Genomic DNA, 139,234 nt, shown 5'->3' on the forward strand with positions numbered 1-139,234 from the left:
GCTGTGGATGAGAAAGGAGGCCCCTCTGGAATGAAGGAAGCTTGTGTGGTCCCAGCTACCACAGAAGCAATTCAGCTTGTCAGGCATGGCCACAACCCACAGGAAGTTGTGAGCTAGATAAAAAGTCATGTCTACACCCTACCTACCCTGAATATATATGCCCGATCTCCTCACGTAAAAAGCATTTAGCTCAATTCTCTACCTCATTCAAGACAGAGAGACTCCAGGGAGACTCATGAATAGTAGATCACACCAAAACAGTAAGTTAAATCCCGTATGGTGGCTCACACCTAGGATCCCAATATTTGAGAAGCTGAGGCAGGAGAATTGTGACTTCAAGGCCAGCAGGGCTACATTAGTGAAACTCTGATGATGATGATGATTTGTTAAACTGGGCATGATGTTGCATTCCTCTAATCCTAGTACTCAAGAAGCTAAGGCTAGAGGATTATGAGTTCAAGACAGCCTGCACTACATAGGAAAACAGATAGTAAAGCAAAATAAACAAATAATTGTTCTTAAGTGAAGGAGCTAAGCACGAATTTGCCTGTGGTTCAGAAACTGGTAAGTGGCCATGCATGTGTACATACCTCTATCTATATGTTCATCTCCTGGTCCATCTGCACACTCGTTCACTCACATATCCACCCATCCAGTCATTGACCCACCTTCCAGTCAACCACATACCTCCTCCATTCATTAGCAGATGCATTTTGCTGAGCACCTACTAGGTCCTCTAGGTGCCAAGGGGTCCTTGTTTCTTGTGGATTCCAGTCTTTTGAGTGTAAGGCAGCAAACTATGCAGTGTGAAGACAGGCATAATAGAGAATTAATGACACAGTAAATTGAGGGGGGCGTTCAAAGGCATGAGAAGGAGTCCCAGTTCTGAAGAAGACTAGAGTAAAAGGAAGGTGGGGTGGGTGTGGGTGGTGGTGGTGATGGTAGGGGGTGGTGATGGTGATATGGGGGTTTGGTGGTGATGGTGGTGGGGGATGGTGGTGATGGGGATGGTGGTGATGGTGATGGTGGTGGTGGTGGGGTGGGGGGATGGGAGTTAGGGGCGTGGGAGTGGTGATAAAGGTGGTGGTGGTGCGGGGTGGTGGTGTCTGAAAGCTCCTTTTGACCTCAGGAGGAGCAGCCCTGGGTGTCAGCTAACTGGAAGCTGAGCAACAGGAGGTGGTAGGCTGTAGGAAGGGCTGAGGCCAGGGAAGTAGAGAGGGAGGTGACTGCATGAGGGTCGGAGAGATGTGGGGAGTAGCCTTCCTTAGATGATGTTGGGGAAAGAGTGCTGGATGTTAGAATTAAGGACTTCCTGGACAAGGCCCTGGGATAACACTTCTGCCCCAAACCATTGAAAGCGCCAAAGAGCTTCCAGCCCAGCTACCTGCTCTGTGACGTAGGGCATCCAAATTTTGACTCAAACCTTAGGAACAGGCTTTCTCCAATCCTAGGAAGAGTCTACAGAGACACTTCCTACCTTTCAGGGTAAAAGACCCAGAATTCCACTGGTCCAGCTCCTTCTGGCCCAAATAGGGAGCATTCCTAATACCTCTAGCAGCTAGAGTCTAGCTTGGGTTTCGCCCCAAGGACTCCCTTGAGGCAGGAGCTCAGAGGTGGAGGCAGGAGAGGGAGCCAGAGCACGCACAGGTCATGAGTCTGGCTGCCTTTAGGTGGACGGGTCTGAATATGGCATGCCCAAAGATGCTTGGACATCCCATTTGGAAGGTCCCCAGGGAATCCACTTCATTGCTGGAATAATAGGGCAGGTCCCATGTGGCTAATCCCTGGTGAGGAGAGTCCCTCACAAATGTCCCCAGCGGCAGCGTTGAACTGGCCTGGCCCCTGCATTCACCTCTTCTTCCTTGTCTGCATTCACCAGTGAAGGAGTGTCACACTGTGCAGCTCTGGTCTAGTGGCTGGGCTGCCTCCCCAGGGCTCCACACTAGTCTCCCAGCTTGTCTCTGCATGTGCTCCCCTCTGTGCCCTGGGTATAAATGTCCCTTCCCACCCCTAGGAATTCTACCTGCAAGGACCTGTGAATTGCCACTCCTCCAAAGTGCCTGTATCACCTGCAGCCCCTTCCCGTTTCCCGGGGAACCTCCCCAAGAGCAGGGGATGAGCTGCACGGGCACACCCAGGCGACCAGCTCTGCTGCTCTGTCCCCTTCTTGCCTGGAGGTGACAGTTCAGAGCCTTCTGTTCCTGCTGCTGTGGCTGCTTCCTTAGAAGGAATTTGGGTCTTTCTGGAGAAAAGATCTGAGTGTACAGTAGAACAGAGGCCTTGAAACCCACACGGGGAGTTTCCAAAACGCTGCTCAGTCTGCGTCCCCGGCAACAGAATTGTTGACTGCAGCATAATCATACCTTCCTGTGCTCTTGCACAGAGCATCATGTGCTGGCCTCTGCCGAAAGATGCTGGGCAGGAGCCCCTGGGAAGAGGGTGCAGGGGGCCTGGAAGGGGTGTGCAGTGGGGCTTGGAGAAACCCAAGGGGGCAGATCAGGAGTCAGCTCCCTCCCACTGCCTTCTCAAGCAGGACTCCTGTCCTCCAGGTTACAGCCTTCTGCCCCCAGTTCTCAGACTAGCCCAGCCTTAGCTGAGACACCACTAGGCATAGGCAGCCTTCTCTGTGGCCAGAAGGGTGTGCATCCTCCCCTGCCAGTTTCTCTGAAGCACAGGAAGCCTGGCCTGAGGAGCAAGGGCCCAGCCAGACAAGCTAAAGGCGAAGCCCCTGCTCAGCTGTGGCAGCAGCTGCGGGACTCCCAGGGAAGCAGACAGCTGCTCGGATGAGGCCTACCAAAGGAAGACCCATCTGTGCCAGCTCTACCATCTCTAGTAGGCTCCTGGAAACAGTCTAGACTTCCCTCCACGGAGGACAAAGTTGAGGCCCCGAGAGCATTTATGAGAGGCCCCTGGGTCACACAATGAGCAGCGGTGAGGATCCTGCCCACAAGGAAGTTCAGCCGAAGTAGGGGAAAGCCCAGGCTGCAGACCCGTAGCAGCACAGCCTCCTGCAGTGGGGAGTGGGGAGGAGAACGCCTGGACTTCTTCCTTTTGACCTCAGGTGTGTCTCTGCACACTGCTCCCGGGAGTCTGGTCTCAACAGACAACGGCTGCTGTTTCTACCGTCACTTGAATGAAAATGTAACTGCAGTTCCGTGATCAATATGAGGCCAGACTTGACAGCACCAGAGGGGGAGAGGCGGCCTGGGGTGTTACTGCAAACGGCCTCTGGTCACTTGTGGGCCCAAATCTCATGTCAGAATCAAAGCCGAGGCACCTGCAGGCCTCCACCGCCCTGCCCCGCCAGAATGCTGCACAGCGGGAGGCTTCGGCCTGGGAAGGCCTCAGTCTGGAAGACTGACCAAATTCAGTGATGCCGTGGCCTTGGGGCAGGATAGGAAGAAAACGAACCAGACATGGGAAGGGGAAGGGGCCCCTCACCCTGGGTTTGTTCCCCAATGGCTGAGAGCCAAGAGTTCTAACACAAATTGCTGGTGGAGCTGGGATGTGGCTCAGTAGAGTGCCCGCTAGAGTGCCATGCGTTCAAAACACCCGTACACATAAAAGTAAGTAAAAAATAGAGACTAAAAACAAACACCCAAACCAGCCATGGTGGCTTACACATCTGTGGGATTGTGGGATACCCTAGGTTACACAGCATTGTGGGATACTCTAAGTTGCACAGCAAAGCAGTGGTATTCCCTTTTATTTTGTAATAGGTTCTCACTAACACCCATGAACTCTAGTAGCCCAGGCTAGCCTCAAAATTGAAACTTCCTTGTCTCAAACTCCCAAGTAGCTGGGATGCCAGGCCTGAGCCACTAGACCTGATGATTTTTCTCAATAAACTGCTTCATAGTGACCTGTCCTGAAGTTCTTTCCTGGGCACTGAGGTGACAGCCTCAGGGCTGTGCTGGAAGTTCCATTTAAGTTTCTACAAACTGTGTCCGGGGCCTGGGAATACTGATCAGGGTCCAGGGCAGCCTATAGCGCAAGGCTCCAATACAGGTGGGCATCGCCATCTCTCAGTCTCTTTATTCCACCATAGCAGAGGCAAGGTGGCCCATTCAGGGAACTGGGTTTTCCAGTCCACTGAAGCACACATATGGCTCCACAGTGACTAAAGCCCCACTCGGCCTCGCCTCCTGGGGTCAGGGCCAGCCTGGGAAAGACGTGAGGACACAGTCTCTCAGCCTCACCTAAGCCTCTGGCTTCCTCAGAATAGGATGGAGTTAGGCCTTTTCTACAGCACAGCACTGTAACTGCGCACCCTCATGTGGACCTTCTGGAGCCCACAGTCCCGCTGGCATGGTCCCTGAGAGCTGTATGACCCTCCACCCTGCCTCCAGGACACCCATGAAGGAAGTTCACCAGTGCTAGGACAAGGGATGAAGGGAGTTGAGGCTGAGGCCCTGGGTTCTGCTAATAGAGGAACCGAGAGACGTTCCTTTTGAAAAGAGAAGTATGTCATTGCCGTGGCCCCAGACACACAGACTCCCACCTCTGTCCTGAGTGGAGTGCCCATTCTCTGGAAAGCCGCAAACATTCCCAAGCTGGACTTCTACTGAATTATCTCAAATTTCTTTGAATTTTTCTAGTCTGGAAGGATTGAAGGAGGGGACAGGAGGCGGGGAATGACCTCCAGGGAGGTTAAATAGGTCAGTCACCTCAACGTTGGGCACCAAGACAAGCAGAGGGACCCATGAAGATCTTCACTTCTGGCACCATGATGTCACTTCGGATACTGCTCCTGGCTGCCCTGTTTCTGGGGACTTCTCTGCAGCATGCCAGCGCTGGTGAGAGCTGAGCACAGATAGGAAAGGGCAGGGAAGGAGCCCCTCCACCACACACACCTGCAGCAGAAGCACAAGCTGTGCGGTTTATACCCTGTCTGTTCTTACAGAGGTCACAAGGGCTGGCATGAGCACAGGGTTGGGGGGGGGATGGCGCTGGGGATGGTGGGGATGGTGTTGACAATGTCAGGCACCTGACCTGGACACCTGCCTGGTGAAGAGCCACAGGCAGGCAGCACATCTTATCCTGAGATATGAGGACATAGTGGCCTTGATTGTGGGCGTATGATGCAGAATGAGCGACTCTCAGATTTGCTCTCATTTGCTTCATTAATGGGCTTCATGCATCATCAGGAAACAACATGAAGACGGAGAATTGGTTCCGAGAATGTATGAAAAGAGACTTTTATATTTAGTTTAGGAAGGGAAGTTGAAATAAGGTTCCTGGATACAGACAGCTGTGCATGCAATCACACACAGATAAATATATAAACACACAAGCACAAAGAGCCTACACATGCACAGACACACACACACACACACACACCCCATGGTAACACACACACACACAAACACACCAGGAAAAACCAGCATACAGACAAAGAAAAGCACATGCAGTTATCGTCCATAGGTTCACACAGCCACACGTGGGGACGCTCCATGGGTCCTCAGGCACATGCGCAGACCCTTCGGACACCTGTTTCCCATTGCTCTTCTAGCTCGAGCCACCAACGTAGGCCGAGAGTGCTGCCTGGAGTACTTCAAGGGGGCCATTCCCATCAGGAAGCTGGTGACATGGTACAGGACCTCAGCCGAGTGTCCCAGGGACGCTATTGTGTGAGTCTCCCTCTGCCCCACTCTTATACCTCAGACCTAGATAGTGGGTGGGCCTTGGAGTGTCCAGGCAGGCCACTGGGAAAGAGGGAAGGAGAATACAGCCTTCTTCCCCTGAGCCAGCAGCTCTGGGCACTCAGGGCAGCTCTTATACCCCACACAGTTGAGAGGGCTTCAATCTCTTCATTTATTTATGGTGAAATTGAGGCCCCAAGATGGATAGACATTCCAGGTGACAGAGCCAGTAGGCAGCGGTACAGTCACCTCTACTTGTTGGGCTTAGGTGCTCTGAGGGGCCAGGCATGAAGCCCTGCAGCCCTGGCCCTCAGGAGGCTGGAATGGAGTCAGGACCCCAGTAGTAAAGAGTTGCTAATGGCATATGTGACTTCAGTTCTGGCCCAGGGACCTCTGAGTTCAGGTCAACGCAAGTGTGGCTGGTTGCAGAGCTCCGGAAGGCCTTGCTGTCTTCACACTCACTGGCTTCTCCTGTGTAGGTTTGTGACTGTCCAGGGCAGGTTCATCTGTTCAGACCCCAAAGACAAGCACGTGAAGAAGGCCATCAGACACCTCCAAAGCCTAAGGCCGTAGCCGGTGACCTTCCCCCAGGAGCATTTGGGGACTCCAGCACCGGTGTCCATGACCTCAGCCCAAAGCTGCCTGCATCCAGTGGAGGCCTTAAGAGCCCAAGAAGAGCCACAGAGTGGGAGTCACTGTCCCTTTTTATGGACTCAAGCTACAGGCACAAAAAACCTCTGATTAAAGTCCTCTTCCTTAGTCTGGGTCAGTGTGTTCTGTCCTCACGGTGCAGAACCCCTTCCACTGCGGCTGGTCCCACTGGAAGGGTCCTCATAGGACAACTGGTCCCACTCTGCCCAAGTCAGAAAGGTTAACTGAGGCTGAGGGAGAGACGCGATCCCGTTCCAGTAAGAGATGGAACTGTGGAGACATGGGGCAGGGACCGGGCAAACCAGAGGTAGACACAGCAGGACCCTCACAAGTGCCCCCTCCTCCCTCTGTACTCCATGGAAAGTATCCGAAAGAGTCCCAAGGAGGGCCTGTCTTCTCTGCACCCCAGGTCTCCCAGTCACCCCAAGACTACCCCCTATAATTGGCCCACAAGAACCTGAAGTTATTTATCCTTCCTGTCCTGGACTCTGTTGCAAACATATCCGGACCTTCTGCGTGTGTTTGTCTTCCTGAAGGCCCTGTCCCTTCTCCTTCACTTCTGAGTCCCCTCCCTGCAGCCTGTCTGCCTCTGGAAAATTGTCAACCATCCCTTCCCCCCCTCGGCTGCCTCTCTACCGGAAACTTAGTTCTACAGCTAAGCTGCTTCATGGGGCCTTGGGTCCTCTGGGCTTCCAGCATCCCGATCACCTAAGCCTCCCCCACCTGCTTCCTCTCCTTTGCCCCCAGCTCCAGCTGGCCCCTGGCCCCTGGCCCCTGGTCTCTCCCGAGTCCCCTCTGTACACGGGGAGCATTGCTGACCTCACAGTCCGTGGAATTTCCTCCCAAGCTCTTAGGGACTGTCTCCCCACCGGCCCCTGCTGCTGCTGATTCTCCAAACTAGGCCGGTGTGTGCTTGTAGATTGGGCTCTGCCGTCCCACTGGGGGCCTCTACGGGCTCTCTTAGACCACCCTGAGCCACTGAAGGATTGGCACAGGAGTCTGTCCAGTTCTAGCTCAGAGCTGGAGGGTTAGACTCTGGTATTCCAGGTCAACTTTGCCTACCCAGCATTCCTTTCTTTCAGGGTCAGGTTATAGCACAGGCAAGGGTCTTTTCTTCCCCCGACTCTGTCAGGTTGTAGGTAGTCTGTCCTGTCCTGAGTTGCAATAGTGAGTTACCTCGGGGAAGATTTTTAACCTGTCGCTGCCACCTTGTGGCCAGTTTTGGCCTTGCAGAACAAACGCCAACTGTCCTGGATGGGGTGGGAATGAGACCAACACATACACAATCAGGAGGCTAGTGGACATGACATGGCTTCTCTGTGAACCCAGGGTTCCCTCTACCACAGTGGGCTTCTCTCCCTTGAGGACCAGGAGTGTCCCTCCAACATCTGCTTAAGATTCTGAGTCCCGAGGCAATCTCAGCTTAGTCTTTGTGAAAAAAATGGCCTCTGGATCCAGGGGCTAGAGAAAGGATGACCAGTGGGTGGGAGAAGGCAAAGAGGAGCCCCTATTGAAAAAGAAAGAGCAAAGGCTGGGGCCTGAAGGCCTGAATCCTGTGTTCCAGAACCAGGGTGCCCTCAGAATATGCTGGCTCCTGCTTGCTCAGTCTTTCTTTGCTGTTGGAGTCTTCTAGAGACAACCCTTAGGTAAACTCAGATGGGCAGAACAGACCGCAGAGGCCTGTGAGAGGAGGCAGGTTTCCTCTGGGCCCTGGGAGAGTAAAGGGCTGTCTCAAGGCCACTGGGCAGGGAATGTGTGGGGCCACAAAAGACAACAAAATGCAGGGTTCTGAACCCTGTGATCAGTGATCAGAAGTGATCAGAAGCAGGAGGTGTGTGGGAATGTCCACCACATTCCTGGGGCATTTTGAGGAACTGTGGCTTGGAGACTCTTGTAACTAACAAGAGAGGAACGGGATGGGAAGGGTGGGTAGACAGTGAGGAGGAATACAAGGCGGACTTTGCTCCTTTTGTCTTGAAAGTGCCTCCCCTGTCCATTTCTGAAATACTTTCCGTGACCAGTGCCAATACCACCACCTCCATGGGACCTTCCAAAGTCTCCTTGGTTTTGTAGGACACCCCCATACCAACAAAAACATGCCTAATCTTGGTCTCTGATAGCTTGGGTCAGCTAACCCAGTAAATGAATTGTTTACGTACTGGGCATTCGGTAATATATTTTGTCAACCGTGGCTGGTTGGATTCCTAAAGGAACACTTATGGGGAAAGAAATTTCCAGAGACTGGCTTACACCGGGACTCGAAGCCCCACTGAAGATGTGGAAATTGAAATTGTGCAGTTCTCCGATTTCCCAGTAGGGGGCGCACCGGCACAGTACTAGAGGACCAAGATTGACAAGGGAAACATCCTGACCTCAGAATGAAGCTACAGCCTTAGGCAGGGGTGTCTGTAGCTGGTTGAATGGTCCCCTGGGGGAGCAGAGGCCAGGAAACTGCCAAATACACAACCACAGTGAGCAGGAATTGGGGGGGGGGGGGAGTTTTACAGGGACTTGGAGGGCCACCGAGAACACTGGACAATTCTTCTATTTCCTTCATCTGTAACTGTCATCCATTTATCACAAGGCCACAAACACCAGGCCGTGTTTGAGTATCTGTGATCCAACTTTTACGAGTTTTTAAAAATCATTATAAGCTAAGCCTGATGGTTTAGCTTGTAATCCCAGCACCTGGGAGGTGAAGGCAAGAGGATCAGGAGTTCAAGACCAGCTTCCGTAATATAGTAAGTTTGAGGATAGCCTTGGCGTGTATGAGACCCTATCTCCAAAAACAAAACAAAACAAAAAAAAGGCATTATAAAGCCAGGGGTGTTGCAGGCCACAGAAATATGGAGCAGGAATTCGGCTGACTATAGCAAAGGCTAATGCTTGGAAAAAGCAGAGCTCTTCCAGAGAAAAAAAGCCAAGCCTCAAGGAGTCTTGGTGATATTAGCTTTTAGATATATATTAGCCAGTTCCTGCAATGATTTTCTGTGTGCTATGGTAGCTTTCCCAACTGGTTCTTCTTCTAAGAACTTCTAACAGTGTGTTTTATCTGAGTTACCTCTCAAACATCCAAAGACAAATGGCAGACAGAAATAACATTCCAGACCACTTGCCAGTCTCCTGAATTAAGGTAAATATCCATACGGAGATACTACCTAGGCCGGTAGGACAAGGTGGATGTTAGGTACAAATCTTTGCTTCTTGTGCAAATTAAGCTTAGCCCTTTCTTCCATAGCCTAATGGTATCTCTAGACCTCTCCTTTTAACATCTTAACTAAGAACAAAAGAGCTTTCAGATATCATGTGCATCAAGCTATGACACAGGCTTCCTAGCTACCGAGCAGACTCACCCTGTCCAAGCAGAAAGCGGCAGGGCAGAGTATGGCTGATGGTAGGTGTGGGGACACGGATCACATGAAGAGAAGAAGAAGGAACGAAGATGGAGATATGAACGAAGATGAAGATGAGAACGAGATGGAAAGAACTTAGAACTAGGAGAGGACAGGAGGAGAAGGGACGGAGAGGAGCTAAGTATGAGAACAGAATTGAAGCTGTGTAGATAGAATTTTGTATCAGAAGAGTAAAGTGAGTGGACTAAAGAGTTTCATGTAAGTAGATTCATTTGATATACCTCAGATATCCCGCCGCTCAGAGCATCTTCCCTGGGACTCTGGGAGAAATCTACTCAGGGCAGGCATCTGAGGGGCTTTTGATACAGGGGCAGCAGAGCCTAGCTGTAGTTGCAGCTACTTGGCAGACTGAGGCAGGAGGATTGCTTGCACCCAAGAGCAGCCTAGGAAACACATTGAGAACCCTTTGTCTTAGTTTTCCCTAATGATGTGATAAAAGACACTGCGACTAATGCAACTTAGAAGAACTCACATCTTTTTGTTTGGTTTTTCAAGACAGGGTTTCTCTGTGTAGCCCCTGGCTGTTCTGGAAGTCACTGCAGACCAGGCTGGCTTGGAACTCAGAGATCCACCTGCCTCTGCCTCCCGATTGTTGGGATTAAAGGCGTGTGCCACAACCACCAGGCTCTGAGATCTTTCCAAAGACCTCCATTAACTTTTCCACCAAAAAAGCCTTTCAAAACAAGTCAGTATGAAGCAGATTTGGTATTTATTAAGAAGTGGTTTGGTGATTAAGAGCACTGGCTGCTCTTCCAAAGGACCCCAGGTTGGTTCCCAGCACCTACACAGCAGCTCACAGCTGTCTGTAACTCCTGTTAGAATTCCTAGCCACTCCCCCAGCTACATGACCACACATGCGCTGTCCAGTAGCCAAGCAAGAGGCTTAGTCATCCCAGGGCCTTTTGTCCTACGTAATCCGTGCACTTCGTGATCACGTAATTTGCTCTCAGTGTGATCACACAATCTATGCACATGCATGGCATAACTATGTAAGCCCATATGCACCTGTGCGGGGGGGACTCTATAAAAAAGTGGGTCCCACATACCCCTCCTCCCTCTTCCTCCACGATCATTCCCATAGGCCTAAGCACCCCCTTCTGTTCCTTTCCCTTAATAAACTCTTATAGTGGGTTTTGTTGTACTTTGTGGCTTTTCTGGAATGGCAAACAGCACCACTTAATGAATAACAACTGCAGTACCAGGGGATCAGATGACTTCTTCTGGCCTCCAAAGGTACCAGGCATGCATATGGTACACAGGCATACACGCAGATAAAACACCCATACAGATAAAAACACATTTTCCGAAGGTATTTTAACATAGATTTAAGCATGGGAATTTAGGGGGAAAGAAAGGCTCTTGGGGAATGGGCAGGACACACTGGAAACGTGGTGTGAATGTGTCCAGAGTTAGCAAGAGCCCTGCGGGTACAGCTTTAGGGACTTCTGAAGTCCAACTCTCAAGGGGTTCCCAGGGTTCTCTCTCCTCCTTCTCCCTCCCTCCTCTCCTCCCTCCCTCCTTTAGACTGGGTGTTACTATGTAGCCCTCACTGTCCTAGAACTCAAGATCTACTTGCCTATGCCTTTGGAGTACTGGGATTAAAGGCATGCACCACCATGTTCAGCTAGGAAAATTTCAAAATGAGATCATAGGGTGGTTTGTAGGGCGCACAGGAGAATCGTCTAGGCTCAGGAGATAAAGCCAGAGATCCCAAGGATTAAAGAGATCCTTACTATCCTAGGTCACAAGGGAGTTAAGACATGTTTTGACTACAAAAAAAAAATTCGCAATCATGTTTGTGAGATTCTCAAAGAAGCTATTCCTTTCCTAGTTATAAACCTGTAAGGACCTTTGAGTTTAAAGGTCACAGACACTCAGGCCTTCAGCATGACTCACTGCTGTTTTAACATCCTTATTTGAATTATCTCTATTAAAAGGAAGAATGTCTCTATGCAGGCAATTTTTGTGGCAAGTTTTGTGAGCCCTGCTGAAATCCTGGACTCTCAGTTGGGCAGTCTTCAACCCGACTCCGGTGAGGGGCTCCTTTTCCTAGCCACATCCCCTCACCATGCCCCACCTCTCTCTCCTGCCTCCAGTCTGTGCCACGACCTAGCTGTGGGCTCTCACACTGCCCCATCAACAATAAACTTGGACGTCCACGGACTGTTGAGGGGACACCTAGTTAAGTCCCAGCCTTTCTGCCTCTCACGCTGCCCTCATAGAAGCCCCGATGTTGCCGTGTGGTCCTGTTCCATGATGTGGGCATTCCCTATCCGGGTTGCCTGGCTCCTGTGTCAACTTGATACAAGCTAGATTTATCCGAGAAGAGGAAGCTCAATGAAGAAAACGCCTCCATCCGATTAGCCTACAGGCAGGTCTACAGGGCTGCTGATCAGTGATTGATGTGAGAGGTCCCAGCCCACTGTGGGCAGGTGGTCCTAGGCTGTATAGGCTGAGCAAGCCGTCAGCTGCGACCCAGTAAGCAGTGTTTTTCTAAGGCCTCTGTTTCATTTTCTGCCTCCAGGTTCCTACCTTGGTTTCTCTCCATGGTGGACTATGGCTTGAGATACGTAAGCCAATAAACCCTTTCCTCTCCAAGTTGACAGCCATAGGAACTAGGACTCCAGCAATGCCTTTCTTCAAAGCCCACAGAGCGACTGCAGGGATGAACTACTCAGGCAAGCGAAGGAATCCGGATTAGGTCTATAAGTGAGACCTGCTGGCAGGCTGACGTTAGGGAGGTCGCAAATTTGAGGGCAGCCCAGACTGCACACAAAGACCTCAGTGGGCTCGGTCGGCATGTATGTGCACACCTGTTCGTTCATCCACAGATGAATGGGAGGGAGGGACTTCCGAGCACTTGGAGCCTGGCTGAACCTCAGTGTGGTTTCTGAATGTCACAGGGTGTGCAGAAGTGAAGGACTCCTGCTGGATGGGGGGCTGCCGGCCACCAGCTGTCAGGCCACCAGAAAGGAGCCCATGAGCGATGCCTGAAGTCACGGAGGGCCAAGGGGGCAGCTTCCCTCCCTGGAGTGAAGTAATCCCTGCCGAGAGAGCGGCACTGTCCCCTCCCTACATACGTCGCTACGGCAAGACAGCAAAGGAGGCAGAGAGGGTCAGCCTGTGAGCACAATCCAGACTTCTCCAGATTCAGCTTCATTTCATCACTCATGGTGTCCCATTGTGGGTTTGGTGGTGGCGGGTTTTGAGGTAGTAGGGGTCTCCCGTGCAGTCCAGGCTCGCTTTGAACTGAGTTCTGTGTCATCCTCCTGATTGCCAGGGTTACATACGTGAGTGAACACCTGGCCACACCACTCCTTTAGGGGTAAAGGTTGAGTGCCCGAGCCCAGCTCCAGCAGGCGCTCCAAAGAGGAGGTGTAAAGTCAGGGAGGGCAGGAGGATGCCATGATCTGAGGGTGAACAGGATGGCTGCTCGTTTACTGAAAACAGGCTACGCCTTACCTACTCTGTAATTGCATTATAGTTTGACCACGAACAATATTGAAAGCAGACTTAATGATTCTGAGGTGAAAGTGGTCACCAACGTCGTTACGGCATTTTTCTTGAGGCAGAAAGCAGTACGTTTAGCAAGAATCTAAACGCCTCTTGTCCTCAGAGTTTCGGTAAGCCCGCCGGCCACCCTCTTACACTTCCTCCTGCATGGTCTCGGCTCAGCCCTTGTGGTCAGGAGGTGCCAGACATTGAGTCCTGAGAAACAAACCCATAAGAGCGATTTTCATTCTTCAAGAGCATGACGTAGTGTTTGGACCCTGTAGCACAGCAAGCGTTGAGCTGTTTCCTGATTGCATTCCTTTGTTTCATAGTCTTATAATACGGGCCTGTTCCCCTCATAAGCTCCCAAAAGGGGAGGTCCTGACATCTTACTCTTTTCCCATTATACCATACCTAGTTCTGATTCCTTCAATGTGTGCTCCTGTGAATAGCAGAGGGGGATTGAGCCAGTCTGACTTCTTAACAGAATCTGCTCCCCGTGGGGCAGACCAAGTCTTGTCATTCATCCAGTAAGGCACTAATTGTGAGCACTACTCTATACTTGTTAGCTGGATTCTCCCCATTAACGGCCTCGGGCTCTCTGAATGTGGGCCCTTTGTTTCTCTTGATTGTGTGTTTTTCAGCCCTGGGACCAGGGATGCCCAGTTAGTAAATCTTAAACTTTTCTCTCTATTATTGGTGTAATCAGGGGGCACAATGGAGATTCTTGTGTGGGAGTAGGCAGAGTTATCATGCTATATGGTTCCAGGTTGGCAGGGATTTTTTTTCTAAAGAATTATTTTGTTTAAAGAGACAGATATTGTTTATGTTCTCATTCTTCACCAAAGCCACACAAATTTCCCAAAGGAAGAGGTGTAAGGAACTCCCATAACACACAGAGTGAGAATCATGAAAATGAAAGTAAAATGATAGTGGAGAGCTGTGACAGCAATGTCGAAATGCTGGAACTTTGTCAAGCAACATTGGTCGCCATGCAGGCCACACAGGTTGAGAATTAACAGGGCCTCCTAGACAACGCACAGCACACTGTGCGTGCGGGGTTCCAGGAACTCTAGATGGTTTAAATAAAAATCTATAGATTGATCTTCTCTCTCCTCCCCTCCCCTCCCCTCCCCTCCCCTCCCCTCCCCTCCCCTCCCCTCCCCTCCCCCCTCCCTCCTCTCCTCTCTCTCTCTCTCTCTCTCTCTCTCTCTCTCTCTCTCTCTCTCTCTCTCTCTCTCGTTTCTCTATGTATTCCTGGCTGTCCCGGAACTCACTGTAGACCACACTTGCCTAGAGCTCAGAGATCCCCCTGCCTCTCTGCCTCCTGAGTCCTGGATTAAAGCCATACACCACCATGACCCAGCTTCTCTCTACCTCTCTCTGTCATGGGTGATTTTTTAAAGATTGTTGTGTATGTATGTGCCCGTTTGTGTGGGTGCCAAGAGGCCAGGAAAGTGTCAGATCCCCATGGAGCTGGATTTACAGCAGTTGTGAGCCACCTGAGTGGGTGCTGGGAACTGAACTCAGTCCTCTGGAAAAGCAGTAGGTTCTTAGCTTCTCTCCAGGACCTACAGATCAACTCCTAATTTCTGGATTGTTCTTGAGATGCATCTCTAAGGAATTATTTTGATATTTTGTGGGTTTTTTTTTCTTTCCATCTCATTTTGGGCTTTTATTGCCTACTTCTGCACAGCTCTTATTGATTTCCCAAGGCTTTTTAGTTTTAAAATTTTAGGCTGGAGAGATGGCTCAGCAGTTAAGAGCACTAGCTGCTCTTCCAGAGGCCTGGTTCGATTCTCAGCAACCACATGGCCACTAATGATCATCTATAACTCCAGTTCCAGGGAATCCGACGCCCTCTTCTGCCATCTGGGGGTACTGCATACACATGGTACACATTTATAGATGCTGACAAAACACTCAAACACATACATCTCAAAAATTTTTTTAAATTATAAGTGACTCATAAAATGGTGTATACATGTATGTATGCATGTGTAGCAAGAGTCCTCCAATATGATGTTCCCATACAAGTAATTGGGTTGATTCTGTTCTATCCCATGTCCATTTCATGTTCTTCCTTGTTACATTCCTGACACCCAGAATTGTTTGTCCTTGGGTGAGCTTTGCCGGGGAGCATTTCATCATGTCTCCCTGAAGTCCTCTCATGCCATCATATTTTATATTCTTGTAATTATTTTCAAAAGTTTTGCCCAGGGCCAGTGAGATGGAACAGTGGGTAATGGTGCTTGCCACCAAGCCTAACTACCTAGGTTTGACCTTGGAACCACCTGTTAAAGGAGAGAGTCAACTCCACGTTCTCCTCTGACCCTCACACACAAATTACGACAACACATGTGCTCACACACAAATAAGTGAAAAAATTTCAGGTTTTTGTCAGTACTCATCTGCTCTGGTGACAGTCTCCATATTATTGCTATTCGTGCTACCTTTTGCCATGGACTGGCCCATGGGGGGGGCGTACCACGACTGTAGGGGGACCAGGGCTTGGGTAGTGAGGAAGGCAAGGATTCGGCGACTGACAGACAGACAACACACTCAGAAGTGGTTTGAATCTGCTGCAATTTTACTTCTGCAAATCAGTAGTTTATATACAGAAAAGAAAACTATCAAGTCATACAAGGAACAACAAGAGCTTGGCAATAATTCAATTACACCATCTTTAAAAAACAGCAAGCACACAATTATTAATCGGCGCTAGACATATCCCTTCACCCACAAGGACTTTATGACCCAAAGAGCAGTCTGTGTTTTTTAAACTAGTACAGTCCCTGGACTTGTGAAGGCTTCTTTGCGGTGGTGGCTGTGTCCTTCATCTTTATCTCAGCCGCTGGCTAGTTTATTATTCATTTTTACTTTTCTGGTTCTCATGACCCACTTAGCCAATTTGGATGCTGCAGACCCTCTATGTCTTTCTTCAGTTCTTTTATCACATATCTGTTTTAATATAAAACCTTTTTACCTGCTGGAAATGGACTCTTGTACTTTTACGCTGTAAGGGAAGGGGTTCTGCTGTGTCCCTTAAGTTTCCCATGTTGAACTTCCTCAACAGAGGGGCCCACCATCTGCCTTCTATGAGATAACGTTTTTCTACCATAAATCACTTTAGTTGGGATTCCTAAAGGATTCCTAGTGGGTGAGTGGTTCATTCCCTAGAAGTGCCTGAACCTCTATACTTTCTTTAGTCTAGCTGCTTGGGGTCTTTAAGGAATAGCTCATTCTGCTATATCTAAATAAGTCCATGTCCAGCTTCCCCTCTCCTCCATAGTTCACAACCCAAGCATTCATTAATTTTGGCTGTGCTTCATAGATTAATTAGAACATTATCAGAAAAGCAGTTATACAGAACCCATAGCCCAGGGAGCTCATGATCCGTGAAGCACGTCTCCTCGACAAGGAGGCATAACACGGGCACTCTGCCAGGGACCTCCAGGGAGCATAGTCCCGTGAAACACGTATCTCCCGTCGGCTATTATTGACATAATTGTTCATGTCACACGGACGACACTGGAGTTGTTGTGGCAACCTTTATTTCTTAACTTTCATTTTTCAGATAGAATCTTGCTATGTAGCCCAGACTGGCCTTGAACCCTCTGCCTCCTGCCTTTTCTTTCTGCCTGCTAGGGTTTACAGGCTATGTGGACTCTATGTATCTGCTATGTTGTTCTGGAACAGTCTCTGAAGGTCTGTGACAGGAGGTTCAGGACTTTGTTCAGGCCCAGTGGAACTTTTCTTAAGGCCCAGCATTTACGTTTCCTTAGTTTTATAAGTGAAGTATCCCCAAATACAAAACACATGCATGTTTAAGGCACATAAATCAATAATAAAATTCCAATACCTCCCACCCAGCACAAGATGGAGAATCATCTGTGGCTGGAGCTGGAGCTCAGTGGTTTAAGCGTGCTGAGCATGTGAGAGGCCTTAGGTTGAATCCCCACTGTGAAAATAAACAACTTTGGTGGTGGATGTGGTGGCTCATGCCTATCTAATACTCAGGAGGCCGAGGCAGGAGGACTACCTTTTGAGGTTAGCCTGGGCTACATGTGAGTTCTAGGCCAGCCTAGACTACTGTATAAGAGCCAGTCTCCAACCAACCAACCCACTTTCCTGCTACCCTGGAGCCTGCTTCCCACCTCATCTCCACTCCAGAACATGCCCCGGTCCTGGGTGTGCTCACCAGTTTTCTGGAACTTCTTTGTCACATGTACTCAAGCAGATGTATCCTTCAGATTTTTTAATTTTCCTTTCACCCCCATTTCTCTCTCCTGTACACACACACACACACACACACACACACACACACACACACACACACACAGATATAGCTCACCCTTACTGCTGTAAGTCCCATGATGTGGACCCATAACTAGCTCCTCCATTCTCTTTACAGCTACCTGAATCCACTCTAAGTTCCTTCTCTTCAAATATAGCTGCTTGAGATTTGGGGGTTGTTTGTTTGTTTTGAGACAGGGTTTCTCTGTGTAACAGCTCTGGCTATGTTAGAACTCACTTTGCAGACCAGACTGGCCTCAAATTCAGAGATCCACCTGTCTCTGCCTCCCGAGTGCCAGGATTACAGGTGTGCACTGCCATGCCTGGCTGGGGTATTTTGTTTTTTGTTTTTTTTTTTTAGCTTGTTTTCTGCTGTGTGAAAATTTTTCTCTAGCACAGAATGCACTTTAGAATCATCCAGGAAAACCTGGCAAAGCACCAGGTCCACTCCAGAAGATTCTGATTTAACTGGTCTTCGTAATAAAACTCAGACATAGGCTGTTTTTTATTTTGGGGAGCTGCCCAGTGATTCTAATGGACAGCTGATGTTGAACTATTCAAACTAATTCTGCTGCGTGCCAACCTGGCCACACCTCCACCCTTAGCAGGCAGGGTTTCTACTTAGCCTTCCCCATCTCCATCCCCACGTACTGAGTGAAGCAACATTGCTGTCTTCATCAGAGAACTATCAGGCAGGTGCTTCAGGCAATGGCAGGCTTCCCTGCAGACTCCTCAACCAGGAGTATCTGCAGCGCAGCCCGGCTCACTCATTTCCCTTCACACTTTAGCTCCAAGCCCCTTTTAGCGCCTTAAGTCCCAGCTGCCACCAAAGCCCCGGGAGGATGTGGCTTGTCTCTGTACCCAGACCAAGTGAATGACTTCAGAACGAGGGGAGACTTGATGCCACACTACCAGATTCTAAGCCAGGGAGCTGGAGGAAACCTCAGCAGTTAAGAACTCAGCTGCTTTTGCAGAGGACCTGGGTTTGATTCCCAGCACCCACATAGTGGTTCACAGCTCTAACTCCAGTCCCAGGGGATCTGCTCTCCATGGGCACTGCACAAACCTGGTGCGCAGACATACACATAAAAGGAAAAAGAAAAAACAATTTTTAACCAAGTTTGGCATGATGGCACATTCTTGCAATGCCAGTATTAGGGGAGGCTGAAGATCACTGAGTTCCAGACTAGTTTGGGCTACACAGTGAGATTCAGGCTAGGGTAACCAGACCTTGTTTCAGACAGGGGGAAGAGAAGAGGAGGGGAGGGAGATGGAGGATAGCCTGGTCTACATGCAACCCAGTCTCAAAAAAACACCAAGGGCTACCAAGCCTGATGACCTGAGTTTGACCCCTGGACCCACATGATGGAAGGAGAACCAGCACCTCTGACCCCCACATGTGCGCCATGGCATGCATGCCCTCACACACATAAACACAAATCATTACAAAGGCTCCTAGGCCCACACCTGCACTCATGTAAACTTAGGCTGAATTCAGTGAAAGCTGACACTGTTTGTGGATTCTGTACTATAAGTTTGTGTAATTCTGTACTACAAATGGCTAAAACTTCTCCTTAGGCAGGCAAGACTCTGCTGTGCCCCAGCACCCCTCCTCAATGTCCAGCTGTAGCTAGGCTGGGGCCTTACATATGCTCTGGGCAAGGGCTTTCTCCACCATCTTAGGACCCTGAGTCAATTGCCATCCTTCTGGAAGGCAAGAGTGACTGCCACCAGGGCCCCAATAATCATGTCAAGCATGCCATTGTCCTTTGTACCAGCCATAGCCGGAAACCAACAAGCAGGTCTGGGGGGGGGGGGGCTTGTGGCATTTACTAAACCCACAAGGAAGCTCTGGTCCTCAACCCAGAGTCCAAAATGTTTGTCCCTCACCTTGGCAACTGCAGAAGCAATCAACAGGCCTGTGGCTGAGCTAGCTGGTCAGAGATAAGCCTAAACCCATCTCCGAGCTGTTAGTTTTTGTTGCTATGTGACAAATCAGTCAGCCACATACCCATTCATTATCTCCGTCAATTGCTCTGGCCTGAGAAAACTTCTTGGTTTGGGGACTGGGAATCAAAAACAAGGCCTTGTGCATAGGCAAGTGCTCTATCCACTGATCCAGCCGGTACCTCAGGCACAGGCTGTGTTCTCATTGGAAACTCTTAAGTCCTCTTCGAGGAGGACAGTGCTGGCAGAAGCCAGCTCCTTAGAGCTGTGGGGCTCTGGTCCCCACTTTCTTAGTGGCTGTGCACTGGGGCATGCGTATACCTCTAAGACTTTCCAACTAGGGGCTGGAGAGATGGCTCAGGAGTTCAATTCCCAGCACCCACATGGCAGCTCATAACTGCCTGTGACTCCAGTTCCAGGGGATCTGAAGCTGTCATGCCAATGTACATAAAAAATCAGAAACAAAAAACCACACTTCACAGCTAACTTCTGCATGGGCAGCAAGACAAATGCTTTTCTTCTCTAGTTCTTTTAAAGGATCAACAGGGTGGGCCAGACTCACTCAGGATAATCTCCCTTGTAATTAACTGTAAGTCTAGAAGGGACTGTGAGTCCATTTACAAATCCTTTCACTTTATCGGAACTTCTCCATTCAGGCCCAGAAGAGAAACTCCAGTGTCATTCAGGTCTTGTTGTAATTGGAGGGAGCTAACACAAGGCAAGGGTCACTGAGGTCAATGGGAATTCTGCTTCTCACAGGGGCTTTCCCTACATCCACAGGTAAACTTCAGCAGCAGGGACCAGCAGAAGCAAGCTGGGAGAATCAAGTTTCAAGGACAGGTAACAGTGGACACTTTTATTTAAAACAGAAAAGATCAGGCACGATGGGTTACAGGCGTGTGGGCAGGCAGCAAGGAGAATGAAGGGGTCCCCTGTTCTGACACTTCCTGCTGCTGGCCCAGCTTGCCCTGACCTGCTTCTCCCCCACCTTCTCAACCTGGACTCTCCTACAGGAGATGGAGACAGGTCCTAATCTATAAGAGCAGCTCTGGCCCACTCCCGTGTGACATCGGCTTCTTCCAAAATGAGTTTCATCGTTCAAGTTGAACGTGGATGACTGGAACACACACGCGCACACACACACATACATACTTACATACATACATACATACAAGGGACACATAGAAACATGGAAGTTTAATACCTATTGTTTAACAGAGATGACAACAGGACACAGATACAACACTACAGCAAATGGGGTGAGGTGGAAGGGCAGAGGGACAAGATGGATCACAGCAACTGGAGGAGCGACTTCTTTGGTGCCCTGCGGCCCTTTGACAGCTGACCCATGGCTCCAAGAATTACACACTGAGGAAGTCAGTACGGCAGCATCACTGAGTGGAGCCTGGAGCTTATACAGCATAAATAGTCAAGAGTCTAGACTCAAGGGTGGGGAGGGTCAACACTGTCACATCAGGAGTGGAGCCCCTTAGGGTACACCCTTCTCCTAACCCTGTAAGAGGCAGGTCCCTCACACCTTGGTCTGTCAACACACAGCAGCACCACACACCACTGCACCTCAGCAGCTTCACTCTGCTACGAGCCTCTCCCTGCAAATGTTGTCAGAGTGATTGAATCCAGAGGTGGGAGGAGGCAGTGGCGGGGGCTGAGGGGCAGGAGGCGGCTGGAGGAGGAGGTGTGTGTGCCTGAGGTTCCTCCTAGGCGTCCTGGAGATTGCTGTTGCTCAGGAGCACCTGTTCTCCAGGCTTGAAGGCTGGCATCCCAAGGTAGGGGCAGTTGGCGCAGCGGAAAGCATCCCCCAGGTAGCACTGTGGAGAGAACAGGAGTCAACAGAGGCTAAGGGGCAAAGGAAGGACATCTTAGTATGCCCACAGGTCTCTCAGTAAGGGTGCCAGCCAGGTGAGGTGACACACACCAGTAATCGCTGTGCTTGGGAGGCTGAGGCAAGTTTATGGCCTGCCCGAGTTTAAGCCCTGTCTGAAGGAGGCCAGAGGGCTGGTATCTCAGGCAGCCTCTACTACAGGTCACATCAAGGTCAGCCAAAGCGCTGAGTAAACCACATCCCACACCAAGGAAGAGACAAAAGGGCTAACAAAAAAAAAAAAACAAAAAACAAAAAACATAGCCACCTCTCAGCATGGGCATGCTCAGGACAACCTCTTCTCATCATAGCTATATACATGGCCTCTCACACCAGCCGTCTATGAAAAAACTTGACAACAGACAAATCCCTTAAGTTCGGCTAGTCTATGTCCCCATGTACTGGGTGCAGGTACGTACATTTCCACAGGCTGACTTGGGCTGAGCACCCCGCTCCTTTGACTTCTCTCTTTCCAGTTCTTCTGCAAGGCCACAGGTGCTAGGGGGAAACCAATGGCTGATGAGTGAGACTTGCCACTACCCAGAAACTTCCAATCGCTAACGGTGCTAGTATACATTTGAAGATTTTTTTCTCTTTACCAAGAGTCAAGTTAATGCTACAGACCAGCAGGCTGGGGTAGACTGCTGGGGAAGAAGCAGAGTCGCCACAATTTCCAAATCCAAGAACAGAAGGTGTTGAGATGCAGCTCAGTGGCAGAGCACTTGTCTAGCATGTGCAGGAAGCTGAGCTTAATCCCCAACACCACAAACACACAAATAAAAATAATCAACAGAAAAATCTGGGTTTTTACTTGAAACCCTCTCATTTGTAAATGCTGGGAAACTGGAATACCTAGAGACTGATGAGGGCTGTGCAGGGCAGTCAGGACTGAAACCCAGCACCAGGGAGGTAGACAGAGAACAGCTCCAAGTTCAAGGTCAGCCTCAACTATATTGTGAGACTCCCAAAATACAGACAAAAATAAATATAAAAACAACCAGTGGATTAATAAACAAGTCAAGCCTGCACGACATTCACACAAACAACGCCAGGCTTCCCTGTTAGGACAGAATGACACAGGTAACCTAAAATTTCACCTCTCTCAAACCCCCACCAGAACTACAGAAACAACAATACATTGTTGGAAACTGTAGGCAAACAGAAGATTCAACTTAACAGATCAACTATCATTCCTGCCAGACCCTGAAACCTTACGGTGCCAAAGGGCTGGTAGCATACATGGAAAGACTTCCCTTAAGCAATCCAGCCAATCTGAGTGTAAGACACAGGGCTCTGGGATTTAGAGCCTCCCCATCCCCATATCTACCTTGTAGCTTAAGTTTTCCTGCCTGGCCCACCTCAGGACAAATCTCTCTCACCTGCTAGTCCCATAGCTGCTCAGACCCGACCAAGTAAACACAGAGACTTATATTGGTTACAAACTGTATGGCCATGGCAGGCTTCTTGCTAACTGTTTTTACAGCTTAAATTAATCCATTTCTATAAATCTATACCTTGCCACATGGCTCGTGGCTTACCGGCATCTTCACATGCTGTTTCTCATCATGGCGGCTGGCAGTGTCTCTCTGACTCAGCCTTCCACTTCCCAGCTTTATTCTCCTCCTTGTCCCGCCTACACTTCCTGCCTAGCCAATGGCCAATCAGTGTTTTATTTATTGACTAATCAGCAACACATTTGCCATACAGAACATCCCACAGCATTACCTAGATTCTCTTCAATAAAAGTGACCAAATCAATCCACCTAGATGCTCAGTTAACATGATCAGCTTGTTTTCGTTTATTTTAAGAAGTTTTTTGACACAGTCTTACTATATAGTCCAAGCTACCTTTGAACTTACAACCCTGCCTCAGTCTCCTGCATGCTTGGATTGTAAGTATGCACCACCACACCTGACTCTGTCCTCCACTTTTAAATTATGAAGACTATGACCACCAAGTATCCTAAGAATCCTCTAACCAGGGAGTCAGAGGCCAACTAAAAGAAAAAGGCAGCTTGGAAGAGCTGAAGAGATGGATTAGCAGGTAACAGTGCATACTGCTCTTGCAGAGGACTCAAGTTTGGTTACCTTCATGGGTACCAGTGTACACACAAAATTAAATAAACAAACAAACAAACAGCCTAGTGGTGGTGGTACATGGCTTTAATCCCAGCACTCAGGAGGCAGAGACAAGTACATCTCTGAGTTCAAGGCCAGTCTGGTCTATACAGTGAGTTCCAGGCCAGTCAGGGATATAGAGTAACCCTGTCTCCAAAAGCCAGGAAAGGGTATTGGTTTCTTTATATCTAAATGAAAAAGGATGCTCAACATATTGGTGGGGGCGTAATAGCAAAGAGAAAACTATAAACTAAAATCATGATAGGAGTAATAAAATAATAACAAAGGTTTTAAAAGATTGATAATCTTGGGGCTGGAGAGATGCCTCAGAGGTTAAGAGCACTGGCTGCTCTTCCAGAGGTCCTGAGTTCAATTCCCAGCAACCACGTGGTGGCTCACAACCATCTGTAATGAGATCTAGTGCCCTCTCTGGCCTTCAGGTGTATGTGCAGGCAGAACAGTTTTAAAAAAAAAAAAAAAGAAAGAAAAATTAATAATCTCCTAGAAAGGGACAAAAGAAAAATACTGGAAAATGTAAAAGAGGGAAAAAATTATAGGACCAGCCAGATTCAGTTGAGCACATCTTTAAAGTCAACACTCAGGAGGCAGAGATAGGTGCATCTTTGTGAATTTAAGGCCACCTGCTCTACAAAGCAAGTTCCAGGCCAGCCAAGGCTTCACAGTGAGACCCTGTCTCAAAAACAAACAAACAAACAAACAAACAAACAAACAAACAAAAAGAACTAAAGAGGACAACATCTAAGTCACATGTTACCTAGACAAAAACTCCTAAACAAAATAAACACTACTCCCAGACCACAGACTTGGCTTTTAAGACTGCGGAGACGCACAGAAGAACAGACCCTACTCAAGGCAAACTATCACAAAATGATACCAACAAACCAGGGCCCCAAGGACTTCTTTCCAAAATGGAGAAAGTGGTCTTCCGGATCAAGGATTCATGGAAGGGGTAAAGACAGCTGGCTTCGGCCTTATTATCAGGGTCATCAGAAGACAGAAAACAGCACAACTGTCTCTGAGCGCTTAAACCATACGGAAAAATGACTTCTGACTCAGAAATATGAATGCTATGATACTTTCTGTTCTTTTTTCTTCCGTTGTTTTGAGGCAGGGTCTCACGTGGAGCCCTTGCTAGCCTGGAACTCTCTATGTAGACCAGGCTAGCCTCAAAGTCAGAGAGATCTGCCTGCTTCTGCCTCCTGAGTGCTGGATGCCCAGCCAGGATGCTTCTGTTTCTTACTCCAGATGGTGGTGTGTGGGTCTTTGCTATTCTTTAAGGGTTACCTGTTTGGTTTACTCCTCTATACACCTCACACCTCACAGGAAAACCCATTCAAGAGAACGAGGAACAGAGATGACCACGAGGAACAGAGATGACCACGGGAGAAGAACCTGCAGCCCAGACCCGCTCCCCAGCACTCACCAGTTCTTACAGGCCTTCCTCTTTTTCCCTTCCCCACATGACGGAGCCTTCAGGGAGGCTGGATCGGGCTTCTTCAAATCTTCTGGATCTAGCAGTTCATCTGAGTCGATGAGATCCTAGAGAGTGATCAAAGCAATCAGAACACAGCCACCGTCTCTCTGACGAACAGCTGAGGTAGTTGCAGGCTATGGGGGAGGGGGGGGCACGGCAAAGTTGGCCAGTACTATATAGAGAATGTGTGTGTGTGTGTGTGTGTGTGTGTGTTGTGTTCATGGTGAGAGTGGGAACAGGTGAAATGCAGAGAAGTGCTGTATTTATTTCAATATATGAATAATCATGGGAATAAAGTCAACGTAAAACATTTCCCACAAAATTCCAGAGGAATAAAAGCAAATAATTATACATATATTTGTGTAACTTTTTTGTAAATATGAAGACAGTTATATTTATAAATTCTGAGCGTGAACCACGGCATATTTTGCTCATCACTCTTATCTTAACAGTAAAGGTGTTGAAACAACTTTCCATTTTTATTTTTATTTTTCTTCAAGACAAGGTTTTTCTGTGTAGCCCTGGCTGTCCTGGAACTTACTCTAAAGACCAGGCTAGCCTTGAACTCAAGAGATTCACTTGCCACTGCCTCCCGCGTGCTGGGACTAAAGGTGCTCGACACCATGGCCCAGCTTAATTTTCTTATAGATGGGCAGATCAGAGGTGCAAACACTAAGTTTAAGACAGTGAGCATTCAGTGAATTTCATTAAATTTCATTCAGTGAGCATTCAATTGCCTAGACAGAGGCCAAGAAAGTATCTTAGCTGCCAAATTCTTTCCTGGTTTATGTCTACAAGAATCTTTACTATTTCATGTAAAGAGAAGACAAAAAAATCTGTAGGGAAAAGACATTAAAAGATAAGTTTAAAATGCTACTATATGGAACGTCCTAATAAAGACATGAAAGTCAGACCCGGCTACATGCTGGACCTTAAACACATTCACACCTACAGATCTAAAAGGCCACTCTCGGGGCTGGAGACATGGCTCAGTGATCAAAAGTACTTGCTGCTTTTGCAGAGGATGTGGATTTGGTTTCTAGTACCTAATCAGCAGCGAATAACTACCTGTAACTCGACTCCAGTTACAGGGAACCCAACACCCTCTTCTGGGCTCCGAGGGCACCAGGCATGCATATAGTGCACAAAGAGACAGACAGACAGACACATACAGACTCATACACATGAAATCAAAACAAAACAAAAACTGAAGGCCACTTTTCACTACAGCCGTTCACAATGATGCAAGGCCTGAAAGGGAGCAGTCAGGTGACCGCAGGGCCAACTCACCACGCTGTCATCTTCCATGTCATTGGCTGAGAGGGTCCAGAGTTTGGCAGCAGCAGGATCCACAACAGGCTTCACTGCATCCAACAATAAAGAGAGAACTCTTTAACCAGTCGGAAGCAAACTACAAGCAAGCCCACGCAGCTCCACTAGGAACCAAAGGCACAGCTTCACACAGGAAAGGCAGCCTGCATTCCTTACACGTTTGCCTTGTGCTAGGCACTCCTCCAGCGCACCCATCATCCCACCTAACCCTAAGTACCTTATGGGGTGCCTGCCACCCTAGTTTTACAGCTGTAGGTATACGAGGTTACAACCTCCACTCTATGCTGCCTTTTTCGTGCTACCTGAGTTTACACACTCCCTCTGCCTACTGGAGCTATTCTGAGAATTAAATGAGAGAAGTGTCAACAACTCCAAAACCAGCAAAGATTTAGCCTCACTTAAGCCTGTTATACAAAAAACAGACTCTAGTGCTGCTGGTGGCCAGGTCACAGTCAATGACGGAACATTTTCCATCTAGGTCAGGATACCAGAAAGAATCTATGAGCCTTAGGGCTGGGGATTTAGAGGGGCAAATCCTCAGTAAGGCCTTTTGGGTAAACACACCACCAGGGATCATCATTGCCATAGCTGGATACTCAGAACAACCACATGGTCAACTGCTGACCTAAGCTGTCCCAAGCCTCCAGGAAGCATGAAATCAAAGGTCCAAACACTTCCTGAGGCCATGTTTGAGAACATGGGCCTCTAATTCCTGCCACTCAAGGAGCCAGAGAAGTGAGGACCAGAAATTGGGGTGGAAGTACTTCATAAAGATCAAGGCTAGCTGGGTGGCAGTGGCACACACCTTTAATCCCGGTTCTCAGGCGGCAGAGGTAGGTGGATCTCTGAGTTTAAGGCCACCTGGTCTACAGAGTTAGTTCCAGGACAGCCAGGACTACACAGAGAAACCCTGTCTCAAAAAACCAGAAAGAAAGAAAAAAGATTGAGGCTAGACAGCAAAAGAATGCCGTATGGATATGCCAACAAACGCCTGTTAAATCTATGCCTTCTTCAGAGCCAAGAAACAACTGAGACAAGAGAAAAGAGCAATAGGAAGGATGAGGATGAGTGAGCAATGTGTGCATGCACACAAACATGCACACAATTGTTTGAGCAGAAGAAACACGGGTTTTGGGGCGGTGGTGGCACATGCCTTTAATCCCAGTACTTGGGAGGCAGAGGCAGGTGGATCTCTGTTAGTTCAAGGCCACCTGGTCTACAGAGTGAGTTCCAGGACAGCCAGGACTGTTTCACAGAGAAACCCTGTCTCAAAAAATAAAAAAAAAAAAGAAACACGAGTTTTATTTTTAAGCATTTCAACAGGACACATCCTGGAGGATGTTCCATCAAACCAACAAAGCTGTGATTACAGCTTTGACAGAAACATTAAAATATTATCTACAGGGGATGGTAGGAGCAAGGTACAATGATGTATATGAAAATGTCATGACAAAAACCATTTTTTCTGTATGAATATGTTGAGTATGAAAATGTTAACTTAAAAAGGTATGTTAAAAATGGCTGTTGCACATCTAAAGAAAATTAAACAATAATTACATTTTTAAAATTCTGAAATATATAAAACATTCACAAATCAAACTAGCAAGCAATCTTTAGAAATAAGTTTGTGACTTTATAAGCATAGAAAAAAGCCCTACAGCCTGGCAGTGGTGACGCACGCCTTTAATCCCAGCACTTGGGAGGCAGAGGCAGGCAGATCTCTGTGAGTTCGAGGGCAGCCTGTTCTACAAAGTGAGTTCCAAGACAGCCAAGGCTACGGAGAGAAACCCTATCTCAAAAAGAAAGAAAGAAAGAAAGAAAGAAAGAAAGAAAGAAAGAAAGAAAGAAAGAAAGAAAGAAAGAAAGAAAGAAAGAGAAAAAGAAAAAAGCCCTGGAAACTGAACAAGAGACCCTGTGCACCATTATCACCATTGTGACATCTCCTAAAGATAAACCCATCCTTTTAGGGCCTGAAGAGACTTCATCAACTGAACAAGTGACTCAGGCCTCCAATATGAGGTGGCCTCAGTGCACTAGGAAATATCTACATATTATGTCAGGTTTGGATACTAATATGTCTAAGATAAAAGCACGGTAAGCATTCTGCAATTTGCAAATGACAGATTAAAGGATAATCTAAGACTATTTAGATCATGGTTCAGTTGCTAACATGTTCCTCAGGTCCACTCACATAGAATGTCCCCAGGCTAGTCTTACCTGAAGACTTCTTGGAAATGAAAAGCTTAAGCTGGCTGGAAGAGCCCACTTCAAAGTTTGGCTTCTTGCCAGTGATATGAACTGAGAGCAGGTTGTCGCTGTGGTAGCCCAGGTGTTCCTGGACAGACTGCACCTCCTCCGAGCTTAAGGATTCCCGCTGCAACTGCAAATGAAGATATCCAACGTATCAGTCCACCCTTCACCATTCACTGTTTCACCAAGCCAGCCTTGTGGCCAGCCTGGACAACATCCAACAGTAAGTCTGTCTCAAAAAAGAATTTAAGGCCCTGAATCACATTTTAAAAAAATTCAGAAATACAACACTAACAGTTATTATGGAATAACACCTCTCCAAAACCAAGGAAATGCTAATATTTTTACATTTAGTTTCTAGAGAAGACTATGGAACTATAAAATGCCTCTGCTTAACTTGAACATCTCTACTCAACTGTCATAAATGCTCAGCCCCCATCTAGACTCCCACCAAAAGGTCTAAAGGGACAGTATTCCATCTAGGCCTAGACTTGTATACAGAGATGGGCAGAAGCAGCAAACCACCTGTTCCCTGCAGCACAGCCATCACATTAAAGAGTTCCAGGAAGACCAGTACCAGCCACGAGTCTTCAGAAGGGATCTGCTCCCAAGGGTTTCTTTTCAAGGCATCTTGTGTTTAACTCTCAGGCGGTACGTTTCGAATGACCGCCTAATTCTGTAGAGCACCTCTAACCTCACTTGCCCCCAGCTATACTAGGGACAAACTCTCTGGGTCTGAGTCACCCAAGGTTTACAGACCTAACAGGAAGGCTATCTCTCCACACCTACCTCTTTTACTTCCACCAGGCCAGAAAGAGTCAGGGCCGAGCACAGTTTAGAGGCCGTCTTCATTTTGTCATTGTTAGCTGTCAAGGAAAACCTCCATTAGTGGCTTCGTCCGTCAAAGCTGGGGAGAACTCTAAAGCTCAATCCTCTGTGAGCCAGCAGGCTCTCAAACAGCAAAAACCTACTTTGTGTAGTGTGCATAGAGTTCAGTGACAGCAGTTTAACTTGAAAAATCTTTTTTGGTTGTTCTAAGTGTTCTCTCTTAGGCTAGGACAGGTCATAATTCCACTATTACCATTCTGCTTCTCAGAAATCCAGATAATTCATAAAGTTATAAACTGTGAAGTACACAGAAACCCAAGTCTGTCTCTGTAAAGCTCTATCAGACACCATTTAGTGACTCAAGGTTTCAATTTCCAGCAAGAAGGGGCTGGAGAGATGCTCAGTGGTTCCAAGCATGGACCACTCTTGCAAAGAGTGGGAATGTAGTTTCCAGCACCCACACTGGGAGGCTCACAAGCACCTTAACTCTAGCTCCAGAGGTGTAACACCTCTGGCCTCCTGCACTCATGTTCATATGCAGACAGACAGAAGGACTGACAAGAGTGCAAGGCTAACCTGGACTACATAGTGAATTCCAGGCCAGTTTAGCTACAGAGTAACATCTTAGGGTAGGGGTTGGGGGAAGCCAGTCAGCAATGTAAAATATAATAAACTCTGATTTAGGTTTAAATGAACTATATAAAATAATGTGGTGGGTTGAGTGTATGTGTACATGTGGAGGTCAGAGGTCAATCTTAGATGTTTTTTCAGGAGCCAGCCACCCTTTTTGTGAGACAGGGTCTCTGAGGGGCTAGAACCCCCCAAGGAGGCTAGACTGGCTGAGCAGGGAGCCTCAGGGATCCAGCTGTTTCCACCTCTGCAGAGCTTTTAATATGGGTTCTAGAGGTTGAATTTAGGTCCTCATGCTTGCACCTCAAGCACATCACCAACTGAGCCGTCTTCTTGGCCTGAATAATGTGAATTTCAATGCACTTACTTCTGGTTTTTGTACTATGTATTCAACAACTGAATTTTCTGAAAATTTAAATTGCAATTTAAAAAACAGATTAGAGGGGCTGGTCAAGATGTCTCAGTGGGTAAAAGTGACTGCTGCTGCGTCATCTTGAGGACTTGCGTTCCATCTCAGAACTCATTTGGTTTCCAGCACCCACAATGGGAGGCTCACAACCACCTTAACTCTAGCTTCAGACACCATCCAACACCTCTGGCCTCCTGCATTCATGTTTATATACCCATGTGCAGGCAGGCAGAGAAACAGTCAGACAGACAGACAGACATGTGTGCATGCACACAAACTCATTCTCTCTTAAAAATAATAAAAAAAGTTTCCCGGCAAGAAAGCTGGTGTCTGCGATAGACATCACAAGGTCACAGCTCTAGATACACAATTCCTGTTTTATTCATTCCAAAATATTTTCATTTCCATTGCTCACATATTTCTCTCTCTCTCTCTCTCTCTCTCTCTCTCTCTCTCTCTCTCTCTCTCTCTGTTTTTCGAGACAGAGTTTCTCTGTGTAACCCTGGCTGTCCTGGAACTTACTCTATAACCCAGGCTACCCTTGAACTCACAGTCCATCTACCTCTGCCTCTCAAGTGCTGGGATTAAAGGCCTGCACCACCACCACCACGCTTCACATATTATTCTTTAGCCCCATAATTCCAGCCATTTCTTTTCAACTCTATTCTGGAATAAGCACAGATTCACAGGAAGTTGCTAAGTGCTCCTCCCCTGCTACAATGTTCTCTGTGTTAAAGACATGACAAAGATGAACCTTTCATCTGGTGACAGAATTCAGCTATTCACCATTAGGGACAATTTTCTTCTATTAATGACCTGACAGGTCACCAAAGATCACACTTTTTTAATATCTGTTGCTCAGATTCTGACATCTATCCCTGAAACGGAACCACTACAGGAACGCGTGATCGCCAAGTGGTACCTCAGGCTCAGGGAGACAACATGCACATGCAAAAGACTTAGTTGTGTTAACCGTTCATCTGAATACAGATGTCCTTACCTACAGATGTCTCCACTGGTTCTTTCAGAAACAGACATCCCCCTGGCCGAAGGATTCGGGCCATCTCAGCCAGAACCTCAGCGCTGTGCAGAGAGACGCTTCCTGGGACGATACCGGACAGAATAACGTCGAAGCTGGATTCTTTATGGGCAGCTGAAAAGAACAATCAACAGTTGCCTACCTGAGGAGCGATCTCTCAACCCTCCCACAGACCTCCCAGAAGTTACAGCTATCATCCCAGGAGAAAGAACTACATAGCAAATATGAAGCCCCCGATATTAGCAAAAGGGTGTTAAGACTCTGTTCTGCTCCGTATTTTACTAAACCCTAGTAAGATCAGGGAAAGAAGAAAAAAAGGAGTTTCTTAGAACAAGAAACAGCCACCAAAGAAAAGAACATGCAGAAATTACCAACATGCCCAAGTGTGTAGAAAAAAATAGGGTGACCCCAAACAAAATTCAAGTATCAGGAACTACAAACAGCACCCCACCCGTGAAAACTCCTCTTCCCCTGAGAAGAAAAGAGTAGGTAGGCACTTACACTGCAACAGCTGGCTGATGTTTTCTGTGAATACTTGGCCTTCGCTGCCAGTTAACCCTTGAAGACGATCTACCAGTTTTTTCAGAGCCTCCTCAGGAGATGACTTGTCCCAGAACACTGCCACAAGGTGGCCAGGGGAGATCCCAAACTCGGCCATTCCTGCAGTGCTGCCGTACCTAAAAGCCACTGGCAAAAGAAATCAAGACAACAGTGGAGTTTAATCCGTGGGTTATCATCAAGTATGAGTCCAACTACTCCCCCTAAGGATGCATTACGGCTTGGTGTAAGCCCTAAGAGTCTGACTAAGGAACCTACAGCCCCAAGGCTTCATAATCCCAACATTCCCTGACATGACAGGTAGACAAGACGGAGATGGCAAAGTTAAGGGGATGAGAATCAAGTAAAGAGGCTGGAGTTAGAGCTGACTACAAATCAATCAGGGCATTCATCAGGCTGAAGGGACTCACAGAGGAAGGCAAGAAATTGGCAGCTTTCCTAACCATAGTTATAGCTTTAAAAAAAAGAATTAAAATTTGCAAATCAAACACTTCCTTTCCATTCCGTATAAAAATTCAGTTGCACTGAATCTGCAGTGACCAGCACTGTTTTCAGCATTTAACATTAGCCCGCCTCTGTGAAGCACCTTATACATACATTATCTCAACTGACCCTCAGACTAGCCTGATATTAGGGAATTCCCAACGTACAGCAAAGATCTAGGTCAGCCAACACTGTACACAACCAATATTACATGAGTAAGACAAATGCTGAAACTAGAATCCAAACCTGTGTAACCATGAAAACTTCCCACCCCGGGTTAGTTTTCTCTTCCACTTGATATGCAGGTCTGTATACTGTGAAGGAGGCCAAGGGATACCTCTGTTTGGCTGCTCCTTCCTTAAACATTAATGCTACCAAGCTTCTAGCTTCAAGTAAGTGAAACAAAGAAGCAGTGGTAGGAGGCTCATGCTGAACTCTGACTTCTGCAGAGAGGGCCAACTCTTCGAGACACCACCACACTTCCAGGCTGAATTTAAGTCACATGCATTACACTTTCCTTCTATAAAAACATTCACTTCAGGGGCCAGCAGATGGATCAGCCGGTAAGGACACTTATTGCCAAGCTTGATGAACTGAGTCTCGATGTACCCCCAAGGAGAGAGAAGTGACTTCTACAGGTTGTCCTGTGACCTCCACATGTGCAGGTGTGGCACAGATGCGCGCGTGCGCGCGCGCGCGCGCGCGCGCACACACACACACACACACACATATACACAAATAAAATGTAACTTATTTCGTTTTTCTGTTACTTTTTTGGGGGAGGGGTCAAGGTCTCATACAGCCCAGGCTGGACTTGAACTTCTGATCCTGCCTCCTCTTTTCCAAGTACTAGGATTACAAGTATGCAACCTCATGCTTGGCTTGAAAAATGTTCACCTCACATAACTGTTTCCTTTGTGTCTGAAAACTATGACCTTTAACCAGAGTCACCCTTGATTACACAGTGTTGTCCCTTTAGAGGTAAGTCACTAATGGTTTTCATTGCTACAGCAAAAGTGAAGTTCTTAGCTAGCTAGATTCAAAGTCTAACTTCCGTTCCAAAGTGACTCTCTTTACTGCATTTTCCTCAACCACACCTTCTTGTCTAGTTTCTTCATGTGAACGCCAGCTCTGTGCTATCCTGACTCAACAAAACGCCTAAGAGGATGCCGCATGGTTACCAGACAGGCAGGAGTCTTTGGTTGTTTAGTTTGGGATTTTAAATCCCTAAAAAATACATCATCAAGAATGAACACTTTAAAGCTTTTAATTGTCACATGATTTTGAGAAAGAAGACTTGTAAATCTTTAAGTTGGGTAACTTGGGATCAATCTCACATTTAAGAGCCTGCCAGGGGATGGGCAGTGGTGGCCCACACCTTTAATCCCAGCACTCGGGAGGTAAAGCCAGGTGATCTCTGTGAGTTCAAGGCCAGCTTGGTCTACAGAGCAAGATCCAGGACAGGCACCAAAGCTACACAGAGAAACCCTGTCTCAAAAAAAAAAAAAAGAGCCTGCCAGGGAAGACAAGAGTACTTACTGCTGGGTAGTAAATTATTAAAAAAAAAAAATGAATAACCTGTAAACCTATCACTGCTTTGTTTCATTAGGTACAGGCCTACAGCAAGCCTTTCTGAGTCTCCTTGTCAATAAACAGTAACAGTAAATACTTCATATTTTTAAGACTGATAAGAAATCCTGGAACAGTAAGTTGCGTAAAGCACTCAGGAGATGCTGGTACATAGGACTCAACAAAATACTGTTCAGTCTGTCTTTGTTTCCAACAGTCTTGGTAAAAGCTCTCTCCTCCTTACAGATGCTTGTACGGGAGGAATGCGAAGCTTCCTTCTCAAGACAGCCTCACCTTTGACATCCAGTTCCAGCAGGATTGTCAGTAAATTATTAGAGTGTTAAGTAAAACATTCTTCTTCCATAACAAGAGGGACCTCACAAGCAGATTCAACCTTAACCCTCCCCCTCCAACTACACACACACTTATAGCTCTCAGTCAGCATTTCCTGAATAGACAATGTTCTTTTCAGCTCTAAGAGCCAAAATGTGACAATTTTCATCACATTTTTTGTTACTGTGGCAAATGTTTCAAAACAACAGAACCAAATACACACACATACACACACACACACACACACACACACACCCAGCACTAAGCCAGCATACTCAGGAGCTGTGACTCAGGGTGGTTTCACAACTTCAAAGAGGTGAAGTGGAAGTCAATGTCACATAATTGACCTTGTTTGTAGGATGCTTCTCCAACTGACAGCATCCACCCAAGGCTTTTCAAAAATGCAGCCATGTATGGTGATATGTGCCTTTCATACCAGCACCTCCAAGACAAAGGCAGGCAGATCTCTGGGAGTTCGAGACCAGTCTGGTCTACATATCAAGTTCCAAGGCTACATAGTGAGACCGCATTTCAAAAGAAAAAAAAAAGTTATTTGCAGGCAGTAAGAGCAAACATCTGAGAACTCCTGGGGATGGACGTATTTATCTTTAAGGCACCTAACAGATTCTTAGGCTTGTGGTCCCATTTAAGGTTAATGGGGGGGAGGGGGTTGGAGCTGACAATGGTTACAGGTGTCACTGATGAGGGGCAGAGGTACAGTTCAGTGGTTTGTGCTTAGCTAGCACATGTAAGGTCCTGGGTTCAGACGTCAATACCACAAGATCAAACAAACTTAGTAGTTAAGAATGGTGGAGCTTGCCTGTAATCCTAGCTCTCTTAGGATACTGAAAAAGGATCATGAGTTCTGAGGTCAGCTTGGGCCTCTCAGTGAAACTCTTGTCTCAAAAAGCACTATCGGGGCTCTGGGGACGGCTCAGTGGATAAAGCCCATGCTTTCCAAGCACAAGGTCTTGAGTTTGAGCCCCAGACCCCACACAGAAAAGTTGGATGTGTGGGCCATCGACATGATTCAATGGGTAAGGTGCTTGCTTGCTACATAAGCCGGACAACCTGAGTTCAATCCTTAGAACCCAAAGTGGAAGTAGAAAATCAACTCCTGAAAGTTGTCCTCTGACTTCCACAGTGCACATCCCTCCCCCCTCCCCAGAATAATACAAAATAGAATATATGTAATTTTTAAAAGTTTATGTGGCTGAGTATGTAATCCAGCACTGGGGAGCTGGAGTCGGGCAGACTGTCCACCCAGTCCAGCCTTAACCAGTGAGCTTCAGGCCACCAGGGACTCTGTCGCAAGGGAAGTGGACTCCTTTTGATGAAAAACAAAGCTGTCCTCTGGCCTCCACATACATGCTCGATCGTGACAACAAACACACAGTTTACTTCTTTCCTAGTGGAGCAGCGAGGCGCTCCGCTCCCCTCTGAAGACCGCCCTTGGACTCAGGCACGTCCGTCAGACGCTAAGAAGCCAGCCTCTCCCAAACCTCCAAACGGTGTGTTAATGCTAGATCCCTGGACCACACCCAGGCAGGGGGTCACCTCTCCGGACAAAAGCCTGGGTTCGTTTTCTAAGTAAGCATCCTAGGTAAGTCGGGAAGAAGTGCCGGGCTCAAAGGGACAACCTGTGACTCCAGGTTCTCCCAGATTTCGCGCTTTCCGCCAGGTGCCCTGAAGGAGACCCAAGGTCAGATAGACGGCTAGGAGTAAACTGGCGGTCCCGATGCCAGCTCCGGGTTTCACGCGGAAAGAGGGAGGCACCAGCCGAGCCCCAGCGTCAGGAATGCCGCCGCATGCGGGGCCCTGGCCACCGTGGTCCCTCACCCTGGCGTCCCCGGGCAAGCCAGGGACGCCGCCGGGAGCCGAAACCAGAGGCTGGAGGATGAGAGTGGGCCCGAGGAGGCCCGTTAGGCCGGGGCGGGCGCTCGAGCCGCCCCGAACGAACTCACCTTCCTCCGAGCCTGAATACCGGCTCCACCGACGCCGGCTTCTCGTCTCCCGTCTCTCGCGAGAAGAAGCCGCGCAGCCCCTAGACCTATGAAGTAGACGCGGCCCGACTGACGGCGTGACGCTGCCCGGCGCGTCGCCGCCGTCAGCGTGCGTGCCCACTTCCAAGATGGCGGCGGCGGTAGCGCTGTCTGGCGTCCTCGGCCGGGTGGGCTGGAGGCTCCTGCAGCTGCGGTGCCTGCCCGGTGAGGTGACGGCCGAGGCCGGGCGTCGGGGAGAGCGGGGGAAGGAGGAGCGGTGCGGGCCTGGGCTCTTGGCGTAGGGCGATCGAGGCCGTGGTGGGGGATAGCAAGGTACAGGTGAAGGGCATCGGCGTGGAGCCGCTGGACTCGCGAGCTGGAAAAATATCGCCGAGTGGGTTTAGTTCTCCAGACTGGAGCTGTGAGGGGCAAAAGCAGCGGGGCGGGCCTGTCACCCCGGTTCCCCAGAGGCCATGGAGCTTCAGAGAGGGCTCGGTGTGCCCAAGGTCACAGCTCGTCCGTTGCAGCGGCGTTCTCGGCTCCGTTGCTATGGGCGCTGGGCCAGCCTCGCTGGAGGGACAGAGGGAACCGCTAGAGAGCGTCCAGTCCGGTTTTCCCCAGAGTCAGTCATCTGCACACCACGAGTGGGTGACATTCTCTTACCGTCGTTACTGCCATATGCTCGGTATTTTTATTTCCACATTAATACAGACATTTACTTTAAAAAAAAAACTTTGTACACTGTTATTTAAGTGGAAGAGCAAAAACACTGTCCATAAATAGAATATTTCTACAATGACACATGAACGTAAATATGCAACTAAAATTTCTGAGCTGCAGAGACTTTACAGCCATACTTTGGGGACTCCTCACTTCAGATTTTTGTGGGTATTTGCTCCATGTTCTGTGCATATAACAAAATGCTGATGTTTTTATGCATGGTATTCTGTGTTTCTTTCCACATTATTGTTTTCAATGACTTCCTTTTTGCCAATTTTATCTAAAGTTTCGGACAAGATATGTTTAGTAAAAATAATACCTGGGTCCAATACATCCAATCTTAAGTATTTAATCAAGAAATTGTGTCCACAAAAAGTTGAAGTGTATTCACAGCAGCTTTATAATGGCTGGACCCTGAAAATCCAAACATCTGTCTCTTGTAGTACTATGCAAGCACTCTGCCACAGGTACCTGCAAAGCACCCCTCCCCTTTCTAAAACTTTTGAGACAGGGTCTCACTCTATGTCCCTGGCTGACAGGGAACTTGCTGTGACTGACCTTGAACTCAGAAAGACTGGCCTGCCCCTGCGTCCAGAGTGCTTAAAAGAGTGTGCCATCATCATCCTTAAAAAAAAAAAAAAAGGGAGGGGGGAACCTTTTTTTTTTTTTTTATGAGTGTTTTTTTTGGGTTTTTTTTTTGGTTTTTTTTTTTTTTTTTTTTTTGGTTTTTCGAGACAGGGTTTCTCTGTGTAGCTTTGCGCCTTTCCTGGATCTCGCTCTGGAGACCAGGCTGGCCTCGAACTCACAAAGATCCGCCTGCCTCTGCCTCCCGAGTGCTGGGATTAAAGGCATGCGCCACCACCGCCTGTTTGCATATATGCCAGAAGAGGGCATCAGATCCTTTTATAGATAGTTATGAATCACCATATGGTTGCTGGGAATTGAACTCAGGACCTCTAGGAAGAACAGCCAGTGCTCTTAACCACTGAGCCATCTCTCCAGCTCCATGCTGTAATCTTATTAAAAAAACAAACAAAACAAACAAACAAACAAAACAAAGCCATTATTGGGGTGAAAGCTGAAAGATCAGAGAAAGAACAAGCCAGCCATGTTCTTACCTCTGCAAAATCCTCAGCCTCAAGAGCGAGACTTCTTATTTACTCACGCCTTATATACTTTTCTGTGTCCTGCCATCTTACTTCCTGGAATTAAAAGTGTGTGTGCTTCCCAGTACTGGGATTGAAGGTGTGTGCCACCACTGCCTGGCTCTGTTTCCAGTGTGGCCTTGAACTCACAGAGATCCAGATGAATCTCTGCCTCCCAAGTGATAGGATTAAGGGTATGTGCCACCACTGTCTGGCCTCTATGTGTAATCTAGTGGCTGGCTCTGTTTTCTGATCCCCAGATAAGCTTTATTAGGGTGCACAATCTATCACCACACAATGCTTTTCTTTTTTTATTCCTTTTTTCTTTTTCGAACTTGTGTAGTCCTGTCTCAACCTGAGTTATATAGGAAGACTCTGTCTCAAAATAATATAAACTGACCTTTTGATTTTGTGTGTGTGTGTGTATGTGTGTGTGTGTGTTTAAAATAGGATTTAACAGAGATTTTAATGTAGGCTTAAGCACAAGGGTTAAGAAAAAAAGAGGCACTTGAAAGTAAGACAGATCCAGGAGAATGGCTTTTCAGAGTCACAGAAAGTAAAACATTCCCAGGTGGTTTTGTAGACTCCTCAAAGCGTTACCTAGGACGATCTTTTAAAAACATACTGATCTGGGAAGCTAGAGAGGTGGGTGGCTTAGCAGTTAAGAGGTCATGCTGCTCTTGAGAGGACCCTAGTTGAATTCCCAGCACACATTTTGGGCTGCTCACAACCACCTGTAACTCCAGCTCCAGGGCATCGCATGCCTTCTTCATACCCACACACAGACTGACACCAGTATACATAATTTAAAACTAAGTAATGGACTGGAGAGAGGCAGCGCTAGCTGTTCTTCCAGAGGACCCAGGTTCAGTTCCTACCCGTTCCATGGATCCAGTAGTCTCTTCTGGCCTCCATGGACACAAGGCATTCACATGGTGCACATACATACATGCAGGCGAAAGACTCATACACGTAAAAATAGATAAATAATAAATCTAAGCAGGGCTTGAGAAATGGCTCATCAGTGAAGAGTACTCGCTGTTTGCAGATGCCCAGGGTTCAGTTCCCAAACCCCTCTTCTCTCCTTTGTGGTCATCAGGCAGACATGTGGTACATATACATACATGCAGGCAAGACATTCATACACTTAAATAAATCTTTAAAAGTTAGCCAAACAGTGGTGGTGCACACCTTTAATCCCAGCGAATCTCTGAGTTCCAGGCCAGCCTAGTCTACAAAGTGAGTTCCAGGACATCCAGGGCTACACAGAGAAACCCTGTCTTAAAAAACGAACATAATTTTAAAATACATATGAAGCAAAAGAAACTAGAGAAAAATTTAAAACATGTAGATAAAATTCTAGGACAAGCAAAAAGTAACCTAGGATGTAAATTTCAGAACAGAAGTATGGGGACTGAAAGGGTGGGAGGGAGTTTTCTGGGGTGATAGTAATGTCTGGCTACATAGGATTCCTGTTATATAAGTGTATATGTTTACATTGCTCACAGGATGATATATTTAAGATTTTTATATTTCGCCAGGCAGTGGTGGCACACGTCTTTAATCTCAGCACTCGGGAGGCAGAGCCAGGCAGATCTCTGTGAGTTCAAGGCCAGCCTGGTCTACAGAGCGAGATCCAGAACATGCACCAAAACTACACAGAGAAACCCTGTCTCGAAAACAACAACAACAACAACAAAAGATTTGTATATTTCATTGTATATAAACAATTCATAAAGGAACAGTAATCAGTGAACTCTAGTGATACATAGGCTGAAATGTTGGAAATGCAGAACACTGAGATCTGCAATAAATAATCAGAAATTAAAGTGGACTAATGAAGAGCATGATAAATCTGTAGAAGCTGGAGTGGATATACAGGTGTTCACAATTCCTTCAGCTTATCTACAGGTTTACAAATCTTGATGATAAAATGTTGGGAAAGGAAAAAGTAGTATGCGTATTTAGACAGGAGACCCTACCAATATTTCCTACAGTAGTGGGGTTGCAAAGGTTGGGGGGGTGGCTCGGAGGTTAAAGTGTTTGAGTGTGAGGCCCAGAGTCCTAGTCTTCAGAACCCATATAAAATGCTGGGTGTGGTGGTACATGCCTTTAATCCAGCGCTCAGGAGGCAGGGAGGCGGATTCTGGGAGTTTGAGGACAGCCTGGTCAACATAGTGAGTTCCAGGCCGGCCAGGACTGTACAGTGAGACCTTGTCTCAGAAACAAACAAAAAAAGAAAGAAAGAAAAGAAGCCCAAAAGTGGAGACTGGGGATCTCTAGTTCAAGACTAGCCATATCAGTAAGCTCTGGGTCAGACTGAGAGACCTTACCTACCTCAAGGAATAAAGAGGAAGAACAGATTGAGGGTGATTCCCAAAGTTGACCTCAAGCCTACACATATTTGTGCATGCTCAACTACCCACATACATACAGGCATGCACACAATACACACAAACACAAAAAAGAAGGAAAAGAAATGCCATGTAAACACTTGAAGATAGGCACTGTTGTAATACGTACATAGGTATTTCATTTTACTTTTGGAGGGTACCTTAACATTGTTATTGAACAAGTAGAGACTAACACTCTTAATCTGTGGGTTTTTAAAAGCTGCATATTATGGGGCCAGCAAGATGGTTCATTGGATAAAGGTGCTTGACACATAAACCTGGCAACCTGAGTTCCATTTCCAGAATAGATGTAAGGGTAAAAAGAGAGAACCAACTCCACAAAGATGTCCTCTGAGCTCCAAACGTGCCGTTGAATGAATACATGTACATTATGCACACACAGTAATAATTAAAACAATTACTTTAATCTGTATATTGAGGGAAATGTTTTATACAGAGCTGTACAGCTGACCAATGGTAGAAACAGGCCAAGAAGACAGCCAGGTCTTCTGTTAATTGGTTTACATGTCTCAAGGTTTCTGTTTCACAGGAGTCTGTGGGGGACTCAACACTGGAATGAGTGGCTGCAGAGGCACCCCTACTGTGGATTTCCTCCTCATTCTTATCGACACTCTGGGTCTCAGGGGTTCCATGGTGAATGTCCCTGACCAACAGTCTTGTTTCTGTTTCAGTGGCCCGCTGCAGATCGCCTCTGATGCCACGTGCCTTCCATACTTCTGTGGGGTTCAGGTCTTCAGAAGGGCAGAAGCAGCAGCCTCCCCAATCTTTTTCTCAGCAGCATTCTGAGACACAGGGGCCAGAAACACCCAACTCAGAGCTTCCTCGTCAGCCCCCCAGGTAAGCATTAGTGTCCAGTCTACCCATTGCTGGCCACTTTGCATGCTTCAGAATGTACCTTTCTCCTCACCAGCCCCTCTTTGTGTGTGTGTGTGTGTGTGTGTGTGTGTGTGTGTGTGTGTGTGTGTGTGTGGTTTTTTTTATTTTGTTTTGTTTTTGGGAGACAGGGTTTCTCTGTGTAGCTTTGGAGCCTTTCCTGGAACTCACTCTGTAGACCAGGCTGACCTTGAACTCACAGAGATCCTCCTGCCTCTGCTTCCTGAGTGCTGGGATTAAAGGCATGCGCCACCACTGCCCAGCCTCACTAGCCCCTCTTGCCTTCAGACATTTTTTTTCTTTTCCTCCTTTCTATTCCCTTCCCTCCTCTCCATCTCCTCCCCTTCCCTCTTTTCTTTCTGATAGGGTCTTGTTGTTTAGCTCTTGTTGAGCTGGTGGTACTTTGCACCCCCAGGCTGATAGCCCAGACTTGGCCTTGAACTCTGGGAACCTTCTAGCCTCAGTCTCCAAAGCACTGGTATTACAGGAGTCAGCTACTGTGCCTGGCTGCTTTCAGTTATTTTTAAGGATAACAGCAGTGCCTTTGCATTTTAGAAAATCTAAGCGTTGTGGATAATACTTGAAATCATACACAGAGATAACTCGTCTGACATAAAAATGCCTTTTAGATATTTCTATAAGCATTTTTTTTTTAAAGCTGAGATCTCACTCTGTAGCCTAGGCAGACTTTGAACTCAGCAATCTTCCTGACTCAGTCTCCCAAGTGCTAGGATTATAGATGTATACCATAGCCTGTTCAACAGTAGATTCTTAATGTATACCATAGCCTGTTCAACAGTAGATTCTTAATGTCTTTTCACAGTTGGTGTCATTTTAGTAGTGGTATAATATTCTGGTAGTGAATGAACCAAAATGTATTTAACCTGTCTTAGATGACTATTTAGATTCCATTGTTTGGTAGGAGACATAATATGATAAAGCACTTGTGTCTATCTCCATAGAAGTGGGAACTTTGAAGTGAAGAACTCTGAAGAAGTAATTCCAACTACTAAAGTGTCTTAGTTAAGATTTCTGTTGTGGTGATGAAGCACCATGACCAAAGCAAGTTGGGGAGGACAGGGTTTACTTGGCTTACACTTCCACATCACTGTTCATCGTAGAAGGAAGTCAGGACAGGAACTCAAACAGCTCCTCCTGGAGGGAGGAGCTGATGCAGAGGTCTTGGAGGAGTGCTGCTTACTGGTTTGCTCCTCATGGCTTGCTTTAGCCTTCTTTCTTATGGAACCCAGGACCACCAGTCCAGGGATGGCACCACCCACACAGGCTGGGCCCTCCCCCATCAATCACTAGTTAAGAAAATGCCCTACAGGGGCTGGAGAGATGGCTCAGAGGTTAAGAGCACTGCTTGTTCTTCCAAAGGTCCTGAGTTCAATTCCCAGCAACCACATGGTGGCTCACAACCATCTGTAATGAGATCTGGTGCCCTCTTCTGGCCTGCAGGGATATGTGCAGACAGAACACTGTATACATAATAAATAAATAAATTAAAAAAAAAAAAGAAAAAAGAAAGAAAATGCCCTACAGCTGGAACTTACGGAGGTGTTTTTTTAGTTGAGGTTCCCTTCTCTCAGATAACTCTTGCTTGTATCAAGGTGACATAAATCTAGCCAGCACTAGAAGGATCACAGGTTCAAGGCTTGCCTGGGCTACATAGAGCATAGAGGCAAAAGATAAACACATTTAAAGTTTCATTGCCTGTATAGGGCAAACTTGGCTTCCACATGGTAATAATAATTTACATTTCTATTAGATCTGGGTTTTTTGTTTGTTTGTTTGGTTGGTTGGTTGGTTGGCTTTGGTGTTTTGAGACAGGATCTCTCTGTGTAGCTCTGACTGTCCTGGAACTAGCTATGTAGAGGCTAGCCTCTAACTCACAGAGATCCTCCTGCCTTTGCCTTCCAGTGGTGGGATTAAAGGCGTGCACTATCACCCCTAGCAGATCATTTTCTTGTTAATCCCTCCACTGAAAATTGAACTTTCCTCAATGGAAAATTGGAGGTTTTTTTTTTTGTTTTTTTGGGTTTTTTTACAAAGTTTTGTTTGCTTGTTTTGAGACAAGGTCTCACTATGTAACCCTAACTGGGCTGGAACTCTCCATGTAGACCATGCTGGCCTACAACTCACAGAGATCTGCCTACCTCTGCCTCCCGAGTGCTGGATTAAAGGTATATATGTCCATGCCTAGCCTATTTTTTTTTTTTAATAAATTTTTTTTTTTTTTTTTTTTTTCGAGACAGGGTTTCTCTGTGTAGCTTTGCGCCTTTCCTGGAACTCGCTTTGTAGACCAGGCTGGCCTCAAACTCACAAAGATCCGCCTGCCTCTGCCTCCCGAGTGCTGGGGTTAAAGGTGTGCGCCACCACCTCCCGGCCAGTTTTTTTAAAGTACTTAAAAAAATTGTGTATGTGTGTGTGTCTGTTTTGAAAGGCCAGAGCAAGGCATTAGACTCCCTAGAACAGTGGTTCTCAGTTCTCCTAGTGCTGCGACCCTTTAGTACAGTTCCTTATGTTGTGGTGACCTCCAACCATACAGTTATTTTTATTGCTACTTCATAACTGTAATTTTGCTGCTGTTATGAACTGTAATGTTAATATCTGTGTTTCCCAGTGGTCTTAGGCAACCTCTGTGAAAGGGTTGTTAGACCCCCAAGGATTGAGGCCCACAGGTTGAGACCTGCTGCCCTAGAGTTTAAGTTACAGTTGTGAGCTGCCCAGTGTGGGTTCTGGGAACTGAGCTCAGATCCTCTGCAAGAGTAGTAATTGCTCTTAACTGCTGAGATGTTCTCCAGCCCCTGTTGTTAATTTTATGATTGGTTGATTGATGATAAATTTGAGGCATGTTCTTCTTGTGTAGCTGAGACTGGCCTTAAACTCCTGAACTTCCTCCTGTCTCAACCTCCCGTGTGCTAGGATTGCTGGCAGACACCCAGCTAAATACTTTGCAACTCAACAAATATTTTTTGAGGATCTATACCTATGAATAAACTAACCATTTTTCTTGCTCTCCTGGAGTTATAGCCTGGTGCAGACATAAGAGAAGCCTTTAAACACCATAGAGTATCCAACCTATGACTCTGCGACATGACTTTGTCATCTATAAATATGTTGAGCCATATCCATAGTTCTCATGGGACACATATAGCCTGTGGGCCCCAGCTTGGACACACTTGTCTAAGGATGATAAGCAGAAACCCAGGCTGGTACAGGGCCATTGTCTTCATATCATAAGAACTCAAGTCCCGAGAGGGAGGGGGGAGGGGGGGAAGAAAAAAACAAAAAACAAAAAACAAAAAAAACAAAAAAAAAAACTCAAGTCCCTGGACATTTTTTTACTGTGGAGAGAAGGAAAGGATGATAGGATTTGAACCTTGTTGGTATTAAAACATCCATACTAATGCAGAAGTAAAGCCCCTCTTAACATGCTTAGAGGAGACCCAGGACCCCTGTTTCTGGCTGGGCTCATTCTGCATGCCAGGCTGTGAAGGTTGAGGTGATGTGTGCTGGGCCCTGTATCTCAGGTACACAGACCAGAGTGGAGAGGAGGAAGAGGACTATGAGAGTGAGGAGCAGCTGCAGCATCGCATCTTGACAGCAGCCCTAGAGTTTGTGCCTGCCCATGGCTGGACTGCAGAGGCCATTGCTGAAGGAGCCCAGGTAAGTAGAGGTGAGGGTGGGCAGCGGCCCAAATGAACCACAAAGGGCCTCATGCTTTCTTCCAGTCTAGCTCAGAGCTTCACAACTACAGGGTTGTCTGGGTTGTCTTCTTCTTTATTTATTTGTTTGTTTATTTATTTAATCTGTCTATTTGTTTATTTAGAGACAGAGTCTCTCTACATAGCCCTGGCTGTCCTGGAACTTGCTCTGTAGTCCAGGCTAGCCTTGAACTAAGAGATCTGCCTGTCTATGCCTCCCCAGTATTGAAGGCGTGACTTACCACCGCCCAGCACCTATTCTTTTAACATGAAAAATAATTTAAGAACTCTTAGTCATTCTTTAAATATTTATTGAGCAATGTTATGTGCCAGACACTCTGTAGGGGCAGTGACAGTGTTCACATGACACAATTCCTTTCCTTGTTGAGCTATGTCTAGCAATATTTTTCTTTAAATTTAAGGGTTTATTTTTGTTTTGTGTGTGTGTGTTGCCTGCATGTGTGTGTGTGTGTGTGTGTGTGTGTGTGTGTGTGTGTGTGTGTGTGTATGCATCACATGTACCTGTGCCAGAGGAGTCCAGAAGTGGGTGTTGAATCTCTTGGAACAAATGGTTACAGATGGCTGTGAGCTGCTTGTAGGTGCTAGGAACTGAACCAGGTTCTCTGTAAGGGCAGCAAGTGTTCAAGTGATAGCTTGGGGAACCTAAGTAAGGAGTAGGAGGAAGCAGAAATTTGTGGGGGGAGGAAGAAATTGATGGAGATTTCACAAATGTGAGAGAAATTAATGGGATTATTTGGAAAAGTTGGATGAAATGGAATACTCTGTTAACTGGCTTTCCTCTTATCTTCTTTCGTACTGGGTGCTTACTACCTGTAGACCGCCGACCCAGTTTGTGGGTGAGAGCTGTAAGCCTCCGTCCGTCTCCTGATTTGTAAGGAATGCCCCTGAACAGAGCTAGTGTGCGGGGCAGTGAGACGGAGTGTGTAAAGTGCACAGTGGCCTGCAGCCATCCTGCAGCCATCCTGCAGCCATCCTGCAGCCATCCTGCAGCGATGATCCTGCAGCCATCCTGCAGCGGTGATCCTGCAGCGGTGATCCTGCAGCCATCCTGCAGCGGTGATCCTGCAGCCATCCTGCAGCCATCCTGCAGCCATCCTGCAGCGGTGATCCTGCAGCCATCCTGCAGCGGTGATCCTGCAGCCACCATTCATGTCAGTGCCGCTGCACCCTTGCTCTCCTGCGGAAGAGAGGCAGCTCCCCTGCCCTGCAGCAGGAAGTCAGATTAATGTGTTTTTCCTCCTTTCCTGCTGCCTGTTCCTGTTACATCGAGGTTCTGCCTCCGTAGATGCTCAACAATCAATATGGATCAGGAAAGCAAAGGCCGTCTCTGCTTGTGGCTCCTCAGTGGCTCGACTGAAGAAAATGTGTTTAAACAGCTGACAGAGTGTGGGCTGTAGCTCAGTGGTAGAATGCTTGCTTGGCATGCCCAGACCCTAGGTTTCATCCCCATACTGCAAAAATAACTGAATGATTAAAGACAGACACCTGGCAGACCCACTTTGCTGGAGCTCTGGGTGAAGGCAGCATGACAGGAAGGGCGCGTTCTCTCCAGGCCCCTGCAGTGTTGGTGGAGCCCCAGGTTCCAGAGCTACAGCTCAGCTCTAACTGGGCTGTAGTAGGAAGGGGTATTTTGACCCATTTAATGAAGGGAAGTGAAGGAGCCTGGTCCAGTGTCACAGTCAGTGTTGCTAGAACGTGCTCACAGGAGGATCATAGCATGGTCCTCTTTGAGCTCCTTTGCAGCAAGCTCCCATGCTGTGCTGAAATAGGGCAGCAGTCCAGCAGGAAGAGAACTATCCCTTCCCATGATGCTTAGTTTTTAGTTACCAACTTGCCACAACCTAGAGTCACCTGAGAGTCCTTGATTGAGAAATTGATCCAGATCAGGTTGGCCTGTGGGCATGCCTCTGGGGGATTGTCTGGGTTGTTAATGGAGGAGAAAGTGGGTGGCACTGTTTCATGAGCTGAGCTCTTGCCTGTGAGAACAGAGAAAGCTGTCTGAGCACTAAGCGGCACCAAACACACAATAAGGTGGCTGGCGTACCTGTTCTCTCTGCTCTTGACTGTGGATGTGAAACGACTCTGCTTGAGTGCTTGCTTTGACTTTCCTGAGGTGATAGCATCTGAAACCTGGAATTGGAAGCCAAATAAACTCCTCTTTCTTCCCCATGTTGCTTTGGGTTTTGTTTTGTTTACAGACAAGGTTTCTCTGTATAGCCCTGGCTGTCCTGGAACTTGACCTGTAGACCAGGCTGGGCTCGAACTCAGAGACCCGCCTGCCTCTGCCTCCTGAGTGCTGGGGTATTGTCACAGCAACAACAATGAAACAAGAGCCTTCCTGTACTAAGCAGGGTTCCTAAGGTAGACTCCTGAGTTGTGTATTTGGTCATGCACCAGCCCCGAGCCAGTCATTGAACTCCAGCATGCATACCTGGAGTCATGCTTTGCATAAACTGAGGGGTTCGGTGGACTAGTGGTGGTCCCTGAAATCACACGAGCTCAGAGTGAAGGGTCGGGGTCTCCATGAAAGTCCAGCCCGTTAAGGAAAGAGGTATTTGTGATAATCAGGCTTTTCGCCTCAATGTGCTTACTCCCTTTTCTGCCGTCCCTCCTGTAGTCCTTGGGTCTTTCCAGCGCAGCAGCCAGCATGTTTGGGAGTGACGGCAGTGAGCTGATCCTTCACTTTGTTACCCAGTGCAATGCTCGCCTCACCCAGCTACTGGAAGAGGAGCAGAAGCTGGTACAGCTGGGCCAGGCAGAGTAAGTTGCACGGCCTTATAGCTCAGGGTGGCAGCAAGGGATGGGCCACGTGCCCTCCCCGGGAAGCTGATACAAGAGGTGCCCAGAGAGTAGTGCTAACAGCCTGCAGCTTAGATGGGTCTGAAATGCAGCAGCCTGTGCTGACAGTTTTCCTCAGGAGCTGGCAGCACATTCCTCCTGGGGCTGCGTAGGCAGTGTGGTTCCTGCTTTTGAACTAGAGACACACTGTTTTCTTTCCCTCTTCCAGGAAGAGGAAGACAGACCAGTTCCTGAGGGATGCCGTGGAGACCAGACTGAGGATGCTGATCCCCTACATCGAGCACTGGCCCCGGGTACAGAGTCCATCTTACAGAGCAGCAGTAACAATATTCCATCCCCGCACTGTGCCTTGGAGGACTTAGCACACTGTTGAGAAGTTAGTTCATGGGTCTGTACCACAGGGCCAGGAAAGCCTAGTGCACTTGGCAGAGCTAGGTTCTTGCTAGGGAGTGCCATGGGGAACAGTTCCAAGCCATCTGAGTCAAGTTCATGGACCTGTGAGTGGCCCTGCGTACCAGTTCATATCACGGGTGGACCCGGCAGCCTGAGTGTACCACTAGGCCTTCAAGGAGGAGCAGTCTTCCTTGAGAAAGGTCAGGACAGTCAGAAGTTTGTATCAGCATCTTTACACAGTGAATGATGCCCTGTTGTGCTTCAGATCTTGAGGACTGGACTTCTTGTTGTATTGCTAGGGTAATGCTTGCCAAAGGAGTATCCATTGCAAGGACTGCCTCCATTTTCTAAAGCTTCTTTTTCTCCTTTCTGAAGCCTGTCACGGTGTGGCCCTTTTCTGAGTTAAAAAGCACATTAGCAATGAGGGTGATTAGGCACCCAGTGTCCTCTGCGCAGCTGGAATTCTTGAGTGTGTGACCTTGGTGGGCCAGCTGATGGACTTTGATTACCTGTAGCTCCTAAAGCCCGGGCAGTGCAGTGCTGGGTTTCAGCCACCTGCCTGGTCAGCACAGTGCTGCCTTCTGGGCCACTTTGCAAGGGAACGCTTTCCAGCTAGAGAAGGACCTCTCTGCCAGCCCTGTGGCCAAGAGCATTATAGACTTGTAAAGTGTTAAGAGCTTGTTCAGTCAGGCCTGGAGACGCTGGTATTTGCTAAAGGAGGCTCTCAGATTGGTTCTGACATAGTGTCAACTGGGAGAAATTTGTTTTGGGGAACAGGAATCAACTTGAGTCAAACAAGGCAACAGAAATTTATTGTGACAGTGGAGTGCCCTTCCCATCCTTGTTTCCAGGACTTTTAGACAGGAGTGACCCCTTCAGCTGTCAGTATTCCCAATTTGAAATGTTGGCCTGGAGACTGATTAGGTCATCTTAGGACAAAACCATGTCCCCAGCCCCATTACCTTCAGTCAAGGTTTCTTGCTGCTACCTCCACCCATGATGGGTTTCAAAGAGCAAGAACTAGGCTGTCCCTGTGACAACCCCTTACCTCCCATGTGAGCCCTGTTTGTGCTGCTGTTACCTGCACACGGTACCTCCTCTGTCATTTGTTCTTCAGGCCCTCAGCATCCTCCTGCTTCCTCACAACATCCCACCCAGCCTGAGCTTGCTCACCAGCATGGTGGATGACATGTGGCATTATGCTGGGGACCAGTCCACTGATGTGAGTATTTTCTGTAGGCCTGTAGCTTGCTAGCGAAGGCTTGGGTCAGGCATTTCTTGAAGTTTGTGAAGTTTCTTTGATCAAAAGTCTGGAAGGCCAGCAGTGTCATTCCCATCTCAGGAGGAAAGGTCTTGATGAGTCAGAGTGGCATGTGGGTCATTGTCATCCAAGGACCAGCATTTGAGCATGAACCAGTGACTATCCCTCCCACTTGTAGAGATGGCACAGACCTTGGGGCCTTATGACAGGACTGCTCTATCATAACCATTTCCCCTCCGTCTCCTAAGACAGATTCTGCAACAGATTCCTCCATGTCTGCCTTTGCTCAGACTAACTTTGAGACATTGCTTTAAAAAGAAATTCCTCCCCCATCTTGACCCATTTTGCTGGGAGATCAATAAGCCCCTTTAAGGAGGCACCAGGAAGAATATGACTTGTTAAGTGCTGCCATATTTCTGGTAGGATATTAATATATACACCTTGGTAAAGGAAATTAAAATGTGATAGTCTTGTGTGGTCTCCAGGATGGGAAGGTATGTAGACACATACATGCACCATATTTGTAACAAAGTGCTTTAATAAACTTTATCTGTGTGGGAATATACCACCAACAGAGATGGGAGGAAAACAAATTAGAGAGCAAAGAAATTAAAGGAATAAAACACTAAGTAGCTGAGCTAGTCCTCCGAAGAGCAATTACCGTGCTGGCAGAAGTCACCGGGGACTCAAAATCTCAGCTTCACCCAGATGTTATAACCTCTCTCTGATCCTGCGTCAGCTCTCCCCATGTGGTTTAGTCATGACTGTTGGATTGTAGAACCTCCCCAGGACTCAGAGGGTTGGGCATTTCACCAGTCAAATCACCTCGGCTGCTGTTTAAACCTCCTGGTTCCTAGTATTTAATTTAGACCTCTGACTCAACTTAAGAGGTTGGGACCAGGAGCTTACAGTTTTAATCTCACAGGCGGCTTGGATGCCCAGCCAAGTGCAGGGCAGTAGTGGTGTCCAGAGGGCCATATGTGTCAGTGAGAGAGAAGAGAAATGAGGAGGGAGCCTGGGAGTCCCTGAGGTCTTGAGTGGGAAAACCCAAGGCTCCTTTAACACACAGTGCAGTGATTCTGCAGCTGCTGGGTGGGTCTCTCTGCAGTTTAACTGGTACACCCGCCGTGCGGTGCTGGCTGGCATCTACAACACCACAGAGCTGGTCATGATGCAGGACTCCTCCCCGGACTTTAAAGATACTTGGCGTTTCCTGGAAAACCGGATTAATGATGCAATGAACATGGGCCACACAGCTAAGCAGGTAGTTGGGGACTGGCCACTTGGAAACCCTTCCCAGTGGGCACACTTGCCTGCCTCAAGCTGCACGTGATCACCCAGCTGTTCTCTTGCCTCCTGTTGACCTTAACTGACAGTTCCAAAGGCTTTCCCAAGGAGGCTGGCTGTTTCTTCCTCATGCCAGCCCTTCCTTAAAGTCTGCTCTGTCTGTCTGTGACTGTTGTCCGTAGGCTCTTTTCCGCTACATTAAACCATCTTGACTCCACTGTGGGGTTCATAGGCTTCCTGAACTGTCTTACCCGTTTCACCTTTGAGCTCACTCTGGGGGCTTAACAGAATCTGACCCAGACTCCTCTTAGGTGAAGTCCACTGGAGAAGCCCTGGTGCAAGGACTGATGGGTGCAGCAGTCACGGTAAGTCCTGCCCAGTTTACCACTGTCTGCCTCCCATTCCACTCGGTTTGTAACATGTCATCAACCCGAGTAGCTTTGGACTGCAAGCTGAATAAAGCTGATCTTGGTTTAGCCTCAGTATCTTATTCCCACCTCTTCTTCGCTGGCCTCAAGAAACAGCTGCTGGAGCTGGGGAGGAGGAGGGCAGTACATCCCTGTGCTCCATCACTCATCACGTCTGCCCTGGGCCCTAGTGTGCTTGACTGTGTCATAGCTGCCTCTGCCTTGACTAACCCAGGGTTTCCCGTTGTGGTCTTGGAGGTTAGGCCAGCCTCACCTCTCTCTCTGCTTCTATCCCTGTGTTAGCTCAAGAACCTGACAGGTCTAAACCAGCGCCGGTGAGAGAAAGGGGACCCCACGTACCTGGAAGGAGCAGCAGTAAATATGAAGGGCTTGACAAGATGCACCACCCAGCAAACAGGATGTTAATGAGAACACATGAAGAACTTGGAGTCACTATGACAGCCGCGAGACTGAATCGCAGTGCACTTGCTGCTGTTCTGATCTGGAGTCGGGCCACTGCTGCCGTTCCTAAGACCAGGCCTGGCCTCCTGATGCCTTCTGCATTGCAGCTGTGTGATTGGAAAAGGAGACTGACGTCCAAGCTCAGGCACCTTGATCACGTCTTGACCTTAGAACTGCTCTCTGGGAGCTGGGCATGGTAACCTATATTCTCAGCACTCAGGAGTCTGCCACAGCAGGATTGAGAGTTCAAAGCCAGGCTTGTCTATGTAGAGAATTACAAGCCTCTTGAGCTCCATAGTGTGACCCTGTCTCAAACAAAATCTCCTGAGAAATATACTCAGGAGATCACAAGCAAGTGATCCCACAGTGACAGCTCCTCCCCAGCACAGGACAGTCCTCTGGGTCCTCAGAAAGCTGCCTCCCCTGAGACAGGTGCCTTCTGGACAGTTGTGCTGAGCCTGGCCACAAATGTGATCCCAGGCCTGGCCTCACAGACACCAGCATGCATTGCAGGGTCACTAGTGAGAGAATCTGTAAAAATAATAAATGTGTTTGAAACAATTTCCTGTTGTACAGTTTCCATCTAGACAATGTTGAGATCCTAGACCCCAGCAGTGGACAGTGTATGGAAGAGGCCTGGGTTCTGGGCGTGGCACTGCCTCATACCTCCAGGTCACAGTGACAGCTCTGCATTCTGGGCCCAGGTATCTTTCAGTCAGATGAGGGTAGGAACTCTTTCCCAGGCCATTAGCTCCCTTGTCTGCTCTTAGTCTCTTCCTGCCTGAGGGCAGTCCTCAGCTTCCATGTCCCCCAGCCTCTGCACTGGCTGGGCTTCCTGTGTACCATGGTTAGCCTGAGGGCAGTCCTCAGCTTCCATGTCCTCCAGCCTCTGCACTGGCAGGCTTCCTGTGCACCATGGTTAGCCTGAGGGCAGTCCTCAGCTTCCATGTCCCCCAGCCTCTGCACTGGCTGGGCTTCCTGTGTACCATGGTTAGCCTGAGGGCAGTCCTCAGCTTCCATGTCCTCCAGCCTCTGCACTGGCTGGGCTTCCTGTGTACCATGGTTAGCCTGAGGGCAGTCCTCAGCTTCTATGTCCTCCAGCCTCTGCACTGGCGGGCTTCCTGTGCACCATGGTTGGCACTGTCTTCTGCAGTACTCTCCTGTTAAATCAGCTGATGGGGAAAGTTGAGTTTCAGATCTTGTCGTGTGGGCTTTCTGTCAGGCTCTTTCTGTTCCTCCCTGATTCTTTTATGCCTCTTGACATCCCATAAAGTTACTGCTGCAGCTATTACACTTCATCCTTTGTAGAATCCCTCTCTCTCTCTCAGCAGACGAGCATGACTCCTAATTCACTGGGATGGTGTGTGCTATGGAGCAGGCCCGCCTCTGTCGATGCCTTCGTCTATCTCAGGAAGAAATGTCGCTCCTCGTTACAGCAAACTCTTTATTCTCTGGTAACTTCTGCCCTCTGAGTGTAGTGCCTCCAGGGTTCTGTTTAAGGGCCTCTTTTCTCTGTGTGAGCAGCTGCCACTTTTTTGAGGCCTGTTTAAACTCTTCAGGTGCAACTACACAGATCTGTAGACGGGGAGAGCATTGTATCTACTTCAGAAGTACATCAGGCGATCAAGAGTAGAAGAGGAGTGTGTGTGTCACTTCACACATAAGGGCATTGTGGAAGAACACTTTGGGGACCTTTGAGTTGGCTCAGTGGGGAAGAGCACTTGCAATCAGGCCTGCCATCCTAAGTTCAGTCCCAGGGACCTACATGGTGGAAGGAGAGAATTGAGTCCCATGTTGTCCTTTGACTTCCACACATAGGATGTGTTGGCACCATTATGTACAAGCACACACATGATAAAATACATGTGGTTTGTTTTGTGTGTATGTGTGTGTGTGTGTGTGTATGTTTGTGTGTGTGTGGTTATCGCACTCCTGCTGAAGTTAGCTCAGGTGTGGGTCTTTCATTGCTTCTTTGTATATCATCTAACTGGCTGAGAACTTCCAGGGGATTCTTCTGTCTCCACCTTCCAAAGGAAAGGAACACTAAGATTACAGAGCTGCGTTGCCATGCCCTGCTTGACCTGAGTTCTGAGGATTTGAACTTGGTCCTTGGTCTCACACATAAATTGTCTTACACACTTGGGCTACTTTCCCCAGCCCTCTTGTTTATCTATAGATGTACAACCTCGTTCTTTTAGAAAGTTTCATTGTATTCCTATGTATTTTTAATCATTGTTACAATTTTTAAATGGCAATATAGCCACATCATTTCCCCATTCTGTTGTTCAAATTTCTAATAGTCTTATAATAAAAAACCTAGAGGCAGCTATCAGGGTGAAAGCTGAAAGATCAGAGAAACAGAGCAAGCCACAGCCACCACTTATTACCTCACCAACTCCACAAATCCTCAGAAATCCTCTGAGTCTCCACCTGAAAGGGTCTCAGTTGAGCTGCTTTAGTTCCTGTTTCCTCACGCCTTACATACTTTTCTCCACCCTGCCATCTTACTTCCTGGGATTACAGGCGTGTGTGTGCTTCCCAGTACTGGGATTAAAGATGTGTGCAACCGCCGGGCGGTGGTGGCGCACGCCTTTAATCCCAGCACTCGGGAGGCAGAGCCAGGTGGATCTCTGTTAGTTCGAGGCCAGCCTGGTCTCCAAAGCGAGTTCCAGGAAAGGCGCAAAGCTACACAGAGAAACCCTGTCTCAAAGATGTGTGCAACCACTGCCTGGCTCCGTTTCCAGTGTGGCCTTGAACTCACAGAGATCCAGACAGATCTCTGCCTCCGAGTGATAGCATTAAGGGTGTGTGCCACCACTGTCTGGCCTCTATGTCTAATCTAGTGGCTGGCGCTGTCCTCTGATCCCCATCAAGTTTATTAGGGTTCACACTATATCACCACACCTTTCCCTTTCTTCCCTCTCGCCCCTTCCATACACCTCTCATATCCATGTCCTGTTTTTTGTTAATTATTGTTATGCACATACACATTCCTAATACATGAACACAACCTGCTCAGTCCTTGTAACATTACCTGTATTAATATGATCTCGGGGCTTTTAATACTGTATTGGACAACCCATTGCAGGGCATTATTTCTCCCACTTTCAGCATCCCTGATTCTTTCTTAGAGTTGAGACCCCTCCCCCTTCCATGCTAACACGTCATTGGTGTCATTGTCCCTTTTGTTTAGGCAGTTGTGTTGGTGAGACTTCATGTGTGTGGCCTTTGTAACATTTCTAGGAGACACAATCTCACAGCAAATTTAACGATCCCCTGGATTACAAGCTCTCCACTCCCTCTCCCACAATGACCTTAGGTGTTGAATTTGTTGTAGATGTATCAGTTGAGACTGGACACCCAACAATCTCTTGTTCTTTGCATTTTAATTGGTTGTGGGTTTTTTGTTGTTGTTTTGTTTTGTTTTTGTAATGGCCTCCATCTTTTGCAAAGAGAAGTTTCTTTGATGAGAAGTGAGAACTACAGTATCTTCACATGGTTCCTGTGAGAATCTTCAAAGCTTTGATCCTTCTTTCAGAAACCAGCAGATGTCCCCTCAAATGAATGTGTCAAATTTCCATCTCTCATGTTAGTAAGTGAAAGCCTTACACACTGTCAAATGTTCCCTTGCTTCATATAGTTTCAGAGGCTTAGTTCATTATCATCACGGTGGGGAGATGGCGGCATGCATGGTGCTGTAGAAGTAGCTGAGAGCTTTACCTCCCGATCCAAGGACAGCAGGCAGAGAGTATTTTTAAATTATGTATATGGGTCTTTTGCTTGCATGTATGTCTGTGCGCCATGTGCATACCTGGTGCCCTCAGATGCCAGGAGAGGGCATGGGATCCCCAGAAATTGAAGTGAAAGATACTAGCCGCCATTCGGATGCTGGGAATCCAATCCAAGTCTTATTATGGAAAAGCAGCTGGTGCTCTTTAAGCATTGAGCCATATCTCCCGTCCCAAATGTATGTATGTTTAACCAAGTCTCCATCGGTCATTAACTAATGAGTTATTTTTAGCAATTACAAATAACACTGTCATGAATAACATGACACTGTACCTGTACCTGTACTTTTGTGCTATATATCTTGGGGATTTCAAGAGCGTTAAGGCCCGGTGCATTTTGGAGAATGCGATTAGAAAACGTAGGCCCGGAAAGTTCTGGCCTCCGGTCAGCAGGTGGCGCTGCGCGCACGTCTAGCCGGAAGCGCCGGGGACCCAGCCGACAAATTGCTGGTGGCGGCGCAGGCGCGCTGCGGGCCTGGCGCGGGAGACTGGCTGCGGGTCGCGATGCCGTACGCCAACCAGCCAACGGTTCGGATCACGGAACTCACCGAAGAGAACGTCAAGTTCATTATCGAGAACACGGACCTGGCGTAAGGCGGCGAGGGGAGAGGCGGGCGGCCGGGTCCTCGGGTCCCCCTGCGGGGCTGTGGCTTCGGGGACGCTCACACGGCCTGGCTTTCCTCCTGTAGGGTGGCCAATTCCATCCGGAGGGTCTTCATCGCCGAGGTGCCCATAATAGGTATGCGACCCTCCCTCGGGCCCCTGCCGCCGGCCCTCCGCTCCGGGTGGGGGCCTGGCTGAGAGCACCGCGGTGCTGCACGCTGGGCTGGGCCCGCCTAGGCCCGCCTTGGTGCGTGCCTTCCTCGGCGGCGTGGCTTCCAGCTCTGTTCCGTCTACCCCAAAACAACAGAAACTAAGACTAAACACTATTAAGCAGCTGAGAGGTGCGGCCTCCTCATCCGTAGGATGTGGACGGTAGGAGTCGTTAGCGGTGTTACCCGGGGTTACCGAAGTCGTGTAGATAATGTGCCTTTGCTTTTAAGCCAGTGTTGGATACTAGTAGGTGTCTTTTGAAAATGTATCTGAATTGTACAAAATAATGGGCTTCGTTGTGATATTTTCATGCACACACGCACACAGAGTACTTGGATTGTATTCATTACCCCTTCACTTCTTTTTGTTCCCCTCCCACTGGCCTCTCCCGTCCTTCCTGATAGTACCCTGCTATAGTTTCTTGTCTCTTCTCCTTTAAAACATATTTATTTACGTATATATGTATGTCCCTGGGCGTGAGGGTGCTACAGTGCATGTGTGGAGGAGGTCAGAGACAGTTTATGGGAGGGATTATCGTCTACCATATGGGCCTCAGGGATTGAACTCGAGTCTTGACAAGTGCCTTTACTCTGCTGATCCATGCCCCGAACTCTTTTTTTTTTTTTTTTTTTTAAAGTACTTACTTGTTTATTATGTATTCAGTATTCTGTCTGCATGTATACCTGCGTGCCATAAGAGGGCACCAGATCTCATGTGAGCTGGGAATTGGGTTGCTGGGAATTGAACTCAGGACCTCTGGAAGAACAGCCAATGTTCTTAACCTCTGAGGCATCTCTCCAACCCCGAACTCTCCCTTCTTAAACGTTGAAATTCCACATGAGAGAAAGCATGCTTGCTCTGTGGCTTCCTCCTGCAAATTACATACTTTTGTTCTTTATCGTTGTGTGTGTAATATCACTTTTCGTTGTTGTTGTTGTTTTGTTTTTTCGAGAGGGTTTTTCTGTGTAGCCTTGACTGTCCTGGAACTCACTCTGTAGCCCAGGCTGGCCTCGAACTCACAGAGATCCGCCTGCCTCTGCCTCCCAAGTACTGGGATTTAAAGGTGTGCACCACCACTCTTTATCCATTCTGGTAGGTGTCTTTTTTTTTTTTTTAAAGATTTATTTATTTATTTATTATGTACACAGAAGAGGTTGCCAGATCTTATTACAGATGGTTGTAAGCCACCAAGTGGGTGCTGGGAATTGAACTCAGGACCTCTTGAAGAGCAATCGGTGCTCTTAACCTCTGAGCCATCTCTCCAGCCCAGGTGTCTTTTTTTAATGGATCTCGTACTTTACTGCATGTGTAGATCATGTAAGTTCCAAGCTAGATGTAAAGACAAGACATGGACATACACAAGGCAAAATATGACAGGTGTCTTCAGGGGGATCTGAGTGGGTTTGGGGTTTGTTTGTTTGTTTGTTTTTGAGATAGGGAGGAGCTCAAAAGGAGGGAGTGGCAGCATCTGTACACACACAAGGTTTTTAGAGGCTGGGAGTTTTCACCTGCCAGGGTGTGGGAGGATGGGGATGATGGGAGATAGGGCATGGGAAAGCTTGGTGTGGCCCTTGCTTGGGTTGAGGAAGTACTGCAGGGCAGGGCAGGTTAGGCCTATCATTGTCTGGTCCTCTGACCTCTTTTCCTTTGTCCATACCGGTTACTTGAGAATTGGGATCCAACACCGTTTGATTTCTGAATTTCATTGTTTACATGCAGATGTTTGCTTCTGAATGACTAGGTACATGTGTAAGTGAAGCCTCAATAAGCACACAGTTCTATACTCCCAGCAGTGAATGGGAGGGATTGGGTTTTATTGTTCGTGTACTTTCTCTGTGGAAGACATTCAGTGTCTATCCACTGGTGGGAGTAAACTGGAATTCTAAAGGGGTGATCTGGTTTTATCCTACAATGAGGTGTGGACCATGAGCCACATTAGTTCTATGATCTTTTCCCTAAAAATTTTTAATTATTTTTAATTATGTCTTTGTATGTGGGTATTTGCATAGGGGGCCAGGGGTCTCAGATCCCCCTGGAGCTGGAGTTAGAAGCAGTTGTGAACCACCTGACATGGGTGCTGGGAACCTCTTAACCACTGAGCCATCCCTCCAACCCATGTTTCCCCAAACTTTTAAGTCCCCAAAATAGCTTTTGTTCTTGGATTTGATAATAACACGGATAGCAGATTTAAAGTGCTCTTTAGGAAATATTCGATTCCTTAAATATTCCACTCCCACAATATTCTCTAAGTGAGTGTTTCTTTGTGTTTTCCCAGCAAGCCCTATACCCAATTCACTGGAGGCAGGAAGGTGTTAGGTATGGTGTGTGTGTGGTTTAAATTAGATGCCTGAACCTCCAGCTATCACTTTAGAGTCAGAGTCTCTAGCAACCTGGCCTGGGCACCTTCAACTTTGTAAACACTGAGTGATTATTTTCTTTCCTTTTATTTTGGTGTTTTTGAGACAAGGTTTCTCTGTGTAGCCCTGGCTGTCCTGGAACTCCCTCTGTAGACCAGGCTGGCCTCAAACTCACAGAGAACCACCTGCCTCTGCCTTCTGAGTGCTGAGCACTGAGTAATACTTAAGTCTTGAAAACAGCGCTGTATGTAGGTCTGGAGATGTCTGAGGTCTCAGATGGTGGTTAGTGTCACCCGAGCTGTTCTCTTGCCTTTTTCAGCCATCGACTGGGTTCAGATTGATGCCAATTCCTCAGTCCTTCATGATGAATTCATTGCTCACAGGCTTGGTGAGTTTGGGCATTGAGAAGTGGAAGGGATTAAAGTGGGGTGCTTCTTGTCCCCAGCCCGAGGGACTTACTCGTAGGATCTTGTGATGGCTTGGCTGCTCTGCAAAGCACTTTTCTGTGTCTTGCAGGATTGATCCCCCTCACTAGTGATGACATTGTGGACAAGCTGCAGTACTCCCGGGTATGTGTGTTGCTGGGTAGACTGGAGGCACAGGAGGTGGGGGTGGGGTGGGGGTGGCGCCTAGTTGTCCCAGGAATCTTCTGGATGCCTTCCTCTGGCTGACCGTAGCATAGTTTAGAAACCATTGTGGAAATGATGTTTTAATACTGTGGTCCTTGGTTCTGATGGGGCTTCAGAATGATTGTGCTCTCGGCACATCCAGGCACCTCAGTGAGCCTTACAAAAGGGGACACACACACCCCCAATGCCCATAATTCTTTTTTTAAAGATAGTTTTTTACTTTTGTGTGTGTATATTTCTGCTTCTATGTATGTATGTGCAGGTGGGTTAGGGTGCTGGAAAAGGTCAGAAGAGGCCATCAGAGTCCCTGGAACTAGAGTTACAGGCAGTTGTGAGCTGCTGGGTATGGATCCTGGGAACTGAACTCGGGTCCTCTGCAAGAACAGCAAGTGCTCATAACAGCCAGGCCATCTCTCCAGCCCCACCATGCTGCTGCCGCCCCCCACTCCCCAATTTATTATTTTTTATGACAGGGTCTCACTATGTTGTCCTGGCTGGCCTTGAACTCCCAGAGATCTGCCTGCTTTGCCTCCTGAGTGCTGGGATAAAAGGCATGTGCTACCATGCCTGGCTGAAAAACATTAATGAACACTCATTTGTTTTTTGTTTTTTTTCTCTACAGTTACCAAATGCTAATGTTTTACTACATTTGCCTTATTTTTTTTATATAGTGTTGTTTCCCCTAACTTGAAAAGATGTTTTTCCGTTCTTCCCTTGCTTGTTGTATTTTCAGTAATTCCTAAACTGGTCCGCATAGTGCAGGGCAGGTAGAACTATGGTCCCATGACAGCCTTGGTCCTCTGAGGCAGTCAGTCCTGTTTGGGCACTGCTGTATTAGCAGTGTGCCCCCTAGTGGTAGCCTGCAGCAGTGACCGTGGAAAGGAAGTGTAGTTGCCAGCGGGTAGACAAGTTGTCTATAAGCTTGAGCAACCATGAGGATGGTGTACCAGATGCCACAGCCCAGAAGAGGCCTGGGGCTGTGGTCAGCCCCTCTTCACCAGGAAGAAACTGAAGGAGCTGGTTAGTAGAAGCAGGGAGTCCAGTCTACTCTTTCCTACTGCCCTTCCTGCCTCAGGACTGCACATGTGAGGAGTTCTGCCCCGAGTGTTCTGTGGAGTTCACTCTTGACGTGAGGTGCAATGAAGACCAGACTCGCCATGTTACCTCTCGGGATCTCATCTCCAACAGCCCTCGCGTTATTCCGGTCAGTGCCTTTGCTCTTCTCTGTCTGGCTCCAAGTGGGACGGGTTGGGGTGATCCTTATGAGATGTGGTCCTAAAGTCACCCGCCCTATGTCCATCTACTTTAAACTGCCACCTAGAAGTGCTGGTCCTGAGTTCTTGAACAGAGCAGGATTGGTGCTGTGTGCCCTGTGTTGTCCAAAGACCCTCTTAAAAGCCATTGGACTGTTTGGACAACTCTGCCGCCTCCTTCTCAGGCCTCCTTTCCCTGGCTTGACAGATTACAGACTGGATTTACTGGGAGACAGTTGCCAGAGGGGACTGAGGTGAGAGGCTAACGCACACTTGTTTGGGCTTCCCACAGGTGACATCCCGGAACCGGGATAACGACCCCAATGACTATGTGGAGCAGGATGGTAAGGGGGTGGGGTGGGACGGTAAGGGGATGGGGCACACATGCTGGTGGCCAGAGGATGCAGAGACCAGATGTACCATCTTGAGCTCCCTGGTCTCTGTCGCTGATCTTTAGACCCTTTTGTGGGTTGTCTTCATGCAGTACCGGGGTCAGAAGTTGGACAACTGGCCTCTCTTGGTTCCTGGCTCACTCTCACCTCTCCCTGCAGACATCCTTATTGTCAAGCTGAGAAAGGGCCAAGAGCTGAGACTACGAGCCTATGCCAAGAAGGGCTTTGGCAAGGAACATGCCAAGTGGAACCCCACTGCAGGGGTGGCTTTTGAATATGATCCAGACAACGCGCTTAGGCACACGGTGTATCCCAAGCCTGAGGAATGGTATGTGCTGGCAGGGAGCGGGGACTAGCAATGGCCGTAGTGAGAGATGGGGTGGTAGGTGCCCTGAGAGCCTTGCTAAAGGCAGAAGTAGCCAATTGTGCTTCCCCCCGTGCTTGCCCTCAGGCCAAAGAGTGAGTACTCCGAGCTGGACGAAGATGAGTCACAGGCTCCCTATGACCCCAATGGCAAGCCAGAGAGGTAAGACCCCGGTCCTGCTGGGGACTGTAATTGTAAGAATATAGGTGGGGAGGCTGTTAGGGCAGTCACCTAGCCAAGCCCCCTCCGCCCCCATGTGACAGGAGAGCCAACTGTCTAACTTACGTACACATTCTGGGTTGGTCTTCATCCCCCTCTGGTCACCATGAAGAGAGGCCCTATTGTTATCCTGTGTTGTTACTGGCCTGCCTGTTTAGGCTCAGGCCGGAACAGAACTGACCGGAGCCCTCCCCTGAAGAACTAGCCTGTGTTGTGTATGATTTTTGTTCTTCCCGGCTGTCTCCAATGTAGAAATGCACATATACAGTCATTGTAGAGTTCTCAAGGCCGCCGCCCGCCTTTTTTGTTTTTGTTTTTCAAGACAGGGTTTCTCTGTAGACCAGGCTCACCTCGAACTCACAGAGATATGCCTGCCTCTGCCTCCCAGGTGCTAGGATTAAAGGCTTGTACCACCACCACCCAGCTCAACAGTGCCCTTTTGAAGTAGCTGTAGCTTCCTTGAGGAGCTGCAAAGTGGATCTGGACCACTCTGCATAAGAGGTTTTAGGTAAAAGGAAGTCAGCCCTGTCACGAGATCAAGTGCCTTGTAGGAATGAAGGAAGTCTCACAGGATAGAAGCCTGCCTTATGAGGCTCTCACCCTACTCTCGTCTCCCAGGTTTTACTACAATGTGGAGTCCTGTGGTTCACTGCGCCCTGAAACCATCGTCCTCTCAGCCCTCTCCGGGTTAAAGAAGAAGCTGAGTGACTTACAGACTCAGTTAAGCCATGAGATCCAGAGTGACGTGCTCACCATAAACTAGCCGCAGCTTGTCTGCTGAAGACGACTAGGTTCAAGGTGACCACTGGACTTCAGGTCTTGGGAGACCTTCTGGTTTCAGGGCTGGACTGCAGTTTGCTCAAGCTGCCTGGGAAGTCATCAGAGTCAGGGCTTCCACTGGTATTAGGCAGGGCAGTTTCTTAGGAGGCATTTAGCATCCTGGCCCTGCCTTCCTGATCACTGGCAGTCCTCAGAACCCTAGGCATCCCTTCCATCCTGTTTCTTAGCTCACTGTAGGGGGCGCTATTGCTTCCTAGTTGAAAGCCACTGGCCTAGACATCTGGTCGCTCCAGCTTTTAAATCTTTACCCAAGGAAAGAAGTTTTCCAGCCCTACCTTAGGCGTCTGGTGTTGGGACTGAGTATTAGGACCTTCATTGAAGCAGCCTGTGACCTTTCAGGTCCTCTTCCCAGGGTCAGGACCCACTTACTGGCACTTGAAGTTTCAGGTGTCCCTAAGCTGAGAAGTCACCCTTTGGGACTGCTATTAGACCCTGGCTATCCTCTCTGTCCACAGGTGAACTTGGTGTTTCATACTCTGGCCTGACATTTGGGGGTTGGGTACCACAGACCCCTCCCACATTTCCTTTCTCTTTAGTGAAGTTCAAGCCCTGCCTTAGCATGTCTCCAGGTAGGAACACACCCCCCCCATAGTGGTTTTCAGGCAGCCTGGGGAAAAGCACGCACCAGCGCAGAAAGGAAGGGATATTTATTGATCAACAGTAGATGTCTTTTTACAAGTTTTTATTTTTGGCAATAAAGAGCACAACATAATCTCCTTCATGCGTCATCGTGCTGCTAGCTGAGCCAGCTCTTTCCCTCCTGAGGAGCTGGGCCCATTTCTTCTACAGACTAGCTGACCTCTGGGTGGTCATGGCCTGGGTCAGTCGGAGCTGGACTGGCCATACCATCTCCCTGGCTCTAGGGCACCTCTGGGAGGGGGCCTCCTTATCATCCTGCCACAAATGTGAACAGTGGTTATTTACAAGGTCTGTTCCCACAAATCAGAACCCTAAAGTATTAAAAAACAGAAACACGCAACCAAAGGTTTGATGTGAATAGAAAGATAGCCCTTCTGCACGGTAGTCAATAAATACCAGCACTAGAAAATCAATTGCTTTAATTGCATTTCAGCAGGGAGCTCAGCACCTTGTGGGGAGATGGGAAGGTCTTGGTTTTGGAATCTGGCCTGGGGTGGCTGGCCCAGGGCAAGGGACTCCCCTTGCTGGAGCACTATACCCTCGCTCAGTAAAAGGGGGCAGCAAGGTGCTCCCCACAGTAGTCCTGCTGCAGCCTTCTGGGCTGACCCTAGCCATCCTCTACTGCTGAGGTGCTGGGCGCCCCGCCTGAAGACATCTTCAGCCTACTGAGCAGGAAGGAGCCAGTGCAGAAAGTGCATTTTAAAACCAGATGCCACCTCTGCTTAAAACTCCTAAGTGCAAGGCTACCACATGGTACAGCAAAGTTTGGGTCCTTCCTGTGTCACTCACTGTTGGCCCAGAGGACAGAAGCTACCTGCTATCTTGGCCCTTAGGCTTCTGAGGAAGAGCCCACAGACAGCACCGGTCTGATTGTCCCCTACTCGGACCCTGGCAGCTCAAACAGTCTTGGCAGCAGGAGAGCTGTATCACTGAGGACAGGAATGGCTGCCCTCATACTCAGACAGCCTTGACCATGCCTGGTCATGGAATTAGAAATGGGTATGTGTTGGGGAGGGATAAAGGGAAGCCTCATTAATACAGAATATGTCATAAGCCATATATATTAAAACCATTAACAGTATATAGTCCCACGGTGGCTCCAGCCCCTCATGCTCAGGTGGTGTGGCCAGCCATGTGTTGAGGTCCAGCCTCACCCTTGAGGGCAAGGAGGGCAGCTTGCTCTCTTCAGGCTCTTGGCCAACAGCTCCTTAAGGCTGTCCATGGGCTGCTGCAGTTAGCCTTCCCACAGGTGGCCCAGCAGTCATCAGCACCCACCAGTCCAGCTGTCACTGGGAAGGGCTCTTGGTCTCACTGCTGTCCTCTTGGCTGGGCTGTGGCTTAAGCAGGATGAATCTGTTCAGGAGGTCTGTTTCTGAGCTGGCCTGGGCTGCCCCATACCCTTCACCTGTGGTCAGAGATGCAGGCTCAGAATTTGAATCCAGGACCAAAGACCCGTGCCCAGGAGGCCTCCACAGGGACAGGACACAATGACTCACCGTAGCTGGAGGCTTCAGCAATGTTCTGAGAACCTGTGATATGGTGCCAGTACGCGCTGCGGGGCAGCATGGTGGTGGGTGTGCAGGGATATGAGTAGTGTTCAGTGCCCTTGTTCAGCAGCTGTGGCACAGAGATGGGTCCCTTGTGTTAGTTCTGGGGACACCGCTGCCAGCCCAAGGCCCTGCCTGACTCACCTGTGAACACGCTGGTGGAAACTTAGCTGGCATGTGCCCCACCTCCCATGCCCTGGAGCAACAGCCACTGCCTCACCCTCACGTTCTTCTCCATTTCCAGCAGGACCCGCTTGTGCTGCTCTGCGATTGCCAGGGTGGCACTGTGAACCCGCTGATAAATCTGCTCCCCCTCCTGTGTCTGGAAGGTGTAGAGTCCTTCCCCAGCGTCACACATTCTAAGGGCAGGTAGCAAGAGGGCAAGGTGTCAGGAATTCCACTGCATGGGTGTGCGAGTTCTGTGTGCCTGCTGTGGCTGTACCGAGGCCTCCAGGGACAGGGTAGCCGCCACATACCTACTCAGCTGTTCTGCCGCCCTCTGGTCTGCACACTGAACAGTCTCTGCACACATTTTACAGAAGAGGAAACAAGCATCCAGTGTGAGAGTAGCCACGCCAAGGTTAAGCAGGGTGGTTAAACAGAGCTGACGTCTAAGGCTGGCTGAGTCCCGGCAAGGGCCTTCCCTATCAGGCTCAGTGCTTTTTTAATCCTCTATAGGAAACTGGTAAAGCCAGAATCTCAAAGCTAGAAAGTGCTGCTGATGGCAGTGGCCGAGCCAGGGAGCTGTGCTTTTGGTATACGGCTTCACTGGACCTGCAAGCTAATTACTTCAGGCCTTGAGTTCCTCGTCTGTAAAACTGCAGCATTATATCCCCTCTGGGTAGTATGCCTGATGCCGTGCAGAGAGCAGTCTCCATGGTGGCCACGTGGGATAGGGTGGGAAGAAAGGGTATTACCTGCCCGCCTCAAAGGTAAACCGTGTGGCATCTCGGCCGTAACGGCGCAAGGAGCAGAGGGGCCACGAGACGAGCTTCACGCGGGGGTTGTGTATGTCCCAGAGGTAGATGTTCTCGTGGGTGATCTGCAGCTTGCACTCGCCATATACGTCCAGGTTGGGGCAGGGCAACAGGAAGACATTGAAGCGATCTGCAGAGCGGAGGATAATGACAGCAGAGCTGACTGAGGGCCTCACCTTCCCCTCCCCACCTTGAGACCCTGCACCAGCCTTACCTGTCTGCTCGCACTGTACTCCTGGGGCCAGGAGGTCGGGCTCTCCCAGACTGATGTCGTTGAGCCGTGACCCCAGACATTCCACTGACAGTGTCTTGTACCACTCTTCTGCCTCCAGCTCTAGAGAGAGATCACACTTCGTAGTTCTACCAGCTCAGAGTCCCCAGCAGCCCACCTAGACTCCTTGGCTTGAGTCATTGCACTCTGCAGGGAGGGCAAGGCCTGCTGGCCCACCTCAGTCTGGGGACCTAATCCACCGGGGCACACCTCCCACCCTTCCTGCCAGGGTTGGCCCTGCTCTCCTACCCCGCTGCCTGGACCACTGACTGTTACCAACCCATGAAGACCAGCTGGAGCCTGCAGCCCCGAGGCCTCACCTGAGTCACAGGTGAAGGTGCGAGCCGAGTCGTCCGTGAATATGATAGCCACCGCCTGCCTCTTGGTTTCCTTGGGGAGCCGTGTGACACACTTGACGTTGCTGATCTCAGTCACCTGGGAGGACACCCCAAGAGGCTTAGCCCGGCTGGGGCACTTTACCCCACCTCCCGTAGTTACGCCCCCCAGGAAGGTACTCTCAGACCTCAGGACTCAGCAAGTCATCTTTGCTCACAGGTGGGGGGAGCTAGGGCCCAGGCCCCTAACCTTGGGGCAGCCTCGGAGACACACTGACTTCTCATCAGGATACTTCTCCAGCCGCTGGGGCCCCTTGCTGGACGATTTCCGGAACACTAGCCAGCACCTCCGGTAGATCTGTGGGTCAAGAACAGAGGTCAGGTTGCTGCTGGACCATGATCCCCAACAATGCTGCCCTGAAGCTACCCCAGCCTCCTGAGGGAGCAGTGCCACACCCTTCCCTGGATCCTAGCCTAGAGAAAACCTGGGGATGGTAACTGCCCAACAGCAGACACCACCCCAAATGGCCGAGGTGGTGTTCATGATCAGCTCTGTTGAGTTGTTCTATGATCCTCCATGTGCTGAACGTGACTAGTGTAATGGAAGGAGCATTTGTGGAATACTTCCTAGCCAGTCAGTGTCGGGGTCACTCCTGAGGCCTGTTCTATTGTCTCCATTTCAGAGACAAATGGGCCATGAAGAAGGCAAGAAGGAAGGACCTAACACAAGTGGTGGAGTTCCTTTCAAGATGGAATTGCCAGGGACACACCCATTACCACAGGACAGACCTCTCTGGCCGCCAACGCCACGGTCTCCCAGGGACAGGAAGCGGCCCCCTGCACTCAGCCAGCTTTGCATCACCATGGCCCTGGGCTGGGGCCCAGGCAAGGCTCTGGTGTGAGGGGCATTCCTCTTGCTCCCAGGGCTTTCCCTCACCACTTACCAACAGTGTACCACAGGGGGTTCCCATGGGGACCAGAGGCCTACAGAGGGTAAGGGGACAGAGCTTAGAACTAGCTGTGCCCACACAGCGCAGTACCTTCCCTGGGCAGTCTCTTGCCTGTCCTAACCAGTAATGCCCTGTGCGCTAGCTAGGCCGCTGAGAGTCTCCAGAGCTTCATAAACTCCTAAGGAGGGAACTTCTCCAGAGACAAGCTGGCCTAGAGACACCATGAAAGGTTGTCCCAGCACCCCCATAAATTGCCCATCTGAACTCTTCTTGTTGGGCCCCTCCCTCCTACCGCAGGCTCTCTTTAGCCAGTGGGTGATGGATTTATACCAGCTCCTGCCAGCAGGCGTCAAGCCTGGCAGGCCTGTTCCCCAGACATCCCTGTGCCACTGTCATTGCAAATAAGAGGCTCCTGAAGGGGCCTGGGCTGAGTAGAGGGGGGGAGGGCCACTGGGCACAGTCCCAAGGGCTGGCCGCCAGCACAGCTACCTCCTCTGCCATAGGTACACCAGGCCTTTGGCAGGCAGGTCACAGAGCAAGAGGGACCTAGACAGCCCCCTCCCTGGAACGGCCTAAAGCTGGGCCACTTCAGGCTCCTGTCTGGACCCCTGGGAAGTGTGTCTGCCTCTGCACCCGTCCCTAGCTCAGCCCTGGTCTGTTCACGTGAGCCTTTCCAAAGCAGAGACCACGTATGCCATATTCTCACACTCCTCGCTTATACCTGCGTGCAATTATTGACAGATCTGCCGAGCAGGTGAGTGGCCATGTGAAGGACGGGGTGGACAGGAAGACGGACAGACGGGTGAATGGGTAGATAAATGAATGGGTGGGAGCTGCCCAAGCACCCCCACCCCCAGCAGGCATCAACCTGGGAGTAGAGGCCTGCCCCCTCCCCCAGCACCCTGGTTGCCTGGTTACAGGATACACACTCACACAACCCCAGGGAGCCATGCACTCAAGAGCTCTCCTCACTTCGCACAGGTCTTTGATCAGCTCTTCGGAAGCACTTTGCCAGGCTCTACTCTGCTGGGGGAGGGAGGGAGGGAGGGAGGGAGGGAGGCCTGGCAGGTAGGAGGGGAGGGCGGGCTCTACCCCCTTTCCATTGCCTTCAGCACCCCCACCCCAACCCTGGTCTCTGGAGACTGAGACAAGAACAATGCCTGGAGCAACTGTAAACTGCAGGCCCTTCACAGGATAGCAGGGTAAGCTCAGGTCTGTGGAGAGTAGAGTCTCTGGATAGAGTAGACGCCAGTCTGGGCCAGGCCACACCCCACCTGCCAGCTCTTTCCCAGGGTCTATCCACTCTGCACTTGGGGTCTGGGAATCCCCCAGGAACAGAGCTGACACTGACCCCACCTGACTGCCCTGTAGTCAGTGCTCCCCTGGCAAGCCCTGCCCTGGACAGAGAGAGCCTCAGCTCTGCTGGCCCCTAGGGACTTGGCTGGATCTAAGCATGGGGATAAGGCATGGTGACAGGAGCAAGGTCCTCATTCTCTGGGCCTCTGGGCCTGGCCTCAGCCTTGCTCTTTGTTCTGTCTCGGAAAGAGCAGGGTCTCTACCAGGTTTAAGCCAGTGAGACTCCAAATAGGCCCAGCAGCCCTGTCTCAATCCACTGATGGTCCAGCTGATGGCAGTGGGTTACTGGTCCTTTTCTGGACACAGGACACCTCCAGAAGGGCAGGAGGAATGGAAATCACACACACACACACACACACACACACACACACACACACACACACACACACACGGTGGCCCTGAGGAAGCCAGGTGATCCCTGGGCATCTCCTCACCCTCAAGGCTAGCTCAGGAAGCCTTGAGCCTAACCCATCAAGGTAGCAGGGAAGGACAGGAGTCCTGGATAAAACAGGCTTGAGTCACCTGTCACCGGGGCTTGCTTTCCTGCTGGGAAGAGCCTCCCATTGGATGAGAGGGGGTGGGCAGGGGAACAGAGGCTTCAAAGGGACCCTGGGGCCCTACTCATGCTCCTGGGGGATTTTCCTCAGCTGGAAACCTGTATGGGCTGAGTAGGGGTATGTGGCCCTCCAAGCCCGAGCTCAGGGCTACCTCCAACAATGCCAACAACTCCAAAGAAAGCAGCCTATCCCAGAGCAAGGGCCATTTCACCCACACATCAGGGAAGTGTCAGCCTCTGGCCCGCCCCCACGCCCGGACCCCTACCTCCCAACAAGCCACTCTCCTTCCTTAACACTTCTTTAGCACCCAAAACAACCACCTAAAATATGAGTCCAGCTCAGAGCAAGTTGAGAAGCTGGTGCACGGTGGCAGCGGGAGTGGGAGGGGTCACTTTAAAGAGGACAGAAGAGGTGGGGAGCAAGGCGAGGAAGGGAGGGAAAAGGGGGTGGGGAGCAAGGGGAGGAGGCCCCGGAGCCAAAGCTGCTCTTTGCTCTCACAGTCTTGCTCGCCAGTCACTCCTGCTACCCGGTGGTGGCCGCTGCCGCCACTGCTGTGGCCACAACTTCAACAATAGCAGGGATGCCTCTGCCAGACTGTCAGCTACCACTACTGCTCCAGTGGCTGGGATGCCAGCCAGCCAGCCCAGCTGGGGCAAGAGATGCAGTAGGCAGAGGCTGGCCAGGCACATGCCAGCCAGCCAGTGTTGAGAAACCTCGAACCACAATCACACAGTACCCGGTGCTGGCGGGCCCCCACACACCATGCCTCCAGACCCGTCCTCAGTTCTGTTTATTGACAAGGGCCCCCGCCAGGGTGGCTCACCCCGAGCTTCCTGCTCTTCATCTTCACATAGCCTTGCTTGACGATGTCGTTGAAATTGGTCGCCATGGTTGCCCCTCTGTCTTTGGGGTGCCGGCTGGGCTGAGGCCGGGAGGGGTGCCCAGGTGATAAGCCCAGGTGTCTTGGTCTCCCCTGATCACCTGTTCAAGACACTCCTCACCTCCCCCGCCTCAGCATTGTTCTAGCAGCTCCTTCGCCCAGCTCCTGCTGGAAACCCAAATGACAGGGAGATTAGAGCCAGTGACATCTTTCTCTCCCCCTGGCTGTCTCGTTCTTTTTTCCTTCCTCTTCCCACACTCCTCCCTCCCTCTGCCTGCCCGCCCTTCCTCCTTCCCTTCCTCCCCACCCCAGGACGGCAGAACCATTCAGGAAAAGCGAGGTGGAGGCAGAGCAGGAAAATGGTCCAGCCCAGTCCCCTCCCTCAAGGCTGGGGCTGGCAGTTAACCCCTTCCTGGGCTGGCTGGCTCCCATTCTGCTTGCTGTGGAGGTGATAGCAAAAAAAAAAAAAAAAAAAAAAGAGGGGAATGGACCAGAGGCAGCTGGCTCTGGGGGAGCCTGGCCCCTCGGCTTGGCAGCACCTGGCCATCCTGCTACAACTTTGGGGCAGACTTAAGGCAACTTGCCAGAGCACCCCCTCCTGGGTACTGGAATCCAGGCGGTGGAGAACTTCCAGGAAATGGTCCAGGTCCTGTATCTACAGAAGCACTTCCAGCTTAAAGACAATGCACTCTTGGTTTCACAGACCCCAAGCCCTCTCTCTGCCCACCACACTATACCTGGTTCTCTCCAGCCCTGAAGAGAGGCTGGGAGTCACCAGCTCAAGCCATTCAGACCCTGCTCCTGGCCCCTGGACTCTTGGGCAGCTCTTCTGGGTGCTGGTGTTTCCCGAGTAAGAGGGCAGAGTCCAGGGGGTGGGGCCGATAAGTCTGAGGAATGTGTGGGACTGTAGGCTGTGGCCTCTGAGGAAGTAGACACTTACTCTGGTCCTGAGCTAGGAGCAGACCAGCCTGGGGGTGGGGACATGGCCCCAGCAGGCCATTCGGTCTAGCCAAGCCAAGCAGTGTTATGTCCTGAGCATGGTCAGGCATTAATTATAGGAATGATGACCCAGGGTACGGGATATATATAGCCTAGGCAATATAGGAAAAAACGGGAGTAGCAGGGGGAGATTTGGGGTCAGTTAACACAGACCAGGCAATCTCAGCCGTGACCCAATCTAACACCTTCATACTATACAGTAGAAAAGAAGGTTGCCCAGAGAGAGTAAGCCACCAGCCTAAGGTCACACAGCAAGCCCAGGATACAGCCAAAAAGGGATGAGAAGCTCCCGAGTGGAACGTTGTCCTGTAGCCCACTTTGGCTGCTGCCACCACCTAAGCTTTCTCTGCCATGAAGCCTCAGGAGTCAGAGCTCTGCTAGCAACATGGCTCCCCACATCTCCAGGAACACTGGGTGGCAATGCACTAGCATTTCTGGAGTCAGCTGGACATCTGTGTTTCCAGGATGGGGCCCTGGGGCAAGCAGGATTCTCAATCCGCCAGCATCTTGACATTAATTAATCTCTTGGACGCCTGTCTATTGAGTCCCTAACAAGGAACAGATGGGACACCCCAGTGGGCACATGCAAACGAGGTGTGGCAGAGCAGTTACCTCTCTCCTGGGTACAGTGACAGTCCCCTAGGCCCACTGCATCCTCTCTTGCAGATCCCATGTCCAGAATGTTCCCACAGCAAATGCTCTGCCTCTCCTGCGGCTAGTCCCCACCAGTCCTGTCACCCCGGGCTCTGGCAGAGGGGTCATTTCCCAGCTCTGTCTCCACCACTTACCTCTGGGGTTGTCTTGTCCCAAGAACAAGTACTGACTCCATGGAGTCCCCTCCTAAGGTGTCTAGCAAGCTGGCCCCCGGCAGTCAGTCCACAGCACTGAAGGCCAGTTTCCCAACCTGCCTACAAGAAGCCACCAGGCTCAGGGTCACCTAAGGTGGCCCAGACAACCAGGAGCAGGACTCTAGTAGGCTCTGTAATCCCTCAGCTTTCACATTTTTTTCCCTAAAGGATCTGGGTGGGATGTGGTGATATATGCCTGAAATCCCAACACTAGGAGGCAGAAGCAGGAGGGATGCCACAAGTTCAAGGCCCATCTTTCTACTTTAACTGAGGAAGTGAAGCCAGAAGTACCTGCATGCTCCAGACCCTCCTGCCTAGTCCTGGCCATAAACCCACTACACACCAGCCTCCATATGCCCAGTGCAGGGCACTCCTTGTTGGCTCCATCAGCCATCTCCCCTGCAACCCATGGGCCAATGGGCCACCAAGGCCTCAGAGCTTCCTGCTGTGTCTGCCCACAGAACATCCAGCCCTAGAACCGCTGAAAAGCAACATTTATGGAGGAGCCCAAGACCTGGCAGCCGGCTCTGGCCTCTGGTCTCTTCAGTCCCCAGTTAGGTTGAAGGAACAAATACTAACCCAGGACCCAAAATGGAGTGCAAAGAGGGTTGGGAAGGTGAGGATGGAAAAGGGAGCATCAGGAGGGGGATCCATGCCCACCCTTCCCCCTGCCAAGAGGGAGTACATGGTCTTAAACAGAAAGGATCCATGCCCACCTCTCCCCCCTGCCAAGAGGGAGTACACGGTCTTAAACAGAAATTCATCTCCAATCTGTCCCAAGAAGGTCCCTCAAAGGCTCAATAGACAAGAACTAGGGGCGGTGAGAAAGCCCCTGCCCATCCATGGCCACCGCCAGCCTCTCACAGGCCTGCAGAGGGACAGATGCCTCCAAATGTGAAAGGACCTGAGGTATGGCACCCTCAGCTTTGGGCATGAAGCCCTTGAGTATTGTACACCTGCCTAGCTGGCTTCGCTGGACTTCCAGTAGCCATCCTCATGTTCTAGGAGGTAAGGCCCCCCACCCCACCCACACACCCCATCTCTCCTCTATCCTGGTATCAATGTAGCTGGCGATTCTTGGAGGGATAGTAGCTGCCTTGGGCCAGGCTACCACAAAAAGTCAGGCTGGACAACACACTGCTGCTCTCCCCAGGAAGGGCAGCATCCTGTAAGGAGGGTGCAGGAGGCCTCCTGGGGCCCTTCCTACCCACCTGCCCCATGGGCAGCACTGAATGCTCCCTCCCAGAATCCCGCCTGGAGGCTTTGGCTCTAGAACAAACACGGGAGAGCCTGAGTCCTGCCTGGCCATGCTGCCCCACCCCTGACAGATCGGATCTTATCAGGGCTGCAAGTCAGCCCTACCTGGACACCATCACACTGTCATCTGTCTGTGTCCACCTCACCGCAGAGATCTGATTGCAGGTGGGTTGTCGGGTTGTCTCTGGCATGGAGAACTCCCCCTATTACTTACCCAGCTGCCCCATCCTTCTGTGGTTACTACCTGGGGCCAGCAGGGTGCGCTCCCACAGATTCCCATGCCCTGTCCAAGGAGAGCCACAAAGACAGACCAAATACTGAACTGGGCAGAGGAACATCACAGAGACAGGACATCGGAACACTCGTGGTCCCCTGGAATGAGGCCCAATGCCCCACATCACTGCTGTCTGATCTCCGCTGGGACCCTGCCACTTCTCAGTATGTAAATACCTTCTCAGGGAAGCTCACTGCACTTACTTTTCCCTGCCTCTAACATAATTTCCTCCCATGGTCTCAAGGATATTCCACTGCCTCAGTCAGATCTCAGCTGAAAGTCCACCTCCTCCTAAAGGCCCTCCTGACACCCTGGCCTTGCTAATTAGCTGTCTCACAGCATCCAGGGTTATGGTCTATCGCACATCACTATGAGATTTTCCTGTTCCTTCACCTGTCACTTGGTCATGTAGAGACACCAACAATGACAGCTCCCTGATGTTCAAGCCTCTTCTATCTAGTTACAGCTCCATCCCAGTGACCAGGACACCCACAGAGGACAGAGAAGGTGCCCAACCTAGGGAGGGACACTAATTTTATCTAGGATTGTCCCCATCCTTTTCCCCCTCACCACCACTATCTAGCTCTGCTCCCAGAGTGTGTGAGCGGCAGCAGGCTCTCACTTCTCTGCATCTTAGTGCCAACTGGCAGGACCAGCCAAGTCCAAGAGACCAGGAGAACCAGTGGGGTCCATGATCCACAGTTTGGTTCAAAGCTGCCTCAGGGGACTTGTGCTGCTGCTGACACTGTCTCTGAGCTTGGCTAGGGGCCCCACCTTAGCTGGTGCTGTTGGATGAGGTCACATCCAGCCTGTTGCCTTGCCCAGGACTACCCAGCACCCAGGCACAGAAAAAAGCAACATAGTGAGAGGTTCCCAGCTTCCGGGACCCACCTGGGATGCCTACACAGCAGCCACATTTCTCTGAAAAGGGCCGGCAAAGAACGTACAGGAAGCACAGCCCCCAGCGGCTGTTGGAATGTGCTGGGGCTGACACCCGGCCCCTAGCTGCCCTGGCTTATCAAAGTCCTCCACCCCAGCCCTCCATCCAAGTGTTTGGTAACTGTTCTGCTCCCACAGCTTCAGGCAGGCAGGCTGCACAGAGCCCTCGTCTGCCCAAGGCTCTGCTCTGGTCCTTTTGCAGTGACAGTAACCAGTTAGCTGGCTCCAAGGGAAGAAGGTGGACAGAATCCCAGAGCCCGAGGAGAAAGATTTTAGGGCAGGAGACTGCTGGCCCGGAGGACTGCGATGAATAGGAAAGGCACTTGCAGGTCCGGGTAGACAGTAGGGGGAAGCCTTGGAATTTGGGGAGCAGGAAGGCAAAGAAAGCTGCTTCCGGAAAGAGGCTCAGGGAGCCGGGGATCTGGGTTCCTCTGATGGGATACGTGGGGGGTGCAGGTGAGGTAAGGTCTAGACCTGGGCTTCCCAGAGATGGGAGCTGGGTGGGGACGGCTCAGGGAGTTTCAGGGTCCCGCTGGCTTCGAGGGGCGCGTCTGAGTCCTCCTCCCTTAAAGCAAGACTCTCCCGTGGCTGGTTCCCGAGGTGACCCAGGGCACTCCAGGGTGAGAGTCGCCGGGATCTCACAGCTCGGTGCGGCCTAAGGACCCCCTCCCCGCCTCACATTCCCCTATTTACCTGGGCGCCGAGGCCCGGGTCGGGGTCGCTGGCTCCGCAGGTTGCGGGGCGGGCTCATGCCCGCGTCTCGGCGCAGCCCGGCGGGGGCGGCGGGGTGGCGGCGAGCAGCTCGGACTGGAGACTGGAGTGAGGCGCAGCCTCCAGGTCCGGATCCAGCGGAGACTCTGGAGGTAGCTGGTTCTGCTGATCCCGCGACGCCACGCCCCTTGAGGCCACGCCCCGCGCCGCCCTGGCGCCACACCACGCCCCGCCGCCACGCCCCCGCCCATCCCTGGCGTTGTCACACCCCTTCCCGGAGCCACGCCCCACCCGGGAGATCCGCCCAGTTCCAGAGCTCCGCCAACGCCGTATTCCTCCGAACTGCAGGACCTAAGTTTCCACCTGGCAACCCAACCCTTAGCTCCCTGCTAGTACCAACACAGTCTCACCCACTCTTCCCTATGCTCCAAAGCCCAAACTCACGTTGCCTCGCATCTTGGGGAAGTAAACCCCACATCAACTCCCAGCCTTTGAACCTTACCTCCCAACTTCAAGAGTCGATACCCTGCTACCCTCTTGTCGACCAGGAACTCCCTTTGCTACCGCCCAGGCCTGCCCAGGACTCGCTCCACTTCATCAACCGCACACTCAGCTGCACTCACCTGCTCCCTCCTCAAGCCTGGGCAGACATGATCACACTTTACTTTTTACTTACTTTTTATTTTTTTTACTTTTATCTGTTTAGATTTTTTTTGAAACTAGGTCGTGTGCATGCATGTGTGTGTGTGTGTGTGTGTGTGTGTGTGTGTGTGTGTGTACTGTAGTGTATTCATGAGTAGAGGCCAGAGTAATATTGGGTGTCTTCCAGAGAGCTAGCAATTTAGGCTACATTGGTTATCCATGATGCCTTGGGATCTATCTCAGCCCCACAGTGCTGGGTTACAAACATAAACCCCTCTCTCTGTACTTTGCTTTGACTTGGGCGCTCAGGACTCACACTGAGCCATCTCCCTAACCCAGGGTCTTGCTATGTAGCCTAGGCTGTCCTTGAACTTACTACAGCCCTTCTGCCTCCATCTTCTGGATGCTGGGCTTACTTCTGCAACCATGCCAGGCTACATCTACACAGGTTTGCATCCGCAGTTGAGAGATCCATGGTCTCTCAACTGCAAGTTTGGGTGCTCTCATGAACCAAGTTCCATCACCAGCTCCAGACATGTGAAATCCGAAATTATTGGAGTTGCAGGCAGAAATCGGTTCAACATCTCTCCACGTGCTTCTGTCAAATGCTGACATCTGAGGACCCCTACTTTAGGCCATAAGTACAAGGCAAAATAAAAAGCTCTACCTAACTGACTCAAATCCTGAGAAATGAAAATGCTCATGTTTAACCCTTCTTATGAGGGATTCCCCTAGCACATGAAGGAACCAAGAGCTCAGCACCAGTGCACGGCATCCATCTGCCTGCCTCCAGAATCTCAGCCTTGTCCAGTGAACTTCTAAAGGAACTATTTCCTGTCCCCTGAAAATGTCCCAAGATTGTCACTGAAATGCATATTATGTGCAAAGGAGGCCATGGGGCTACAGGACAAGGAGGTGGCTTTCTCCTTCCTCACTGCTAAGCTGGACCTCCTGACCTTTCCATGACCTCAGGACCTTCCCATGCATCTTCCAAACTTGACCCCACCTGCTTTACTTCAAACAGCAGCTCATAAAGTCCTCAGCCCTCCAGTCATCACAGTGAACTGCTTTCATCCCCAGACACTTGGAGGAGTTGTACGGCCACAAAGAGAAAAACGAGTTTCTGCAACAAAGAGACCTCTGAGCCCAGGCTGGTGGCACATGCCTATAATCGCATGCTGAGGCAGGAGGCTGATGAGTCCAAGGCCAGCTTGGATGACTTAGTGAGACCCTGCCTCAAAAAACAAAACAAAACAACAAACCCAAGAGAGTTGAGGTGAGGGTATAGAGCTCAGTGGTGGAGAACTTGCCTTAGGTTCAATCCTCTGAATTTCAAAATTAATCATCATAATAATATAATAAAATTTAAGAAACATCTTCTTGAAGTGGGATTCCTGAACTTCATTCTCTCACTCTCAAAATTTTTACCCAATCTACCCTCTACCTACTGTGCTACCAAGCCTAATTGCCTTTTATCTATCTATCTTTTTTTTTTTTTTTTTTCTTGAGACAAGCTTTCTCTGTGTAGCCCTGACCTTCCTGGAACTCACTCTGTAGAGCAGGCTGGCCTCAAACTCAGAGATCTGCCTGCCTTTGCCTCCAGGATTAAAGGTCACCACTGCAGAGCTTTCTTTCCCTTTTGAGACAGGGTTTCTCAGTGTAGCCCTAACTGTCCTGGAACTGGCTATGTAGACCAGACCGGCCTTGATCTCACAAAGATTTGCTTTTTTCTCCAGACCGGCCTTGATCTCACAAAGATTTGCTTTTTTCTATCTCTCAAGTACTATCATACCCAGATTTTTATCAAACTTTTGAATTTACACCTCTTATTTGGCTGTTTGTAGATCCACACACAAGTGGATGGTTTAATGCAGAGACAATCTGAGTCCCTTGCAAAGTCACAGTACAGGATATTGGCAACTCAAAGTCACCATAGGGAGTGTTTCTGTCCCTGTAAATGTATCCCCTGCCCCCCATCCCTTCTTTAGCCATACTCAATTATTTTCTCTCCTCTGTAACCCCTGGCAGACAGCCTCAATGTTCCCCATTTCTACACTTGTTAGAAGGCTTCACAGTTGGCAATTTTTTACTCAGTAACTTATTTAAAAGTGGCGTTAGAGACTGAACTAGGGCCTTTCTCTGGTAGGCAAGTGTCCTACCACTGAGCTACAACCCAACCCTATTTTATACTTTTTATTTCAAGCCAGGCTCTCGAAAGTTACCCAGACAGGCCTTGAACTTACTGCATAGCCCAGGCCAGCCTTAAATTTGCCATCCTGCCTCAGCCTCCGGAATAGTTGGATTTATCAGCTATGTGTGCAAAAAGCCCATCCTTCTCAGTAATATTTGGTAATTTATTCAAGTCATAGCATAAATCAATAGTTTGTTCTTTTGCTGGTTGTATAGTATTCCTAGCATTCTGCTGTATGGGCGTACCATCATCTGTTTATTCATGCACCCATTCAAGGACACTGGGTGGTTTACAGGTTTTCTGCTATGGATGTTGTGTATTGGTTTCTGTATAAACCCATGTCATCCCTCTGGGGTAAATGCTACAGACATATCGCTGAACTGTGTAGCTGCATGTCATCACTACTTTTTAATGACCAAACTTTTCTCTATATTGGATATGTTCTTTAACTTTCCCAACAGCAATGAAGGAACAATTTTTCCCATGCTCCCCAGCATCTGACGTCATCACTACTTTTCAGTTTGCGGAGCTTTCTGACAAATTTGAAGTGTTATCTTATTGTGGTTTTAATTTGTATAACCTTCAGGGTTATACAAATGTACTGAATACATTTTCATGTGATAACTTGCTATTTGTGTTCTTTCTTCAATGAAATATTTCTTGCTGTCTTTTCCAAGTCCTAGTTTGATTGTTTACTTTTTGTTGTTGATTTTTAAGATTCTTTTTAGCATATTATAAGTACTGGACCTCTTTTGAATATGTGGTTTGCAAATATTTTCTCTGGGTCTGTAGTTTCTCTCTTTCTCTACTTAATGTATTCTCTTTCTTCCTTACTTTTTTTTGTCAAAAAAAGGGATTTGTAAATTTTTCATGTGTTATATATGTCTGTGTGAGTGACTGGCACAAGGGTAGATGTGCCAGTCAAAGGTAGTCAAGGGAGACCAAAAGAGGGTGTTGGATCCCTTAGAGTTGGAGTTACAGGGGGTTGTGGGTCACTCATTGAAGATGCTGGGAACCAAATTCAGGTCCTCTGGAGGAGCAACAAGAACTCTTAACCACTTAGCTATCTCTCGGCCCCTCCTTCCTCCCTCCCTCCCTTCCTTCTTCCCTCTTTTCATTCATTTCTGTGCTAGGGACCAAACCCAGGGATTTCTACCATCCACATGGAGTCTTACAACTATAACTCCAGTTCTAGGGGATGCAACGCCCTCTTCCGGCCTCTGAAGGGCACTTCATGCACATGGTGAATGTGGTGGTTTGAAAGAAAATGGCCCCCAAAGGAAGTGGCACAATTAGGAGGTGTGGCCTTGTTGGAGTAGGTGTAGCCTTGTTGGAAGAAGTGTGTCACTGTGGAGGTGGGCTTTGAAGCCTCATATATGTTCAAGCCATTCCCAGTGAGACAGATCACTTCCTGTTGCCTGTGGGGTCAAGATGTAGCTTCTTCTCCAGCACCATGTCTGCATACATGCCGCCATGTCTTGTCATTATGATAATGGACTAAATATGTGAAACTTTAAGCCATCCCAATTAAATTTTTTCCTTTATAAGAGTTGTTGTGGTCATGGTGTCTCTTCACAGCAATAAAAACCCTAAGTAAGACAGTGAATACACACACACATAGGTTAAACAACCATACACACAAAATAAAAATAAGTAAGTCTTTTAAAATAATTATATTGGAAATGAGTCTCTTGAAGATAGCGTATAGTTTTATCAAATTGTTAACCTGAATATGTTGGTCTCTATCTTTTAATTGACATAGTTAAATAATTTGTATTTAATGTAATTATTGATATGCTAGGGTTTTATTATTTGTTTTTGTTTTTTTTTTGTCTCTGTTTTTCATGTCTGTGCTTCCTTTTACCTTCTCCCTGTGGGTTACTGAAATCTTTCTTTCCTATTTGACTTACCTAATATCTTCTTCTTTTTCTACTTCTTCTCCTCCTCCTCCTCCTCCTTCATCCTTTTTTTTTTTTTTTTTAAATTTCTATTCTTTTTTTTTTGTTTTTTTGAGACAGGGTTTCTCTGTGTAGCTTTGCGTCTTTCCTGGAACTCGCTTTGGAGACCAGGCTGGCCTTGAACTCACAGAGATCCGCCTGCCTCTGCCTCCCGAGTGCTGGGATTAAAGGTGTGAGCCACCACCGCCCGGCCTCCTTCATCCTTTTAATGATGGGAATCTAACCCAGAGCCTTGTGGATATCAGGAAGGCACTCTGTGTTAAGAGTTATATCCCCAGCCTTACTTATTTTATGTGTGTGGTGTATACATGTGTGTATGTGTGCTCACATGTGTGTTTGTATGTGCTTACGGAGGCCTGAGGTCTATGTTGGGTGTCTTTCTCAGTTACTCTCTGCCTTATGTATTAAGACAGGACTTCCCGTGAACCCAGAGCTCCTGCAGGTGCGACAACGCAAGCCACCCTGCACTCCTGTGAGGGATTTTCTCAGTCAGATTTTTTGGAGCAGGAAGACCCACTCTCAATGCGGGCAGTGCCTTCTGGCAGCAGCCCAGATAAAAGGACACAGAAGAAGGAAGCTGCTGCTTGCCTGCTTGCCCTCACCCTCACTGGCAAGCTCATCTGTCCTGCTGCCGAGCGAGGCATTCTTTCTCCGAATGAATATTAAAATCAACTTCTTCGAGATTCCAATACAGACTGACGATCAGAAGTTCAAGAACCCTCCAGAACTCATAAACAAACAAACAAACAAATAAATCAATCTTTAAATAAGTAAATAAATCTTTTTTTTTTTTTTTGGTTTGGTTTTGGTTTGGGGTTTTTTTTGTTTGTTTGTTTTTTTGTTTTGTTTTTTTGTTTTTTTGTTTTTTTTGAGACAGGGTTTCCCTGTGTAGTTTTGGTGCCTGTCCTGGATCTCACTATGTAGACCAGGCTGGCCTCGAACTCACAGAGATCAGCCTGGCTCCCTCCTCCTGAGTGCTGAGATTAAAGGCGTGCGCCACCACTACCCTGCAAATAAATAAATCTTGATGAAAGTGGATTTTTTTGAAGTAATAAAACTTGGGATTAGAGAGATAGCTCAGTGTTAAGAGTGCTTGATGCTTTTCCTAAGGATCAGAGTTCAGTTTCCAACATGCACATCAGGTAGCCTACATCTACCTATAACTCCAGCTCCAGGAGATCCAATGCCCTCTTTTGGCCTCTAGACACCTCCACCAGCACCTGTACACCTGTACGAATGAGTGAATGTGCACACACACACACACACACACACACACGCACACACAAACAAAAATAAAGCCAGTCAGTGGTGGCATATGCCTTTAATTCCAGCACTCAGGAGGCAGAGGCAGTTGGATCTCTGTGAGTTCGAAGCCAGCCTGGTCTACAGTGTGAGTCCCAAGACAGACAGAACTATACAGAGAAACCCTGTCTTGAAAAACCAATAAATAAATAAATAGCAAATAGTCTGGGGATGATGGTGCACACCTTTAATCCCAGCACTCCAGAGGGGAAGGCAGGTGGATTTCTGTGAGTGTGAGGCCAGCCTAGCCTATACAATAGTTCCATGCCACCTGGGCTACATAGTGAAACCGTTTCTAAAATAAAATAAATAAAAACAGTAGGAAATATTAATATATTTTATATTATACTAACATTAATATAATATATAATTGTGTGTTAATATACTTTATATCAACATATTGATATTATTGTGTATTAGTATATAATATAGGAGTAGGAAAGCCACTCCTTCCCGTGTTTGCCCCATGCTCCACCACGCCTCCTGATTGTCTAAGGTGCCTTGTTTCATGGCTTCTGTTTGGAGAACACTAACAGTGGGTAGAAACTTTAGTTTGCTTTTATGGTAAAAACATTAGATTTGCTTTGTTCTGAAATATCAGTCTCCCCGGACATAGGATTCTGGGATGACAGCTTTTTTCTGTCTGTGTTTGGAAACTATTATTCCATTTCTTTCTGGCCACCATGGTTTCTGGTAAGAAATCTGTCACCAGCATTGTGTCCCCAATACATTCATTTTCTCCCTGGCAGTCTTCAAGATTTTCTTCTTTAGCTGTTAGTTGACTAATTCTGGTGAGTGTTAGGTTTTGTGTTGTCCCATTGGAGGTTCACTTGGCCTCCTAAATCTAGAAGTTTGTGTCCTTTAGCAAATTCTAAGGTTTTCCAGCAACTGTCCTTTTTACGTTTTTCCTGTTCTTAATCCTTTCCTTTTTCAGGGGACTCTGCTGACACAAATATCAGACTTTGCTATCCTAAAGATCTCTGCAGATGTGTTCACTTTTATTTTTTCACTTTATTATTTTATGGCAAGTCCTACTGCTCTCTCCTCCAGTTCGGAGTCTTCTCTTTAGCTCCTAGTTTCTGCTGGTAAGCCACTCACTGAGCTATCAATCACAGTCATCATGTCTTTTCAGGTCCACAATTTCCATTTGGATCTCTTCGTTTCTTCTGTTCTTTGAAATAATTTTTTTTATGCACATGGGTGTTTTGCCTGCATACATGTCTGTGTACCACGTGTGCCTGATGCTTGCAGAGGCCAGAGTGAGCATCAGATCCCCCAGAAGTCGAGTTATAGTTGTGAGCCACCACGTGGGTGCTGGGAATTGAACCCAAGTCCCCTGAAAGAGCAGACAGTGCTCTTAACCACTGAGCCATCTCTCCAGCTCTCTCCTGTTCTTGATTGAGACTCTCTACTTTTGCATTTGTTTCCAGCACCTATGTGGTGGCTCACTGGAGCATGTCATGATGACCACTTCAGCTCCCTTCCTTACTAGAGAATTCTGACAATTCTGTCATCTCGGTACTGGGATTTATTGACTGCATTCTAAAAGCTCAGGTCTTTGATTCTCTACATAGGTTCTTTCTGGAGTGTGAATGCTTGTCTTCTGAGATTCCAGGTCTCATTGAAGCCTTCTCTGTCAGCCGACCTTCCCTGCTGTGTGCTCTGGTGGTGTGGTAGGCTGGAAGGGAAGCACAACATCTTCACTTGCCTAGGCAGACATGCAGACCCTCTGCAGATTCTTGGTGCTCGTTATGTTAGGGTAGGGGTGGCATAGTTCCACTGACAGCCCTGTGGGGGTGCCTTCTTATCCCTGGGTCACATGAAATCTCCACTATTACTAGTCTTGCTCTGATTACCACTCCAGAGGGGAGGGATTGGGACACCTCGTGACTGCCGCTGCCAGGTCGGACAGCTCCACACGGACGCCACTGTTTCTGCAGCAGGAAGACCTCATTATTAGTTGTTAAAATTTGAGGTGCTTCATGATAGCCTGGCAAGTATGGGAAACTATAGGGTCCCCACTCTAATATGAGTGGAGATTCATTTACAGATTTTTTTTTCTCTGTGCTTTTTGGCCAGGGTAACTGAAACTTTTCGTCTAGTGAGGACGCCTCTCTCCTGGTACTCAGATTAGAGACGGAGGCTTTATGGGTTTGCTGGCTGTCTGTTGTTGCTCTTATCTGTGCTCACAGCACGGCCGGCTGTTGCTGTCCACAGCTCCGTGTGCGGTACAGAAGACAGAACAAAAAGCCAGGGAGTCCCACTTGTGCTGTTTCCCAGCCCGCCAGCCTTCTCTCTGCCTTTCAGCATCTGCTTGGGGTGTTCCCATGTCACTGCTGGTGTTGTTAGTTGCACTTAGTGGAAGGCATAATGGAAATGCCGGGCTGTTCCACCTTCCCAGAAACAGCACACACACACACACACACACACACACACACACACACACTTCTAACGTGAACGCCATTCCTGATCTTCCCTTGAATCAAGCAATTAGTGTCTATTAAATCATGGGTCTGATGGTGCTAGACTGAGTGTGTGTGTGTGTGTGTGTGTGTGTGTGTGTGTGTGTGTATGTGTGTATGTGCGCGCGCGCGCACGCGCGTGCGTGCGTGCGTGCATGCAGTAGTAATCACTGATGTATAACTGACATGTAACAAGCTTGACATATTTCAAATGTGCTGAATTTTGACAGTCAACACAGTGAAGATCTTCTCTTCCTCACTTCCCTCCTTCAGCACTCCCCAAGCCCCAAGTATCCACATGTTAGTTTGTAAAGTTGATAAACTGGAGTGTTGGTACATGATTTCAGCCAGGAGTTAAAGGCCAGCCCCAACTGCATAGCAAAGTCAAGGTCGATCTGGGCTCCTGGTGAATTCAACAGCATAGGTGACTATTTCTAAATAATTATGCGGAGTGAACATAAAAGAAGCCAGTCCAAAATAAAATAAAGATGATAAACTGAATAATTCCATAAACATGCACACACACACAGGCATACATATACACAGTGCATACATACACATGTCACAGTATAACCTCTGGTATATACATAGCATATCTCCATATGGAACTGTTTTGTTCCTACACTATCTAAAATCCAGTATTCATGAACAGCTCTTCTGAGAAACCTTCCCAGGGGGCAGGTGAGATGGTTCAGCGAGGAAAGGGCACTTGTCAAGGCTGACGGCCTGAGCTCTCTCCCCAGGACCCACACAGTAGAAGGAGAACATGATCCTGTAAATTGTTCTCCAACCTCGACATATGTGCTGTGGCATATCTCCCCTCCCACCAAAAATACATAAATGTTAAAAAATTTAAACCTTAGCCGGGCGGTGGTACCCTTTAATCCCAGCACTCGGGAGAGAGCCAGGCGGATCTCTGTGAGTTTGAGGTCAGCCTGCTCTACAGAGCGAGATCCAGGACAGGCACCAAAACTACACGGAGAAACCCTGTCTCAAAAAACCAAAAAAAAAAAAATTGTTTTTAAACCTTATCCAGACATGGTAGTACACACCTTTAATCCTAGCACTAGGGAGGCAGAGGCAGGTTCGTCTCTGTGAATTCCAGGCCATCCAGGGCTGCATAGTGAGCCCCTGTTTCAAAAGAAAAGAAAATCATCTCCCCAAGGTCCACTTTCAGAATCTGAACTCAGAAGTTGCACACCCTAAATGATCTTTCAGCTCTTGGGGATGGGAGGGGGTTAGGCGATGGAGGTGGTGAGGATGACTAAGGAAAGACTTCAAAGGAGACTAGAGGGTGTGTCCAGCCTCAGCCTGATAGTCCTCTGCTTACAAAGCCATTGGCAAGTCTTTTCCTGTCTCAGAATCCCAGGTCCTCTCCTTTACAATCGTGGGTGAGATCAGGGCTGGCGCTGAATCCAGGGATGAGATTGCTGAGTCGGGAGGATGGTGTCTGCTCCTAGGTAGGATAGGCAAGGCTAGTTTCAGTCCAGCGTCTGTGCTGGGCTGGGGGCTGGGGCTGGGGCAGCTAGCAGTGTGCTGAGCTAAAGGACTGGGGTGTGGGAAGCTCTTGGAGCTACTCAGCCCCAAATGCCCCTCAAGGAGGTCTATTGGCCCCACCAGGTTGACCAACTTTATTGTATTGTATTTTCACTCCTCCTTCTTCCCTTCAGGGCCTGTAGGATGCTCTCCTCTCTCGCTCCCCTGGCCCCCTTTGGCTGAAAGAAAGAGAACCCTAGAGCCTGCAGTTAGAAAGCAGCGCCTCGGGGACTGAGGGGACACTCAGCTTGGTGCCTGTATTTCCCTCTGAGTGCATGGGGAATGAGCTCTTGTGGTCCAGTGAGAAACTGTGCTTGGGAGTCCAGGAGAACCCAAGAAGACAAGGGTTGGGGTCAAGCACACGGGGTCAGGGAGTGAGGCCATGGTTCCACCCTTGGGAGACTTCTCTTGCCCCTCTGCACCTCAGTCTGTCATCTGTGAAGCAGAAGGATGATATCGATGATGGCGATGATAATATGAAGAAGATAGGGTATTTTCCCCCTTAGAATGTGGAGAAAATATATACAAAGGCCTTGGGATGGGACCTGGTTGGTACCTGTGAGGGACTCCCCGCAAATACTTATTTTAATATTTTTATTTATGTGTAAGTGAATGCCAGGTGTTCACAGAGGCCCACGGAGGATGCTGTCAGACCTTTTGTCAATAGAGTTACAGGCGCTGTGTACTGTCTGACATGGGTGTTGGGAACTGAACTTGTGTCCTTGGCAGGAGCCGCAAGGCTCTTAACCTCTGAGTCATCCCTCCAGCCTAGGTTACTTTTTTTTTTTTAAAGATTTGCTTTTTTAAAAAATAATTTTTTATTTTTATTTCCTGTGCATTGGTGTTTTGCCTGCATGTATGTCTGTGTGAGGGTGTCAGACGCCCTGGAACTGGAGTTACAGACAGTTGCGAGCTGCCCTGTGGGTGCTGGGAACTGAACTCTGGTTTTCTGGAGGGGAAGGAATAGTGCTTAACCTTTGGCCCATCTCCCCACCCGCTGTGTTTTTAGTTTTGTTTTGTTTGAAACAGTGTCATTATGTAGCCCTAGTGGGTCTGGAACTTGCTATTTAGACCAGGGTGGCTTTGAACTTGGGTCAGTTACTTGCCTTTGCTGAATGTTGGGATTACAGGTATGTACTACCACGTCCAGCTGAAACATATTACTTTCCCCTAACAAATGCAATTACTCCTCCTGCTCCCTACCATCTTTATTTGGGGGTGGGGAGTGGGGCGTGCCCAGAGAGGAATTCCATACCAGGGTCTGATAAGGTCTGTGTGCAGTAGGCAGCCCACTCCCAGGGCCTAAGCCAAGAATTGTGCTGGGAGGGCACTGGCCCTGGGCTCTTGCAAATGTCCCTGAGGACAGGAGGAGGGGTTCAAGCTCAATACTGCCACGTCTTGGAAGGGACACCATTGGGAGTGCAGAGTGGGTCCTTGCCCTGCTGTGGCTGCATTGATGTCAACAAACAGCAGTTGTTACAGGAGTGTGCTGCCTGGGTGTGCAGAGAACAGCTTCATTTTTATCATCTGCAATTCTCTCTGGGCTTTTCTGGATTTTTTTCGCCCCCTCAGGAATGTGAAGTCTTTCTCTGAAGCTGACCCTTCAGTCCCTGACCTCACTCCACATTTGTACTTCTTAGCAGCTACCGAAGAATCTTTGCCCTCCTCCCAGCACTAAGCATCCCCAAGCTCCAGACACTCCCGTGTACAGTCTGGCCAGATTCCAGCAGCTCCCACTCTTTGCTCAGGTTCTTCCTTACTTCTGTGGCTTCCTCCTCCTCTCCCTCCCTTCCTCTTCTCCCAGTACTTAGGCAAGCATTCTACCATAGCCATATCCCCAGCCTCTTTTGCTAGCTAAAACAGATTTGTCTTGCTATCCTTTCTCCCTCCTCTTCTCTCTCTTCTTTTCCTTCTCCTCTTCCCCCTCTTCCACTTAAAAATATCTATCTCTGTTGTTTGTTTTTGAGACAGGGTCTCTCTGTGTAGCCCTGGCTGGCCTAGAACTCATGATGTAGCCCGAGCAGTTCTTGAACCTGCAGTAATCCTTCCAATACTGGGATGATAGACATGAGCCATCACACCTGGTATTATTATTTCTTCATTTTTTATTTTATTTTAGTGTGTGTGTACCAATGTGTCACAGCATATGTGTGGCCGTCAGAAGACAACTTGTAGGATTCAGTTCTCCGTGTGGGTTCCGGGATCTTCAGGCTCGGTGACAAGCCCCTTTGCCCCCTGAGCCAGCCCCACACTCAGTTCATTCTACTTGTTTTGTTCTGTTAAAGGATTTTATTTTAATTTTATGGATCTGGATGTTTTGCTTGCATGTATGTGAGTGCATCATATGTGTTCAGTGCTTGAGAAGTCCAAAAGAGAGCATCAGATCTCTGGGAACTAGAGTTACAGAGCATCCAAATGGTGCTCACGACCATCTGTAACTCTAATTTCCGAGGATTTGGCCCTTTCTCCCGCCCTCCATCAGCCCCAGACATGCCTGTGATGCATATACATACATACATATAGACAAAACACTCATATGCATAAAATAAAATTAAAAATAGAAAGATTACAGCAAGAGCTAGAGAAGTGTGAAATTTATGCCTCCTCTGCCCAGGACCTTTCCGCTTGAAAACAGTCAGGAGGCATGGAGAGAAGGAGGACAGAAAACCAGGTGTGGTGGTGACGGCGTATAATCTATTCTAACAGGAAGGCTGAAGCAGGAGGATTATGAACTTGAGGCTAGTCTAAGCTACATAAAGAACTGAACACCAGCTTGTGGAACTTAGCCCAGACCATGTCTTTTTTTTTTTTTTTTTTTTAACTCACTATATAGACCAGACTGGTTTTGAACTCACAGAGATCTGCTGCCTCTGTCTCCTGAAGGCTGGGATTAAAGGTGTATACCACCGTGCCTGGCCAGACCATATCTTACTGCCTCCACCCCCACCCCTTTTTCTTAGAAGCACCGGGGCTTCCAAACACAGTCCCGGATTCAAACTCCAGGACTGTAAGGGACAAGACAAGAGATCAGCAAATATCCTCCCTGTACTCTGATCTGGTGCTGGGTGGGCCATTCAGCAGCCTGAGATGGATACTGAGGCTCCCAAAGCAGTGTGAGCTCACCATGGAAACATGGCTCTGGCTTCCTGGGCCTCCTAGTCTCTATCCAGAATAGGCAGCACCGGTCCCACTTCACAGAGAGAAACTGAGGCCCAAGAGTAGAAGAATCTACCCAAAGGGAGTTGGCTCAGTCAGTGCTTACTGTCCAAGCATGAGGACCTGCGTAGGATCCCCAGAACTCATGTAAAAAAAAAAAGGCCAAGGTGTGTGTTGGCACACGCTTGTAATCCTGGTGCCTGCCGGGGAGGCAAAGTCAGGCAGCTCCCTGCAGCTTGCTGGCCGGCCTAGACAGCTTACCGAGCGAGCTCAGGCAAATGAGGCACCTGTCTCAGCAAACAAGTGGATAGTGTTCTTCAGGAAAGGTACCTGAGTTTAACCTCAGGTCTACACATGTGCTCGAACACATTTACATCCCCACACATGAACACACACACACACACACACACACACACACACACACACACACACACACATCTAAGATAACACAGTTGCTCAGAATGTGAACTGGTGACCATGGAGACTGCTTCTTGGGCTCTTAACATAACGTAGAAGTCTAGGGGTCCTTGAGTCTAGGGGTCCTTGCCCATGTCATTCCCACACATGGGGCCTCCTGAAGGGTCCTTACTCTCTCCCAACAGCCCAGCTCCAGTGTTGGGCAAAGAGCAGGCTTGGCAGAGCCACACCCAAGAGATGAAGCCGCGAGCGAGCCTCGGGGAATCTCCAGGTCCCAGCCGCCCAGCACAGCCACCCGCCTGGTGAATTCTTTTAAGTGAAGCTGGTGAGTGTGGTGAGTGGCCAGTGTCTTTGAGATCCCAGGCGCCTCTGCACAGGCACACTGACATTCCTGTCCCTTGGCCAGTTAAGATGAAGCCCCTTGGGTTTCCCAAGCCCAGCTGACAGTGATACAAGCCAGTCTCCCCAGGAAACTTTACATCAAAGGAGACAACCAGGAGGGGTGGAGAGGAAAGAGGTGGGCTCCTAGCTGCTTCTGTTTCCTTCCTAGGGATGCTGGTGAGGGGCCACTTCCTATTTCTGATGGGCCAGGAGAGCAGTCCTCAGGAAGGAGGATCAGGACAACAGCCCAGCCCCCCTCCAGCCCATAGTTCTCACAGCCAGCCTCCTGGGTCACTATCTTGGGCACATGTGTGAGCAGAAGGGCAGGTCAGACGAGCTGTTCCTGGGTAAGCATGCCCACCAGCCGCGAAGAGAGGCTCCCTGTCCTCCCGGATTCACTGATTCCGTCAATGAACACCTGAGTGCCCGTCGGAGGCCAGGTGTTGTGCTGGACACTAGTGGTCCACAAGCACAGCACGTGTTCTTTCAGAGTCCACAGTCTAGTGCAAGAAACAAGCCGTGATCTAAGCACCCACTAGTTGCAGGCAGGAATCTAAGAAGGGTGGAAGGGATCGTAGGACTCCGGGGCTGACAGAGGTATTGGGAGGCCAGACTTGCCGTTGGTGACCCAGGTGAAAAGGGAGAATGTTCCGGCTTGAACGAACAGCTCATGCAAAGGCCCTGTGTCAGACGTAAGCAGGGCCTGCCTCACAGCGTGGGAGGAAGCCAGAGGGAAGCACGGAGCTTGGTGAGCCTGGCCACACAGGATCTCAAAGTTTACGGATCAGTCTCCATCTGAAGAGTAATAGACTGCTAACCGAGGCGATCCACAGAGAAGAGGAAAATACTTCATTAGCATTTTGGAACACATCCCCGTGGCTGCTGGTGGCGAATACATAGAGGGACCGGAGAGTAAGTCAGGAAGTGAAGGCGAGCCTTTGGAAAAGAGAATGGGCGGGCACAGCAGGAGGACTGGAGACTCTTCAGGAAGCCCTGCATCCCTGGCCACGGAGATGGGCTCCTGAAAGGCAGAGACTTAAAAAGAGGTCAGAAAAGCAATGACCTCAAGACTCCACTGCAGTGTTGACCCCCACCCCCACTCCACCCCAGAGAGCCCCGCTGTATGCTTTTGAAAGTCTGACTTGCCCCTCTGGCCTTCCTCCTCCTCCTTTAAGAGGCCTGCGTGCCCCCGAGGACACTGACACCCACTTCTCCACCCCCCCACCCCCCCACCCCACCCCCCGTGAGGTCTTTTTAACTTTTGTAAACCACACTACAGTGAGTACTTGTGCGGCTGAATATTTGCACCCACACTTACAGATTGCATGTGTTCACATATGTCCTGGGGGCACACCCCAAAGTGAAAGGTCTTTGTTCTTGAGGCATTTTGCTAGACTGCCTTGTTGCCATCTAAGGACAGGCATCACTGACGAAGGAAACATTCCCAAGGCCTCAGGTCAAAGCCCTTGTACCTTTAATATACATTCCTGAATGACACAAAGCCCAAACATAAGTTGACCAAAGGCCGCTGTGATGTCCCTGGGTCATTTAAATTTATTTGTACTCCTACGGCTCACTCTGCCATTGGTTTCACACGTCCCTTGGCCAGTGTTTGGACGGATGAAGGGAGAATGATGTGTGTTCAGTTCACAAGTGACTCTTACGAACACTGGGATTCAGGAGCACCCAGCGGTGGCTGCCAAGGTCCGGCCCCACTAGTTAGCAATTAGATGGGGACTTAGAGGGCTGTGGTGCAGTGTGTGTGAGATCTTGATGGGTCTGGCAGGACATGGTGGGACCTGGAGACAAATGAGGAGGCAGTAGGGGATATACCAGCCTTCTGGAGGGATAGTCTACGGTCAAGAAGCAGAGAACTACCTTTGGGAGCCAGCCTGGGGCCATTTTCTGAAACAGCACTGTCCCTTGACAACAAATCTGGCTATGTAATTTGTGGGGCCCCATGCAAAATGGACTTATGAGGCCCCTCCATTACAAATCACTAATAATTCTGGGGTGGCAGGGACAGAGCATTAAGCCACATAAGGGGGCTTCCAGAACTGCAAAATGGCATCTACACAGGCCGTCTGCATGCCCACCTCGACTGGTGTGTGCCTTCTCTCCCAGTGGCCATGGGGCCTGGGTCACTCAGTGAAGAATGAGCCAGGGTCCAGCCTGGCCCAGTCCAGCCCTGGCCCACTGCTGCCAGGCTGTGGGTAAGGAAGATGAAGTGAATACAGGGTGGGGGTGGGTGGGGTGGGGATGGGGAGGAAGCAGTAGATAGAACCAGAGTAGGGCTGGAGACCTGGAAAACAAGTGTGTGCAGAACAAGGCTGGGAAGTACAGTGTGTGTGTGTGTGTGTGTGTGTGTGTGTGTGTGTGTGTGTGTGACAGAGAGTGAGAGAGAAGGAGAGAGAGAGTGGGAGAGGGAGAGGGAAAGAAGGAGGGTGAGGGAGGGAGGGAGGAAGAGGAGAGAGAGGGAGGGGTGGAGGAGGGAGGGAGGGAGGGAGAGAGAGAGAGAGGGAGGGGTGGAGGAGGGAGGGAGGGAGGGAGGGAGGGAGGGAGGGAGGGAGAGAGAGAGAGAGAGAGAGAGAGAGAGAGAGAGAGAGAGAGAGAGAGAGAGAGAGAGAGGTTGAGATTGATTGATTAGAGGCTCTCTGCAGAGCTGGCAGAAGGATGCTTGGGATCAACCCAAAGTTGCTTGCACATCTGATGTTCCCCAGGCATGGGCTCAGTCCTCAGAGCTAGCCTACCCTCGGTACTAGAACAGTGTTACCCACTGGACCTATGAGAAACAGAGGTTCAGAGAGGGGAAAGGGGCAGAAGCAGATGCTCTGCCTCCCACTCGCTCTCCTCTTCACTCTTAGCCCACCAGCCTGGGAAGGGAGCAGGTGCCTGGAGTGCGCATGGCCCTGGCCATCAGTGTGGCTGGGGAGGACCCAGGGTCCCCAGTCAACCCATTCCATGGTTTCCCCTGCTTCTCCTGCCTTCCTGAGGCTTGGCTAAGTCTGGGAGAGTGTGTGAGTGCAGTGTCCTGGCCCCACGGGGATGTCCCACCTTCTTTAAAGGAGTTAGCCCCAGCCAGCTAGCATCCAGAGCCAAAGCTGGCACCATGGCCATGGCATCCTTGGCGCCTCGGCCTCTGTTTCTGAATCACCGTGTGGCAGACTTTCCACTCTGCCAGGGTGTGCGCATCCATAAAAAAATTAATGGTCCCTGCGAATGAAGAGGTGCAACAGCGGAGGAAGGCTTTTTAGACAATCAATTAAAAGCCTAGAAGGGAGATTATCTCATTGAAATATCAATTTTTAATAGCCTTGCATCTTTGAGTTTCCTCTAAAAAACTTTGCCCAGGCCATTAGCCTGCTTGCTTCTGACTTTGACTTCTGCTGCCTTGACAGAGTGGGCACTCCCTATAGCTGGGCCCAAGCAGAACACAAGTGCCAGCTCACTCGTCCGATAGCTCACTCACTCACACTCACTCACCCACCCACCCCCCATCCTGTGCAGAGAGCTCAGCTGTGCTGAGGTAACCTGGTAAACCAAGAGGAGGAATCACAGGTGAGTGAGGGACCAGGAGGTCAGCAGCAGCCAAGTGACCATATCAGCAGTCGTAGACGGTGAAACCCTGCGGAAAAATAATCATCAAGGAACAGAAGGGGAGGAGTCACGGAAGACAGGAGAGGGAATCTCTGGGTGGCTGGAGGAGCCAGGGAAACACTTGTCATCTGCCTTGTCCTTGGGAAGTGGCATTTGAAAGGGGACTAGAAGCATTTGAGGGAGGAAGAAGGTTCCAGGTGGAAAGAATAATATGTCTGGTGGCCCCAAGGCAGGACAGGGTTTGGGGTCCCACAGGAGTGGGAAGGAGGCCCGAGACTAGAGCAATGCATGAGAGGTTGTGGGGGAGCAGGAAACCTGGAAAGGAACCCCATGAACATCACGGCTCTGCAGTCCCAAGAAGGGGTGTGTGGTACATTCAAAGGTCCCGTGAGCCTCTGGGACGGCAGTGTGCACACATCTGCTCTGGAGGGTAGCCCCAGTTCGGGTTGTGCTTCTGAGTTGCTGAGACATTCGGGAGGCTGCTAAAGGCCTTGATCTGAGTTCCTCACCTGTGAGACTTTGATTGTCCCCCTGGGCTGTCAGGGGTGTGGCAGGTGACCCAGGCAGACTGCCCCACCCAGCACCTCCTCCTCTCTTCTGCCCATCTTCTCTTGGCAGCCTCTTCAGTTTACCCCCCAGGGACTTTGGGATCAGATAAGCTCTGTCTGATGAAGGGTTCCCACCAGCCAAGTTCCCAGGCAGCTAGCTACCCCCCCATCCCTCATCCCCACCCCTGCTCCCCCAGCTCCAGGGCCCCAGCCAGCAAAGGGGGCCAGGAACAGTCAAGGCTGATGGCTTCCCGAGGCTGCTCCACTCCATCCCCTTATGGAACTAACCACCAGACACCTGAGTAGCCATCAGGTTGGGAGTCTGAGATTGCACTGGGTGGAGCGAGTGGAAGGGCCTGGGTGGGGTGGGGTGGTCTGTCTTTGCCCCTGGACAGGACTCCAACCCCAATATGGACACATGCACGCTCCCTGTCTGGATAACTGGCTTCCCACCCAAGTGGAACAAAGGTGGAGAAATGTGCTGCTGGAGGCCTGACGTGTGTCTCTTCTCATTTCCCACGGGCTGTCCCCAGTGCAGATGTGGAAACTGAGGCTCAGTGAGGTGGTGCTTCTTGCTTAGTTAGCAGTGTGAGCAATCCTCATTTGCTTGGTTGCTCCCTTCCCTGTTACTTTATTCCCTCTGTGTGTGTGTGTGTGTGTGTGTGTGTGTGTGTGTGTGTGTGTGTGTGTATGTGTGTGTGTGTGTGTGTGTGTGAGAGAGAGAGAGAGAGAGAGAGAGAGAGAGAGAGAGAGAGAGAGAGAGAGAGAGAGAGAGAGAGAGAACACGGAGACCAAAGGCCAACTGGTCATCCAATCACTCTCCATCTTATTTTTTGAGATAGCATCTCTCATTGAATTAAGAGCTCACTATGAGCAAGCCAGGGGAAGCAAGCCAGTCAGCAGAACTCCTTCATGGCCTCTGCCTCGGCTCCTGCCTCTGGGTTCCTGCCCTGCTTGATTCCTGTCCTGACTTCCTTCGGTGATGACTGTCAACATGGAAGTGTAAGTGAACTGAACCCTCTCCTCCCTAGTTGCTTTGGTCACAGTGTTTCATCACAGCAATAGTGACCCTAAGACAGTCCTGCCCTTCTTTGCAGTGCTGAGGATGGAACCCAGGGCCCTGCACAAGCCAAGCAAGTGTTCTACCGTTGAGCTCCATCCTCTTGAGGTACTTGAATGTAGGATCAGGAGCTATTGGAAGGATCTGTGTTTCCCAGGATGGAGCTGCAGGGTCAGGGGTAACCTTGCCAGACCTCAGCTTCTACAGGTAATGGAGCTCCTAGCTCAATGCACCTCAATGAGAGGATGGAGTGAGGCTTGAAGTGAGAAAGGGCTCTGCTGAGGACCCAAATCCAAGTGGTGGCATCCTCCGCTCAGCTGCCCCTCCGCCCCCTCCGCCCCCTCCGCCCCCTCCACCCCTCCCCCATGTCCTCCCTCCTCGTCACCCCCATCCTTGCCTTCCCTTCACCAACAAGTTAACCAGCAACTACTCAGAATCAGGCTTCAGATTGGCCTGGCTCCTAGTCCTGACCCTGTCAATCACTGGCTGGCCCCTCCCCTCTGTGGTCTCAGTTTCCCTCTTTTACTCACCTCCCAGGCAGTTGGGAAGATTAACATTCAACAGCACAGGTGGGAATGAGCATGATTCCAAAGCCTCCTGCTCCTCTGCTGGGGCGATCAGGAGTTCTGCTGGCAGGACCCCCTTCCTCAGAGGTCAAAGTCCAGTCCAGCTAGGGACAGATAGGGAGTTCCCAATCCCTTTTGGAGGAGTCTGGCATCCAGTATCCAGACTGACCTGGTCAAGGGTGCTCTGGCCCACAAGGCAAGTTCAGAGATGACGTTTGGGAAGTCAGCAGGGGAGGGGTAAAGAGGGACCACCCCCCCCCCCCCAGCAGGAGGCTTGTCTCCACTGTGGCTGAGTGTCAGGGTGCTAAAAACACTCGGAGCATGTGCTCAAGGCAGGAGTGGGTCCTCGAGTGTGTGGATGGAAGCTTGTACAGTTGTGGACAGCCGTGCCTAGTTCTTGGGTGGGAAGGGAAACCTGTACGCGGGAACCAGGGGCTTCTGTTTACAGCCCTCCATGGCCCTCCTTTTGGAGGACCAGGCACCACAGAGGTTACCCAGTGCAGCAGGGGGTGGGAGGTGGGGTGGTGGCTATGGGCTGACTGGAGGAGGGCTGGAAGGCCTTTCCAGGGAGCCCCTGCTCCCTTCAGAGGCACCTGCCGGGGGCCAGGGAGGCAGCTGGCATCTCCCAACCCTGCAATTAGTAGATAAAGTCAGCAGTCTTCTGCTGATGGTGGCAGTGGGGGCAGCAGGGCTGAGCTGCAGCTGGCTCCTGAGTGCTACCTCTGCCTCGAGTCCCCACCCGATGCCTCGGAAGGGCTGGCAGAAGTGGCTGTCAGCCTCCTAGGTGGGCAAGGCACTAGGGTCTTGGGTGGCTGTGCAGAGCAGTGGAGGAAGGCGGAAAGAACATGAGCGGTGGTCTCATAGGAGGTGGGCTTGGCCAGCCCATGGATGTGCTCCTCTTTGTACAGAGAACTAAAGCTCATCACGGGCCAGACGTCATGTAACTCTGGAGGGCTCCAGTGAGAACAGCTTTCCTGGAGAGACAAGGCCTGATGAAGTTTCCTTGGGTTAATGATCTTGGCTAGAGAGCAAGGGCCGACTCTGGGGTCCCCAGCCCTCAGTCACAATGCAGAGGGAGGGGCCAGACCTGGGATGCAAGCCCAGCCTGTCTGGCAACTCCAAGGCCTGGGGTGAGAGGCACTGAGGGTCTGGGTGACTGCTGCACTGAGTCCCTGGGCTATCTGCTCTCTCCAGAGGACTTGGACTCCCCCACAGACAAGAAGCTGGGGTGGGCCAGGATCTGGCTTCAGCCGTCTATCACCTGGCCCTCCATTCTTCCTTCACTCCTCTATGGTACCCTCCTCTCGCCCCTGGCTTTCAAGATAGGGTCTCACTTTGTAGCTCTGGTTATCCGGGAACTCACTATGTAGACCAGGCTGGCCTTGAACTCACAGAGGTCTGCCAGCCTCTGCTTCTGAGTGCTGGGATTAAAGGCGAGCACCACTACACCCAGTGTATCTTTTCTCTATCCCTCACTCATTTCTCCTATTATCCCAGGACACTGTGCTGCTGGCTGGTGGGGCTGGGGTAGCAGAGAGAGAGAGAGAGAGAGAGAGAGAGAGAGAGAGAGAGAGAGAGAGAGAGAGAGAGAGAGAGAGAGAGAGAGAGAGAAATGCATAGGCCGAGGCTGTGGAGGACCGTTGGAGGAGGGTAATTCTGGGGGGTGGCTGGCCTTCAGCCAGGCTTGGAAAGGCCAGATATGCAGAAAAGTGGGCGAAATCATAGGCTCCTTGTCCTGGATGGGTAGCATGGGCAGGCTCAACATTCAGACTGCCTGGGTCGGGATGGGACCATGGCTGCTCAGCTGTGGGGTCGTGGGTTAGTTACTTGCTCCCTCTGAGCCCCTGGATCTCTGCATAAATGGGACAGTGATGGGGGTACCTGTCTCACTGGCTGGTGGGAAAGACTGGGGAGAGCTGCCCGTGACACTCGGCAGTCCCTCCTCCAGTGACCCAAGCATGGCTGTACCTCACGCTGGCTGGCGGCCTTCTGTCTCCCCCCCTGCATTAAAAAGGGATCCTGACCTCAAATGCCTCCCAAAGTAGGCCCAAGCTAAGGCTGCAGGGGCTGGTGGGAACTGGGTGCAGACTGCTTCTCAACTCCTGAGAGCAGCCATGGCCAGTGGGAGCAGGGGCTGTGTGGTCAGAGGTGCTGACGGCTCAGGAGAGGGAAACCCACATTTGGACGGGCAAACTTCCCATGACTAATATTAGCAGTGCATTAAAGATTTTCCTTAAGGCACCATGTGAGCCAAAGCTAATGCTTCTGTGGGCCATGACCCCTGGGTGACTTTCGCTGAAAGTAGCAGTGACCCACGGAAGGGCGGTGAGCAGGGCCCAGCCCCCACTTCCCCCCTCCACATCCCCTCCCAGACACTCCAAGCCTTGTTCCTGAGGTTTCCCTCTCCCGGGCCCGATCCTCTGTCCACTGCCACTCTCCAAGCAGTCTGGTGGGGAGATAGGCACTGGGAGGAGGCCCCTGCTCCACACTATCTCTCTGGAGGTGCCAGGGATCTGGGGGAGCCAGGGCTCTGCTCTGTGTCTGGGAATAGCAGCTGCCATGAGGGCCTGGCTTCTGGCTCCTGGGGGTCAAAGGGCAGCACTCTCAGTCTTTCCTTGGGCCCATTTCCTGTTTGAGAGAGGAAGAAGAAAGATCCCTGGCGGGAGAGGGTCTTTTCCTGCTGGGCTGGCTCCGGGGGACAGATATCCTGGAGTACGTGCAGAGGGGTGGGGGTGGGGGTGGGGGGTGGCTCTTTCTCCCTTCTTTCACCTGGGAGCCCAGGAGGGGACCTGGAGCCTCTGATACCCCACCACCAAGCAGTGAGGCCTGGGGAGGCAAAGACTCAGGCTCTGAGCTCTGGCTCCCAGCTGGGGTTCCCATCATCTCTGGATCCCAGCCGTGTGGCCTCCAGGGACCTTCCTGACCAGATCACACAGAGATTACTGCAGCTCTCCACTGTGAACAGGGAGCCTTTTTATGGCTCAATTTAACTTCTCTCTGTGCTAGGCTGAGCCCTGGCCCTCGTGCACACCCCTGAATACAGGAAGCTCACCACCTGCCTGTGAGGGCGACCCTAACATCTACAGAGCCTGTCAGGAAGGCAGGATCCCTGGATTCCCTCTGACTTTAGGAAATTTAAGTGTCTGTTGCCGTGACTCCAATACCCATTCCCTTCAAATTCTATATAAATCTGCTAATTAAGTTTGGAAATTAGATATCAAAAATAAAATTACCATCTGGGTGTGGTGGCACATGCCTATAACCTCAGTACTTGGAGACTGAGGAAGGGGATTGAGTTCAAGGACAGTCTGGGCTGCAGTTTCCTGCTAGCCAGACCCTACCTCAAATAAACAACCAAAAAGGAGGGTTTCCGATTTCCTGTGAGTAAATCTCTGTCCATCACCTAATCCTGCAGCAACCAGCTCTTTACTCTGCTGGCAAGTCCTGCTGCCCACGGTAGACCTCTGAGAACTTTAACATAGCTTTTAGTTACAAAATTTATTACTATTGTTATTAGTGTGTGTGCATCTGTAGATGTCCGAGGACTTTTTTTTTTCTTTTGGTTTTTCAAGATAGTGTTTCTCTCCACATCTGTCCGTCCTGGAATGAGCTCTGTAGACCAGGCTGGCCTTGAACTCACAGAGATCGCCTGCTTCTGCCTCCCGGGTACTGGGAGGCACCACCACCTGGCTGGGGTCGGAGGACTTTATGGAGTTCATTCTCTCTTCCCATCTTTATGCGGGTTCTAAGGATGGAGCCCAGGTTGTCAGGCGTATGTGATAGTGCTTTACCCAGTGAACTGTGGAACACTGACTTACAGATGGAAAACCCGAGGCTCACAGAGGGTGAGGGATGCCCCTGAGGTGGCAGTCAAAGGGCACAGATTTGAACCCATGAGGGTCTGGAACTGAGGCCTCTTCCTGTCCAGATCAGACGGGCACCACACTTCCTTCTTTCCCGACAGGCTGGACACCAGATCCCTCAGCCACTTAGGTGCTCATCCATGCACTCAATCCTGGACGCTAGTTCAATGTTCGGTGGGGGCGATGCTGACCCACCATGTCTCCTTCCCAAGTCTCCTGCAATTTCAGGACTCCGCCCTGAGAGCTTGAACTCCATTTATTACAAAAGTCTGAGATCGTGGTATCTTATTATGAATAGCCCCTGCCAGACCACCATGCCTCCCCCAACATGGTCCATAAAGTCCTACGCAGGTGGGGTCTTAAGACTTGGGTGATGGCTGTCCTGTGTTTATAAAATCCAATGGTCCAAGCAACCCTGGGGGCATATATACAATATACATATCCAGCAGGCTCCCCATCGATGCGGTGGGAGTAGGTGAGATCGCTGCCTTCCTGGGAGAGGAGGAAGTGGTCCGCAGCAGGGGACGACGGGACCCAAGGAGTGAAGAAAGCATGGACGGACAGCTGCACAATTTGAATGGTTTGAGTCGACTGCTCTAGGCCACCTGGATCTGCAGGTCCTCGTCCTCATCTAGGTCGCTGGCTCCATCTCCGGCTTCCTCGGTGCCAAAGCGGGTACTACGGATCTTCCCAAACAGGGGGGCGTTCTGCTGCTGCCTGCGGAGCCTGAGGGGTGGGGGTAACAGGTCAGAGCAGGGATCATAGTGCATCTGTGTTGGTAGTGGCTACAATTCCAACTGCAATGCACTCTGGGGCACCTGTGCTCACATGGGGGGATGCTATTGCCACCCCAATTTATATACAACTGAAGCCCGAGGGAGTTAAATGACTTGCCTAAAGTCACTCAGACAGGGGCTAGTGGGGTTGTCCTCTGGGCTGCACTGCCAACTCTGGTGTAGGTGGTGGACTTGGAGAGGTGACGGAGACGGGGTTGGTCCCTCACAGGGACCCACAGACCAAGGAATAGGGTGTGGAGCACACGACACGCCTAATGTCTGCTCAGCCCTAGTTCCTCACAGTACGATTTCCAACGGGGCAAAATGTGCTGGACAAACTTCGCCCGCAGGACAGGAGGAGGCGGAGAAAACGCACTGCCCCCAACAAGGCAGTTGCTCGCGTATCTTACTGGAAGGCATGAATTATTAACGAGGCAGGGAGGGGCGAGAGTGTGGCTCCATCACTGCACAGTGATTTAGTGCGCTGTCCCGGAACATTAAAGCAAGAAAAGTTACAAACTGAAATGAGGCAGCAATCCTGGGTGGCCCTGCCCGCCCCCGACAGAGGTGCTGGGGAGGCTGAGCAGAGCCAGTCTGCCCATTTTGGGAGTTTATGGCTCCCCAGGAATGTGGCTGAGACTTCTGGAAAGCCCCAGGCTGAGTGAGTGGCCTACTGGGGGGGGGGGGGGGGGAGTGTACAGGGTTGGACCGTGTGGAACTGGGCATGCAATAAGCCTGACTCACATCAATGCCTGGGCCCTGTATAAATTTCAGGTGTCACTCCAGGCTAGAGGGAAACTGAGACTCTGTTGATTATACCACATAACCGTGAGGCCTGGCTCCAAAGCTTCTCCCAACCACAAGCTCTCAGCACACAGCAGCACTAAGTAGATGCTCAATGAGCCCACTGCTGATAACCAAGAGATTGATCCCAGGAGGCCACCCACTACTGGGCAGTCATCCAAGGGCTTCCCTTTGGTCTTCCAGTCCTGGGGGGAAAGAGCGCCCCCTTCTTTGCCTCACAGCAGGCTCTGGACATAGTATCTCTCTGGCCCACACCTAAGTTCCCTTCTGGGAGAGGCAATGTGAGTGGCCAATCAGTGCAATAGTGACTCAACATTTGGTGGTCCAGATGCTTCCCCCAGAATTCTCATGCAGCCCAGGCTAGCCTCCAATTCCCTATGTAGCTGAAGATGACCTTGAACTTCTGATCTGCCTTCCACCTCCTGAGTGCGGGCATCACACCCGTGTAAACCCATGTTCAGTGTATGTGGTGCTGGGGATCAGATCCAGGTGTAGAATATCTGCAGCAAGCTACTGAGCTGCATCCCCCGCCAGGTGCAAATGACATCACAGCATCTGTTTGTTGGCTCTTTTAAAAGATTCAATAAGCTCTCTTCCACAGTGACAGATCTCCCTCGTCTTTTACAGAGGGGGAGCTGACCACGTAGGGTTCAGTGTCCTGAGGGCACCCAGCCTTTCCCCTCCCCAAGAATTCTGGCTGCAGGACCCGGGTCCCTCCACCCACAGGTAAGAAGGCAGGTATGGGTGTGGCCACACTGGCTACACGCTCCTGGGGCTTCCCAGCTATGACTCTGGAGGGCTCTGCCTGAAGAGCTTTGGCATGTCTAGGTGGTCACGGAAGTGAGAAATGTATGGAGGATTTAGTGTGGGGACAGTGGGGTGGGGACAGGAGGGGTGGCGGCGTGCCAAGTGGATGGATCCAGGCACCTCTCCACTTCCTTCGGGGGGCTGAGGCTTCCTGCTACAGCTGAGAGACTTGGCCTGCCACTCTGTGCCCTTCCCTGCCCCGCAGCCTTTCATATTCCCACTGACCCTTGGGGTCACCCATCCCCAAGACCCCGGGGGGTTCTGCTGCTTCTCGCCAGGGATTCCCAGCATCACTGGCCCTGCCCAGAGCCCGGCCTCCTTGGCAGCCCTCCATGGACTCACACCACCAGCCCGTCCACCCGAAGGAGACAATTCTAGAGGCCCCAGCTGGGATGTCTTCCTGCAGCCACTCCCCACCGGCTTCCTGGCCCTGGCCCTTCCTGTGCAGAGGGGACAGGATTCTGGCCCCAGGAGCTCTTCCTTCTTGGTCTTCCCCTCCGGCTCTCTTGAGAGTTCTGGCCCTTGCCCTGTGCATTTAGGGCCCTCCCCCAGCAGAGCACCCCTGCCTACCTGGACTGCAGGTGCTCCAGCTGCACCTGGAGGTTCTCGCTCAGCTCTGTCTGCTCATCCAGGGACCGCTGTAGCTTCCGGGCCTGGTTGTGGGCCTCATCCAGCTGGGGCGAGCAGGACAGAGAACAGGAGGGTCACCTTGGGCAGAGGCTGCCTGCCTCAGCCACGTCCCCCCGTTCTGCTCTGGAACTGTGCTCGGTTTCCAGCTCTGGTTCTGAAGGCTCCCCAGGACCACTTCCATTCTGTTGTCTATTACTGTAGGCCACCAGCCTCCAAATCTAGCCAGCATGCATCAAATCTAGCCAGCATACCCACCTACGCAACTACCTGGCCACATAGCCATACCCACCTGCTTCTCATGAGATGCCCTTCGTTCCCTGTCCCTTCACCCACCTAGTCGTCATCAATCTGTTTGTGCACCCATCATCTATCAGCCACCTGTAGCTCGTTCATCCACTTCACTGTCCATCCATCTGTCCGTCTAGTCCTCTGTGCACGTGGAAGCCTCTGGCCTTCTACCTAACCATCTACACCTCCATCCACCTCACTTGCTCACTCACCTCATCCACCTTCCTTCCCCTCCATCTGCCCTCGCCTGCTCACTGCCTCAGTTGCCAGGCCCCAGCACACAGTAGCACAGGTGGGCATACGGCCCACCCCTCTCAGGCCTGTTGGTACTTGCCTCATCCTCAGCCTGGGCAAGCTCTTTCTTGAGCTCCTCCACCCGCAGCCGCAGCTTCTTTACCTCCGTCTCGTGCTGCTCCACACGCCGATTGGCGTGTGCCAGCTCTGCCACCTTCTCCTGAAACTGCTTCTTGAGCTTGCCATGCAAGTGTTTCAGATCTGCCAGCTCCTAGAGGGGCGGGAAGGCTCCGGTCGGTCGCAGGCTCACTCAGGGAGGCCATGGGCTGTCAGCTAGGAGGCCCTGGCATCTCCTCTACAGGAATGTCACACCTGCTGTTGAATGTTAAGGCTTAGTGGTCAACCGGGGGTTGGCAGTGCCACCTAGTGAGGTGAGGAGGCTGGGTGGGTGATCCAGTGGCTCCACTTGATGTATAACTGTAAGGAGCCAGGAGGGTGTCCAGTGGGCTGTGGAGCTTCTGGGCAAGCAATGAGGTTTACAGTCTTGGTGACAAGCATGTGGTGTTAAACTTCTAAGTTTGGGGATGAGCTGGACTGTGGAGTAGGTGTGCATGCGGCACAGGAAGAGACCTGAGGTCAAAGTGGGACAGCCAGGAAAAGAGATGGCCGCCCTACTCTGGGGTGTCTCCGTTCCCATCTACGGGGGGTAGGGGGTGGAGTGGTGTTAGCCCTGTCTTTACTGTCTCCCTCACCTGCTCCAGGGTCCGGCTGTCTACCTCCCTTGCAGCCTTGGGAACGGCAGGGGCTCCCCCCACTCCGTCCTACCACCGCCTTCCACCTGGCCGCTGCCCATCCCACCTCCGCTCACTGCTCTCACAACACAGCCCACGGTTACTGCTTCCTCCACCTGGGCCCCCCATCACACCCATCCAGAGTCCTCACTCTACCCTCTGCAAGGTCAGTTTACCACCAGTTAACTTCTGCTTTTCCTGGAGACCTCAGCTCCAGGTCATCGCCCCTCCCCCTCCCCCACCCAGGAAGCCTTTTCAGGACCAGGCCTGACCGTATGTGATGGAGAGAGCGATCTGTCCCTCTGAGCCATCGGATTCACGGACTAGGTGGACACACCTGTCTGCCCACTGCCGTCACTATCATCACACAGTAGGTGCCCACTGCCGTCACTATCACACAGTAGGTGCCCACTGCCGTCACTATCACACAGTAGGTGCTCACTGCCGTCACTATCACACAGTAGGTGCCCACTGCCGTCACTATCACACAGTAGGTGCCCACTGCCGTCACTATCATCACAGTAGGTGCCCATTGCCGTCACTATCACACAGTAGGTGCTCACTGCCGTCACTATCACACAGTAGGTGCCCACTGCCGTCACTATCACACAGTAGGTGCTCACTGCCGTCACTATCATCACACAGTAGGTGCTCACTGCCGTCACTATCACACAGTAGGTGCTCACTGCCGTCACTATCACACAGTAGGTGCCCACTGCCGTCACTATCACACAGTAGGTGCTCACTGCCGTCACTATCACACAGTAGGTGCCCACTGCCGTCACTATCATCACACAGTAGGTGCCCACTGCCGTCACTATCACACAGTAGGTGCTCATTGCCGTCACTATCATCACACAGTAGGTGCCCACTGCCGTCACTATCACACAGTAGGTGCTCACTGCCGTCGTCACTATCACACAGTAGGTGCTCACTGCCGTCACTATCACACAGTAGGTGCCCACTGCCGTCACTATCATCACACAGTAGGTGCTCACTGCCGTCACTATCACACAATAGGTGCCCACTGCCGTCACTATCATCACACAGTAGGTGCTCACTGCCGTCACTATCACACAGTAGGTGCCCACTGCCGTCACTATCACACAGTAGGTGCCCACTGCCGTCACTATCAATCACACAGTAGGTGCCCACTGCCGTCACTATCACACAGTAGGTGCCCACTGCCGTCACTATCACACAGTAGGTGCTCACTGCCGTCACTATCATCACACAGTAGGTGCTCATTGCCGTCACTATCATCACACAGTAGGTGCCCACTGCCGTCACTATCACACAGTAGGTGCCCACTGCCGTCACTATCACACAGTAGGTGCTCACTGCCGTCACTATCATCACACAGTAGGTGCTCACTGCCGTCACTATCACACAGTAGGTGCCCACTGCCGTCACTATCACACAGTAGGTGCCCACTGCCGTCACTATCACACAGTAGGTGCTCACTGCCGTCACTATCACACAGTAGGTGCCCACTGCCGTCACTATCACACAGTAGGTGCTCACTGCCGTCACTATCACACAGTAGGTGCTCACTGCCGTCGTCACTATCACACAGTAGGTGCCCACTGCCGTCACTATCACACAGTAGGTGCCCACTGCCGTCACTATCACACAGTAGGTGCCCACTGCCGTCACTATCACACAGTAGGTGCCCACTGCCGTCACTATCACACAGTAGGTGCCCACTGCCGTCACTATCACACAGTAGGTGCTCACTGCCGTCACTATCACACAGTAGGTGCTCACTGCCGTCACTATCACACAGTAGGTGCCCACTGCCGTCACTATCACACAGTAGGTGCCCACTGCCGTCACTATCACACAGTAGGTGCCCACTGCCGTCGTCACTATCACACAGTAGGTGCCCACTGCCGTCGTCACTATCACACAGTAGGTGCCCACTGCCGTCGTCACTATCACACAGTAGGTGCTCGCTGCCGTCACTATCACACAGTAGGTGCCCACTGCCGTCACTATCACACAGTAGGTGCCCACTGCCGTCACTATCACACAGTAGGTGCCCACTGCCGTCACTATCACACAGTAGGTGCTCACTGCCGTCACTATCACACAGTAGGTGCCCACTGCCGTCACTATCACACAGTAGGTGCTCACTGCCGTCACTATCACACAGTAGGTGCCCACTGCCATCGTCACTATCACACAGTAGGTGCCCACTGCCGTCACTATCACACAGTAGGTGCTCACTGCCGTCACTATCACACAGTAGGTGCCCACTGCCGTCACTATCACACAGTAGGTGCCCACTGACGTCACTATCAATCACACAGTAGGTGCTCACTGCCGTCACTATCACACAGTAGGTGCTCTACATGTAGCCACTATAACTACCAACTGCTTTCTCTTACAGCAGTTGTCTAATAATTGCAATTATACACTGAGTATCTTTCATCTGAAGTGCCTAGGCTCAAAAGTATTTTGGTTTTCATTTTTTTTTTTTTTTTTAATGGAGTCTCATGTAACCCAGGCTGACACTGAATTCTCTTTGTAGGCAAGGATGACTTTGAACCTCTGATCCTGTTGCCTCTACCTCCTGGCCGCTGGGACTACAGGTGTGAGACATCACACTACGTTACGTGGTGCTGGGGATGGGACCCAGGGCTTTCTGCATGCTTGGCAAGTACTCTACCAAACTTTATCTTCAGCCTAGATTCCAGAATTTTTGGACTTTCGGGGTATTCACATATACATCAAGAGATCTCTTGGGGACAGGATCTGGGTCTAAACATAGAATCCATTAGTTTCACATATGTCATTAGGGCCTGACTGCAATTTTCTTTAGCATTTTTATCGCCCTCGAATTTTGACTGGGACCTACCACACCTAAGTGTGAAATTTTCTGCTCAAAGTTGGGGGTTTGGGAGCCTTTTGGACGTCTGGTTTGGGGATCAAGGAGGCTCAGCCTGTACTGCGGTTATCCACATGCAGGACATACAATAAGTGTGTTGATTAGCCGGACGGGGGCCCTGGGCATCACTCCCTGCCCACCTTGTTCTTCTCAAAGAGAGCGGCCTGGCTGGCCCTCAGGTCACAGTCCAGGGCACTGGCGTTCTGCCGCCGTCTGCGGGCCAGGGCCTCCTCCAGGTCCCCAACCTGTGCCCGTAGTTTCTTGTTCTCCCTCTCCAGGCCCAGCTTTTCCGTCTCCAGCCTCTCTCTGCGGCCCCACTCGGCTGCATTCTCTGCCTGAAGCTTTTCCATCTGCAATAGCGGGAGACACAGTGAGCCTCCTGGGGGCCAGGGGTGGAGAGACAGGCTAGAAGAACCCCCCCATCCCGAAGCCAAAAATGGCACCAGGAAGCAGATCCAGCTGCAGCAGCTATAATTATGCTGGGCTTTTATTTTTCATGGTGTTCAGGATGTGGGGGCGCTTCTGGGTTTTGTGTGGGAAAGGGGGTGCCTCCTGAAGGCTAGGTCCCTGGAGTGTGGCTGGCCCCACACAGCACACAGCACAGGCTGCTGTCTTTTTCCCACTGACTGCTCAGTAGATCCCCTGAACTGCTCAGCCCCAGGAACCCCTCCCTCCCAGAGTCACTCACCTCACCCCTCAGCTCAGCCATCTTGCGATCCATGCTAGAGCGCGCGCCCAGCTCATCCTCCAGGTCTTCAGACATGCGGCCCAATTCATCCTGGTGTGTTTCCTTTAGGATGCTGAGCTGCAGAGACATCACCCAGCCTGGTCATGAGGACCACCAGGATATATCCCAGAAGTAGTGCCGGAGGTGAGCACCAGCCAGGGTAATGGGGCCCCAGGGACCCGGAGTAGGCTGAATCTGGCCACTCTGTGCTTCAGATGTCTGTCCCCTCCGACCTCACCACAATCTGGCCTTTTTTTTTTTTTTTTTTTTTTTTTTTTTTTGGTTTTTTTTGGTTTTTCGAGACAGGGTGTTTCTCTGTGTAGCTTTGCGCCTTTTCCTGGAACTCACTTGGTAGCCCAGGCTGGCCTCGAACTCACGGAGATCCACCTGGCTCTGCCTCCCGAGTGCTGGGATTAAAGGCGTGCGCCACCACCGCCCGGCCAATCTGGCCTTTTGTGCCTGCACTTGACTGGGTCAACACACTGTCCATCATGGGAATCAAGAGCGAACTTTAACAAAGTCAGTTCAACCCTCCACACCGCCCGCAACACACACACCAACACCCCTCTGAGGGTTTCTTGGTGCCGTTAGGTAGAACCCAACTCCTGGGTTCTCACAAAGTCTTGCAATATCATGCTCCTGTGTGCTCCTCCCATCCACCTGGCCTCTTCCCACTGCCCACAAGACTGCAAGCCTAGGAGGCAGAGAACTTGCCTGCCTTCCCCACGGCTCTCAACACACACTGGTGGCCTAAACACCAGTGTCCATGTGTAGACATAAGAACTGCTGTGGGGGCCGGGCGGTGGTGGCGCACGCCTTTAATCCCAGCACTCGGGAGGCAGAGCCAGGCGGATCTCTGTGAGTTCGAGGCCAGCCTGGGCTACCAAGTGAGTTCCAGGAAAGGCGCAAAGCTACACAGAGAAACCCTGTCTCGAAAAACCCAAAAAAAAAAAAAAAAAAAAAAAAAGAAAAGAACTGCTGTGGGCACTTCTCCAAGCTGCTGCTCCACACGAGCACACAGCGAGCTCGAAGACAATACCGTGGAAGGAAGCCAGGCGCAAGAGGATTTTCTAGTCAACTGTACCCTGGTGCCTCCATTAGTGTCTTTACAGCAACTACACTTGGAAGTCTGAATAGTGTGGGGCCAGGCTCCTGGACCCCAAAAGAAGAAGGAAGATTTAAGTAGGCAGGGAGGGGGCTGGGATTCTTTTAGGCCCGGGGAAGACCAGGTTTGGGCAATCTTCCTAGGCGAATTCTCTGGTCTTTGACCTCTGTGACCCTAGAGGATCTGGTAGGACTTTCCTAGGATGGCTGCGCCCCCTGGTGGCCATACGCAATCTGTACAGGAGGCAGAAGCCAACATCTCAACCTCAATGGCCTCGCAGCTGAGACTGAACGTGAGGACACAGCTCTTTTGATTGACTTCTGTTTGAACTGATATACATTAGATAAATGTCACATCTGGCACCTCCATTCTGGTCACAAACCCTCTGAAATTTATCCCATCAATCCTACCTCTGACAGGATTCTCCAGCCACACTAGCCTTCTCTGTGTCCAGCATACACCAGGTGTCTGTCTATTCCAGGACTGCTGCTGAGCTCCCAGATCCCCTATCTTCTCAAGAATGACTTCACTCAGTCCCTTCAGGTCTCACTTCAAACAGCGTCTTGTAGGGAGTGGAGCAGAGATGTCGAGACAGGCTCTCACCCTGCATCTAAATTGGCCTGGAACTCAATCCTCCTGTCTCAGCCTCCCAAGTGACCTGCAACACCCAGCTCAGTTGTCATCTTACAGAGGCCTTCCTCGGCCTATCACCCTACCTCCTTCATGCTGTTTTGTTTTTGTTTGTATTTTGAGACAGGGTTTCTCTGTGTAGCTTTGGAGCCTTTCCTGGAACTCACTCTGTAGCCCAGGCTGGCCTCGAACTCACAGAGATCCGCCTGCCTCTGCCCCCTTGAGTGCTGGGATTAAAGGCGTGAGCCGCCACCACCTGCCTCTTCATGCTGTTATGATGCCTTCCCAACACACAGACCTTACCTGTAGGCTACCATCATCTCCCTGCCTTCCCTGGTACTAAGGCCGAGTGAAGGAATTCCACCCTAACCTGTCCCCCAGGCTGGAACTCCCCAGCATGCGGCTGCCCCCCCCCCCCCCCCCCCCCCCCCCCCCCGCCTCCGGCCTTACTTGCTTGAGCATCTCCTGCTTGGTCTTGCTCAGCTCCTCGTATTTAATCTTCCACTGGCTGAGCTCCCCCTCCAGCTTCTCAATGCTCCTGCTCAGAGCCAATTTGTCCCTGGGGAGGGGAACGGGAGAACACACGGGCTTTATTATTAGACTCTTCGTTTTGACTTCGTGTTTCAGGGGGGTGGACTAGCTTGATTTTGTTGTCATTGTTTAAAAAGTAGACTACTCTCCCACATTCTGTGGCTAGAAGTCCAAGATGAGGTGTGGGCAGGGGAGGCGGTCAGGAAGAAGCCATTTCATCTTCTCCCCAGGTCCTGCTGGTTACTGGTCCCTTTGGCTTTCCTTAGCCAAAGATGCAATGACATCCATAGAGGTATCGCTCCAATTCATCACAGGGGATGTTTTCTTCCTCCCTCCCTTCTGTCCTTCCCTCCCCCTACCCATGGGACCCCAGGGTTTATACATGCCAGGTAAGCACTCTACCAGTGAGACAACCTCCTCTTCCCAAGCCTTTATGTTGATTTTTTTTTTTAAAGTAAAATCGTATGTGCGAACCAAGTATATAATATATATGCTTATTTCCCGGTCACCAGAGCTAGAGAATATTCATGAACATCAGGTCATACCCTCTAAATGCCATCATCAAAGTCCCTGATGACCTCCATATTCTTTTTTTTTTTTTTAAAGATTTATTTATTTATTATGTATACAGTATTCTGCCTACATGTGTCCTTGCAGGCCAGGAGAGGGCATCAGATCTCATTATAGGTGGTTGTGAACCACCATGTGGTTGCTGGGAATTGAACTCAGGACCTTTGGAAGAGCAGTCAGTGCTCTTAACCTCTGAGCCATCTCTCCAGCCCCTGACCTCCATATTCTCAATCCATTGGTCAGCTAAGTGCTCAGTCCAGCCACCCACTCTCCGGTTAAACAGTGTCTCCTGGTTCTTTCTCCCCGAAAATGGCTCCCTTTCCTTACCCCCACCCCCTCTCTTCTAGCCAGCCCCTGAACCTGACAGAGCCAGGACTCCATGCCATAACCTTCTCCTTGCCCACCCACTTCGGATTCCCAGATTCCTGGCTTCCAAGGTCACCTGTTCATCGATGACCCCTGCCTTTTTACCTCTAGCCCAGACTGGCCTGGGCCTCCAGACCCATCTGCTCACAAATTGTCACCTTCCTGGGCCAAGCACAGCTTGCCAACTTCCTTTCCTGTCCTGCCTTCCCTGAGCCGGCTACCCTCTCTGCCACCAGAAGCAAACTTGAGGCCACCACAGGCTACACGGTGAGGTCAAGGTCAGCCTGGGTTCATGTCCTGAGGCTCTACTTTGAAAACAAAGGATGAGGGATGGAGATGGCTCAGAGGTAAAAGTACTTGCTGCTCTTACAGAGGACCCAGGTTTGGTTCCCAGCATCTAAAATGGCAGTTTACAACCATCTCTAATTCCAGTTCCAGGGGATCCAATACCCTATTCTGGCCCCCGTGGGCACCAGATACTCACACGGTGCACATATATACACACTGTGGTGGTATTGTGTTCCCCAAAATATTGTGCAGGCTAATAAACTTATCTGGGGTCAGAGACAGAACAACCACAATATTAAACATAGAGGTTAGGCAGTGGTAGCACACGCCTTTAATCCTAGCATTCCAGAGACAGAAATCCCTCTGGATCTCTGTGAGTTCAAGGCCACATTGGAAACAGCCAGGCGTGGTGACTCACGCCTTTAATCCCAGAAAGCAGCCTTTAATCCCAGGGAGTGGTGGTAGAAAGCAGAAAGGTTTATAAGGCGTTGAAGACCAGAAACTAGAGGCATTTGGCCTGGTTAAGCATTTTGGCTGGTTAAGCATTCAGGCTTCTAGCAGCAGTTCAGCTGAGAGCCATTCTGGATGAGGATTCAGAGGCTTCCAGTCTGAGGAAACAGGACCAGCTGAGGAATTGGCAAGGTGAGATAGCTGTGGCTTGTTCTATCTCTCTGACCATCCAGCATTTCACCCCAACAACTGGCCCCAGGTTTGATTTTATTAATAAGACTCTCTAAGATTCATGCTACATCACACAAATCACTCAAATACATAATTTTTTTTTTTTTTTTTTTTTTTTTTGAGTCAGGGCTTTTCAGTGTAACTGCCCTGGCTGTCCTGGAACTCACTCTGTAGACCAGGCTGGCCTCGAACTCACAGAGACCTGCCTGCTTCTGCCTTCCTAATGTTGGGATTAAAAGTGTGCACCACCACCACCACCACCACCACCACTCAGCCAAGAAGGCACACATAAAGTAAAATTTTAAAAAATCTTTACAAAAAACAACAACAATAAAAGACACTGTAGTGGGTTTGCTGATTTAGAATCTTAGATTTTAGTGCTGGAGATTTAGCTCAATGGTAGAGCGCTTGCCTAGCATAAAACCCTGGGTTCAGTCTTCATCTGGCAGGGGCTGGGGCCAGGGAGAGGGATGACAAAAAAAAGACCAAAACAAAACAACAACAACAAAAAAACCCCAAAACCCACCCCAAGGTAAGTAAAATCTGAGCTTGGGCCTCAAGCGATTTCGTGGGAATCACCTGGAATTCCAGGGTGCCCAGCTCCAGGCCCCCCGCCCCCCCCAGGACTCACTCTCTTTCCTTGAGCAGCACCTTCTGGGATTCGTCCAGCCGTAGCCGCAGGGCAGTTAACTTGGAGGCATCCTCCTCGGTACCGGCTGTGTCCTCCCAGGGCAGGCGGCTGCGATCCTGGCGGCCTGAGCTGGCCCGAGAGCCCCCAGCTGCCACACTGCAGGCGTCCCAGCAGCCCTCAGGCTCCTCTGGTCTGCTCTTCAGCAGGCTCTCTACCAGGTCCAGCTCCTGTGGGGACCAAGGTTGGGACTGCACCTGGCCCAGGGCCTCACCCTGGCCACCATCCTCATGGCCATCTCAGGCCCTGCCCTGGAGTTGGCTAAGTGACCAGGGGCAGGTGAAACAGTGTCTCTGGGCCCTGCTTTCTTCTGCAGCTTACTTCATTCTCCTTCTCTGGGCCTCTCCCTCACATCCTGGAAGTACACAGCCAGCCACCATTTTCCTATATCCTGGGAGGGCCCCCCGTCACCCCACGTACGCAAACATTGGGTGAACTAGTCGGAACAGATGCCGAAGTGGGGATTCCTACAATGGCTTATGATTCTAATTCAGGTGCAAACAGGGTCACAGGGAGATCGGCGGCGGCGCTGAGGACTTGTGGAGCGTTGACCTCCCATCCTCCTGACCTCAGGTGGTCCAGGTGGGGCACTCTGGTTGCCACTGGGGACAGATGGAAATACCAGAAAATTGGATCACAGAATAAAGTGCCTGGGCTGGTGTGCAGACTCAGACTGCAGACATGAGACTCCCTAAACTGTCCCTGGAGACTCCGGGGCTGTGACAACAACCAAACAAGCCAGCATGAAGAGCATGAAGCCTTGGAACCCAAATACTCAGCCACAGGGAGAGGGCTAGGCCAGAGAGGAGGGTGTCAGCTAAGTCTCAATGTTAGGATCTGGTGGTCTGGGGACCAAAGCCCAGACCTTGCCTGTGTGGCCTGCCCTTCACCATCATCCTGCTCCAGCTATACTAAGTGTTACCACTCACCCCCTGGAGCAAACCCAGCAGCTGGAGTAGCAACACAGACTTTGGTTCTGAATCTCCCTGTCTCAGGGGCTGCTGCAGGGACTAAGTAGAGAATGTAACTAACTATAGGCAGGGAATGATTACCACCACTCCCCATGCTCGGCAGGCCTCCAGCCTACCAATTTTTGCAATGACCACCACCAACTATGGATTTTGGCACTTCCCATAGCCGATTTGTATGCCTCCTCTCAGTCTCAGCTAACTAACCTCTTCGGGGAAAGCCTTTCTGAAGCCCCTCCCAAAGGCCTGGCTCGGGAACCAGGCATCCCTTCAGGATGAAAGAATTCGAGTTAGCTACTAATCTAAGCCAAGTCCACGGATCTCTCTATGCTTGGCGTGGAAGACTCTTTGATTTTGAAGGTGTGGGGGTGGACGGACCGCCAGAACATGGAGCTCTCCAATTCAAGGTGATCTCTACCTGCCCTCTCCACCGCCACCACGTGGGGCTGACAGACACCTCACTGGAGACCAGATCCTTACTAGCTTTTTTCACTGCTCCCTCCCACCTGTGACCCTGTGCAAGGCTGGCCCGAATGTCAGCCTTCTTCCAAGCCATGTAGCTGGGCGCACCTGGCTACCAGGCGGCCTCTCCGCCCCGACGTCACGCACTGGCTCATGCTCGCGCTCAGGATCCGGGCCGTCGTGTGTCTTGTCCACCGTGCCATGCGCTCCCCGCAGCCGGGCCAGCTCGCGGCCGCGCGCCTCGCACTCGCCCTGAGCCTCCTGGCGCTCGCGGCGCGCGCCCGCCAACTCCTTGGTGAGGGTGTCCAGACGCTGGCGCAGCTGGCGCACCTCCTCGCGCGCACGGTTGCGCTCGGCGCGCACCTTGCTCCACTTCTCGCGCCAGTTCGCCGTGCAGTCGGACCACCAGCGCATCGTCTTCTCCATCTGCGCGGCTCGCGCGCGCGCCTCCTCCAGCTCCCGCAGCCGCAGCTCCTCGCGACTCTCCCAGTCGCCGTCGGCCAGCAGGGCAGGCGCGGGCAGGGGGAGCGCGGGTGGCGGCCCCGGTGACGGCGTGCCGCTGGGCGGCGTGGGTGGCAGCGAGTCGGCCGGGCCCATGCGATCGGGGGACGGGCTGCCCAGGATGGTAAGCAGGCTGCTCTTGGACAGCTGCGGGGACTCGGCCAGCCGCGGGCTCGGGCCGTGGCTCATAGTGAGGCTGGGCGGGCCCTGGGTGCGAACTCGCCTAGGCTCAAGGACGACGCCGGGGACCAGGGACCTACATGGTACCACTGTGTGTGATGGACGCCGCGACCCACTGCTCTCTAGGATACCCGTCTGGGGCGCCTCTTCAGACCTGCGGGAGAACACAACCATTACTGGGCTGTGGCCACCACCGACAGTCACCTGATCAACCCTCTGTGCATACTCAGGGGACGAACAGGGCGGTACTGGCAGAAGCAGGAGGAGGGAGGTGTGTTCCGGAGTGGCCCCAAGGAAGCCAACAGGGGCCTTCAGCTACTTTCTCCTTGGCTCCAACTCCCCTCATCCCTTTAAGGCGGCTGATCCGAAACCTTGATTGTTGTCTGAGCTTCATGTAAGCCACAGGGCCTTTCTGGGCTTCTGCTTCTCCCCCTGTACAGGGTGCAGGGTGCAGGGTGCGGAAACCCAGGATACCTTCATCGGGGTGTGCTTTGGTTCACCTGGACCCTTGCTTAATTAACAATTAGCAGTTCCGTGGCCTGGGGTGTTTGGCAGGTATACAGCAAAGACTACATTTCAGAAGTCCATGTTTGGGGCGTGTGAGTAGTCAGGTAACCTTTGAGCCGTCTCAGAGTCTCTCAGCCTCCCCAGCTCCTCCGTGGAACGCCATTAACAAGCCCTCTGCTACTGAGCTGTGTCCCCAAGCCCATGTCACCCTCATTACTTACAGTTCCATACATATCTCAACCCCAAAGACACTGTGTGGACAGTCACCAGACAGCCACAAGGACCCAGGCTCCAGTTCCTGACAGGCAATGTGCCTTTTTTCTGACTCAGTGTCTCGGCCTGTGTGATGAGTTGGTAGCCTTGGCGCCCACAAGCATCTAGCATTTTCTGCATACACAGACACGTCTGGGAACATACAACGAGCATTCCTACCCACACAAAACAGGGATAAATGACACATACAGTCAGAGATGGACCCATGGGCACACAGCTATACAAACAGATACAGATACACTGTATACATGAACCGGCACATTAACGGCCCCCAAACATACACACTCCAAAGAGAACTCTGCACACACACACACTCCGTCTTCCCCATTTTCCTGGCCCAGTTCCATCAGAACAGCCCTAAGAGAAACAATACGAGCATCTGCAGGGGAGAGGAGAGGAGAGGGGTTGGCAGGAAGCCCAAGAACCAGCCCTGAAGTCCGGTCTTCCCACCGCCTTTCAGGAGAAGTGTGGCAGTAAGGGCTGCTGCCACATCCACTGCCTCGGAGCTGCCAGGCCTGGCATAGGGCTCTGCTTGGCTTCGAGAAGACTCCAACTGGCCCCTTCCAGAAATTCTAAGCTCATGGCACAGGAGCAAGGCAGACATCATCCAGGCCCCTAATGGCTTCCAGGTTGGGGCCTCCAAAGTCAGCCCTGGCCCCTCTAAAGGGTGGGGGAAAGGTAGGAACAGTGGGGCAGGGAGGCTCTGAACACCTTCTGCCTTTCTCTTCAGGCCCAGAACAGGTATGCACATGCATGGGGGAAGAGGTGGAGCACGTCTACCCCACCCCCACAAGCACACCTGTGCAGACCCTCCCCCCCCCCCCACTCCCGTGCAGCTGGCCTCTGCCTAGCAACACTTCCCCATTCCCACCCTACTCACATATCAGCCTTGGAAACACTCAAGTAGCTGTGGTAACCCAGGTACACACAGGCCCTGCTCATGCCTCATGCTATAGTCAGGCAGGGCCCAGCTGCCCGTCACTTGCCCCTTCCTGCCCAGATTTGGTGCCTTTTTCCTTTGGTGACATTATGGGGGGGGGGGGTCCTGATTACCTCAGGCTGCCATTGCACTCCCAGGGGCAGCTCAGGCTGGGGACAGCCCCACAGGCCCAGAGTGTTCCTGTCTTCATCCCTTCTAAAGCCAGCCAGTCCATGCTTCCAACCCAGGTGCCACTACTAGGAAATGCCGATATGCCCTGTCCCATCCCACAGCCATACCTGGCCAGTGACCTCTCTCACAGCATTGCCTTCCACTCCGTAGGGACATCTGTGCCACTTACAGCTTATAAGACAGGTTCTGCATACAGTACTTGCCTAGAGGTGGCTAGCGGGATGGAGGATGTAGCGCTCTACCATACAGCCTCGCATCGGAGCCAAGCAGCAGAACTGAGCAGGTCGCAGAGCTCCTGAACCCCAGCCATAACTCGGTCCCTGCCTGGTCCAGGAAACAAGGACACTGACTGGACACTCACTGCAGGCTACAGATTCAGTGCTGCCCATAGAAAGTGAGCAGTGTCTTCTTCACAGCCTGGCTGGGAACATCTCTCCCTCCTGTCTCCATCTGCAAACTCCAACTTATCCTTCAAGACCCACCTGCATCACCCCCTCGCCTGAGAAGACTTTCCTAACCTCTGGATATTTCATGCTTGCTCTCCTAAACACCAGAACCTCCTTGTTTTGGGAACGAACATACTGTGACGCTCTCAAAGGCTTCTTGGTGTTGTTGGCTGTCTGAACAGGGCTGAGCTGCAATGGATGCTGTGTGAATGTTTGCTGAGCCTATGGAGGGTGGGCAAAGCTCCTCTTAGGGGGTCTCCCTGTGATCAGACAGTCTGGGAGTGTTGTGTCGTCCTAAAAACCAGAAGTCGGTTTTCAGCCAGGTGCTGATACAGGTAGGTGTCTAAGCCCATCTGTGGTCAAGGTCAGAGTCAGACGTCTGAGCTCTTGCCTGATGAAGTCTCTTTGATTAGGGGGAGTGGGGAGATAGTCAGCTTTGTAGTCTGTCCTCAGTGTTTGGTTGGTTCTCTTAGTACCCGTGGAGAGGAATGAGCAACACTAAGACCTGGATGTGGGCCAGCTGAGGGGATGGGGAACCTAGGACCTCCACAACTCAGACTCCTCCCATGTCCTCTTAGAATCTTTCAGGTGGACTCCAGGGTAAGCTGAGAGCCACAGGCCTAGCTGTGGGTAGGGATTAGAGCCCAGTAGGAAACCGCAGGGGGACTGCCTGATTGGATAAGTGCAGGGCCCAAGGCTGGTCAGCCCGCAGATTGTGGGCGTCTGTCCCTCTGACCACGGATACTGAGAGAGCCCAGTGTACAGCTGCTGGACCTCCAGGAGAGAAACAGGGAGTGAGGGAGAGGGAGGAAGGCTAAGTCTCCATGCTGGAACAGTACCCAGGTATCCCTATATTGAACTGAGGAGTCACAAAACATCCTAAATCACAGATTCCAATTATTTTCCTTACAGCTTGGTCAACTGAGGCCTAGATAGACAGCTGCTTGCCTGCCATGGTACAGCATGCTAGCAGTAAACAGAGCTGGAAGAGTGGAATTGGATGCCTCTGAGACAGGGGCATGACTACCTGAAGAGCACCATGCCCCTGGGAGATCTTCAGACATTAGGCCCACCAAACAAATGTGGCTTGGGTAAGGGAAAGTGGACGTCTTCGTGGGCACCGACTCCAGCCCCAGGAGCAGCTCTTGGGATCGCACATTCGTATAGAACAGACGTTAACCCTAGCTTTGCTATTTGATATGCCATGTGGTATGTGCAGGTCCCTGGTCTCTGAGCCTGTTTCGCCACGTATAGAATCGAGAGGCACCAACAAGATTCTTAATACCTCCAGCAGGTAGGCGACTCCATGCCAATAAGAACCAATCCAACTCCCACAAAAGCTCAGGGAACCGGCCGAATAAGGGACATATCTCACCTACACAGACGGAAGCCGCGGGATGGGGAAGAGGCTTGCAGACTTCACCCCAGCACTACCAGGGCAGTGGGCTGCTGGGACCCCTCCCTTCTCTTAGCACCGAGCCCTTGCTCCACCTGTCCCTATTACTTCCCGAAGTTAGTTTTCTGCTTTCCAGGGCCCACGACAGCCTTAGTCCCTACTTGGTCGCCCCTTCGCGGGCTACCAGCCCCGCTCCCCCTAGCGGCTGGCGGGGGTGCGGGGGTCCGGTCCTGCAAGGCGCAGTCCCGCCCACCCCACCGCGTGGCTTCCATTGGCAGTGCCGAGGGTCTGGGCGTGGAGCCGTGCTCTGATTGGCCAGTGCTACCCGTCCGTCCGGCACTCGCCATGGTGACCACGTTGGGTCCCCCGGGAGAGTTCCACATTCCGCCCCCGCCCGCCGCCCCTCCCGGCCCGGCCGGCATTCCTCGGGCGCCCCCTCCCCCACTGTCCCGCCGGGGGACCCGGCCTCCGCCGGGGCGGGAGCGGGCTGGGGGACCCCAAGAGGGGTCTAGAAAGTTGGGCTCAGAGTTTGGGGTTCGTCGGGCCCCGCCCCGCCGCCTGTCCCCGCAGCAAAGCTCTTCCTTTGCGTGAGAGGCTCGGGGCCGCAGCAAATCCCCCGGCCGCCGTGACCTCCCGCCCCGCGATCCCCGCTCACCTCGGGCCGGGGCCGGGATTCCGGACGTCCGAGATGCCGCGCAGGGTGGAGAGGGCGCGGGGCTGGCTGCGGCGGCCGTCGGGAGGCCGGGGGAGGGCCGCCCAGTCTCCTCCTCCCGCCGGGGGAGGGGAAGGGGAGCGGGCGGGGGCCCCGCGTGGGGCGCGGCCTGCGGCGGGCTGGGGCCAGCCCGCGGGACCCCCGCTGGCTCACCCAAGCGTGGGGTCTCCCACGCAGGTTCCGCGACCTCAGCTTTCCCGCCAACCACGGACTGGAGTGGGCACCACGAGCCCACATGGAGAGTTACCAAGTCTTCACTTTGGTTAACTGCATTCTTCCCAGTGCCAGTTGTTGTCACCGACTGGATCTGGGCCAAAGAGTCCATGTCCTCAACGGGCCTCAATTTCCCTTATTTGTACAACCAAAGCGACCTCAGGCCTATAATGGAGCGTGATGGGGACCCACCCACACTGTGGAGTTTTTTCCCTCTGGTGTGCGATGGTGCTTGGTAGAGCCCTCCTACCACCTTGTGCACAGTCTAACTCTCTCCTGGGGTAGAGGGTCTGCAGTCTTGTCAAGGGAAGAGAAGATTAGGATGGTGTCTCCCCACCACATCCTGCCGCGAGGTCGATCTGTCTTACAGACAGGACCAAAAGTCACAGATATGTCTGGGCAGCTGGGCTGCGTTGATTATTGTCTAGAAGATAAAAAATTATGGAGATAAATAAGTCATACCTTTTGATTAAGAATGTTTCAATTCGGGACTGGAGAGATGGCTCAGTGGTTAAGAGCACTGGCTGATCTTCCAGAGGTCCGGAGTTCAATTCCCAGCAACCACATGGTGGCTCACAACCATCTGTAATGAGATCTGATGCCCTCTTCATGTATACATAATAAATAAATAAATCTTAAAAAAAAAAGAATGTTTCAATTCTAATTATGGTCACGTGCTTAGTAGTTTGTGAAAAATGAATCAAGTACTGAGTGTTGAAGACTTTTTTTTTTCTTACAACGTTAAGCAGTAGCATCCTTCCCGGCTGATTTGCTGTAAGATTTTTTTTTTAAACAAAAGTATCAGGGCTAGCCAGGTGTGGTGGTGCACACCTTGAATCCCAACAATTGGGACCTTTAATCCCAGCATTTGGGAGGCAGAGGCAGGTGGATCTCTGAGTTCGAGGCCAGCCTGTACTACCTACATAGTACAAGACAGCCAGGGCTATTGTAGAGAAACTCTAGCTTACGAAAACTAACAAACAAGAGCTCCCTCGGCAACAAGGACCACTTTGAATCTTTTTTTCCTCCTAAGAGCACCATGTGTGCACCGTGTGTCCTCAGAGGTCAGAAGTGTGTGGGGGGGGGTCAGATCCCCTGACACTGGAGTTAGGATATGGGTGCTGTGAACCAAACTGTGTGTGTGTGGGGGCTCTGAACCTCCATCAAATGCTCTGAACCTCCGAGCCTTCTCTCCAGCCCCCACTCTGAGTCTTCTGAGAGCTCAGTACTTCTTTTCGAAGTCCGTCACTTCCCTCGTAGATGTCCTTCTCTGTGGTCAATGCTCCTTTTTATGCCTTGCCTCCACCAGCTTGGTGAAATCCCACAGATTTTGCAAGTTCTGTAGTTTCACTTGTTGTTTGCTGTGTGGGTAGTGCATGGTGGATGCTTGACAACTTCTGTGATCTGCAGGAGACGTTTTTGGGTGGGGATGCTTGTGCTTTGCTTAGCATCTACGGAATACCAGCCTGCAGATGCTCTAGTAGTGGCCCTCCGCTTCCTGTACAGGGTACATCTTGTGGGATTCACACATTGAGAACTCAGGACCAAGACATCTTCCTGTTAGAGCTGGGGAAATGAAAGTTTAGATTGGTTTTGGATCTCACAGCAGTCAGCTGTCCCAGTGAGAGAGGATGTCCCAGGAGTGACAGCCACGAACCGAGAACTCTTTCCCGAGTGTTTGGAGGTGGTAAAGGGTGGGAAGGTGATAGGGGTCAGGCTGATAGTGTACTTAGCCTCTGGCTGTACTTCATCACAACTGAGCCCTCTCTCTTCGGAGAGAAAGTGGTGAATACTGTCCTGGTTGTGTGTGTGTGTGTGTGTGTGTGTGTGTGTGTGTGTGTGTGTGTGTACATACATTTTGCATAGCCTGTGTGAGGGGAGCCACTCACTCACGAAACCTCGTACATGCTGGCCATAGGCTAGACAAGTCCATCAGTTACCTAGCTGCACAGTGGTCCTGTGAACTGGGTGTCATTACCAACATATCATGGTGAACCCAGTGAATATTGGAAAACCATTGGTTGGCTTAAATTCACTCTGGGAAGTCTCAGCGCCCATATCTCTCAGTTTTATTGCTGTTACTTCTCCAGGCACCTCTGGGGAAATACTAACCTGGTTTTAGCTTCCCTCACCACTGGACAGGGCATGGGGTTCTGTCTTCAGACTCAAGACACTGGAGATTGATTGTAGCCTACACTGGTATGTCCCTTCTATACCCTGCTGTTATCTTTGCCATCAAAACATTGACATTTTTTGAGTCACTTTACTTTTTAGAATGTAAGTATATTTTAAGGGAAATGCTTCATATTATTACTAGAGTAAATAGGAGATCCGTGTATAAGTTGCTATAAATAGAAAAAAATCATGAAAATGAATAGCATTCAAATAAAATAATGATCTTAAAATTTAGCTAGAAAGCTGTGTGTGGCATATGGCTTTGTTCCCAACACCCAGGAGGCAGAAGCAGGCACGTCTCTGAGTTTGAGACCAGTCCAGTCTACATAGTGAGTTTCAGGCCAGCCAAGGGTTACATAGTAAGACCCTATCTCAACAAAACAAAATAAATAAAATTTAGCTAGAAACATTTTCTTTGTCAAAAAAGATTGTTAATTAATTAATACCACCCACGTGCACTGGGGGGTATTAACAGCAGTCAGGAGGTAGCAGAAGCCCCTGCCCGTCAGCAGGTGAATGGATAGAAAAAATGTGGTGCCTATATACAGTGGAATATTATTAAACATTTGAAGTGGACACTTTTCCCTTTTCCTCTTGAGACAGGGTTATATAGCCCAGGCTGGCTTAGAACCTTTGATTCTACGCCTTATTCTCCTAAGTGCAGGAAACAGGTAAGGTCTCATGTAGTCCTGGTTGGCCTCGTACTTGATACATAGCTAATGATGACTTTGAACCCCTGGTACTTCTGCCTTGGCCTCGCAGTTGCTGGGATTACAGGCACATGACACCGAATCCATCTGGAAGGACATTCTGACCTATGGATAACATGACTGAATCTTGATGATGTGCGTTTTGAGATTAGCCAGTCAGAGAAGGACACACACTGTGTGATTCTGGTCATGTGATCCTTACAGTTGGTGCATTAATAGAGACACATTAGTAGAGTGGTTGCCAGGCCTTTGGGTCTGGTGAATGGGGTGTTGTGTTTGGGAAAATCAAAAGGCTTGGAGACAGACGATGGGGATGGTTGCACAACAGTGTGTGTACTTCATGTTGCAGAACTCAATACCTACCTACAAACGAATAACATAACCAATTTTGTGACATATACATATGTTACCAAAGTTAAAAACTTAAAATACAAGTGCTCACTATGTGGCTGAGGCTGGCCTTGAACTGAAGGGCCTCCTGGGCAGCCCTCCTGAATGCTGGGGTTACAGGAATGTGCCCACCACCATGCTCAGCTCAGGTATCTTGCCTTTTGTGTTTAAGAAAAGAGTGAAGCCGGGCGGTGGTGGCGCATGCCTTTAATCCCAGCACTCGGGAGGCAGAGCCAGGCGGATCTCTGTGAGTTCAAGGCCAGCCTGGTCTACCAAGTGAGTTCCAGGAAAGGCGCAAAGCTACACAGAGAAACCCTGTCTCAAAAAACCAAAAAAAAAAAAAAAAAAAAAGAAAAAAAAAAAAAAAGAAACGAGTGAAGAATAGAGACAGGGGAGACATAAGTCTGGGGTAGAAAATCTAAAACCTGCCCGGCACAGAGGTAGTCCCAGCTGCTCCAGAAGGATGGCTGGAGCCCAGCACTCCTGGGCTGTGGTGTGCTATGCTGGTTGGAGGTCCCCACCAAGCGCTGCATCAATATGGCTGCTGCCAGGTTGCTTTAGGAAGGGGAACTGACCCAGATCAGCCATGCAGCAGGTCCGAACTTCTGTGCTCATCAGAAAGAAGCTAAAGACATTTTGTCCCTACTTGGAGGCTTTGGATTGCCATCAAGAGTGGGGGAGATTTGGAACATAAATGACTCACTCATGGTATTCCTCACCTATTCTAATGTTCAGTCAGCTCTCAGTCCTTCCCTGATCCTCCAGGTGGGGAGACCCTTGTCAAGGGATGGCAATGACCTCATCCCCACCTGAGGAAGGCACCGATTTATCTCTTCATGCTGTAGACTCCATAACGTTTTTGGGGAGCAGGAGTGAGGTTGGGGGACTACGTAAGTCCACGTGTGTCACAGCTGGCACAGAGCAGACATGGGCATGAATGTGGCTGGCATGTACAGAGCTGGGCCGGAGTAGGAACTGGCTGGTGGGTAGATCATGAAGACAATAGGGAGCCATTTCTGGCTTCTGAACATGGGAGTGTCTGAAGGGGTAACTAGCATCCCAAGCTGAGGGAAGAACAGGGAGGTAGGAAGCAGAGGGGCTGTGGGGGCCTGGGGACCAGAGCTCTACCCAGGCCTTCAGTGCAGCTGCTCACTGGGGAGCAGGAAGGAGTTGGCAGTTCAGTCCTGGAGGCAGCCAGGAGACCCCTGATGTGAAAGGCCAGGAGGTGAATGCCTGGTTATAATGGTCAAAGACAACTAAATAAAGCATGGGGGCGGGGGAGCTAGGGGTGTGGTTCAGTGTGCAGACACTTGCCATTCGTGCACAAGGCCCTGGGGTTGAGGCCAAGTACCACAAAAGACAATAACAAGGAAAAACAACAACAACATCCAAAAAGGGCAAATGCTTATCTAAGTCACCCAGTGAGAGTGTGGCCAAGGAGTTGAGACACAGCTGTAGCTCCGATAGCATCTGGGGTGGTGCCCCTTTCCCTCTGAGCCCCTGGCACACACTGTGAGCTGGGCTGAGCCTACACTTGAAGGGGCTAGTTCGAACGGCAGAGGGGAGGGACACTGTGCTGGGACCTCCCTGCTTTCTCCCTTGGGCTGCGACTCTGTTTCCACCCCCCCACCCCCCACCCCCACCCCCCGCCCCCAGGAGTAGAAGGACATGTTGTTGGGTCATGGTTGAACCCAGGGAGTTTGGATAGGCTGGGCAAGGGACAACATCGTGCTCCCCATTCCCAAATCACTTCCTCATTCTCTCTGGGGCTCGGTAGAGAGCTCGGCTGGTGTCATAGGGTGGGCTTGTGGAGTCCTGGCTAAAGGGCACGCTGGTCAGCTTTGCCTCCTCTGCTGCTCAGGCCATACCTTCTGAGCTCTGTCCTGGGCCATCCGGAGCTGGATCCTTAGCCTCGCTAGGCTATCATCTGAGCATCTGTGACACTTGCTGGTCTTACTGTGGATATGTCCCCACCCAAAGATATTTCTACCAGCACCTCCATCTTACAGAGGGAACACTGAAGCTCGGTCAGTTTAAAGACATTACTCCAACTCTCCTAGCCCATGGGGTACTTGGAACTTGAACCAGGCAACATTTCCCAGCCTCCTTGGGTCTCTGGATCAATCCTATGAACTGTCAAGTCAGTCAAAGGCCATTTCCCCCTTTCTGTAAGTGGGGAAACTGAGGCTCGGGGAGGAGCCATAGTTTGCCCAAGGGTACAGAGCTGCCAGTATCTTGAACCATCCACGATACCATGCTGTCCTTCCCAGCACCTCTTTGGAGGTATAGCCATCCCCAGGAAGTCAGGAGGCGCCCCAGAGCAAGATCAAGGAGACCTTGGTTTGGCCAACAGCTCAGAGGAAGCAGGCTGCTACCACGAAAGAAGAAGTGAGGCAGGGACATAGGGTGAAGTGAGACCAGAGACACCAGGGGACGAGGGGGATGAGGTGAACAGAGACACCACAATTTTCAGCTCCTCCCAACTTCTTTAATCTTGCAGACGCTGGAGGACTGAGCAGAGACTGCAGTGAGGCCGCGGCTGCAGCAGCGTCACAGGTTAGTCCCCTTGACCCCTCCACCCTCCCACCCATTGGTCCACATCCACAGACCCCGCAGGCCCCTTCCCAGGTGTACAGGCCTCATGATGTCCCAGGAGTATTGAGCTAGGGACCCATCTCCTTCCAGTTGCAAAGAATCCCTGCTTTCAGAAGTGGCCACTGAAGTCAAGGCATGGTTATGTTTTAGGGCCTCGCTTTCTTGGACCCTGGCTTCTTATATATAAAATGAGATGAGTCCTGTAACCTGAGTCTTGAGTGACAGAGTGTGGACAGTCAGATGCTCTGCATGGGGTTCAGCCCAGAGCCTGTGCCCAGCAAATGGGAGCTGGTAAAGCTCTTGAGCAGCTTGGACACAGTGTCTCAGAGAGAGAGGGCCTCCAGACATGGTGGGTCAAACTCCCTGGTGTTTTGCTGTGGACTTCCTTGCTCACCAGTGACACAGGCTCGTAGTGGCATCTCTCTGGGCTGTAATTTGCTTGACTCATTGGCCCATTCCTCACCCAGGCCGGAGGCAGCTGGAGGAAGCCAGAGTCAGGGTCCCCGCCTGTGGTCAGCAGGGGTAGCTGTTTGAGGGAGCATGTGTGTATAGGAGCACTGTGGTGGAATGCCCTGGTGCTGCTGGGGTACACAATCTGTTCTGGGGAGAAAGCAAGGGCTCCCAAGCCTCATGCACAGATGCATTCCTGCTCAAGGCCTTTGGTTAGAGGACTAGACCTAAGGCAGGGCCTGATTCCCACAAGTAAGGATTCTGGAAGGGGCTGTTTGAGTTCTTCTTGTGAAATAGGTCTCTTTGGCCTCATTTTACACATTAGGAAATTAGAGGGTCAGTGAGGCCAAGTTCTTAACCCAGGGTCACACAGCCTGGGCACTGGATAGTGGGGCTGCTTATTAAATCCACAGCTTTCTAAGCTCTTATAAGTTCACATATATCTTAATCTCCCTGTTGACCTAAAATAGAGTGTACTTGTCTACCTCCAGTGACGGCTCTCCAGAAAGCTGCTGCCAGTGCTGGCTTAGAATTTGGAGCCCAGGTTTGGGTCCTAGCTTGGCTACAGGGACCTCCCAAGCTGTTGTTGAACCCCAAGCAAACCCTTTGCTTCCGTGGCATTATGTTGTCTTGCAGTCTCGTAGAACCATCTGGAAAGTCAGGAAAGGGATTCCTGTTTCCCAGGGGGCTCCAGGTTACAGGGTTAGAAACCTGACGGCTGAGGGGCCAGGGTGGTGGTGCATGGATCCTGCTTGTCAGAGACAGGAAGGGCACCTGAGTTTACAGGCAGTAGTAAAGGGTAGTGATTTGCCCCTGAGAATGAGGTTGAAACCGAAGCTTCTGTCTGTTTGGAGCGGGGAGGACTTCTGCTCCAGCCTTGATTTTTATAGTCACAGGTGGAGTCAGGCTGCTCCTCTCTGTGTTTGCTTGGCAGTGGCATGGCCAAGGCCTGAGACTCAAGCCTTAGGGCCCAGACCCTCAGGGTCAAACTCTTCTGCCCACAGGTTTCAGTTTCCCCATTAATAGTTTCACAGTTGAGGTCTCTGCATTACCAGGTCCTGGCTGTCTCACTGGAAACAGTTCATGTTGTCCCTTCCAAAGCCTCCTCAGTCTTCTCAAAGCTTGCCCCACATCCCTTCCCCGAGATCTCAAGAAGGTAAGTGAATCATGCAATCTAGCACCCCAGCTCGATTCCTCTCTTAAGACTGGCTTATATATTAATACATAGTATTAAAAACTGGGGGCTAGAACTGTAGCTCAGTTTGTAGAGTGCTTTGCCTAGCATCCACAAAGCCCTAGGTTTGATCCCCAGCACCACATAAGAGACCAGGTGTCGTGGTGCCTGCCTGTGATCTCAGAACTTGGGAAGTGGATGCGGGAGGATACTAAGACTGAGGCCAGCCTCAGTTACACAGTGAGTTTGAGGCTAGTCCAGGTTACACAGTGTGACTCTGCCTCAAAACCCGAAAGATTAAAAACGATGCTTCTACATCACAAATAAAGGATCATGTGATGTTAAAAAAATAAATGTCAAACTAGAAACTATTTATGCTCATGTAATAGACAGGGGCTGATTTTCCTACTACGGAAACTTCCTAGAAAGTGGAAGGTACATTGTGCCCCGATGTACAAATGGTGAACCTGCACACACTGGAAGGAACGCACATACGGTGATAACTGTGTTTTGTTTCTTGTAGCACTGGGGATGGAACCCAGGGCCTGGTCATGCTCAGCAAGCGCTCTACCACTGACAAACACCCTAGCCTGGCAGCTTGTTGGTCAGAGCAATAGACCTGGCCGGCCAGAGGGTGTTAGAATCCTTGTCCCGTTAAATGCTATTGACAGAGGACTGTGAGACCTTAAGATAACATTAGCACAGGCAGTTGAAGAGGTGGCATCCCTGGAAACAGCCATGGCAGACTCTCCCAGATGTGTTTTCAAGAGAAAACGCTGAAGGCGGAACAGTACAGCCCAGGCTCCACTTTGTGTATCACATGGCAGGAGTCTCATTTGTCTGTGTTTGCATAAACAAACATTGGAAGCTAGCTTGAGCAGACTCCAAGGAAGGCAGTATCCTGCAGGCCACTGACCCGGGACTGAGCAGCTGGGCTTGCAGAATGGAAGACAGCCTTGCATTTTACAGCTTTTCGTATTTATTTCTTTACTTACTGTTAGTATTTGAAAGATGTAAATGTCTAAGCTGTCCAAAAAGTAAACAGAAACCAAGACGTGTGCAAGTGTAGCATACGGGCAAACCTTAGGAACCCAGACAAGGGCGACACAGAAGTGATGTTGCTCCCACACAGATGCACACCTTCCCGCTTTTGCACATGTAAGAAATGCCACTTGTTTTTGCAAGGATGGGATTACATTGTTTTACAACCTTACATTTTTTTATTTTATTGGATGTTTTCCTGCATCTATGTCTAAGCACCACTTGGGAGCCTGATGTCAAGGGAGGTCAGAAGAGGGTGCTGGGTCCTTTGGGACCGGAGCTCCAGGTGGTTGTGAGCTGCCCTGTGTCCTCTGGAACAGCAGCCAGTGCTCTTAACTACTTGAGCTGCCTCTCCAGGCCCTAGTTTTTACAACCCTAAACCATGTTTCTTCCCTTTTGTGTTGAAGATCACCAGGGCTTTGCCTGCTCTAGGAAAGTGTTCCGCCGCTGAGCCACACCCCAGCCCTGTATGACTCTCAGAATCTCTTTCACTCAAAATGCTATGGTCTGCTCATTTTTAACTTCAAAAAGTAAAATTTTAGTCTAGCGTATTCTCTCATCACTGGTAATCACTAAGCCCCAATGCTTGCTAAGCAATTACCACTGAGCTACGTCCCTGGCTTTCCTTTTTTAACTGCTAATTTTGGAAAAAGTTTCAAATTCACAGGTACTTGCAAAAAAAAAAAATACAGAAAAGTTCTGTGTGTTCTTCACCAGTTTTTCTCCTATAGTGATACCTTACACACATATAGTGTGCTCTCTAGCTTAAGCAGTTGACTTCAGTGTGATTCACAGAGATCATCAGCTCAATACGTGTTCGTTTATACCCCAGTACAGTGTGGGTGAGGATTGAGTTCTGTGCAGTTTATCAAATGTAAACTCCTGGAACAGCCAACACAGTCACAGCACAGACTGCTCCATCATCACATTGGTCCTCACGCTCCCCCTTCCTAGTGCACAGGAGCCCTCCCTTGCCTGTGGCAACTGCTGATCTCCGTGTCTCTGTAATTATCATTTCAAGCATGTTCTGCTGGTCACATCACACGGTCTTAACATTTTGAGTATTTTTGGTTGTTTACTCAGTAGAATTTCTTTGAGATCCATCTAAGTATATAGTTTTGTTGTTGTTGTTGTTGGCTTTTATTGAGACAGGGCTTACTAGGTAGACCAGGCTGTCCCAGAACTCACAGAGATTTACCTACTTCTGCCTCTCAAGTGCTGGGATTCGTGGCACATGCTACCATACCTGACAAGTATATAGTTTTTGGTTTTTTTTTAAGAAACATATTTCTCCGAATTGCTGATTTACACCTCATGGCGTGGCTGTGTTACAGTTAGACCTCACAGCGTGGCTGCGTTACAGTTAGACCTCACAGCGTGGCTGCGTTACAGTTAGACCTCACAGCGTGGCTGTGTTACAGTTAGACCTCACGGCGTGGCTGTGTTACAGTTAGACCTCACGGCGTGGCTGTGTTACAGTTAGACCTCACGGCGTGGCTGTGTTACAGTTGTATGACGTGTGTACGAGTAGGATGCACATGTGCCATTGAAATAATGTTGATGTCAAAGGACAACTTCATGGGTTTGGTTCTCTCCAACCTTTACGTGGGTTGCAGACACTGAAGTCAGGTCACCAGGTTTTTGTGGTAAGTGCCCTTACCCACTGAAACAGTCTTGCCAGTCCCCCAATTTTGGGATATTATTAATAAAGCTGATGTGAACGTTTGTGTACAGATTTCTTTGTGAACATGTTCTTATTTCTCAGACGAACACTCAAGAGCTACTGCAAGCTCCTGTGGTAGATGTGTGTTTAGTTTCAGTTTCTGTTGGTGGTGCTGCTGTGGAACGCAGGCTGCATGGATGAGGCGAGTGCTCTACCACTGGCCCTCACCACAGCGCTGGCTTGTCATGCAGGCACACACACACACACACACACACCCCTGCCTAGCTGTTTCCCAGGAGCCACTGAACCCTGTGTTATTCAGCTATCCCTCTATTAATAGACATTTTAAGTCCCCTCCTTTTAAAAAAGCATTTATTTATTTGTAATTTTAATTTTATGGGTGTGAGTGTTTTGCCCACATGTATATATGTACCCCATATGTGAGCTCATTGACTGCAGAGGCTAGAAGAGAGGGCATCAGATCCCCTGGAACTAGAGGGACACATGGTTGTGAGCTGCCATGTAGGTCCTGGGAACTGAATCCAAATCCTTTGACAAGTGCTTTTAATTGCTGAGTCACCTCTCCAGACCTTCAACTTTACTTCTATAAATTATTATTATTATTATTATTATTATTATTATTATTATTATTATTATTATTATTTAAAAAACAGGGACTCACTATGTAGCCCTGCATAGCTTGGAACTCACTAAGTAGACTAGGCTGACCTAGAACTCATAAAGATCTGCTTGCCTCTGCCTTCACAGTGCTGAGATTAAATATGTGTACTGCTGCACTAGGCTTTAAACTTTTAAAACACATTTATTTATTGTGTAAGTGTGTGTGTACGTGTGTGGGTGTGTATAGTTCATAGTGCTTGTGTGGAGGTCAGAGGACAACTTGTAAGAGATAGTCCTCTCTTTCCACCATGTGGGTCCTGAGTATTTAACTCAGGTTGTCAGGCATGGTAGCAAGTGCCTTTACCCCCTGAACCATCTTGCTGGAACAGTTTATTTTTATAAAAGATTTTCACTTGTCTCTGTGTGTGCGAGTGTGCACATGCGTGCACACAGAGACCAGAAGCGAGTGTGGGGCATTCTACATCCTCTTTAACTGTTCCTCTTAGGCAGGGTCACTTGAACCTGGTGCTTATGCCTTGGTTAGGCTGGAAACCAGCAAACCCCAGAAATCTCCCTGCCTCTGTTTGCTTGGCACTGGGGCGGCAGGTGCTCGTGGGGAACATGGGTTTGTTACAGGGGAGCTGGGACTTGGATGCCAGTCCTCATGACTACAGGGCAGGCACTCTTGACTGTGCAGCCATCTGTCCATCTCCAAGCCAGCTCTTTCCTTTCTTTCTAATTATCATGTTGCACATGAGTGTGCATGCACATGTGTGAGTGTGGACACCTGTGTGGCTTTATTTTTTTTTTAACATTTATTCATTTATTTATTTACTTATTTAGTGTGTGTGTGTGTGTGTGTGTGTGTGTGTGTGTAGTCATGCTCCTGCACAGCATGTATGTGGAGGTCAGGGAGGCCTTTGGGAGTGGGTTCTCTCTTTCTAACGTGTTCTGCCCAAGGAATTCAGGTAGTCAGCCCTGTGTGGAACGCTGCTTAGTTGTGTTTTGTTGTTCTGTTGTCAACTTGACATAAACTAGAATCATTTTAGGAAGAGGAAACATCCATTGAGGAATTGACTCCATCGGATTGCCCTGTGGGGTATCATCATCCTGATTAACGATGAGGTGGGAGGGCCCAGCCCACTGTGGACGGTGTCTCTGATGGACAGGTGGTCCTGGGTTCTCTAAGAAAGCCAGCTGAGGAGTCAGGAGGAGTGAGCCAGTAAGCATGTTCCTTCACGGCTTCTGCTTCAGTTCCTGCCCTGACTTCCCTCCATGATGGAATGTAAGCTGTAAGCTGAAATGCCCCCCAACCAGATGGTTTTGGTCATGATGTTTATCACGCAGCAAGCTCTCTTACCGTCTCAGCCATCTCCCTGGCCCTATTTTTAGAAATTCTTTCCTTAATAGCTTTAATTAATTCCTGAAGTAATTTAATGAGAAGTCAGTCCCTCTGATCAGGTTAGGCACATTCTATGACAGAAACAGACTGTGTACACTGCGTTCAGTGGTGTGAAGGATTGTTTTTTGTTTTTTGTTTTTTTTCCGAATTTTCATCCTTTGGGGCTCAAGGTTGTGTTCTACTGAATAAAGTTATAGCACAGATACACAGTTTGGGAACATTAAGGTCTGATACTGTGATATGTCAAAGCAGGAAACAGCACATGTGGCCAGCAGTCATGGGTGTCTTCACCCCACTTGCTTGGCAAAAGGACCAAGCAAAATTCTTCAGATTCATTCAGACACAGCGTACATGGACTCTTTGCCGTATTATTTTATTCTTCTATCAAGATTCTTATATCAAAGAGATTCTTGGCCCAAATGAATTATGCTGCCATATCACCGAAAAAAATGTTGTAAGGCCAGGCATGGTAACCATGCCTTTAATCCTAGTATTGCTGAGGCAGAGGCAGGGGGCTCTCTGTAAGTTTGAGGCCAGCCTGGTCTACACCATGAGTTCCACAATAGCCAGAGCTACATAGTGAGATCTTGTCTCAAAAAAACAAAACAAAATAAAAAACTCAAATTTATTAATTTATTTTTACATTTATTCATCTATTCATCTATCTATCTATCTATCTATCTATCTATCTATCTATCTATCTATCTATCTATCTTATCTGTTTACCTCCCTACCTCTGTATTCTCCCTCACATCCGTATTCAATGAGGCAGTAGCTCTCAATCAAAGCGAGAGCTCACCAATATGGTTCATCTAGCCAGCTTTCTCTGGATCCCCTGTCTGCCTTCTGAGTCTGGAATAACAGACGGTCACTTTGCTCACCCGGTATTTACAAGGGCTCTAAGGATGCAGACTCTGGTCTCTTGTTGATGTGGCAAGGGCTCACCCGTCGGGCTGTCTCCCTGACTAAATCCTGTGTGTAGCCTCATCTTCCATCCCTCTTCAGAGGCCCCTGATGTCTCCCATTCTCAAGTGCTTGCAAGGCCATGAGCCTTGAACTAGCTGGTGTCTCCTTGCTTCCCATATTCTCCCCAAGTCCCCCTCCTTTCCCCATTGCAATAATAGATAAAATTGTCAAATTTATTTCCCAGGCAGTCACTTGCTCTATGTCACTAGAGAAATCTCATCTGTCCTCCTCCTCCCCATTTTTCTGTCTTGTGGCTTTGTGCTTATCTTTTTTGTTTGTTTTTGTTTGTTTTTCCAGACAAGGGTTTCTCTGCATAGCCCTGGCTGTCCTGGAACTCTCTATAGACCAGGCTGGCCTTGAACTCAGAGATCTGCCTGCCTGTTTCCGAGTGCTGGGATTAAAGACATGTGTCACTATGCCTTTTGCTTTGTGCTTATCTTATCCATCCAGCCTCCTTTTGGGGCAGACATAATCTTACTGTATTTAAGTAGAAGTTCATTCATTCATCTATTTTCCTCTTTTTCTGAGGTGCTGGGGATTGAACTAGGGCCTTGGACTTGCTAGGCAAGGTCTGTCAACAGATGGGTCAGAATTATGCCTTGCTTGCTCTTAGTAGTACCCCACGCCCAACACACTGAGGCGGGGAACCCTCAGGGAGACTCTCTGGCTTAGCAGCTAATGGCAGCTATACTCAATGGTCAAACTTTCTGGGGCCAAGGATACTTGGCTTCAGCCATCTTCAAGCCAAGACAGACTCTGGCCTCCGCCTGAGTTTCCTTATGAAGGAGTTGGAGAAGTAGTGGAGAAGCTGACCGTCCTGGGTTAGGGGTGGAGTTGGCTTGCCTAGCATGCATGGGGCCCTGGGTTTGATCCTCAGTACTGGTGGGTGTTGTGATGAGTTTTGCAATCTCATCACCTTGTGGGGAAGGAGCAGGAGGATCAGAAGTTCAAGGTCTCCCTCAGCTACTTAGCAAGTTTGAGGCCAGCCTGGGCTACACAAGATCCTATCTCAACAACAACGAAGAAGAAGAACAAGGAGGAGGAGGAGGAGGAGGAGGAGGAGGAGGAGGAGGAGGAGGAGGAGAGGAAAGCTGGGGGTTACACAAATATCTAGAAGGTAGAGGTACTGACCATGATATCCCCTCTCCAAGGCCAAGAGGATACCAGCTGAGGACATGGATGCACACAGGTCCCTTTCCTTCTGCCTGTGCCTTCTGGCTGCTCAAAGTATCCAAGCAGGTAGGTGATGGCTTCTTGGGGGAGGAGTGCTGAGAAGCTGGCTCAAGGCCTGAGTCCCACTGTCCACAGAAACACTGTCAGAGCTACTGCACCTGATGAAGCGCCTTGAGCGGCCCTTTGGCCGGACCTTGTCTTCCAGAGTGAGGTGAGTCAGGTGTACCCTCAGCCATACACATATTCAGTTTGTGGTGACTGAGTGCCCACTGTGTGAGTACCCACTGTGTGAGTGCTCACTGTGTGCCTGGTACCAGGGTCTGGAGTTTCAAGAGAGGCTTGCCATAGCCCTCCCAGAGTTTATTGTCTAGTGAGGACCCTTGCTGAAGTGTTATGAGTCAAATGGGTCCATACATTTCCTAGGCAGGGGCTCTAAGACGTGGGCTGGGGACATGGGTTACACAGGGCGGGTTGGGGGTTTGGGGAGTAGAGATGTAACAGTGGGAGGGCTGGGTGGGGGTGGGAGGCCCCACCCCCAGGCTGTCTCAAGCTCCTCCCCCACTGCTGCCCAGTCCCAGGCATATCCATCGCCTGGAGGAGATGCTGCTCAACGCCAGCTTCCGCGGGCACAACTTGACGCTGCAGACAAACTCTATCCAGTCTCTGGTCTTCAAGCTGGGTTGCAACTTTCCTGGCCTCTCCCTGTCCAGTGCCACCCTGACAAATGCCTCCCAGGTCAGAGGCAGCCAGGGAAGTCCTGCAGGGGCTCATGGTCAAGATCTTCCCCCACTGCCTGGTGCCCTAGTCCCCTGTCCACGCTCTGCCCTGACCAGCTGGGAGTTGCCTCTTCTGTTTTCCTCTGTGGAGAGCAGACAGAGGAGGTACTCCATGATTCCTCGTGGTCAGGGCCTTCATCCTGATTTTGCTTGGAGGCAGGTGGGGGGCAGGTCCCTGGGGCTGGTGGCAGCCAGGACCACCTGTGTCCTTTTAAGACTCTGGTGTTAATAGGGCAGGATGCTTGGCCAGTGCGCGCATGCGTGTTCGTGCATGCGTGCATGCGTGTGTGCTGGGGTGGTTCTGTCCTCAGAGAATGAAGATGGGGGGGGAGGTCTGGGAGGAGGTGCCGTCAGAAAGTGGGGGCTCAGGTGAGGCCTGGTACTGTTTAATGGGGAGGGAGCCCAAAGGTGTTGGGACTGGATCTGTGATCTCTGATCACTAGGCTTCAGCCCATCTGCTGCCATCCCCAGGCCTGGGCCCCACATGCCATGCAGTTTCCTGCTGAGCTGACCCAGAAGGCCTGTGTGACGTCCAGGCCTGCGGAGCTCCGGCTCATCCGCATCTACTTCTTCACCGCAGACCTCTTCCAGGTCAGCAGAGGGTAGCTAAGGAGGCCTCTGTGTCACAGGTGGGGCTGGGAGTGGGGACCAGCTCACTGTGCAACCGTAGCTAGTCACTGCCACTCTGGGACCCACTTTCCCTACCTGCTTTAGGGAGAGACAAAAGCAACTTAGGAAGAATTTGTTGGCCCATAGTTTGAGGATGTAGTCCATCATGGTGAGCAGGAGGGCACAGGCCTATCTAACCTGATCTAGATAATCCTTCACAGGCCTGCCCAGAAGCTTGACTCCAGGCGACAGGGAGGAGAGGCCGGGATGAGAATTCTGATCTCACACGGGATCTCTCTGGTTCTCCTCTACTTAGCCTCTTTTCTCCTGTTCTTCCAGGACGACAGTAACTCATCCCTGCTCAATAACTATGTCCTGGGGGCCCAGCTGGACCACAGGCCCGTGAACAACCTTCAGAAGCCGGTCAACATCAGCTTCTGGCACAACCAAAGTCTGGTACTGTTGGGCCCACCTCCACCCCAGCCCCGGAAGCTTTCTAGTCAACCCTGGTTTGGCCAAACTGAAAATCGTGGCACCATATGGGAAACAACCTTAAATCTGTTCTTTGGAAATTTCTGTGAAGAAAGAATTTTGTCATGATTTTTTTTTTCCCAGTTGCTAGTGCTAGAGAGCCAGCTTAAGCTCTAAAGGGGATTTATGTGTTCCTATCAATGGAATGTTCAGGGGAGTTCCACCTTCAGGTATGGCTGGATCCAGGCACAGACATAATACTGTTAGAGTTCCGTCTTCTCTAGTCTCAACAATGTTTTCCTTGGCTTTCACTCCTATGGGAAGATGGATGCTGAAGACACCGGGTTTGAGTCTAAGGTTCTTCCCCGCAGTGCAAACCAGGGCTCTGAAAGGTCTGACTGACTCACGTGTCTATGACTGAAGCAGGCTGTGAGGATGAGATGTGTGGATTTGCCAGGCTGGGTCACATGGGGTGGGGTAGTGCTGGTGCTGATGCTGGGACAGAGAAGAGTATCCGGGAGACATGAGTCCCGATGCCGCTGCTTCTGTGTCCCCGGCCTGCCTGCCTCCCTGTGAAGAAGTCCAGAGTCTGTCTTCTGGCTCCGTCCGCCTCAGTCTGTCAGGAAGGCTTCATTCTCATCTTCTCGGCGACCCTCCCTCCTGCCTTTGGAGCTTTGCCATCGCCCTTCCCTTTGGAAGGAGTGTCCCGTTCTTCCACTTCTGTTCAGTCCATATCCCCTAAGGCCTCCTTCTGTCTCTCCCTCCTCTGCCGCTTTCCATAGCATATCTGTGTCTCTGCGTCAGACCCCTTGCCTCCATCATGGGGCTTGGCTGCAAATGAATCTCCGTGATGGGTCTGTGAGGAGGTAGCAAACAGTGGCTTATAGAAGCCCTGCCACACGAAGGGCCACCACTGCCACCCCCACCCCGAAGGCTGAGTGGCCTTTTGTGCTTCTGCTGGAACCTTGTAACTTGGATATGTAGGGTCCATTTTGCAGATGAATGTACTAAGGCTCAGAGAAGCTTACCCACTTGTCCAAGACACTGAGAACTTGTGGTGAAGGTGGGGTGTAGCTAGAGTTTTCCTGCCTGGCCCACAGTCAGGACAAATCTCTCTCACCTGCCAGTCCCACAGCCACTCAGACCCAACCAAGTAAACACAGAGACTTATATTGGTTACAAACTGTATGGCCGTGGCAGGCTTCTTGCTAACTGTTCTTACAGCTTAAATCCATTTCCATTCATCTATACCTTGCCACATGGCTCGTGGCTTACCAGCATCTTCACACGCGGCTTGTCATGGCGGTGGCTGGCAGTGTCTCTCTGACTCAGCCTTCCACTTCCCAGAATTCTTCTCCTTGTCCCGCCTACACTTCCTGCCTAGCCAATGGCCAATCAGTGTTTTATTTACTGACCAATCAGCAACACACTTGACATACAGACCATCCCACAGCAGTGGGGCTGGCATCTGGGATTGCCAAAACCCAGCCAGCACCCACAAAATGTTGACAGTGGTGCAGTTGAATCTCCCTTGGGCCCCAGGGCCCCAGCACCTAACATGAGATGTCGTCCCACACCCCTGGACTGACTCTCACATCTCGTTTCAGGAAGGGTACACAGTAACCTGTGTTTTCTGGAAGGAGGGAGCCGCCGAGCGCAGCTGGGGGGCCTGGAGCCCCGAGGGCTGTTCTACAGAGCAGCCCTCACCCTCTCAAGTTCTCTGCCACTGCCACCACCTCACCTACTTCGCGGTTCTCATGGTATGCGGGCATTCGCCTTGAGTGAGGGGGATGGGAGCTTCGGGAGCCCCTGAGAGGTGGCACAGGAGCAAGGCTGAAGACAGCGTAAAGGTGGTGAGCCCCACCCTCCCATGATTGAGTCACACAAGCCAATTTAGGGACCTGCTTGCCTTTAAAAGTCTGTTATGCTTCAGGCATGGCTTGATCCAGGGGCTAGATCACACTAAGACAGGATTCCATCTCTGTCCCTCCGCTATGCTCGCTCCATCCTGGCTTGGCCCTCAGCTGGGATGCCCTGGGGGATAATAACACAGCTGCCAGAACCTTCAGGCTCATGCCTTGCTGGCTTTCAGACCAGTGGAATTCAAGAGCCTCCCTTACCGAGTCTTAGCCCAGACTTGTGCCTATCCACAGAGTGGGGGAAGGGCACCCCACCTATGTGCATGGAGTGCTTTCAGGGGGTTGTGGGTTACAAGAGCCACAGTGCAGGCTATGGCTTCATTCAAGGCAGGACTGGGCTGGGCTGTGGGGAAGGAACTTGGAACTGAGGTCTGGGAGACTTTTCTGGTGGCGCCCAGAGAGAGCTGGGCATTTCTAAGCTTCAGGCCCTTATCTCCTTTTGCCCTGTAGCAGCTCTCTGCAGACCCGGTGCCCGCTGAGCTACAGGTGCCCCTTGAGTACATCTCCCTGGTGGGCTGCAGCATCTCCATTGTGGCCTCCCTGCTCGCCATACTCCTGCATGCCCACTCCAGGTAACTCCTGCCTTGCCCAGCCCCCCACCCTGCTGCCGCTTCGTGTCTTGCTCCAGCTTTCCGGGGCAGGTGGGTTACTCAGAGGGAAGGGTCACAGAGCATACGCCATCCTAACACTGTGGCAGCTACTGCGTCTCTCCCCGTTAGCTTCAGTTCCCCCATCACTGGGCATCTGTGAGCCAGGCCGTGGCCCTGTCTGAGTGATGTCCCACCCCCAGGAAGCAAAGTGACTCCATCTCACGCATCCACGTGAACCTGCACGGCTCTGTTCTGCTCCTGAATGTCACCTTCCTTCTGAGCTCCCAGATGGCCCCACTCACAGTGCCCAGGTCAGTCTGCCTGGTGCTGGCTGCCACCCTACACTACGCGCTGCTCAGCTGCCTTACCTGGATGGCCATCGAAGGCTTCAACCTCTACCTTCTCCTGGGGCGCGTCTACAATGTCTACATCCACCGATACTTGCTCAAGCTCTGCGTGCTGGGCTGGGGTAAGGGACACCTGTCTCACTTACCTCTGGAACTGCCCGAGTCCAGGGTGCTAACCCCAAGTCCTCCTGCCTGTCCCAGTGACCACAACTGCATGAGCATGAGCTACCATCCCCGTCAACACTCACCATCCCTTTCAATATTATTAAGTTCTCTCCGGCATCTCTAACTCCATCTCCATCATGGCATCAGCTCCACCATCCCCTCCACCCCCAACACCGCCATTGCTCCTGCATACCGTCACCTCCCTATGTGCGTTTCCAACACTACCATTACTGCTATTGGGACCCTCATCTCCTCCATTCTCAGCACCCCCAGTCCCCTGTTCCCACTGTCACCACCCCCAGGTCCCTGCCTCTACCACCCACACCTGCCTTTACTCCCATCTCCAGCACCCCACCTCCTTCATCCCCATCACCTTCCACACCTTCACTGCACCCCACCACCATCCCTCACTCATCCCCTTTGCCACAGCAGCACCACCATGGACGCCTGCACCACCTTAGTCCATCTTGTTATTATCTCTATTTCCTCTCAAGTTCCCCGGCCACCCCCACCTCCGGTTCACTCCCTGCCACCTCCCAGGTGACCACCACGGCCGCCGCTGCCACTCAGCTCTGGAATTTCACTGACCACTGAGCTGGCTCTGAAGCCGGCTCTCGTGTGGGGCCGCAGCTCAGCACAGTGTGCATCCCCTCCTCCATCAGCGGGCGCGAGGACCAGAGCCAGCTCATCTCGGGGGCTTCCTGTCTTTGTCTCGCCCCTCAGGGTTTCCCGCCCTCCTGGTGCTGTTTCTTCTGGTGGTCAAGAGCTCAGTGTACGGGCCCCGTGAGATCTCTTTCTTCAATAGCCAGGAAAATGGCACAACCTTCCAGAATGTGTCCATGTGAGTGCCTGGTGAGATAAAGGGGCCATGCAGGGCTGGGCTTTCTAGGGTGAAGTGATGGCTGAGGGGCAGAGAGGGAGCCATGGTTTGGGAGCGGGGAGGATCCCCATGGGTTCTTCTCACCCTTTCCATGTCCCTGAGGTCTCTGCAGGGGTGGATGCCTGCTCTGTGCTGATGGACTGGGAAGCCACAGAGTGGACACCAATACTTGCTGAGCCTCCAGGACCAGTTATAGTGGCTCTCAACCTTCCTAATGCTGCAGCCCTTTAATACGGTTCCTCATGGTGTGGTGACCCCCAACCACAGAATTATTTTCGTTGCTGCTTCCTAACTGTAATTTTGCTACTGTTATGAATTGTAATGTAGATATTAGATATGTCACTGCTGTGGGGGTTCAGACCCACAGATTGAGAACCACTGATTTAGGAGGTCCTGGCAACACTTGGCCATATATCACATGGCCACATGGTTGGTTCTGTGGTTTTACCCAGTGCAGGCACCAGAGCTGCTAAGCTCAGCTGGCACCTGACTGCTGTGTCTTCAGGCCACCTTGTTTAGCTGGCAGGCTCAGCTTAGCTCTTCCTTGCACAGAGCACAGGACACTGCCAGCACTCCCATGCTGCTGGTGTGGGACCTGGGGGATGGATGGATACATGGATAATGCTAAAGGGGATGAACTCAGCTTCTACAGGGCCTGGGGGCGGGGGGGGGGGGGGAGGCAGCAGAGAGGAAGACAAAGTCTGCTGTGGCTTTCTACATTCAAGGACATCAAGATTATTATTACGATAAAACACTTCCAACAGGTGGGTACACTACAGTGGTGGAGGAGACCCCTGTGGAGGGTGAGTGAGACCGCTCGTGGGTAA

The 139,234-nt window shown here is 50.4% G+C and overlaps 7 protein-coding genes across 9 annotated transcripts in view; 4 read left to right on the top strand and 3 right to left on the bottom strand.

The window, feature by feature from the left end:
* Nucleotides 1–4,702: 4,702 nt before the first annotated feature.
* Ccl17 (C-C motif chemokine ligand 17) lies at nt 4,703–6,282 on the top strand. Its single transcript, XM_059262703.1, has 3 exons — nt 4,703–4,796; nt 5,513–5,630; nt 6,122–6,282. Exons 1-3 carry the CDS (start codon nt 4,703–4,705, stop codon nt 6,213–6,215), a joined length of 306 nt encoding a protein of 101 aa, XP_059118686.1. The 3' UTR covers nt 6,216–6,282.
* Nucleotides 6,283–20,619: 14,337 nt separating this feature from the next.
* Nucleotides 20,620–36,452, bottom strand: Ciapin1 (cytokine induced apoptosis inhibitor 1). 2 transcript variants are annotated; one of them, XM_059264587.1, is made up of 9 exons: nt 36,332–36,452; nt 31,926–32,111; nt 31,386–31,538; nt 29,308–29,384; nt 28,486–28,648; nt 26,227–26,300; nt 24,886–25,001; nt 21,743–21,821; nt 20,620–21,270 (listed from the first exon to the last, which is right to left on the bottom strand). In XM_059264587.1, the coding sequence occupies exons 2-9, from the start codon at nt 32,080–32,082 to the stop codon at nt 21,160–21,162; spliced, it is 930 nt and encodes a 309-aa protein (XP_059120570.1). In that variant the 5' UTR covers nt 32,083–32,111; nt 36,332–36,452; the 3' UTR covers nt 20,620–21,159. The 2 variants fall into 2 exon arrangements, with proteins under 2 accessions (XP_059120570.1, XP_059120569.1); XM_059264586.1 differs by lacking the exon at nt 36,332–36,452 and adding an exon at nt 36,008–36,286.
* On the top strand, nt 36,440–52,402 carry Coq9 (coenzyme Q9). Of its 2 annotated transcripts, none has more exons than XM_059264584.1 (9): nt 36,440–36,574; nt 41,300–41,465; nt 45,038–45,173; nt 47,850–47,992; nt 48,240–48,324; nt 49,542–49,646; nt 50,794–50,949; nt 51,284–51,337; nt 51,683–52,402. In XM_059264584.1, exons 1-9 carry the CDS (start codon nt 36,499–36,501, stop codon nt 51,716–51,718), a joined length of 957 nt encoding a protein of 318 aa, XP_059120567.1. In that variant the 5' UTR covers nt 36,440–36,498; the 3' UTR covers nt 51,719–52,402. The 2 variants fall into 2 exon arrangements, with proteins under 2 accessions (XP_059120567.1, XP_059120568.1); XM_059264585.1 differs by having other exon boundaries at nt 36,498–36,579.
* Nucleotides 52,403–56,071: 3,669 nt separating this feature from the next.
* Nucleotides 56,072–63,212, top strand: Polr2c (RNA polymerase II subunit C). The gene is made up of 9 exons (XM_059264590.1): nt 56,072–56,219; nt 56,319–56,368; nt 59,119–59,187; nt 59,316–59,368; nt 60,504–60,632; nt 60,974–61,025; nt 61,233–61,401; nt 61,525–61,599; nt 62,275–63,212. Exons 1-9 carry the CDS (start codon nt 56,134–56,136, stop codon nt 62,417–62,419), a joined length of 828 nt encoding a protein of 275 aa, XP_059120573.1. The 5' UTR covers nt 56,072–56,133; the 3' UTR covers nt 62,420–63,212.
* Dok4 (docking protein 4) lies at nt 63,162–70,236 on the bottom strand. The gene is made up of 8 exons (XM_059264589.1): nt 69,952–70,236; nt 66,516–66,623; nt 66,251–66,365; nt 65,874–65,993; nt 65,600–65,789; nt 64,903–65,041; nt 64,632–64,752; nt 63,162–64,540 (listed from the first exon to the last, which is right to left on the bottom strand). Exons 1-8 carry the CDS (start codon nt 70,015–70,017, stop codon nt 64,422–64,424), a joined length of 978 nt encoding a protein of 325 aa, XP_059120572.1. The 5' UTR covers nt 70,018–70,236; the 3' UTR covers nt 63,162–64,421.
* A 29,043-nt stretch (nt 70,237–99,279) lies between these two features.
* Nucleotides 99,280–118,119, bottom strand: Ccdc102a (coiled-coil domain containing 102A). Its single transcript, XM_059264591.1, has 9 exons — nt 118,021–118,119; nt 113,060–113,786; nt 111,465–111,691; nt 108,848–108,956; nt 106,624–106,740; nt 106,076–106,285; nt 102,355–102,525; nt 101,673–101,776; nt 99,280–99,441 (listed from the first exon to the last, which is right to left on the bottom strand). Exons 2-9 carry the CDS (start codon nt 113,639–113,641, stop codon nt 99,312–99,314), a joined length of 1,650 nt encoding a protein of 549 aa, XP_059120574.1. The 5' UTR covers nt 113,642–113,786; nt 118,021–118,119; the 3' UTR covers nt 99,280–99,311.
* A 7,549-nt stretch (nt 118,120–125,668) lies between these two features.
* Nucleotides 125,669–139,234, top strand: part of Adgrg5 (adhesion G protein-coupled receptor G5) — a 16,570-nt gene continuing 3,004 nt past the window's right edge. The window contains exons 1-10 of the mRNA XM_059262705.1: nt 125,669–125,766; nt 132,629–132,716; nt 132,786–132,861; nt 133,229–133,385; nt 133,898–134,017; nt 134,375–134,491; nt 136,114–136,266; nt 136,876–136,997; nt 137,216–137,484; nt 138,251–138,368. Of these exons, the coding sequence (XP_059118688.1) occupies nt 132,653–132,716; nt 132,786–132,861; nt 133,229–133,385; nt 133,898–134,017; nt 134,375–134,491; nt 136,114–136,266; nt 136,876–136,997; nt 137,216–137,484; nt 138,251–138,368 (1,196 nt within the window). The 5' untranslated portion in view covers nt 125,669–125,766; nt 132,629–132,652. The remainder of the gene's footprint in view (nt 125,767–132,628; nt 132,717–132,785; nt 132,862–133,228; nt 133,386–133,897; nt 134,018–134,374; nt 134,492–136,113; nt 136,267–136,875; nt 136,998–137,215; nt 137,485–138,250; nt 138,369–139,234) is intronic.

This window comes from Peromyscus eremicus, chromosome 5, assembly GCF_949786415.1.
Source record: "Peromyscus eremicus chromosome 5, PerEre_H2_v1, whole genome shotgun sequence".
Taxonomy (NCBI): domain Eukaryota; kingdom Metazoa; phylum Chordata; class Mammalia; order Rodentia; family Cricetidae; genus Peromyscus; species Peromyscus eremicus.

Excerpts from the sequence above, each read along its gene's own strand:
- Ccl17 (XM_059262703.1), top strand. The coding sequence starts at position 4,703 with ATGAAGATCTTCACTTCTGGCACCATGATGTCACTTCGGATACTGCTC. Across the intron at positions 4,797-5,512 it reads TCTGCAGCATGCCAGCGCTG|CTCGAGCCACCAACGTAGGC; the intron begins GTGAGAGCTGAG and ends TTGCTCTTCTAG. Across the intron at positions 5,631-6,121 it reads TGTCCCAGGGACGCTATTGT|GTTTGTGACTGTCCAGGGCA; the intron begins GTGAGTCTCCCT and ends TCTCCTGTGTAG.
- Ciapin1 (XM_059264587.1), bottom strand. The coding sequence starts at position 32,082 with ATGGCCGAGTTTGGGATCTCCCCTGGCCACCTTGTGGCAGTGTTCTGG. Across the intron at positions 28,649-29,307 it reads GCCTGGTGGAAGTAAAAGAG|TTGCAGCGGGAATCCTTAAG; the intron begins GTAGGTGTGGAG and ends CTTCATTTGCAG. Across the intron at positions 21,822-24,885 it reads AGGAAGGCCTGTAAGAACTG|CACCTGTGGCCTTGCAGAAG; the intron begins GTGAGTGCTGGG and ends GTTTCCCCCTAG.
- Coq9 (XM_059264584.1), top strand. The coding sequence starts at position 36,499 with ATGGCGGCGGCGGTAGCGCTGTCTGGCGTCCTCGGCCGGGTGGGCTGG. Across the intron at positions 48,325-49,541 it reads ACATCGAGCACTGGCCCCGG|GCCCTCAGCATCCTCCTGCT; the intron begins GTACAGAGTCCA and ends TTTGTTCTTCAG. Across the intron at positions 49,647-50,793 it reads CTGGGGACCAGTCCACTGAT|TTTAACTGGTACACCCGCCG; the intron begins GTGAGTATTTTC and ends GTCTCTCTGCAG.
- Polr2c (XM_059264590.1), top strand. The coding sequence starts at position 56,134 with ATGCCGTACGCCAACCAGCCAACGGTTCGGATCACGGAACTCACCGAA. Across the intron at positions 61,026-61,232 it reads TGACTATGTGGAGCAGGATG|ACATCCTTATTGTCAAGCTG; the intron begins GTAAGGGGGTGG and ends CTCTCCCTGCAG. Across the intron at positions 61,600-62,274 it reads CCCAATGGCAAGCCAGAGAG|GTTTTACTACAATGTGGAGT; the intron begins GTAAGACCCCGG and ends CTCGTCTCCCAG.
- Dok4 (XM_059264589.1), bottom strand. The coding sequence starts at position 70,017 with ATGGCGACCAATTTCAACGACATCGTCAAGCAAGGCTATGTGAAGATG. Across the intron at positions 65,790-65,873 it reads AGTACAGTGCGAGCAGACAG|ATCGCTTCAATGTCTTCCTG; the intron begins GTAAGGCTGGTG and ends TCCGCTCTGCAG. Across the intron at positions 65,042-65,599 it reads TTTACCTTTGAGGCGGGCAG|AATGTGTGACGCTGGGGAAG; the intron begins GTAATACCCTTT and ends ACCTGCCCTTAG.
- Ccdc102a (XM_059264591.1), bottom strand. The coding sequence starts at position 113,641 with ATGAGCCACGGCCCGAGCCCGCGGCTGGCCGAGTCCCCGCAGCTGTCC. Across the intron at positions 108,957-111,464 it reads GTGCTGCTCAAGGAAAGAGA|GGACAAATTGGCTCTGAGCA; the intron begins GTGAGTCCTGGG and ends TCCCCTCCCCAG. Across the intron at positions 106,286-106,623 it reads TGGCTGAGCTGAGGGGTGAG|ATGGAAAAGCTTCAGGCAGA; the intron begins GTGAGTGACTCT and ends CCGCTATTGCAG.